The sequence below is a fragment of the Mixophyes fleayi genome, chromosome 5 (genome assembly GCF_038048845.1).
Source record: "Mixophyes fleayi isolate aMixFle1 chromosome 5, aMixFle1.hap1, whole genome shotgun sequence".
Taxonomy (NCBI): Eukaryota; Metazoa; Chordata; class Amphibia; order Anura; family Limnodynastidae; genus Mixophyes; species Mixophyes fleayi.
The window spans coordinates 230,172,061-230,316,239 of record NC_134406.1 but is presented as its reverse complement, the minus strand read 5'-3'; the positions used below and the strand labels follow the sequence as shown (position 1 = coordinate 230,316,239).

Below are 144,179 nucleotides of genomic sequence, written 5' to 3'. Positions count from 1 at the left end.
TGAATTTAGAAAATAAGGCAAATGTTGGATTTTAATTTATATCACTGAACTCTACCCAGAATTTACTTTCAAGTTTTTGGATTGAGTTATCCTTTAAAACATGACACCTTTTAGGGTTTTATTTAACATTATAATTACTAGACTTCTACCACACTTTCAACTGGGAAAACCTTGTACTCCAAGAGATACAGCTGATGAACAATTATGAAAACAGGAAAACACAGAATTAATGAGAAAACTCACAGCTATGTGGGAAGTTATTTGAAAATAATTGGATGGCTAGATACATTTTATTAAGGTATAATTCATCTGCAGACACTCAATAAAGAGGACATGAGGAGTCTGAGTACAGCAGCAGATGTGTAATCTCTGGAGTATACACAGAGACTTAATCTATACAGCAGCAGAATCTGGTAATGAAAATTGTACAGTGTTCATGTATGTCTATTGAATAGAAATTATAAAAAATAATGGTTGCCATTTATAATACAATACTGCTAAATACAACAGCTTGAAATTATTCCATATAGGGAATGATCTGTCACTGGTCTTGTTAGGACATATGGATTAATGTACTGTATAAATTAATAGTAAAGGATTATAATGTTAAACATAAATTATTAGCACAATTATTATAAAGGATATTTATTTACCTTGTTTTATTTTTAGATCTGGTACTACTACTAATATTAAGTTTGTATTTTAGGATGAAGGCTTGAAAATTAATCTTGCCAATACTTGCAGCTCTGCAACCCTTTATCTTGCAAATAATGAAATACATTGTCCTTAGCAAAATATATATTTTCATTAAAGGTTAAGTATTAGATTTCAAAATCTAGATTATACATTTGTATATGTTGTAGGGACCTAATTGAAATTATATGTCATTATACCTTTTTAATTCAATGCTGTAGTATATTGCAAGCAATACACATCATTTAAAAATTATGTTTTTCTTACATAATTATACATTTTATCTGTGCTAGTCTTCTTATTTTGTACTTGGTATTTTAATCATTGTATAAAGTAATGAAGAGGAGACCAACTGAGCAGATATCCAAGTAGATCAAAAATAAATATACCCACCCCTGCCATTGGAGTAATGCAAATGTAATAACTAAAACGTCTTTGTTTTCAAGTGGAGCTAACAACAAATATCAGAATGCAGTATATAAACTTATTGGAATCACTTACCTTTTGGCAAATGTTGTTAAGAAATTTCTATTTTTTGCTTTATTTACCCTACAACTAAAGTTGTGCTTTAGAGCATATTATTTTACTATTATTTATTTATATAGCACCACCACACTACACAGCGCAGTACAGATAATATTTGTGATTCAGTCTCTGCCCCATTGGAGCTTACATTCTAAATATCCAATCCCCCCCTCACACACACACACACACACACACACACACACACACACACACAACCTTATTATTATTTTTCTCCACTATGAAACAGAGTACCCAGCTGATTTTTTTGTTGTAGTAATGTATACCTTTTATAAACACCCCAAAAACAATGTGATCCCCAATGTCAATTGAACCTAGCATTTTTAATTCTATTCGAAAACCGTGCGTTTTTACCTTAACGCAAAACATGAGGCAGATAAAGTAATTTGGTTTGGATTTTTGGATTCAGGTGGAAGAACCTAAGGAGTTCAAAGTTTGTGGTGATTCCTTAATAAACACCCGCGATACTTCAAATAAATTGGATAAAGAAGCCGCGATTAGTAAATGATTTAATAAATTGAAAAATCAATATTTAATCAACTAATTGTCAGACAGTCGAGATATTTGGCAGAAATAGTTGTTTTGACATCCTCTCTTAACTAAAAATTTTTTGTAGAAATCTGAGATGGGTGGTGGACAACCCTGGTTGAACTGATATGGAATGAGCCAATTGAGTACGTTTTCTTACTTAAGTTTTCTGAACAAAACCATTTAGCTATGCAAGGGGTGCAAATTAGTTTATTATTTTGCACATAAGGAAAATACTGGCTGTTTTTTCATGTAGCACACAAATACTTGATAGCTTATTTTGTACACTGAAATTTAAAGTTTATCTATATTTTCCTTATGTGCAAAATAATAAACTAATATACACCCCTTGCATTGTAATATGGTTTTGTCCAGGAGAAAACTTAAGTAAAAAAAATGAGTACTTTCCTTAATGAATCAGGCCCAGAGTATGGGGACATAGGGACTGTTATTATTACATGTACACTACATTTTAATGTTTTTTAGGTAGAATTGCACTTATATATGTGCATTCACTTCCATTTGAAGGTGCAAAACGTGTTTCCCACTGAAAATATAGGCCAAGCCCTGATCACCTCCAAGTACATGTAAATAATCAATTCCTTCTGCAAGAGGAAGTAGGGTTGGTGGCCACCAGCTAACCCAATAACACCAACCTAATGTGCTCTCTAACCTCTTCAATTAAATCTAATGCATGCAGAACTACAGTTCATGTTTGCATATGAACACCATGTGAGGTGCATGAATGAGCCTAGGGGGTAAATGTATGAACATGAGATGCAGGCAAATCGCCGATATTCAGCAACATTGCCATCTAGATTTAAAATGACAATTTAATCACATTGGCGTTTTAAATCTGGATGGCAGTGTTGCTGAATATCGGCGATTTACATGACTCGCATATTGATATATTTGCCCCTAGATCTCATTAGCTAGAAATACCTTGACGGCACCTGCCATCAAAAAACGTAACATGCAGACCCATGTACTTGCCGTAATGACATATTTGTGCAAAAACAGGTGTATGTTACAAAACAAGACATATATTGCGCATCTGCTTTTTTGCTGCTCTAAAAATACCTTTACAAACTACAACATGTTAGCCATATACATTGAAATTTATATAGTCACATTTACATAGACCGTTTTGCCACGTTCTAGCCCATCATTAGCCTATTTAATCAAATTATGTAAATTTCAACTGATGACCCGCATGCATAGGCCCCCACAATAAAGTAAAAAACTGAGGCCACGGGGTAAATGTATTAACCTCCGGTTTCTTCAACCCCCGCGAGTTGAAGAAACCGGAAGTTAATACATTTACCCCCACATCTGAGCTGACGTTTAATCATGCCGTAAAATCCCTAGAATACTATTCACCTTTATCATGTTAATCTGGATGCATCAGGAGTATAAATTCTGGGAAAATGTATTGTGAGCTAGTGATCTTGGGTGGAAAAAAGAGGACTGTTCATACATGTGAGATTTTATTGGCCAATCGGGAAATGAAGATACATGTGTGTGGCCAGATTTCCAGTGAGATCTAGTCTTAGCAACTGCCAAGTTAAAAGAAAAAAAATGTTATCATAGGTGTTATGGGTAAGTTTATGAACCCTTCTAAAAAGGATAAATGGTGTTGCTGTATCAGATTCTAACAATTGATTTTTCATTTTCTAGAATGTACTAGATAAATGGTAGCTAGAATTTGATTGGATGCGATGGGCAACACCTCCACTTTTCCTATTTTGAAGGTTTGATAAATTTACCCCTTAGAGTGTTTCCTGTTTGTAACTTTATGAATTGATTGTGGATGTGCTTTGTCAAGGACTGGCTCATGGTTACACTTAATCCGAGAGACTCGCAGTCTTATTATGTAACATGTTTATACATCACTTGACTCACCTCCCAGAAGTGGCCATTCTAACTGTGACCCAAATGATGCTTCTTACCTGCCAATCACTGATCACCTGGTGTATGTGTTATCCTACCTCATCTGATATACAGTGATATACCATACTGCCACGGCTCCTACTGCCTTCATTGCAAAACTCCATTCACTTACATTTTCCATGCCACCACTAAATTTCCACTGTATTTAATTAATACCAAGAATGAGGGCACTTTCGGGCTACCTTTGTTACAAGTGACAATTATTCATGTTTGTATGTTTTTATTATATTGCCCAAACTGAGCCCAGAAAGGAAACTACGTACCCTGTCCCACTGAATGTATAGAGCATTCAGTGGGACACGCTGTGTGCAAAGGGTAATTCTTTTACAGAGTAGAAATAGGTGTGCACTCAACAAGGAACATCCCTAAAAATGCTCAATAGCCACTCCTTTATCTCATTTTAGTAATATCGCCTAATAAAATGAAGTCTCATATTTGTACTGCTCCACATATATAGAGTACTAGTGTGTCTACTTCATAGTTTGCAAACTTACCCACAAACACTACCGTCTTACTTCACTGACCCATTGACTTTGATGCAAATTTGGGCACACACCACTGATGAGGATTTTGCTCTTCATCTCAACCATATTGTGCTTCATAAATGAGGCAGACACTGGTTTCACATATAATTAATATATGTTGTTTAATAGATGCACCATTAGTCATTTACGTTTTTTTTTTTACTAGTTTTTTAGTAGTGTTCAATAATAACTGTATTTTTGCAGATGATGAATTTCTTCGATATTTAGATCACATAATTATTGTTTTTTTCCCTTCTGGGTTTTCTGTCTATTGTGCTATTTGCGTTATTTCAGAATGACCTGCATATTCTCTCCTACATTTAATTGCACCATTAACTTGGTTTTGTGCGGACTATAGAATCTTTTCTTTGGCTGTCATAAAAGCTGGTGGATTTACTGACAAACAGGCTTTTAAGGCTTGACAAAGCATTTTAGATAAAAAGGCATAGGGCATGGTATTGCAGAGAAAAGGAATTCTTCGTGATCCATGTTAAGGTATATTTTACCAGAGCAAAAACTAAAATGCACTCTCCATTTTCTGTAACTATGTCTCATAGGCCTTATTGATTTCTTTTTACAGCAACTAGGTCAGTTCAATATCTCTGCAAAGCCATAACATAATTAATAGGATCTAGAATGTATTATTCTGTATTCGTATTGACATGGTATACATGATTTAAGGCTTCCGTGTGTTTCAGATTTCCCAGGATGTTAGCTTGTATAGAAAACTGATGGTGAAATGTCTTTGGGAATACAGATAGAATAGCTCTAATGGAATATCGCTCTTTTATTGCAGACAACCACATTCTATTATACAGTATCTCAACTAGGAGGTAACTGGCACCAAGAGTTAGAAAGTGGGAGTTCCTATCTTTTAGAGTGTCTTTTGGAGTCTCCTTTTTCCTCCATAGCCACTAGATGGAAAGCTATGTTACATTTTTAGACTAGTTACTTATCAATATTGTTCATCATCAAGGTTACATTGCTCCTTTTCTTGAAACCGGTGATTGGTCTTTTCACTCAAGTAGTCTGCTCTAAGGCCTTTCAGACATATTAGACTAGATGGCTAGCCAATAGCCATTGCCATTGGCTATTTACTACTGTCCTAAACAGGACAGAAAAACATGTGATTGACAATGTCTATCCGTTGTCCAATCTCTATAGCCAGGAGGGCTCAAAATCCTGGGGTAGCCACTATTTTACTGCTTCCCTCATAGGCCATTCTGGGCCATGTTACACCATTAGTAGGAAAATGACCAGAATGGGTCCCAAAAACATGAGGTGGAAATTACAACTGTATCCCAAAACTTTCTGAAATGAGCAAAACTGTACAAGAAAAAAAGGGAAGAATGCTCAGAGCTCAGGATATTTTTAGAGCTTGGTCTAGTTTTGAGGCAAGGTTTTAGGTTATTAGGATTGCCTCTAACTCTTGTGAGTATGTGTCATTGCCTGTGTATGTGGACATCTTCAGCTGTGGGGAGCATGAGTCATTACACACCTGTCTCATTAAATTAAGGTGAGCTTATCTCCTGATCTGATTCTATCTTTGGAGTTTAAAAGCCCTTCCTGTTCTATTTCGCTTTGTCAGTGATGTAGTTTCACTCTGGACTCCTGTACAGTCTCCTTTTTGGATTCTTAAATGTTCTAATTTCAGTTTAAACTCTGGCTCCATTACCTTGGCTAAAGGCATACAAGGACTTATGTGTATGTACCCTGGCAAACAGTATTACAACTCCAACTCAGCATTCCCACATCCTACTTATCGTGACCTCTCTATGTGAGAACAGCATTTTAACATTGCACCACCTATTAAACATTGGTTATCTGGCTAGGAAGGAAATATTCCATAAATTCTATATTACTCTGCCTGCTGATTATGGCACTGAGGTGCTCTGGGCTGTCTCCAAGTAGAGAAAGAAGATTGGAGATTCCTTATTAACAAGAATGCATCTTGAAAGTACTGTGTCTACTTCTTCAAGTCTGTGCCTTAACTATACTGTGTGAAGCACCCCAGACTGCCAGCAAGCCGTGTTTTCACTGTATATGATCATCGGTTTCTGTGGATGAGAAACAATATCAAATTGCTCTATTTTCAAAGACTTCAAATAGTGAGGAGTTCTGGCACATAATTTTATGTGAGTCAGAGAAAGTGTCACATAATTATGTGACACACTATTCAACCTGTCACACCCCACTGATTTAAGTCCTGGATATGTCTATCAGCCACAGTGGCAGATCTAGTCGGGCATCATCACTTCCATCTAGCACTGCTCCATACAGCCTCGGACTTACCTGCCGGGCAGCCACACTACCCACCGGTAGGCCAGATAGGGTTGAAGCTCCGCCCCCTCCTCTGTAAGGGCGGAGCTTACGGGGAACACATTCAGATGTCTTCAGATGTCGGCGGCATAAATACTATTGACTTATCCGGATGCAGCTAAGGCATCTTTTGAGAGCCAAGCCTCACTATGAATATGTGACAGCGCAAATCACATCACTTCCGGTTTGGCTGTCACATGGTGTCTGGCAGCAATCCGGAATAGCCTTGAGAAAGACTACAGAGGGACCATCTGACTCTACCAGTTAACGAGTACATCTTCAGAGGGAAGGAATCCATATTGTGATCTGTGGCCACGGCATATGATCCTTACTTTCTGCTCATTTATTTGGTATATCTGGTAGGAGTTATTTAATCCATTTGATGTGGCTGTTTTATGTATGTATTTACATGCACATTTTAAATTTTATCCATATGTATAACATTAAAATGTTAATACACTAGAGAGAATCTCTCTTATTTTTTGCATGAAAATCTGTGGGAGTTTATTCTACCTAAAGAATTTCTTTGGAGGTACAAGCAAGTTACACACTGAATGCTGTTGACAAAGAAACTTTCTTGTAAGCATATAGTACAAATGGAGATGGTGGTGTGAAACACAACACTGAGGAGGCTTTTCATCTTCACTTTCACCACCCATCGTTAGGAAGCTATTTCATTATATCTTGGGAAACTTCTGGGACATTTTCTTGTGCATTTGTAGACTATATTGAACATATTACACTATTTTGCATATTTCTGTTTTTTACATGGTCCCCGTTCATTCGGGAGAATACAAGTGAGGACATCTTTTCATCTTTATGTGTACAACCCTAAGCGCTTTTATGTACATATAATTTCTCCATCTATGTATGTTTTTTTGGATTAAGTGGAATCCCATTTATAAGTACTGAGCAGCTTGGAGGTAGCGCTATATTTGTGCCATATTTTGTTATACACTACCGCGCAGGTGTAGAGAGCCGTGTCTGGGCTCTCTGCACCTGCGCGGTAGTGTGTTTTTCACTTCAGCAGGGGAGGAGGAGTGTGCTGTCTTCCTGGTATCACAGCCACCCAGAGGAGCAGGATGCCGGAGCTTTCAGGTAAGTGAGTGCCCATAAATTACAGTGATAACTGATATCAAAGCAATAAGAAAAAATCAGATTTATTGAGGACATGGGGCTCTCCATAACAAATAGGCCACACCCACTCTTACAGTTGGCCACACCGGAATGTAGTGGGCCCCTATCACTGCATTCCCCCGGTGGGCCCTTCATGCCCCAGTCCGACACTGGCTCCATACAGTGCTCTGATATCCCCTGCACTGCTGGGAACGTAGAATCTATGTTCCCAGCTATGAAAGGCAGTTTGAATAACAGGTAAGTGCCAGGGTAGGAAAGGTGAACCAGCAGCCACATCATGTAACCAACTGGGATGGGAAGGGCTTGCAAACTACCGCTCTGAGAAACAAGTCAAAATCTGACCTCTTGCAAGCTAAATAGGTAAAATATAGTGACCAGGCTTTTTTCTGTAGGCAATGGTTTAACCCCTTCAAAGAAAAGACTGCAACCTCTTGCTCCTGATTAGAGAAATGGGTTGCAGTCATCCTTGGAAACAAGATGGGGAGAGGGTCACACAGAAGCTATTTAGTTTCCATTTCTACAAAGTTTAGTGTATCTCAGAGTATCATAGTGGGTCCAGGGCGAGCAAGTACATAGTAAAACTGGCTACACAATATATATTTTTTTATATAATGGAGGCACACCAGTCCTTCTAAACCCAAACTTTTTTAGATTTTAAATAAAAAAGGAATGATCGCTTCAAATAAAGACATTTTCAGGTTCAATAGAATGTAATCATCCAATTACAATACACGGGTAATTATATCAAGGTCCGATTTTGCAAATCCAGTGATTTTCTCGGGAGAGTTGAAACTCGCAGATGTATGAACCTGAGATTTCATGTAAAATCGCCAGAGTTGTGTTTCTGTCAAAATCGCTATTTCCAAAATCAATAGAGATCAAACTCCCGACTGTTTGCCACTCTAGCTATACAAGTCTCCAAGAGCGTGGGAAAATCCCCTAATACTATAAATAGACTTCGTGTATGAACTAATTTCATTGCATATCGGAGCTTCTACACTATAGAAACTGTTTGCGGTGGCTCTCTTCATTTTTTATTTTTTTTACACAAGCATGTTCTGGATGGGATATTGCAAATCTAGGGCCCTTCTGGCTGAAGATAAGAAGACTTTAAGCAACAAGGGGGCCCTCTTGGCCAAGAAGAACTGAAGACTTCAAGCAACAAGGGGGGTTTTTTGCCCAAGAAGAACAGAAGACATTTCAAGCAGGGACTTTGGATTTACAAATAACTTTTGGACATTTCAAGCCGGACTTTGGGAATTAATTTGTTGGATCCAAATTTATTTTGGACTTGGTTTACAGACATTTTAGGATTAAAAGCTGCTGCCAACAGATGAAAATATCAGTGGTGAGTATATTGGGAATTTATTATTTTTAATAAAAGTAATAGTAAGTATGTTGTGGTTGTAAACAGGGTGTGGTGGTTTATTTAACATATTCTTTTGTGGAACTACAGGTGCCAGCCAGCCGTGGGTGTCAGGGCATGTTGGCACTTGTGGTTCTCCAAGTGCCAACATGCCCTGGCTGCAATGGGTATGCTGGTGCTTGTAGTAATACAAGTATCAGCATGCCCACACTGTTTATGGCACCCTGGGTGGCTAGGACAAGTATTTGCACAAAACAAAATGGTGTCAGTTTATTTTTTTAACTCTTTTATTGCCGTTATTACCCTACACCCACCGCCCAGAGTGTAGGAAGAGCCCTAGTGCTTTCAGCACTGTGCTGGTTGTCCCTAGAGGGGGGGCCAGCTAGTTTTTTCGGCGGACCCCACTCCCTAGGGAAACCAGCCCAGTGCTGAACAGCCTGCGGTTGGTTGTCATTATGGCAGGGGGACCCCTGCCGCGTGTCCCCCTGCTATAGTGCCACCCACCCCGGCTGGTTTGCCTAGTGCTGGCAGGGGCGGATCTAGAGAATATTTGTACCCGGGGCGATGTAGGGGGGGCAATTTAGGCCCCGCCCCCTTTTTGAGATTCTGAGGCTGCCAGCGGCTGCACACTATGTGCAGGTCCGTTCAGCAGTGACAGGCAGGGACAGTGTGCTCCTCGGATGCTCTGATTGTGTTTAAAACACAATCAGAGCAGCCGGGCAGCACACTGTCCCTGCCTGTCACTGCAAACGGACCTGCACATAGTGTGAAGCCGCTGGCAGCAAGCCCCTGCTAGGGGGGGTGATCGCCCCGATCGCCCCCCCCCCCCTGGATCCGCCACTGAGTGCTGGTTATGTGAAACTCAGGGAAACCCTACGCAAATTTTTTCCCCGATTTTCATATAACCAGCAGTAGGCTGGCAGCACCAGGGTTATTAGTGAATAGAGGGGGGACCCCATGCTTTTTTTTTTTTTATAACTTTTATCTATTTTTAACAGTTTTGACAGCTTCCGGGACCTCCAGCTCTACAAGCAGGGACAGAGTGACAGTGATGTGTTTACTAATCTCGCAGCTAGATAAGGACAATACTGGAGAGGTTGCTAAACAAAGGAGTGTTTGACATCGTAGCAAATCGCCAGAGATGACCAGCGATTTTGAAGATCAGAGTAAAAATCGCAGCTTAATACATTTGCCGCGATTTTAAGACGCTGAAAAAAATCGGACCTTGATACATTTACCCCACAGTCTTCAATCAGCTTAATTATGATCCTTAATAGAACATTTCGGCTATATTGGAGTATTGATCAGTTTGGTTATCTGCATTTAATTGTATTAGATAGTTTGTCAATCTTGCATCTGTAAAGTGTTTAACAATTTGATTTAAAAAAAAACTATTTTTTGATCCTATTATAAAATATTTAAAACTAGGGCACATAAGAAACTTATGATATAACTGACTTATCACATGTAAATTTTCTCCATAGACGTATACTGTATTTTTGGATTCAACCATCAGTAGCACAAAAATAAAAGGTTTTAAATATAACTGAAAACATTCCATGAACAATTCATTCAACTTTGTACAGTATATATATTATTATCTCTCGGGAGTAGGTCTTATTTTTTATCATTTTGCCTGTTGCTCATCGCTTATTTAAAACTGTTTCTCCAAATACATATTTCAAAGATATATATGGGGCTACCGATGCCAGTAAGTGGCTGGCTAGTAGTGAGGGAACTACTATTTAGTCAGACGTAGGATTGTGGGAGAATTGTGATGCTTTACTGGAAATGTCTGCTGTAACCACTGCAGAGATTGTTTAAGCCATCCTGACAACAACTGCCCCAATAAACAGTGAAATGGTTCAGCCAAGTTGTGTGAGACTCCAGTGAATGCTTAGATTTATCACTATATATTTATATATATATATATATATATATATATATATACATACACACACACACACACACACACACACTGTTCAAAGGTAGTTTGACCCATCATCTTCACCTGCGACCATGGCCTGGTTAAGGGTTCAGGCCACCCTAGGCTAATACACTTGTAGCACCCCCTTGCCTTCCACACCAAGCTAATAAGCAGTAGGCAAAAACACATTTGTCCTAAATTGAAAATCTGGCTTCCTTTACCCCTCACCTTTGTTAACATTTTGCGCGATTTCAAAACTCTGCTCCACTTGGCATAAATAGGTCACAGCAGTCTTTGTCAGAACTATATAGTGGAGCAGAGGCAGAAACACGAACATGAGCACTACTAAGAGTAAAGGTGTGAAGGTGAAGTGTTGCTTTAACGCCTGCACCTGTTGCAGTCCTCATCTCTTCTACGCGTTTATCCTCAAGCCCTCGCCCGAGAATGACTCATTATCATCATCCTTTACCATGGGAATTCATCAACAGTAAAAACTTACTACATTTATCTTTCATGTTTTCTTTTTACCAACGACTGAAAAAAGAAAAAGGCGTGGTCAGCATGCTGATTCATGTGTACACACTATGCAAGATTTACACAATTTACCTTCAGATCTGTGCTCTTCATCTGTCATAACCATCGGCTGAAAAGATTGTGACTCTGCAAACTACATAGAGATCTATGGACACTGCCGGTCAGGAGTGCATACACACTGCAGGATTGGAACAACATTGTTCCATTGTTGAGCAACATTTTTAGTTCAGTTTAAAAATCAAATGAACACTTTTTTATCTTACATTAAAATGCTTGCTGATGTATTATTACAGGGTGACAACTCTTTCTTTGATGTAGTTTTATTACTGAAATTAACGTAAAAGTGCGGTCCTTCTGAAGGTTACAGGGATGCACATGTGGTCCATATTGTGTATCAGGTCGCCCATCACTGGTTTAAATTAACCTATATCTGTGTATGCAAAACCTCCTGACTTTAGACGTTAATCCTCTGTTTTGTGCCATATGTTTTGTACCACGTCCATGTCTGCTGACTATAACTGATATAAAATTAAAAAAATCTGTCCAAAGGATGCAAATACATTTCTTTTCGTTGTATGCAGGGTACATTCTGGTTGTGTTGACATGTAGCACACAAATACTAGACAGCTTTATTTTTACATTGCAATTTAAAGATCAGCTAGGACATGTCCCCTCCCAACTCTAAATCTGTCTGTGCATTTTAGATTTGCCCCCAGCAGTGCAACATAGTTTTGCAAAGCTGCAAAGTAGCTTTTTTTTTTGTTGTGCTCCTAATCCTTAATACGGATCTATGGTTTTGTCTAATACTGAGAATTCTTACTTAATAAGAAATGTTCTGAAACCCATACTATCAATTTAAGTTTGTGAAACAAAATGCATCATAGTAGAAAAACCAATTGTAATTACCCCATACAAGCTATCTTGTTTCTATTTTCTTTAAAGTTCTATAAATACTGCTAAATAGAGTCTGGAGGTCTTTTTCTCCCTGTAACTTTTTGTTAACACAAGGTGGTATGTTTGGACAAAATAGTAGTGACCAAGGGTGAAAAACAGACAAGGGGTCTCTGCTACTATGACAACCTGAAGACCTTTCGCCTAATTGATTGCAGCAAAACATTTTGTACACTGGCTCTTATAGCCATTGTATTTTTTCTACCCTTTTGTGAAACTGAAGCCCCAATTACTGAGGCGGCGGACATGCAGAGGCATTGTGTTTATCCCCCACAGATGTTTCCCTGTATTACTTTTAGAATAGTCACAGTCTAGTGGCTTTATTGAAAACTTGACCGCACCTGAATAGCAGACCTGTTAAATGTTCTTTTCTTTTCAACGATAAAACAAAATTGAAAAATGACACCATACCAAGACACCATAACATTCAATCTGTGAGCTGCCATAGTGCTCGGATTTTGGAGCAAAGCAAACTTGCAAAAGCAATATGGTGAATGTGCTGGGGGTGGCATCCCCTCCTTCGAGCTTTTAGCCCATACTACGCTGCTATTTACCTTAGCAGGTGGGAGGCAGGTATGTCATCCTTGGCACAGGATAGGATTGACTAGATGTTTGTCTGGCTCCTCCTATTTCAAATCCGCTTACACAAGGACATAGAGGTTGGTAGAGCTGAAACATTCTGCACTGCTGTTAACACAGTAATGCTCTGATTGGCTTCAGGTTGTTCTAGCCTCACAAATGCAATAGGAACTCATCAAATGCACATGGAATATCTGCTATGTATGCATTGTTTCCTTCACATTATGTCTTAAAACAATTATAACAATTTAAAAAATAGGTCTTAAAGCAATTAGTGTAGTTGTGTTTATAATCGTGTTCTTTCAATTACAATGTTTTATATTTAGAAACAAGATCCTTTATAATAACACCAATTATGTTGAGCCAAACGTGGGTAAAAAGCCCATTATGGAAATTATTTATTGCTAAATGCAAGCAAAGTTTACAGCCTATAGCAGTTTTACATGCTGCTGCCACTAGGTGGCATGCTACTTTTTTTTATCTCAATCAGTTAGGTTCTAGAAAATCAAATCAAATGGGTTGTGTAGGCGGAACATAACAAAAAAAACATTATTACAGTAAGAGAATTATTAAATCATTAAATCAAACTCATTTATCATTAAACGATAATGCTATAGTTAGTGCTGTGTATTTTGACTAGAATTGGCAACTAAATATGTGTTTGTGGAGTCCCTGTTCCATGTTCCCTTGCTATTATTCAGTCCTCCCAGATGCTATAAATGTTATTAATAAGGGTCTTTTTAGTCACCTTACTTAACTAAGTAAGTTATGTTAAAAAAACTAGGTGTTAAGTAAGGCACAGCCGCTCCTGAACAAGCTCTACACATATGCAGAACGGATCATATAATGTGCACATGTGCCAAAATGATGTCCTCTAACTTCTCCACAAGTGCTATATGGTAGCACTCAGGGAGAAGTGCTGTGATGTCCCTGTCACCACAAAGTGCTTAAGAGCTCTTTGCAGTGACTGCTGGTATTTTGACACCCCAGAATGTCTTCCGCCCAGCATTCTGGCGCAGCAAATGTAAAAGCACTCAGTAGGAACTTATATGTCACCACTATGTTTCCGGTCTTCCAAGGCCGAGTTCTACGTTATTTCTCTGAATGCAGACCACTGCTCTCCAGTAAATACATCCTGCTCAGAAGGGGCTGATCGATCCCCTCTGAACAGAATGTTATGATATTATCACAATCTGCTTTTGGCTGCAGTTCTGCACCTTCTCCCTAGAGGTTGCTATACCTTCCCCTAATATTGCCAACTAAGGGTTAAGCTCTCATCGATGGATCCGGATTATGCTCACCTGTCTCTGGCCTTTAAAAGACTGCCTCTCCCAGCAGTATGGACCAGTTCATTAATTGTCTTTGCTGCTGCTGGTTCCTCAATGTAACTCCTGTGTTCTGATCCTGATTGACTTCCTAGTATTGATTCCTGCTTGCCCTTTTGTTTTGAACATCACCTTATGCCCCAGACTCCGGCTTCATTTTGACTTTCGTCCTGCTTTCTCCCTGGTATCATTGTGGACCTCCTGATCCCTGGCTTGTCTGACCTGCAGACAAAAGTACGTTTCTTCTGTGAGCCCTCCAGTGCCTCATGCCTCCTGGTTGACCTGGACATCCGTGCTACCTGTGCCTGCACTTTTTCCTTACTACCTGGTAAATCAGTCTCTTTGTGCCTGTACGTCACCTGTAATATCTGCAATGTACAGTTTAACTTGGAAAACCAGAGTCTCCAGCTCCTCAGTTTTATATGGCAAACCAGACATCCAGTATTAACAGCCCCCAGTATAACTTGGAATACCAGAGTCTTCAGCTTCCCAGCCTAACCTGCGTACTCTGTCTAAGCCATGCCTGCAGTATATCTGTTGGGACAGGTATCCAGTACTCCTGTCCTTTAGCTACCTGGGATCCTGCTTTCACTGTTTCTATGGACTTGAGTTATGTGCCTTATCATTTACTGTATTTCAGTTTAATCTGTATGACCTGTGTTAAAAATAAACTACTTTGTTAGGTTTGACACTTCTCTCCATGGTGTTCATACTAGGAATCCTGTCAGTATGAACTGGCCTTGACAAGATCTTACGGAAAGATCGAAATGCGTTGGTGATTGGGAGGAGTATTCTTTGGACTGCCTATTACTACCCACTCTCTGGGGAATCTACCTGTACAGTTTTGGACGTGGAACAACTAATCTCTACTGACTGTTATATGCTCTATTGATGACAAGATCTGGTAGGAATATTGGCAGCACTGAATACCACCCTGAGGGGATGTGTATAATTTTAAAATTTAATAAATTAAAATCCCGCTCAGACTTGGCTTGATTTGTTTGCTTTTTGTTTTATATGTACTCCTGAGGAGAAATTTTAAGATAGGAGGAGAAACAAGAAAGACCATGCATTAAGGCTGAATTTCATCTGTTTAAGTAAGCATATTACGATTGGGGGCCAAGGAGATCCACTACTTTGTCACTATTATTGTGTGCACAACTGGGAAGGCTAGTATCCCTCACAAGGTGGAAGCATCAATATGTTAAATGTACTTCACTATATGTGATATTTTTTATTTTTCGTGGTTTATTATTATCTCGGCTTTGGAGGTGTGAAGATAAGAGAGAATAAAGAACATTACATCTTTTAATTGGACTGTATATGGAGGTTGTATACTATCCATTGTGACCAATAACTGTTTGACTGAATCCAGCACAAATTGCCAAGCCTCTTTGTATATATGACAAAACGAGTTTGATAACACTGTAACCATCCTGTTCCTCGTTTCTCACATAATGTGGATTATAGCAAGTACTTTTTATAGCCCTTGCTTTTGTTTCCCAGCTTAACAGGCTACAACTGCAGTGCCTAATTACATGTGGATAAGGGAACATTGTAGCTAATTTTAAATATGTATATTGTTTATTGTATATTGGTGATGTGGTAGTGAGGTTGTTATTCATTGTACTTAAAGTGTAGCCAGGGGGTTATGGGTAGGGATCAGATTGCAAGATACTGGAGGGTGAAAACTAATTAGTGTCAACTGTTCTAGCAAGACTACACCAGACAGGCCATCTAGCAGGGGAGGTTCTGTGGAAGGACAGTTCATCTTCACTCCCCTCTCCAACCCCTCTAGTCCAGCACTGACCAATGTGTTTAACAAGGAGAGGCCCAGGGGTTTGCAGAGAGAGGGAAAAGCTCTGTGGAAATTAGACGATAGATATAAGGAGCTACTCTAGGAAGGGGTGCTCATTCTGTGATTTGATTGCTGGAAGGTGTAAGGTCTGGTTTTGAGTTGTCGTTCTATACCAGAGTCTACATATGCAGCTGAGAGAGATTCATGGGTTGTCAAGTCTGGGCAGCCAGGTGACTGTAACTCCTTAAGCTAGTGGGGTAAGGGACAGATGATGTGGTAAACCTACCTGGCATTTATTTACTGTGTGTACATAAAAATCTAGTGATAGTTTTTATTGCAATAAATGTATTGCTTTACTTTCTAACTGCATTTGCCTGAGTGACTTCTAAGAACCTTAGAAGGTACTGGGTAGGCTTCCCTGGACTAGGAAGGCACCCGTGGGTGGCCAGCCAGACTAAAGTGGGTAAAATTGGGCCAGAAAATCCGGTATCTTCACAGTATATTTTATCTCTTCATTTTGGATTAGTGTTAATCCTATCGGGTAAGACAGGGCTGCTGAGATTGCATTGAAGCGCTCTGCGGACAAATTATTTTATTTTGTTTATATTAGAAATCCTGACAGACGTGCTTTGCATACATGAAGTGGCGGAAGGCATGATGAAAAGGAGTCAAAAAGGAAGTATGGGCGTGATGAGGGAAAGGAAGGCATACTGGAACCTATGGCAGACACATGAGTGGTAAAACGGCACGCCAATAGTGGGGTGTCAGAGAGTCCTCTGCAATGTAATCAAGCACTCTGACTATATGTAATACTTTTCAACAGTGCTCCCTCTATCAATATATTTGAGAAGAAAAAGTAGGGAAGAAATGATTTTCTGTTTCCAAAAAGGCTCCCTAATTACTTTAGTTATTATTCATTTAGGGGGTGATTTAGAGTTAAGAATATAAAAAGTTATCTGCACTCGGGTTTTCCCATTTTTGAGTAATGCACATCTTCATATTAAAACATGTGCAATCTTAAATCTAATGTCTAGATATGTCTGGAGCAAATATGTGGCAGTCATCATCAGCAATTCAAAAATTGTACCCGAATTTACCCTTGGCAAGGAATTATGACCTGCAAATGAACTAGCGTCCAACTCGAAATCACCCGCTTTAGTGTCAGTTAGTGTCTGAAATACAAATGGATAATTTTTATGCAACAACCCCTAGAATAGCAACAAACAGTGGTATATTTTTTACATAAGCCTAAAAGTGTTTTACTATATGCATTTGCTTTACATTCATTCATTATTTTGGAAATAGTTACGGCTTACTGATTTTCAGCAGTGAAATTGTTGCCATTATTCTGCAAGAAACTGATATCTTGGGCAAACGATGAACAAATGTTCATATAATTGTTTTTGGTGTGTTAGAAAACACCTTTGGTTTTTTAACCAAAAAAAGAGCAAATTCTAGTAGCCCACAGCAACCATCCAGCAATTAGATTTCACAGAGTTTGTGCAAGTTAGAAAATGATAGTAACTATTTGATTGGTTGCTACGAGATACTGCACTTTACACTTAGTAAATACCTCGCAGTGACTGTTCAAAAACATACTTTAACTTTTAACAATAACTCTGCTAATGTCTATGGAAATTTTACCTATCCTGATTTTCTTGGGACAGTCTTGGCCTTTTTCGTACCTAAAAGAGGAGAGACTTTTCAAAAAATGATTTGGACAGATCAGTGTATATGGTTTAGGGCAATCAGGATTGGAGTCCCTAATTTCCAATTTAGTTTGTTGATAGGTATGCAGTTGTGTTAATGAATATCAGAAGAATGTAATATGAAACAGGGAGTTGTATTTCCCCATAATTGTTAATGTATTCTAAAAGTTTACAGTGTTATCCTCAAACTGTGTCACTCATCATTATGAACTATTATGTTCCAAAATAGATTTGTTGTGCTCATGAGATAAATATACAGTATAGGTCAGCTGTTTCTCGCCAACTGCAAGCTGTTTGATGTGTAAAGTCATGTGTTTTGTCAGTGCTGTTAGTCACACCCCAGTCTGTGCTGACACAGCTGAGGTATTCATATGCTGAAGGAATAAGAAATTTAGGTAATGTCTTTCTCTTGTAGTCAGGTCTGCAAGCCAATCGAGGAATCAATGAAGTGTGTTAACGTGTTTTTTTAATTGAAAACAACTTAATACCAAATTCACAAATGTCTAAAGTCATTTTACAACTGCTACAGTCAATATAATAAATGCTCTTTAATTCTCAACCTAAAAAAATATATTTGCTTTAGTTGTGAGCAACAGAGGGGACTGTATTTGCTGAACATTACTAGACATAGCTTTATGTTATCTCATTTGTGTAGGAAACTCTGGGGACTGTGTCTGATCTACCTCTATGTGCTCTGTCATATTTTGGTCAATTCTGGATCTGGCTGCTCCCAATGTCCCGTATTGGCTTCCTATGGCTTCATATGAATCTCCTAGTTTTGACCTGACTTGTCCACTACGCTCTATCTGTGATTCCAGCTACCTCGCTAACAACCGGCTCTGAATGCCGCAACCTGCACGTCCCACGCTACTAAGACCAAGGGGTAAATGTATGAACGTGTGGGTTCTTCAACACCCGCGTGTTCAGCGTGTTCGGCGATTAAATTTCAAGCGGCTCTGCATTGTAAAGGGAAGTTTCCCTTTACAATGCAGCGCCGCTTGAAATTTAATCGCTGAACACGCGGATGTTGAAGAACCGGCACGTTCATACATTTACCCCCTAACCTCCTTGCAGGGGAACGTGGTGAACACTGGCGGCGTGTTAGACTCTGTGCCTCTTTGCTCAGTAGCTTGCTGACTAGCAGCTATGCATCCATTCTCCCTAGTGTGACTTGTGACAGTCAGTTTATGAGAAGGGGGTACCAGGCAATTATATTTTTTGTAGACAGCCATACATGTTGGCCCACTAGGTATGGGTATAGAGAAGACAGGCTTTTGTCAGACGGTTTGGGTCTTGTAGGAATGTTGAGCTTTCAGTAATGCTTTGCTTGATGATTCATGAGTTTTGTGGATCGTTTGATGGATTTCTGAAATATCTGGCAGAGAGCAACCAGTTCAGAAAGAAATATGAACTTGTGGGTGAAAACCGTAGTTTGCAAAAAATTATATTTGGCAGGTGGACAGCAGTATCATATACAAATTCGGCAATAGGTAGTAGCTTGCTGAAAATTAAGATAGGTTTACAGATATTGCTCCAATGTTGCATTTATTTGCTCTGTTTGTCCATTGAATTGTAGATGGTAAGTGGTGGAGGAATGTCGCAGAAAGACTTTCACCTTTGTGCAGTGGATTGGAAACCTTGATCTGGTACAATGTCCTCTGGGCACCCATGTAGACAATACATTTGCACAATTTGAAGATAGAAACACTTGGATATGAAGTCCATATAAATGAATACCCAAAGAACATTGTCCACCAATATGACCACTCACTCTAGTTCCAGTGTTTTATGGAGCCTCAAGTATCAGGCAGTTAAGGCAATATGAAAACACTGTAAGACCTCTTGTTGCAGTCTTTCAGTAGGTTCAAATAATCTAGTCTTGAATAGCAGACACCCATTTGTTTGTATCTAAACTCCTGGGAATTTTGTTTCAATTTCAGCTGCTGCTGTGACATTATTATTATTATTAATAATTTTTATTTATAGGGCGCCACAAAGTATCCGTAGCGCCGTACAAGGACAAACAATGGCACAGTACAAGGTGAAACAGCACAGTACAAGTAACAGTAAGCACTATAACTCTGGGGGCTCAGGCACAGCATGAAAGAGAGGGAGGGAGGGGAAAAGTGAGTATAGGCAGGTAACTATGGCCCAAGAGGGTGGGCACGGATGACAGGTTGAGAGTCACTGAGGGGAGCGGAGAGAAGCGAGAGGAGACAGAGGGCAGAGGTACTGAGAGGAGGTGAGCTGAGTAGCTGGACAGCGCAGTTAAAAGTGATGGAAACAGAAGGTAGGAGAGCCCTGCTCAAAGGAGCGAACAATCTAAAGAGAGGGGAAGACAGACAGACACATGGATGAGACGGAGAGACGGGAGAAACGGAGACGGAGTCGAGGAAGGGGGAGAAGGGAAGAAGGGATGAGAAAGAGAGGTAGCCGACCGGTGGGAGTTTAGGCATGAGACTGGAAGGCTTTAAGGAAAAGGTGGATTTTTAATGTTCGTTTGAAAGAGGACAGATTAGGAGAAGTTCTGATGGAGCGGGGGAGCTTGTTCCAATGGAGGGGAGCGGCGCGGGAGACATGAGTGTAAAAAGGTCTGTAAGCAATAGTACAAAAAAAAGAAACCCTGTAGGGAGAATGTTCTGTGGAAACGGTGTCTCAGGTCACAAATTCATATGAGATTGAAAACATGCAAAACAATAAAGCCCTCCGTGCCTGATGGGAGATAAAGAGTTTAGCAACCTAGAGGTAATTCAGTTTTTTGTGGGCCATGAACAAAATGAAAGGCATTGACACTTTTTGAAAGCAGCTTTCATGACTAAAAGATCCTTATCTCTGATTCCGTAATTTATTTCAGATGGTAGTAATTTTCGTGAATAATATGCACAAGAATGAAGAATCATCTTTTCCCTTTGCTTTTGTGATAAACAGGCCACTAGGGTTCTTTCTGAGACATCTATTTCCAGAATGAAAGTTATTGTAGTGTCTGGATGAGCAGTGGTATAAGCTTTTTTTTAAAGTGGTAAAGGCATGTTGAGCATCTGTAAAACAATCAAGCCTTGTAGGACAAATTGATAATAGGAGCCACAATATTAGAGAAATTCCAGATGAAGTGGCAGTAGTAGTCGGGGAAGCCAATAAAGCATTGAATTGCTTTTACATATTTTAGTGGCGGCCATATGTCAATGGCCTTGGTTTTGGCAGGATCGATTTTTAATCCTTGTAGGGAGATAATGTGGCCAAGGAATTCTAAGGGTCCTTTTTCAAAGGAACATTTTTCCATCTTGGCAAAGAGATTATGTTGGCAGAAGTATGGTAAACAGTTTGGACATGTTTTCGGTGTTCTAAAAGAGACTGTGAGTACATCAGAATGTCATCCATGTAGACTACCACAAATTGGCTCAGAAGATCTTTAAATATATCATTAATGAAGTTTTGAAAGGTGGCAGGGGTATTGCAAAGACCAAAAGGCATGGCACAATATTATTATTATTATTATTATTAATTTTTATTTATAGGGCACCACAAAGTATCCGTAGCGCCGTACAAGGACAAACAATGGCACAGTACAAGGTGAAACAGCACAGTACAAGTAACAGTAAGCACTATAACTCTGGGGGCTCAGACACAGCATGAAAGAGAGGGAGGGAGGGGAAAAGTGAGTATAGGCAGGTAACTATGGCCCAAGAGGGTGGGCAGGGATGACAGGTTGAGAGTCACTGAGGGGAGCGGAGAGAAGCGAGAGGAGACAGAGGGCAGAGGGACTGACAGGAGGAGAGCTGAGTAGCTGGAGAGCGCAGTTAAAAGTGATGGAAACAGAAGGTAGGAGAGCCCTGCTCAAAGGAGCGAACAATCTAAAGGAAGGGGAAGACAGACAGACACATGGATGAGATGGAGAGATGGGAGAAACGGAGACGGAGTCGAGGAAGGGGGAGAAGGGAAGAAGGGATGAGAAAGAGGTAGCCGACCGGTGGGATTTTAGGCATGAGACTGGAAGGCTTTAAGGAAAAGGTGAGTTTTTAATGTACGTTTGAAAGAGGACAGATTAGGGGAAGTTCTGATGGAGCGGGGGAGCTTGTTCCAATGGAGGGGAGCGGCGCGGGAGAAGTCTTGGATACGTGCGTGAGAGGAGGTAATCAGAGGGGAAGAGAGGCGACGATCGTTGGATGCAGTGAGCGGGAGGGAGTGTGAATAGAGATAAGGTTAGAGATGTAGGGAGCAGTGGAGTTGGCGAGGGCCTTGTAAGTCAGAGTGAGGAGCTTGAAAAGGATTCTGTAGGGGAAGGGGAGCCAGTGAAGGGCTTGGTAGAGTGGGGATACAGAGGTGGAACGGCGAGAGAGGAAAATAAGCCTAGCAGCGGCGTTAAGTACAGATCTAAGGGGAGCGAGATGAGAGAGGGAGAGGCCGATAAGGAGAAGGTTGCAGTAGTCCAAGCGGGAGATAATCAGAGAGTGGATGAGAGATTTGGTGGCATCCTGGGAGAGGAAGGGCCGAATGCGGGCAATGTTGCGAAGCTGGAAACGGCAGGATTTGGCGAGAGAGTGAATGTGAGGGGCTAAGGAGAGAGAGGAGTCGAGGATGACACCTAGGCAGCAGAGTTGGGGAACAGGGGAGATAGATGAGTTGTCAACAGTGATGGAGAGGTCAGAGGGGAAAGAGGTACGAGAGGGAGGAAAGACAATGAGTTCAGTTTTAGCAAGATTGAGTTTAAGAAATCTAGAGGACATCCAGGAGGAGATGGCAGAAAGGCATGCGGATACCCTGGAAAGAAGGGAGGGAGAGAGATCAGGAGAGGAAAGGTAGAGTTGAGTGTCATCAGCATAAAGGTGGTACTTGAGGCCGAAGGAGCTAATGAGTGCACCCAGAGAAGAAGTGTATAGTGAGAATAGTAAGGGTCCAAGGACAGAGCCCTGAGGGACCCCGACTGGAAGGGAGGAAGAAGGGGAGAGAGAATCAGAGGTGGAAACAGAGAAGGAACGGTCGGCAAGGTAAGAGGTGAACCAGGAGAGGACAGTACGGGAGAGGCCAATGGACTGAAGGGTGTGAAGCAGGAGAGGGTGGTCAACGGTGTCAAAGGCCGCTGAGAGGTCGAGGAGAATCAGGAGGGAGTAGTGGCCCATGGCTTTAGCCGAGAGGAGATCGTTCGTAACTTGAGCCAGGGCAGTTTCAGTGGAATGGAGGGGGCGGAAGCCTGATTGGAGAGGGTCAAGGAGGGAGTGTTCATAATGACCATATCCTGTGGGAAAAGCTGTTTTCCATTCATCACCAGGTCTGACTCTGCCAGATTATAAACCCCCCTAAGATCGAATTTGTAAAAGAATTTATCTGTACATATTCCTTACAGTACGTATGGAATCAAAGGAAGTGGAAAACAGTTATGCTCCATGGTCAGGTTTAAGGCTTGGCAATCTATGCAGGCATGTAAGAAAAAGCCGGGATGTGGAATGTTGTATTAAGCCCGTTTTATGTTATCATCCAGATATTCCCTCAACGTCTCTAGTTCTGATTCTGATAAAGATAAAATTAAAGAATAGTCTGAAATCGAAGACTCAAACAAAGAGTTTTTTTCACGCTCTGCCTCTTTTTACAGTACATCATCTCTTCTTTGGATGCTGTTTTGCCCTTTATCAGATCCTGCCTGCAAGGGGTTAAGCCGACATAATTTGTCTTGGATCCTGAACACCTGTGCCCAACATTCAAAAGTCTGCCTTTTCCAGCAGACTGTTGCCAGTTCATCAATTGTCTCTGCTCCTGACTGCAGTATCTCCTACCAGAATTACCAAGTGTTCTGTTTCTGTCTGCAGAATGTCCTACCAGCATTACCAAGTGCTCTGTTCCTGACTGCAGTATCTCCTATCAGCATTACCAAGTGCTCTGTTTCTGTCTGCAGAATGTCCTACCAGCATTACCAAGTGCTCTGTTCCTGACTGCAGTATCTCCTATCAGCATTACCAAGTGCTCTGTTCCTGACTGCTGTAAACTCCTATCTGCAGTATCACGTGCCTCTGGACCTGTCCACGGCATCCAACTCACACACCTCACTCTGGGCTCAGTCTCTTGCTGGTTGCTTCACCGGGTGCCAGTTCTGAGTCTCCTGTGGTTCATTCCAGCATTCAGCTATTACTGCGATTATCTTGCTCCTGCTGCAGACAATATATAAATAAAACTACTACTCCTATCATGTATAGACTGTGCCGCTGAGCATTTCTTGTCTTCAGCTACCACTTGTGCAATATTCACTTATTCTGAGGATTTTTCAGCATCCAGCCATCACCTGTGTTCCTGCTGTTTGTCCAGTGCAGTTTCTGACTGCTATTTTACTACTCCCAATATCTGCTGCCATTGTATTGTCAATTGCACTGAATTCTGCATCTGTTTCCTGTTGTGCTTATGGACTTGTGCTTGTTGTCAGGACTGCCAAGAGGAATTTGGGGTACAGCAACTTTCTGGGCCCCCCTTCACACATAGTAGGAGAAGGGGTGCGTGTGGCCACATAGTGATGGGGGCATGGCCAACATGGGCTGTGGCTGCGCCTCTTTACACATGGCATTATGGGTGTAATTCTCCAGAATTTCCGTATGACACTTCACGGCAGAGATTTTGACAGAATTTCTATTGTAATTGAAGGCAATGTGTGCAGTGCAATGTCTGTGTGCCACATTGCCGGCAATTGAATTCCCCCCATTATGTATTAAAAAGGTCTTGCTCTCACCTACCTATTATTGCCGCTTTAACAATCTGGTACTGGATTCTTGTCTGGATCCTGGAATGTTGGGACCTGTTTGGAAAATGTACATGAAATATAGAAAATAATTAGTGACCATAGTACACAACACAGAACACCCAGTATATAATTATATAACAAACAACATATGATTGATAAAAAATAATCACAGATATCTATATGGAAATGGTCAGATAATGAAACACAATTGTAACTATATAAGAGAAATGGCTGCCTCTATGGGCTCTGCAGTCTCATACAAAGATAAATACACAATAAAAATTAAGAGGCACTCAGAAATCCTTAAACAGAAATTCAATAATGATAAGAAAAAATGACATAACATTTTAAACTCCAAACTAATTTATTCATAAAGTAACAATATGGGGGAGATTCAATTAGCAGCAATGTGGCAAGTGGACAGTGCACTGTGCATACTGCTGGCAATTACAATAGGAATCTCCGCTGTGAAGTGTCTTGTGGACGTTTCTGAGACACCTCGCGTCTAATTAATTCCCCTGTTTCTCACACTACATAAAAATATAAAATATATGTGAGTGTGTGTGTGTGTTTGTATATATATATATATATATATATATATACAAATTAACCCGTGCATGATACTCATGCATTCTAGTCAAATCAAGCTACTTAAGGTGTTAAAAAGGTTCTTGTCATGCATTTGGGCCATAGCCCAGGCCTCAACCACCAACCACTCCCCACTGTCACCCCCGGCAACCACCAACCACTCCCAACTGTCACTTCTCCTTCAAGAAATATATATATATTTTTTTTAAATCTTTATAAACACTTTCAACAATTAACAAATTAAATTAACAAATTAAAAACATCTTAGTATACCAAATTTCAGCCCTTTCTGAATTTTTTTTTCCACACACACTAAGAATTTAGTAGGTCAGTGTATAACTCTGCCCAGCAGGTGGCGCTGCAGCTTGGTTTTATTTTTTCCACACACACACACACACACACACAGACAGACTAACACACGCCACTAGACATTTATATAATATATATATATATATATATATATATATATATATATATATGTTACGGAGCTGGTTAGATACAGGTCTGATTAGTCAGAGCAGGCCTCTACATGACCTGGTGCTGAGTCTTAAATAGGTTCAGAGTAAGGAGGCAAGACACGGATGTTGCTTTTTTAATATTTCAATGAGTTGATAATAAACATATATATATATATATATCACAGATGATATCAGCTACAATAACCACAGCAAAGATGAGAATTGTCTGCGCTCAGTGCACCACAAAGAAGGTAGCAATAACCAATGTCCAGGATACCACAGGGTCAGTAATTAGTAGATGATACTACACAGAGATGCCAGGTAAAGTCTATACATCGCAGAGTCCAGGAATTAGCAGTGTGAGCGTACCAGCCTGTTTGGTATGACAAAGGTTCTTATACAGCAGAGTTGAAGGAAATGACAGTCTGTGTATCACAGTAGAGGCACACTTGAGAGTAAACAGAGTCTTGTAATATGCACATGAAGATACTTGCAGCAGGGGAGTCCCAGGAGAAGTGCTCCAGCACGAGGTAGAGAAATGGATATCCTTCACAAGGAAGACACAGGGTCAGGATACACAAGGGTCCAGGAAGTCAGACTAGCAACAAGTTGCACTGTCAGTGAGTAGGTGTCAGTGCTAAGTTTAAATAGAGCAGGTTAGAATGACTCGCCCTGAGGTCGAGTCATGTGATCCACAGGAAAACAGAGCAGACAGGGAAAATGTAGCAAAACCTGGCCTCGGCCGTATCCAGCAAGGAAAGGTACAGCCAGGTGTCACGAACACGCTCGCAGCTGCCGTGCCTTTGGGGTGTTTGCTTTAATAGGTTGTGCACAATTCCAGCCCGTAGTCTCTCCACCTATCACGCAGGTTATAGACCTACTGAATTGCCCCAAACAGCATTCACACCCCCACACACTTGAGGTTTGCCAGCACCTATTGAATACGAGCAATATGACCCCAATATATTGTCCCACACTGCCACACAAGGCTTCTAGCTGTCCTCAGACTAGCAAAACCCACACCAGCAAGCACAGGGTTAACTCTTCACACCTCCAGACAGTTACACAAATGTAAATGCAAGCACACACAGCTTGTTAATCAAATGTATCAACAAATCAAACACTGGGTTAACTTGGTTGAGCTATTTCTTCTTAACAGGCTAATGGATTTGTTAGAATATCAAGGGCACAACATATTAAATTATAGATTTAATATACAAAAGTGCAGGGCATACAGATATAAAAAATAATGAAGAAACAATTAATAGATTGACATATACAAGCAAAACAGTTTAAAATAAAAGGGGTTACCTTCAGAATGTCACTTTCATGAATTGCATACTCTGTGCCATGGGAAATTTGACAAGGAAGATGGATAGCTTATCAATGTGAATTGATTTCCCATAAAGTCTGCCAATTTTCTGTGTCTCGTCTCAGCATTTTAAAGACCTGTTCCTGCCCCCAGGGGATTGTGGCCTGTGACACTTTTTCCAATCACCATTTGCATGTTGCCTGATTTACTAACCAATACTACTATGTGATCTAACTTTTCTGTAGAGTATCACATCGATCCAATTTTATCATTAATAAATCCCCTATGACTCTGTCCATCTTTTGATAGCAAACATGATGAAATTTTGATAATGTGACATACCCTTTCCAAAGATATGTGATTACAGCTGTTCCCGGATACCGTCAGTACCTGTCATTTACAACCCTGGTGTGATTTTGCTCCTCAGTATGGATTGGTACACAGATTTCCCAAAATATGAAATTTGAAGACATCTTCTTTGAATTTCATATTTCTATATACTTGTATAGGCCTTCACATGCTTTCCTTGGCTGTAAAATTCTCACCTAGGCACATGGCTCTCTCTCTCTAATTCACACCTAATGGTTCTATGGTGTTTACGCTACCTATTGAAAGGAAGTTAATTAGGATGGGGAATACAGGATCAAACACAATGGATGTATGTGGTCTGCATATCTTAAGCAGGTCTCCTAACAAAAGGGTTTGCTCAGCCTAATTACCTCTTACTGGGCTAATTCTTTTCTTTTTAAAAACATTTGGTCAAATATTTATCGAAGTTTAAAATTTAGGTTCACTCCTATGTATGATTGCAATATTTTATTTGGGCCCTGACATTCAAAGTTCTATTTCATCATATCAGATTTATGCTCTCATCCTGACAACAGGGTTAATGACCCTGCTGGTACCTGGAAAAAGGAGCACATACACAGGTGTATGACATGGGTGTGATCGCTGTGTGTGTGTGTACTTGCATTCATAAACTTGTAAGGACATTGACCTGTATACACACTAACATTGTGGGGACCTGAGTCGTAGTGGTCCCCACAAAGCTTCTCAAGGCTAATCAATGCAGGGGGCCTTGCTGATAGGTATAAAAATCTGGTATGTTCCCGCGAGTCACATTTGTCGGAACAAAAGTGTACGGGTGTCCAATGTGGAGGGGAGAAAGTGTATGTGCATCCCACCGCTATAGGCCAGTATTCCGTCTAAATGTATAGCAGGAGCAGGAAAAGGAAACACCAAGCGGGTAATAACACAGTCGAATCCGTCTGCTGCTGAAGGTAAAGCGGGGACAGTGAAGCATGACAGAGCCCACTGGTAGCTCCGACTATAGCCCAGAGAGCAGTGGAGATGTGTATGCCACTGACACTTCGGAGGAGAGCGGTTCAGACACCAGCGTTGATGCCCCAGAGTGCAGATACCCAGAGATGAGTTCTATGTACAACCATTCTCGACCTTCTGCTATCCGTGTTTTAAACACAGAGGTTTGGAGAGACGACCTGTACTGTGAGAAGCCCCTCTTAAAAATTGCTCGGCAAATGGAGCATGTTCACCGCAATGAGACTGAAGGAGACTGGGCATTAAAATTCCCCAGGCACTTGAAAGAAAGGTGCATGCAAATGGCACATCTTTGCAATAGGGGCAACTTTGCACACAATGCTGAGGTAATGAGTGCAGGCCATGGCGTTCTGGTCCCGTGCAAACTTCCAGACAAAGAGATGGATGCTTTAGTCTTCATATACTATGTAGCCTGCCAGGGCTTGTTTGCAATGAAATACCTGTGGATACACATGTAGAGATGTAAGGTAAACCGAAGGGGCAACAAGCTCACACCTGGCAAGAACAGAGTCCAGTCACTGTACGCCTTTGCTGAGCCTGTTCCATCTGATATTAGTGATGGCTTTTGGAAGCTCTTGAGTGATATGACCCAGGATGAAGTCTTACTCGCAGTCAAAAATGATCAATGCATCATGCAGATGGGACAGCATCTGTTCAACCGGGTCGGATTAGATGTTGGCAGGCACGAGTACATCCGTCAGAAGCTTGGAGAAATGGGTAGACTACTGCTACAAGCCAGAAGAACTATCCCTTTGGAGAGGATGGAAGACTTTACTGCCCCATCAAACTTTCTGCACATAGTAGAAGCTGTGAGACTAGCTATGACAAGGAGACAGGTACATTTAGGATGCCCTTGCTGGCTCTCAAGATCGAGCACAGACTGCAAAACATAGCGTACATTGTTGAGTGCCGATCCATGATCGAGGGCTGCACTGCTGCGGTTGAAAACACACAAAATTTCAGGAAGCTATATGAGGCGAGATGGAAGGAGTTGATCTCATCGGCTGCCTTGAAAACTCTTAAGGAGTCCAAGTGCAACATGCCTCAGCTCTTACCTTTCACGGAAGATGTGCAAAAGATGCACTTGTACCTTGATGAGAAGCATGGGGCCAAGCATCCCCACATGCTGTCTTCCACCAGGCTACGAAAGCACAATTTTCCCTCTCTCTAAGGTTCTCAACCTAAACGACACAGAACTGGATCAGTTGGCAGACTTCCTTGGGCATGACATCAGGGTGAACCGGCAGTATTACCACCCAGAAGGTACCGTCCAACTCACCAACACCAGCAAACTGTTAATGGCTCTCGAGTGTGGCAGACTGGCCGAATTCAAAGGCAAGAATTTGGACGAGAAAAATCTGGTGTCTGATTTATACTTTTGACTTTTACGTTGGTCATTTACACATCTATTTCTTTTCAGAACCGATCCAGCTACAGAGCGACATGGCGGATGATGAGCAATCCCACGTGACACAGGAACAAGTGGCCAAGCGTTCATTCGACACTTCCACATCAGAACAGAAGCGGTGTATGGACCTGGCAACACGGGACCAGTGTCATGGCTTCCACAGATAGGTGTAGCACACAGTTTTGCTAGGCAGAAGAACTTTGCCTTCTCTGTATTTTGCAGAGCCATAATGGACCACTCTACTTGCAAAAAGTGCGGAGTAAATCCTGGGACAGAGAGGAGGTCCAGGCTGTGGAGAAACACCTGATAAGGTTTATACAGACATGCTGGGTGCCCAGAAAGCGAGACTGTGTTGCGTGCCTCATGGCTGAACCATTTATACTGAACGATTGGAACTGGTTGGGGGTGAAATTCTACATAAAGAACCACATAACAACTTTAAAGAAGGATCAAACTTGTTGAAATGATGCAAAGTAGTTGAACAGGGCTGTAGCTTCCATGGCTAGGTGTCGGTGTAAGCGGGGATGTGGATGTCCTCAGACAGTCAAAATACTTGACACTTTCCCCATCTTGCAGTCCGTGTCAGTACTTTATGCAATGTCAAAGTGTAAATCTCATGTGGTTCTCTGGTGACAAACCGCTCCTACACATACCCCTATGATTGTTCTGTCGATAGGGCATTAGGAAAGGAGTGTCCCTATATGCCAAGTTCCAGACAAGGGTCCACACGATGCAATAAAAACAAGTATGTGTGTGTGTGTGTGTGTGTGTGTGTGTGTGGGAACAGGTGGGCGAGGCTTCTGATGCATGTGTTTTTGTATTCTATGCTGGACAGAATGATATAGATCCATTTACATCATTGGATTATCTGATCTATAGATTGTGTTACATGGACAGTGTCATTATAGAGTCATAGGGGCATATTTACTAAACGGCGGGTTTGAAAAAGTGGAGATGTTGCCTATAGCAACCAATCAGATTCTAGCTGTCATTTATTTAGTGCATTCTACAAAATGACAGCTAGAATCTGATTGGTTGCTATAGGCAACATCTCCACTTCTTCAAACCTGCAGTTTAGTAAATCTAGCCCATAATATTCAAATTGGGAAGATCATTTGAAATTGGTGTCAGATACAACTATTCATTTGTGATTCTATGTGTAACATTTTATGAATGTAGAATACATTATTGTTGTGGTCCTAATGTTTTTTTTGGATTGGATGTTGTTTGTTTTAATAAATTAGAATATTTTTAAACATTTCATGAAGTCATCTATGTTTATTGCCATTTAGTTTCCAGCGCTGTTTACCTTTTGCTCATTTGAGCCTCATGTATGTACTCTGTGGTGTTGAGACACCCTGCTCCTTCCCCTATAAACTCTCACTATGTGGCTTCTCACTAACACAGATATCAGCTGTGTTTTGAACACAGAAGTCTGAAATGATGAAGTCGTGTCCATCCAAACACTTTCCAAAAAAGGGATGGCTTTGGGGCATATAACAAAAAGCAGTAGTGTGTGTACTGTGAGAAGCCTCTCTCAATAGTAGCCCGGCATATCAAGCATGTTCACCACACTGAATTTTTTGGTACATGAATTTCCCAAGCACTGAAGAGAAAGGTGTTTGCAATTTGCACATATTCCGAATAGAGGCAACTCTGCACACAACTCTGAGGTGATAAGAGCAGGATTCGATGTTCTGATTCCATGCAAACTACCAAAGACATGGTTTCCGATGGTTTCATGCACTGTACTGCTTGCCAAGGCTTGTTTGCAAGAAAATACCCATGGTGACACATGAAGACATGTTAGCCAAACCAAAGGAGCAACAGACCCAAACCTGGCAAAAAATCCAGTCTCTGTGTGCCTTTGCTCAGCTTGTTCCACCTTACATCATTGGTGGCTTACGAAAGCTCTTGAGCAACATGACCCCAGATGAAATTTAGCTCACAGTCAAAAATGACAGATGCATCATGCAGATAGGGTCAAGTCAATTGTTGGCAAACAGGAGTACATCCATCAGAAGCTTTAATAAATGGTAGGCTGCTGTTATATGCCGGAAGAGCTACACCTTTGGAGAAGGTGGAAGACTTTACCATACCATCAAACTTTCTGCAAGCCGTAGACATGGTGAGGCCGGTAGCTGGCTATGATGATGAAACTGGTACATTTAAGACACCCTCACTGGCGCTGAAGGTCAGACATGGCTTGCAAAAGATATTGATCATTTTGGAATTCTGAGCAATGATGAAGGGCTGTACTGCTGTGGAAATGAATGCAACGTCAGGAAGATCTATGAGGCAAGATGGAATGAACTGATCTCATCGGCTGCCTTGAAAACTCTTAAGGAGTTGAAGTGCATTGTGCCTCAGCTATTACCTTTCACTGAAGATGTGAAAAAGATGCACTTGTATCTTAATGAGAAACAGCAAGTGTACCAAAGCAATTTATCCATGAGCGTTTGCTTAACAACTGGGCATTGCTTGCAAAGGTCACCCTGGCACAGGGGAACTTATTCAATTGAAGAAGGAAAGGGGAAGTCTCCAAGGTGCTGTTGATACCTTCTCTTCAAGAGATACTTTAGATCTCCATGAAGATGTTGTCCTAGCACTTTCCAACCTTGAGAAGATGCCTCGCTGGCACTTCACATGGATTGAAATCCAGGGAAAACAAATGAGAAAATTCTAATCCTGCTGACACCAGCAATGTAAACCCACAATGGAACTTCTTGCAGAGAAGCATGAAGAATGTGGAGTTGCTACCCAAAATCTCTGTATATTTGCCAGACCAACTGCATTGTCACATTTCAGAGTCTCCAATTGCATGCACCTCTTTCCCAGGGGTGTGGAGCTAAGTATAACCAAAACCTGTCTTCTGTCTCCATGAAGCTTCGAAAGCAGGTTGCCACTCTTTCAAAGGTTCTCAACCTAAACGACACAGATTTGGATTAATTAGCAGACTTCCTTGGGCGTACCTTATAACTCGACCAAGTTCAGCAAACTTTTAAAGAGGAAAGAGAGAGAGAGAGAAATCTTGCATCTGATATATGGTTTTGACTTGTATATCTGTAATTTACATATCTGTTTCTTTCTAGAACTGGTCCAGGTACAGAATGATAAGTCACAGGTTGAGCAAACCCCTGAAACAGTGAGACAAAAAGGAATGCATTTGGCAACACTTCCCTGTCGGAAGGGAGACGGTGTATGGACCTGGCAACATTAGACCAATGCCCAGCCAAGGCTTACAAAGTTTTGTTACACAAAAGCATGTTGCTTTCTCCTATTTTTTTGCAGATTCGTAATGGACAACACTGCATCCTTTCAGGTCGTAAAGAAGTGCAGAAAAAATCCTGGGACAGAGTTGGGATCCAAGCTGTGAAGAAGCACATGATTATTCAGACATGCAGGGTGCCTGGAAAGCATGATTGCGTTGCATGTGTCATGGCTGAACCATCAGCACCGAATGATCAAAACTGGTTAGTTGTGAAATACTACATAAAAAAACTGTATGACATCTGCAAAGAGAAATAACAATTAGTTGAAGCAATACGCAGTGGTTGACCATGACTGTAACCTGTGTGACTAGCCATGACTAGATGTCGGTGTATGCAGGTGTCTGGATGTCCTCAGATGGCCGGAATACATGAAACCTCCCCCACCATGCAGTTTGTGTCAATTCTATGATCAAAGTCAAATAGAAAATCTCAAGTGGTAACTGTGGCGACGAATGGTTCCTACACATACCCATAAGATTGTTCTGTTGACAGGGCATTAGTAAATGGTTGTCCTTATGTCGCATGTTTTAGATGTGGGTCCTCACAATGCAAAAAATAACGAGTGTGTGTATGTGTGTATGTGTGTGTGTGTGTGTGTGTGTGTGTGTGTGTGTGTGTGTGTGGTGTGTGTGTGTGTGTGTGTGTGTAAGGGAATTAAGAATGTAAGCTCCAATTGGACAGGGAGTGATTACATATTCTCTGTACAGTACTGTGTAAAAATATTGGTGCTATGTAAATAAAACTATAATAATAATAAAAATAGTATAATATAGGAGCCACACCAAAAAATTAAAGTACTATCAGTGGGACGGAACAACGCACAATCAGCCAATCAGGAGCAGATAGCTAAGGCTGCTGATCATCATCATCATCATCAGTGCACATATTTGCACCAGACCTCAAGCACCCACAAGAGACGCACCTCCCGGCATCTGCGTCCAAGTCTACCTCAGGTGCATTTGCGAGAAAACAACTTTACTGTACTTGACCTACACTTTCCTGTCCCCTTTCTGTCTGTCTAAGCATACAGAGTCATAAATGTACGATGTGACCAAATTTGCATATATAAAATTACTTCATCACATATTTTCCACCTAGTAAGCGATGATCCTTCACCAGTTGAGGAATACCGCACATTGCCGGCAATTACAGTAGAAATCTCCACTTATTTTGGGGTGCGAGGGAGAATGGTTTCTGTAAAATCTCCACAACGAAGTATCATGTGAACGTTCCTGATACACATTGCGGCTAATTGAATCTCCCCCTTAGAGCAGAGTATTTATATTATTGTGCAACTGTCTTTGCAGTATAAAAGTAACAGGACCCCCGCTCTGAGTGAGCTCATCAATACAGTTCCCAGTAACGGAATATAACAAAATTATCAGTATAATAAACACAACTACAACTTTCACATGTCTAACTAGATACACCTGACATGGAGCATTAAAATAGCTTTAATAGGTCTCTAGAGATTTATCAGAGGGTGTAACATTTAGATCATGTATGAGCAACCTGACATGCAAAACGATGCCTGATACTGTACATCCAGAATCTACCCCATACAATAAAATATTCAATAAAAGCCTTGCAGCCAGTAAGAACCTTATTTATGATGTGTACCACAAACTGCTTTGGTTTTGAACCAATATTCTTAAATTGTCTGCACTGCTTTCCAGGCTTTGGAGACGTCTCTGCAAACTAGAGACACTCCTAGGTTTGCGGAAAGGCAACATATCTTAAGAGATGCACCGTGCAATAGTGTAAGATTCACAATACAGTTCAACTACTCAGTCTTTTTCCTAAGATCCTCATTGGTGCCTTAAATTACTCCTGAGATTGTTTTGACACTAGGGCTGCCTTTACTACATATAGTACTGTAGTGGGCTTGAAGATTCCGTTCACTTTGCTCCTAGAATTGCGCTTCTCAATGCAACTGGAAGGTGCACAACGCGTTCCACTATAGGACGAGACCTGATCTTTGTCATCGCTGAGCTGGGGCAAAAATCAAATGGTTGTGTGTCCTTTCCCAAAGCAAAGCACACTCCTAAAAATGTACCCTCTCCACCATTTTATCTCATTTCAATAATATCCCTCCACAAAATGAAATCTTATTCTTGCACCGTTCTTGCACTGGTCCACCTATTCCATACATAGCAAGGAACCCCCTCAATCTGCCCAATGCATCCAATCAGCCGTTCAACCAAATTCTGCCCCACTGCAAGCAAAGCTACCTTGCTCCACACATCCACGTACTCAGGCATCAATCTAGACTCACTAGTGCAAGTCAAGGAGTGTGTCTTCATCAATTCACACTGTTGTGTCTTGTTCATTTTGCACTTTGGAAATATGACCTTCACTAACTTTAATAAAAGTGTTATGGCAGCCACCACTAACAGACTGAAGCTTGAACAATGCTGTAGGGGAGTGGGGATGATGATGGGAGGGGGGTCTAGAAAAAATATTTTGAGTATTTTAAATATATATCTTTATTTTTAATTACAAAAAATATAAATTGCCTCTTTTAATATAATAGCATTGAACATTGTAAAATCATTATTTCTTGCATAGGTTGACTTTTAATATACAGTCCTAATAATATTTGGTTAGAACTAAAGATACTAGATATCATTATTGCAGTGATCCATTACATTATTGATATACTGTATTGTATATTGACCAAAATGAGATTTGAATATTGTGCAGTATAATAGTTAATGGCAATGTTTCGGTTAGCAATGAAGACAGATTCAATATCATTATCTGACTTATTTTACCACCACAGCCATAATAAATGTATCCTACTTAGAATGCAAATCATACTTCTCCGCCTTGTTAGATAATAATTAAGTACCATTCCATATAAAGCTTTGTGTGACAGTGGATATGTCTATTTGTATAGTAATGCAGAATAGGTTCACCGTGTCTGGGTGATCGCACAAATACATACTTATTTAACCATATATATTAATAGCTATACAACATTGTATGTTCTATTCAAAATACAACGCTATCATTTACGGCATCCTGACTTGTAACATACTTATCCTTTGTAAAATCCAGTGTTATAAATACCTTGTGAATGTTTGAGCTGCCTAAATATACTGCACAATTATTTTGCTGGTACATTTTTACCTTCTTGTGTGGTAATTTGTATTTCATTGAATATTCAAGTGACAAAGTAATTAGGTATTTAATTCAACTACGTTTAGACTTATCCCTGTTATAAATAGTGTGTGCATGATCAGAGTATATGCCTTCAAGTGGACTAGTGGGATTGGATATAAAATGTGCCACTTTGACCTTTGCTAGTGAAAGGTCACTTACTGATGCTTAGCACACCTGCGAAATTTCATTCAAGTTTTTTTTTGTCAATGGGAGACTTGTGAATATCGCTTCCACTCTAAAGTGTCACTGACGTCACCAAAGAAGCGATAAATATCTGGGAACATAATTGGATGTGAGATTCATTGTTGTAATAGCAAAACTCTGCCCATTGCTCCAAGGAGCCATTATTTATTCAGTAGAGGATCAGCACGCAATAGTTGTCAAGAAAGCGTCAGCTTATTAGGCAAGAGCTGCGTGATTCTGGACGAGGGTCTAAGCTATAAAATGCAGCATCAAGGCTTCTTTTTGTAAGAAATTCTTGTCACAACATCCCGATATGTCATCATAAGGAAGAAGATACATCAACTACACAGAAGTGATATACTTATCACCTACCTTTTATGCTGTGATACAGTAGGCTGTGCCTCACTCCTTAGGACAGTCCAGACAAGAGGACCTTCAGAACGCAAGTAAGTTCAACTGCTTATGGTGCTGTCAGTTGCATACCAACCACTTACATCAGTTGGCTGTATATATGTATATTAGCTTTGAAGTTCTAGCACGATTAGATGACTCTGATTTACTGTATAGTCACTATAATGTACAGTGCTAGCAGACTCTGATTTACTGTATAGTCACTATAATGTACAGTGCTAGCAGACTCTGATTTACTGTATAGTCACTATAATGTACAGTGCTAGCAGACTCTGATTTACTGTATAGTCACTATAATGTACAGTGCTAGCACGACTTGAATGATGTTGATTTGGAATATGGTTAATATGGTTAGTCTGCAAAAATAGCAATTGTGATCTCTTCCATATAATCAAGTGCTGTAGTATAGTAATAGAACTGTGATATGTAGTTGAAATTGTGATACACGTTATATAATCGGAGTTATTATATTATATTATATTACATTATGTTTGTAACCCCTTTAAGAGTTATACCTTTATATCAGTACACAACAGTATTATGAGATGGTTGGAAGGATCAGAGAGATATTGTATTGGTGATATTGTGACAGATGCCGTAATGTTTGTGATATGGTGGCACTTGATATGACATTCGTGAACTGGTCAGGTATAGAGTTGAGGTGATGTCTGTTATATGGTCATACAGTTAGCATGATAAAGGTGTCTTGGTATTGGAGGTGTGATCAGAGGTAATGCAGCTGATATGATCAGTTAATATGGTATTGATATGTAGGTGTAGGTGTCAGTTACCAGGACAGACTCCGGTTAGTGCTGCCTATTTCAGCACCTAGGACAGCTATTCAGTCAAATCACCAACCTTGTGTCTGTTTTATCCCTGTCCTTCCCCTATTTTTCTCTCTCCCCCTTTTCTCCCTTCTTACTTTACACTTGTCAGCTCTCTCCCTCACTGTCCCCTCTTGTTCCCTCCCCAGGTCTCCCCTGCAAGTCTGTTCTGTTACAGATCCGATATTCGGGGTAACATGAAGTTCCAGCTCTTGGTGTGTACGGGGATCCTCCTGGTCGCTCTCCTCCCCTGTCAGGAGTGTAGAGCTTTCAGCAGCAAGTCTTCGGGCTCTTCTGCCGGGGTCCCCCCGCCTCTCCTGTCTGAGTACCAGCCTTTTTTACTTCGTATGGGAGAAGAGTATTTCTTACGCCTGGGGAACCTCCACAAGTACTCCCCAAGCTCTTTTGGAGCCAGCCGTCTCCCAGGCGTCGCCTCCAGTAACTTTGCCAGGGCTGTCCAGCAGCTGCAGCCTGCACAGTGGGGCAGCCAGCCAGGGCTCAGAGCTGGGATCTTGGATGGAGCAGATTCCTCCCCATACACCGCTCAGGAAGAGCCCACGGACCGGGGAAAACGTGCAGAGGAGCCTCCGATCTCCCTGGATCTCACTTTCCATCTGCTCCGGGAAGTCTTGGAAATGGCCAGAGCCGAACAGATAGCCCAACAAGCCCACAGCAACAGGAAACTGATGGACATTATTGGGAAATAGCCCATTGTCTTCTGGCAAAGAGGTCCCTGCATCTATCACAAACTATACAGTATGATGTACCATTCTGCTGCCCTGATACCATTTGTTTATTTTTCTATAGCTTCAGACATAGAGGATGTACTCCGTAACCCCTTAGGTGCCTGCGGGGTCAGCAACACAAAGCAATGCTCTGCTGCTGGTCCCCAGGTGAGACCAGGGGGTGAGATCCTATCTCTGTTTATCAGCATGCACCGGGTGTATTTGACTGCAGTAAAAAAAAAAAAGACAACAGATATAATTTGTAACTTATTTTTATTTCACACTTTTTGGGGGTTACTTTTGTAATATATCAATATCCTTAGGGACACCAGTTTGAGAGTGGGCTTCAAATTCTGAAAACAATAGCTAAGAGGCATCTATTGAACCTAATGGGTTTTCCACTGGGAAGTAAAACAAAAAAAACAAAAACAAAAATAAATAAATCAAAACGCTGTAATTTATTTTGCATCAAAAGTTTATTGTATACATTTCCATAATAAAAAACATCTTTTCAGAGCTCGCACAACATTGGTGTGTAAACATAATGTTTAATATCTATATTTTTAATAAAATCTGCAAAGCTACATCTGTCCATTTTTAATTTCTTTGGGGGAAAAGTATTTTTAACCTAATTAGACATAGATGGTCCTAAGTTTTCGTGCAAAAGAAAAATACAGCAAATAGATTTAATTGTTCACCTACTTGCATCCCATGTAAAGGAATAGGAAAAGAAAAATTCGGAGGTAACCAGAACAATGAAAGAAGACCCTAAAGAAACTAAAACTTATATTTTCTAATTAACTCAACACATAGCGATTTTCTTGGCGGTTTTTGCCATACCAGGCGGATGGCAGCCAGGATGAGAGTCACACATCAGTAATTGTTGCTGTCCATACTGCTTTATATAATTGTTTATTTATTTTTTGCTTTAAAGAAAATTGTAAAATATGATATAATGATGGAGGTAAGAGGTTGTCAGACGCACACAAAATTCAAGTGATAATATCGAGGAGTTCAACAGATGGTATCAAGGGGTTTGAACTTATGCCAGAATCGACCAGGTCTAAACTTTACAATAAATCAATTGACGTGGTTTGGGGGGGTGTATAACAGATTTGTGACTACACGTGTAAAAGAAGCGATCAGCGAGTGTCAAGTGTATTTTCTCACACATATTTAACCTCATAAAATTGCTTTTTGGCAGAACTTTGTGTTTTTGTAGTGATAATTTAAACTACACTCTAGACTGCAGGGAATATTTGTCTGGAACTAAGCCCCGGCAAGACCTGACGGTCAACCCATGCTGGAACCTGTAGTTCCACAATGTCTTGAGTGCCACAGGTTACTTAAGTGTACTTACTTTACAGAAATGTGCTGTTGTACTTTAGAAACCCCTTCAAGTTAGAGACCAGACTTAGCTATAAAACAGGATAGAGTTTCACTCATTATCACCTAAAAAAACAACAGTTCTAATAGAATCTCTTTAGGGTCTCTGCACCATACTTTGTCCTGAACTCGTTTGTGCAGTTACTCCTTACAGTACCCCTAATTGTATCCGGAAACATTTGAAGTAGTGAAGGTAGAGACTTGAATGAGATATATAAATCAGCTCTTGCATCACACCCTACTCAGCTGATAATGAGAGATGAGCAAACAGCAGAGTTCATGCTGGAGTCATTTGGAAAGTCTTATTTGGATCCCAAGATTTGAGTCTCCCAAGAGTAAGTAGTTTCATATATTACACTTCATATTGACATTCATTTAATTTCATTGTGGTAATCAATGTCAGACTTCCAAAGGTTGGTGTTTTACTATCTTCCATCAGTGTGATGGTTGAGGATAATTGCATGATACAAAAACAAAGACATGGGAAGAATAACACAAACTGCTGAAATATAGACGGAGGATCTCCAGACTTGACACATTGGATGTTTGACATATTTATACTGATACGGTAGACAACAGTTTTTCATAGAGAGCATTTACTCAGATAGAGAATTGAGCCATGAGAAGGAGAAGACGTGACCTGATGCGTCTGTGCTGTCGATCTGATTAGATCCTGCAGTCTCCTGTGCACCCCCCTGCACTGATGCCTCAGACCCAATCTGCAAGAAAGTGAGCGTCGTGTTAGCGAACAGTCATGTACATTTAAAGGGAAACTGTAGAAAATGAATTTTACAGTGAAATGTACCATAACTTGTCAGTGTGAATATTTGTTATGAATATACGTTTATAATTTCTTACTATGGTAACAACTTTTCAATAAAAGAAATAAGTGTATACTATTTATCTCTTGGGTACCTGTATATTAACCATAAATAGTTTTGGTGCTTTTGGTAACACATGCCTAAAAGCAAATACATCTTAAAGGCTGACTCCACTTTTGCGAACTTTTTGATACTATGGGTTCTATGAAAAAAGGATCAGTCAATGTTCTATTTTGCACACGCAAACCCTATCTTTGCTGTTTATGTTTCTATGTAGACTGTTACAGCACTAATCTGTCCCGAAGGTTCTGTCTTCTTCGAGGTCTGGCCATTGTGAGCCCTCCTGTCTGTGGCAGGCCCCATTTGCTACTTTTACACTACAATCTGCAAGAAGATGTGGCAGAGGGAGATATCAAGATGCTTATTACACCAAAGATGACAAGAGTTCCAAGACATGCAAATAATATACACAATACTAGAGGGTGTATATAGAAAACCCTAACCCCAGGGGCTGGCTGGCAAATTTTAGCCAGGGGAGAGACTCAGCTTAGCAGCCTATTAGAAACATTTTAAAAGAAATAAATGCAGGTAGCCCAGTGAACCAGCAAAAGGTAGCCCAGCATGGGATTGGGATGCCAACCTGCCCCCAGCTCAGCTAGCACCTGACTTGCCCACAGGAATTAAAACAACATCTTTTTACTAGTGTATTTTGACCATAGTAAAAACATGTAAATGGTTATGGGGATGGACCTGTGGGTTTCAATGACCGACTTCTATTGGCACCTGTGTTGGGATTTGTGACCTGGCTGGGTCTATGGTACATTGCCTGCTTTATTCACTAGTGTTGACTGCAAGTTCATTTTCTACTGACCCCGTGACTGCAAGTCTTAGTGCTGGTTACACGCCCAATGTTAAATGCCATCGTGTTTGGCATGTAGTGTCACTGTAGTCTTGTTAATGCCAGAGGGAAGACACCTTTACAGATAGTAGAGGGGTTATAGGTGTATAATAGGTGCACTAACCTCCTAATAGAAAAACTCTACAAAAGCAAAGCTGACCTTTATTTCTGCTGATGTTTTATAAATAAGAATAATTGCTTAGTTCTGTAATTTCTTAAATTGTGATCCACTAAAAACAACATAAAATGATAGTTTCCCTTTAACGGTAGAAACTAAAAGTTTTCATTCACTGACATTCTTGTCCAATGGGTATAGGCAGTGATCTCTATATAGCAGCAGATCCTTGTGTGTATATACTAGTCTTCCATACAGAGAGAATCCAAACCAATAAAGAATAATATTTACTTGTTATCTATTTAATAGTAACAGCAGGACATTACCCTGTGTTCTAAGGCATGATAGCACATATACAAGACTGAGCATGGGGGGGAGATAAATGTACCACGTTCTGTCATGCTCTGTGTATGCTCTTTGCTCTTGTTGGAGGGATTAATAATTATTATACTTAAAGCCACAGTACCCATTTGGGTTTCATTTTCTGTCAATTGGAAACAGGGACAGATGAAGTGACACCATGATATGTAAACATTTTTAATAGTCATATTGTTGGAGCTTGTGGAAAGGAGTTCCCCTGATTATTAGAATTCTGTTGCCACAACTACATTGAGCAGGCTATTTTCCACATAGTGCAGATAGTTGTAGGAGCAGATGTTCTGAATCCACTCGGGTTACTTTTACATGTATCTATGATTTCATGAACTGTTCCATGGAAATGACAGAAAGAGATGGTGAAAACAATAAAGCTTTGTCCATGGCTTAAACAAGACACAATTTATGACAGTACTTCACACCATTCACAAACAACGCATTGCTAAACATTTTGATGTTCTTATGTTGCCCGCACGTACTGCATTTTTAAAGGCCAATTATGGCATTTTGGACCTAATTGAATAAAAACTGCTTGAATTCATGGGCAAAGAATGACCACCAATCAGGATCTAGATCTGAGCCATAACTATATAAGTGTACAAATACATAGACAATATGTTGTGGTAACATTGTAAATTGATTGGAACTGTGCAGATGGAGCAGAAGTACTGGTAGAGTCGCTGGCAGAAGCACTGGCAAAGGCACTGGCACAAGCACTGGCTGAGGCACTGGCAGAGGCGCTGGTAGAGGCACTGGCAGAAGCACTGGTTGAGACACTGGCTGAGGCACTGGCAGAGGCGCTGGTAGAGGCACTGGCAGAAGCACTGGCAGGAGGCAGCATGTGTTTGGGCCTGTCAATCTCAACAGAGGCCCTTCTGCTAGGGAATCTCCTGCTCTTGGTGTCACTGCCATGTGGAGTGATAGTGTTTCCAGTGCAGACGGGAGCTTGTGCAGTTGCACTGGCCCTTACCAACCTTATCCAGGTTCATCAGGAGATGGTAGAGGGCGATGGTACCCATGTGCTCTAGTGTCCATCTCTTCTGCATAGATTGGCTCTGCATATTTTGTAGGTAACTTTCATCAAGTTCTTCACAGAGACTCCTCTTGACAGTGTGAAATATTTACAAGCCAGAGACAACTGTGGGCAGGACTGAGCTGCCTGTACTCACCTGGGACACCCTGGTACTGGATGAATGCTGGTAAAATGTGACAGCTGCAGAGGCCTCTGTGTGTACTACTAATGCACTACTACTAATGTGAAGCTGCAGCAGTGTAGATAGTAGAGGAAAGGGGCCTTTCTAATGAAGCAGCCAAAACTACAGAAGCAATCCCAATCCCAATCAGGCTAGTACTGTCTCTGTCAGATACCACAGCATTGGCCACCAGACTCTGAGTGTGTTTCCTGCTCTAAGACTGAATGCTTGCAGCAGCCATGGATAGCACAGCAGATGCTGCACCAACACTGCAGCTGGGGGCATTAGCAGAAGATGCCTCAACTTCTTCTCTTCAAGCTCTGCTGAAATGCCTAAATTAAGGTGGGTGACAGCAAGTGGGTGGGGACAATTAGCGTGTTGGAATCTAGTGAATTGAAACATATTGGTGCTATTCACCACTTCCCTGGTAGGAAAAGAAACATGTATTTAGCGCAATTTTGGATATTCATACACCTCTACTTATTAGGCATGTGATCAGCAGACAATTTAGGAAATTTTCTTACTGGTATTCAAACTTATTTAAAAATGAGTTAAAGGGATGGACTGTAGCCAATCAGACAATAGCTATGATTAGTCTGATCACACTAAACTGATGAAAGCTGATATTGGATTGGTCATGATGGGTCACAGGACATCATTCCTGTTTGCAACATTTTATCTGTTATTAAGTAAGCCTCAATTCACAGCCTATGTGTTGTATTACAGTGTGTTTCACAACATTTTATGCTACTGGTACTAAATTAGTTCAATTTGTATTAATAACAAAACTTTTTCAATTTCAGAAACAAACATGAACATGAATAAATAAGTATGAAATGATGTGTAAAGTGGTTAATAAAACAGAAGCAGATAAAAATAGCAATATAGCCCAAACAGCAACACATTGCTCCAGTATATGCTCCAAAGCTAAATTCAAAAATCAGGTGCATATAGTAGCATATGTAGAAATTATTGGGCACCATATCATAATTGCCTGTATGACACCTCTCAATAATTTTACATCATGGACATTTTTCACAAAAAGAAATGTCTGCGTGAGTTTGTACAGCAAAATCAGCTGCCAATACAGGTTCATATAAATGCATGACAAAGTGGGATACTAGACCATATTATATTTGAATTATTAATTAGTCATTTTTTCTTACACTTATATTTTATTATTCCCCTGGAAACAAACAGGTCATATACCTCAAATCTGTCCTGTTTACGGCCACCAATGACTGAAATGTGTAACTTTAAGTAGTACTAGATAAAAGAAAGGTAAGGAACCTAGGATATTAATAACTCAGTTAACCACTTAGGGTCTGATTTTGAGTTAGGAGCATAGCAAAGAAAAGTAGCAAATTTGCATCTGGACAAACCATGTTACAATGCAAGGGGTACAAATTGACTTATTTTTTGCACACAAGAAAAATACTGGCTGTTTTTTCATGTAGCATACGAATACTTGATAGCTTTCTTTTTACACTGAAATTAAAGTTGATCTATGACATGCCATATCCCAACTACAAATCTGTCCCTACATTTTAAATTTACCTTTCACTCTAATGCAATATGGTTTTGCCAAGGTGCAAAGTTACTCCTTTTCTTTGCTTAGCTTCCAACTCAAAATCAGGCCCTTAATATTCTGTAGTTACATTTGCACAATAAACTAGGTACAACTACTCTTACAATGGCAGGTTACTTGCTGAAAAGGTACAAAGCTACAATCACCCCCTTCAAATTCCCTAAGATCTCAAGTTAGAGCCACAGCAATATCTATGATGATGACATAGGGGATGGGGATTCAGTAAAATGACTGCCTTTACGGCACATACATAAATGGTGTGTTTTAAGTATATTTGATATTGACACAGACCTTTCCATGATATTTTATCTCCTGTAAATGCCCACCCTGATCAGTTTTAAAATTGTCTATAGTAGTCTCACCAGTAGGAGTCCCCAGTGACAGGAGCTTACAGTCCAATAGTTCAATCATCATTTATATTGTATCTACAAACATATACTAGAGACATAGAACGAAAGAAGAACAAAATTCCCAGAGAAGAAAGCATCATTTTATTTCCAAGTTATATTTCTGTTGTGATTACAACTTTTATTAGTCATAAGTACTAGCACATTTTCCCTACTACTGCATGTTATGATGTATGATTAGACCTCCCTGCTGGTTGGGCAGGGGGCATTTGCCCCCGGTCTGGTCCTTTAAAATTTTCCTAATAGGCTGCTGAGCCTAGTCTCGTTACCCCCCCCCCCCCCCCATATGATGTGTCTATTTTATATAATTAATAATTGTAATACATAATGAGATAAGTGAGTAAATAAAACACTTTGCTGCAGTATACTTCGTTGCTATTAGGTCCATACATTTATTGAATAAAGTCAGTCACTGAGGATGTGTGACAGACTTTCACAGAAATATATAAGCATCCATTGAGCAACTTCTAAATTATATATTGGATGAACTAGTCCAGAACTGTTCTCAGCCTCAATAAAATGTAAATCAGCAAATGATTAACCTTTTCTGCAACACATCAAAATTTTTTTTTGTGAATTTAGTTAAAGTGTAGAATAAATGATTACCCTACACTACATGTCCACGCCCCGTAGCGGATGGCATCTAGATTTCATCTTGTATATTGCACATATCTAGAGATTGCCTTGTTGGTGACTAACTTGTTGAAGTTACAGAACATGCTAAACATGTTCCCATTTACAAGATTGTAAAGTGAGTCCTTTATATCAGGGCTGAGCTATGAGACCACTGTTGTGTTAGGATTGTGATTTCTATAAAAAGAAAATACCTTAAATTTCAACTGACTAACCAGGGGCATCTCTAGAAATGTGTAAGCCCCACAGTCACATTGTGAAGCTGCCACCTAGGCACCATCATAAAGTCTTACCACAATGCCAGTGGAAGGCTGGCAAATTATAACCCCGGGGGGAAAGACTCAGCTCAGCAGCCTCATTAGGAACATTTTAAGGGAAAAAAATGCAGGTGGCCCAGTGACTAAGCCCAAGGTAGTCCACTATGGGACTGGCCCTGGGGGGCAAATGCCCCCTGCCCCCCAGCCCAGCCTGCCCCTGCCACAAAGTCTGCCTCTTCCACAGTCAGACTCTAATGTGCAGAGTATTAATTGCACTTAAAGCAATCTGGCCCATTATTGTAAATGATATATACAGTCATAGTATCCTCATTATTCTCCAATTCATATAATAGCTTGAATAAATTATTATGAAGCCACATTAGCCTCCCGGGGCCTCTTAGCGATCACAGTGATGGCTATAGTTATTCCTTTGCAACTAAAATAAAGTGCAGTGTATGACTTATTCAAGTTACATGTCCTCTCACTGACCCCCAAGTACATACCTCTAATAATGCTGATACAGATGGTTCACTAATAGTATAATCATCAAGTTATATTGTTCCCAAAATGCTCCATATCCAATTTCCATATAATTGATGTCACTGTGATATATTCTATTCTATTCTGTATGATATTTTGATGATGTCCAATGCCAGCGTTTGATACAAGCCTCACAGGAAAAACATATTCTGCTTATCATGTTAGTATGTAATTGGCTTTCAATAGTGTAACTTAAAATGCCATGTCCCTATGTCAACCCTTAGGACTAGCCTAGGCTTTGAAGCAGTAGTAGGAGTATAGATAGATTAAACTAACTCGGAATGGTTATATCGTTAGTTATCGTCTTTCCAGGCTTCTCTTTTGATGACATTTTAAAGTTCCCATAAAAACAAAAAGCAACATCTGAATTTCCCTAAGAGAAGTATATGTTTGGAACCATTTGTGGTTAATTTCAATTCCATACCGTTTTGAAACTAAAGGTCATTTTGAATTTTATGTGTCTTTTTATAGCAGAATGCAATTACTGACCGACTTTAACAATTGGATTAAAAATAATGAAATAATGTAGCAGCATTTGGAATCGTTTCATCAATCAGTTTTAGATACATTTCTATAGAACATGTTTAGCAGCTTATAAGTGTCCATATATAAAAATAATATAAAATTACATATATGATTGGAGCTATGAGTTGAACAGTGTGTTGATATGGTGAAATGTGTTTCAACCTTTTTTGTATTTTAAGTGGTTTATACTTAATTAGTTAGCTTCTAGTGGGAGCATAGCACGCCTATCAATCTGAGCTACTTCCAGAGCTGTATTTTCAATCATTATTGGAGTCTGTAGGCAAATGTCCTGTAGTCCCTTAAGCCCCACTCTGTTCACTAACAGGACATTTTGCAGTGTTGCAGTCTTATAATAGAGCAGAATGTAATTGCAAAACACTGAACAATTCATGGATAAATCATGTTCCCCAAGTGAACCTCAGTTAAATACTGGTTATGTTTTTTACTCCTTCTCTGCCATTATGAACGCTTGTGGTCTGTCCAGAGTCATCCGACTTGCTATCCCCTTCAATCAGCATCCTATTACGTGCATACATCATTTCTGGGTGCAATTTGAATTACACTTAATGGGCACTTTCTTTTGAGGTATGCCAGGGGAGTTCCAGATTCTTAGTGAGAATCCCGATGATTCTAAAAATCCAGTATGGGACATATTTAATTCTTTGAATTCCCCAGGGCGTTAAAACTATTACCGTTATCACGGTAATAGTAAGCTGGATTTCAGCTCGCAGCTCCCTTAGCCGCGAGCTGAAATCCAGCTAGAAAACTACCGTAATAACGGTATTTACGCGCACTATTACCGTAATAATGGTAATAGTGCGCACGCAGCGAGATTTTTGGCTATAATGCCAACAATTGCATATGCCCCTATTTGTCTCAATATAATGTTAAAGGTCATTTCTAATATTTTCTTTATTCATATACCAGTTGAACATATCTGGTTATACTAGATATCAAATCTCAAAATACTGACAATATAGCGTAATTAGTCCTCTGTGTATTAAGAGGAAGTCTTCCAGGTAAACCTGACCACAAGGAAGCGCAGGAAATCTGGCCAGTAGATTGTCTCTCACACAGACTGGATCTACATGGGAACCTACATTCTGGTTTGGGGGTCCTCTCCTTGTCAGATATACAACTCATTCTGTTGATAAACACCTCTATGAGGTCCTAAAATAATGGGACACAGTTGGCCCCAGAATAATGGAAAAGTGATACTTGGGGCCCCAGCTGAAAAATGTTGCCTACCATTCATGTAAACTTTAACACAAAATGGGCTGGAAACATTTATTTTACGTTTTAAAATAACGTTTTAGATTGAATGCTTACCGGACTAATTGAACTATATTGTTAATACCCTGAGATCTCAATACGTATATAAATAACCACTAATAATCAACCATCCCTCACCTGTACATTGTTCACTTCATGCTAGAGATAATCTAAATGTATGTGACTGTATGGTGTTGTTTTTTCTTGGGACAATCTGTTGGCAGAGAATGAAGGGTGCTTCAGTTATGTACAATAAAGATTATTTTGTGTAAATTCTTATTTATTTGTATAGTCTCTTCTGCTGCCCACTTTCTTTCCTCCAGCACCCAGGAAGACTAGTGTGATTGGTGGTTTGAACCCTGCAGTGCTCAATCAGCAGATGCGTATGGTATTTTATCTAAACCATAAGGATTAGGGTTGTCTTAAGTGCTTAAGGAACACAGGGCCTTAGGATTTCCATAATTAAATGCAATCAATCAACATCACTTGTGTAGTAACAAATATTACCAAGAAAACCTGGCTGGCCAATACGTTTTAAAAATACAAATTGGACATCACTAACATAGATAAAATGGGTTCTACTTAGCATGTTTCCATTGAATACAGTGAGTACAGGTTATTGGACTCCTAGGTTAGTGAGTGCCCTTAGACGTTATATGATATATAAATAGGGAATGATCTAAAAAGTGGAGATAATCGATAAAAGCCAGACAATGGGGGAAAGAAAAGTAATGAAATCCTGATATTACCAGGGAAAATCCAAAGCTCTAATTATAAAAAAAAAAAAAAAAAAGGATTTGGTAATAAAATCCAGAGACTGCACTATGACATTTGATTTAACTGACACGAGGTTGACACATGAAGGTAACATAACATTGACAACGGGAAGAGCACATTCTTACTCTTAACAGTGTTGTTTGGACAAAGTCTTTGCTAGTATATGGTTTATCCAAGTGTTCTGAAAATATTTCAAAACCTGGTTATCTATCTCTCTAAGTTGCTCTAAATGTCATATCCTTAAAAGGAAACTCCACTCATCAATTTTCTTTATAATAATTGATAATAAAATAATTTTCAAATAATGTGTATTCATTTTTCTTGTGTTCTATATTGGAAAACTAACTTTGAAACTTAGCTACACGAAGGGTTACATAATTATGGAAGCACAGACTAGTATCTTTTCAAACTCACAGGTAGGGTGGCTTCTCCATCTGGTGAGTAGCTATTTTGAAAAAATAGTGTTAATATGTGCTTTATTTCCACCATAAGGCAGCTTTACAAATAACTATGATTTGCAAATTATCTTGGTATCAGTTGGGGGATATGGCAATACGTGCTCAGTAACTTATACATTTATTTTAAAACAAAAGAGAAAGACAAAATCCATACTCAATAGACTATTGACAATTTCCAAAAAGGTTACAATAACACACACACCCAGGGGTAAGAGTTAGAGGAATGAAACAAACAATGTATTCATGATGCTGTAATGTCTCCAGAGGTTCCAGTGCGTGTATGAAATAGCACAACATGAAGCACAACATATGCACAGTGCTCACCACAGGCATCAATAATCCTTTGAAATACCACCTAAAGTGCAGAGATATTCCACATTATACATTCCCAAATCAACATGTATGAAACGTATGCCTTGTTAAGTTTTGCTGGTACAGTTGTTGGTTTGCGAATATAAGACAGTCATTTGATGCACTTTATGTAGAATAAACCTCATAGATATTATCAAAGTCCATGGTGAGGACCAATGCATTTTACCAACTTTTTCTTGTACTCACTTGTCTACCCATGTTTACCTTATGAATATTAAAATAAAATATAAAAAGTAAAATGAAGTCTAGCCTACACTAGGGATGGGTATATGTCAGCCGCTCGACATTCTGCTGAAATTTCCCATGGGGCTCAGCAAGAGACTCAGATGTTGTTGTGTAAATATGGAATACATGTTAAGTAAATATATTAATAACTAATGTATATATGTCTGTATATATATTATTTTGTTCTTAGACACAAGGATTCAACCTGCTGGAGATCAGATCTAGAATATCTCGAAGTTCTTGATATTTTTGTTTTGCCACAATACATAGCAGAGTAAAAAAGTATGTTAAACAACAAAACATCCATTATGCAAGCTTGTGTATGTATCATGTGCATTACATTAACTGCTTCATAGTAAGGCCTGGGCTGGTTCTACCAGTAGGTGAACTAAGGTGATTGACAAGAGGCCTGACATTTTTTGGGGTGTCTAGAGGACTCAATGAGTGATGTCGTTGGAGGCCCCCAGCGGAGGCTACCACTGCCTATAGCCTTCACCAGCCAGGGGGCTTGGATAAATAAGACAAGACTTCCTTTATGCCTATCTAGGGTTTTTCTCTATTTTAAAATAGACTTTTAAATTAGCCACAGTTTACCAGGAAAAAACATCCATGCATCATATGATGAGTTATGTCGTCATTTTATTACTTTGGCTCTGTTTGGCGCTCTGACACTGCAGAGGTCATATGTAGGCGATAGACTTCCAAGAATTAAAGCAATACACGGAAAATGAGGAAAGGACAAGAGAAATCCATTGTAGAGAAAAGACATAAGGAAGACACAGGGAACTATATCATCTGTGCACTTTTAAGGCATGATTTCTTTTTAAATACCCAGCTGACTCACGTACACAGTGTGGATCCCAGATGAAGAATTTACATTGACAAATGGTTCTTTGTTAATTTAGCTGCACTCATAAAGTTTTATCTGTCAAGAAAAAAAATCTTGAATTGATGGTTCTTTTTGTACTTTACGTCTCTGGGACAGGACACATAAATAATGCCTTGGTGCAATATATTTCAGAATTATTACCCTATTTGGTTATCTCACAGCTTGAGACAGCATATTGCCATGTACTTCCCTGGTTTCTGAGTGTGCTTCACAATATTAGTATGAGATAAGAGAAAGGAGCCTTTGACATCTCCTAGAACTCTACACCTAACTACATCCATCTAGAGTATTTCCATAGGTTTATATAGATATGTTTGCTTATTGTAATACATACCCTTGTTTTCCTATCTTTGACCTATCAGTAGTGACTTTCATCCTTTATCGGCTCCTTGGGTACTTTGTGGCCGTGAGTATGGTGAGGTCAACAGGTAAGCAGTGGGGAGCAAGATTCACGTTTAGGAAATTGCAGGACACAGTTACAGGAGGAGCCAGGATTACAAGACACAATCAGGTAGTAGTCAGATACTTCTTATAACTGGTCTGGGAAATGTAAAGTCCTGACCTTAAGCAGCTGTGACTCCCTACTGCCTGACACATAAACCATGGTAAATCTAGATGTAGAGGACCATCATAGGGTTCAGAGTTCTGAGCAGCTGCTCCCAGCTTAGTAGACACAATAAGGCACTGGTGTAGGAGTGAAGGAGATCACAACAAATTAACATTGAGGTATAAGAAAGGCCTCAGTTGGAAAGGACATGAGATAAAGTAGAAAGAGTGAGAGCTGAACTGACATTAAGGGGTATATTTACTAACCTGTGGCTTTAAGAAAAGTGGAGATGTTGCCTATGGCAACCATTCAGATTCAAGTTATCATTTATTTAGTACAGTCTACAAAATGACAGCTAGAATCTGATTGGTTGCTATAGGCAACATCTCCACTTTTCAAATCTGCAGTTTAGTAAATATACCCCTAATACTTTATGAACACATTTTCAAACAAGCTATTGCCTTTTCTGCCACAGATATGATGAAAAAATGAACAATTTTATTATCAATAATTCCCCTACTACCTTCCTATAATCCAAACAGGTCAGGTTGTCCTACCAATGAGAAATGACTGCAAATGACTTTTCATTCTGGTCATTTAAGTTTGTATTGCAAGCTTTCCCCTGTACTTATAATGATGAACATATATATGTATATATATATATATATATATATATATATATATATATATATATATGTATATATATAAAAGATAGACACCAATATTATTATTGATGTGAAACTGCAAAGGTTCACATTGGATGTTAACAAATTAGTACTTGGTCAGTGAACTGTATAGCGTATGTTCAATCATAACAGTGGTCCTTCCTTCCTCTAGTAAGTTAATACTGTTAGTTGTAATTGAATCAGAAGAGCAGTGTAATGTAAAGGACTGAATTACACATATGAGTCATTAAATTATAATGACCTAATACTTCAAAACACTGCCTACAACTGAAGTTATCTAGTTTTTTTTATTAAAACTAAGACAGGATCACTTAAAGTATAACAACTATTCAGTAACACATATGTAGCAGCTTAATTTACAAGTTTCACAGTGTATTCCAGTGGCCCTTAAGTCAAGGGGGCCCAGCATCAGCACTTATGGGCCCAGCCTGCACCCAGGGGCGCCGAGAGGGGGTAATCAGGTAGGGTAGGCCTGGGTGCCCTGGCCTACCCGTGTAGTGAGAACTGGTGTGATCACGCCACCCTTGGCGGCTATGGAAAGGGCCCCAAAAATTTGCTGTACCAAGGCCCTAAGATTTTCTTGGCGGCCATGCCTGCCTGACAGTTGTACAACCACAAAGCCACAATCCGAATACAATCCGAATACCGCCTAACCTGGTCTGGGGGAAGGCAATTCCAAGTTCCAGTGGTCCCTGGCACAGTTACTTGAACTGCATAGGTGTGGATTCTTTTGGGGCATGGCCATCCTCAGAGCAGGAGAGAGGCTGCCAAGCAGAGAAGAGATTCATACACCTCCTCTCCCTCTTTTACTGAATACATGATGCAGCTTGTGAGCTAGGGTAAGTGATGAGAAGGTTAATGATTATGCAGATATTGGGGTTAATAATTATTGCTAATTGAGGTGATTAAGTTGATGGTAGTTAATGATTGTTGTCATGGGAGCTAATAATTATGCTGATGGCGTGATTATGCATATGGATTATGTTGATAGGATTTAATGATTATACTGACACAGGGGTTAAGGATTATACTGACACAGGGGTTAAGGATTATGCTAATGGTGGTTAATAATGATGTTAATATTGGGTCTAATGATAATTATTCTGGTGGAGGTTAATAATAATGTTGATGGGATTTAATGATTATGCTGACACGGGTTAATGATTATGCTAATGAGTGTTAATGATTATGCTGACATGGGGGATAATGATAATTATTCTGATTGGGGTTAATAATAATGCTGATGGGGATGAATATGTGATTATGCTTATGGGGGTTAATGAATATATTGAGGGGAAATAATTATTATGCTGATGGCAGGTTAATGATTATGCTGAGGGGGGTGAATGATTAGCTACTACCCATGTGCTGGTCATACCATATTGAATTACTGGTACACCACAATGTCCTGCGTGTGGGCCGGCATTCTAGAGCGCCAGTTTTAAAGAAGTTCAGAGCATTCGTAGAAGGACTATGTGCTACAGATCTGCGTCAGGAGCCAGATGGCCCAAGAACAGATCAGGACAGGTACATAACATTACCATTGTATAAGGAGTGTTATTAAGCCTGTGCTCTGTGCTATATTTTATTAGTGCATGAAATGTGTCATCAGTAATATTAGGTGTACAAATGGGTTTTATTATTCCATTTATAATGGTTCAATTTTAAAATACTAAACCCTAATATGTATTGACATGGAAAAATATATTGTTTTTGGCAAGGTTTTATTCCTGATTACTCATTTAGCGGGGTGGGGGGGGTCGACATCAAAATATTTTCCTTTGGCCAATGCTTTAACAAAATGTATCCTTCATAGAAGTCAGTGACGATGGCTGAACAAGCTCTTCCTCATCCCTATACTACTTTTAATGGTCTACAGCACTGCTCTGATGTCATTGTGACCAGGCTGTGAGCATTTGGTGACCTGTGTTCTGGTCAGCTGACAACATAGCTAGAAACAGTAGCTGGCGCACAGGGATTGGATATGCATATGGGAAGCAAGGTGACAATAATTAATCACATGTAACCCCCACCTCATGTTATAACAGATAAAAGGCCAGGGTATTAATTTTCCCTATGGGAACACTGGAATGTTTGGAGGTGGAGGAGGGAGGGAATACAGATGCCTGAGAACCCCATGTGAAATATTATCCAAAACATACACTGAAAGTAGGACTCACAGGTTTTCTACCCAAAATCTTGTACTAACAATGAATATTTTCCCCTTAACTTAGAATCCCAATGCACCAATGTTAACAGGATAAGTGGGCATAGTGATAAGGTGTCCCATCTTTTTCATTTGAAAATCATCTTTAAACAAATGTTCAAAAAGAATCTACTGTATTAAATGGTGCCCTTCCATCCAATCCGTATTTTGTAAAGTCTATCTTGTTGACTATAATTCATGTATACCATCTTAATGTGTGTGTCACATGTATGGTATGAATATGTCAAATTCTGATGTGGAATTTTCCTAAAAGTAAGGATGACATGGCAGCCATGTAAATGTATAAGACAGGTTTCCTTGTGTTCCTGCTGATAGAAGACGCTCCTCGTGGGTTTCCCTAGAGTAACCACTCCTCTAAAATCCTACATGGAAAAGGTCTAGATGCTAAAACTAAAGCAGCAGACCATCCATACTCTGTAGAACATAGTCACAATATCTCACAGTTGTAGTTATCCTAATTGAAGCTAACTGAGATATCCAGCTGGTTAGTGCACCTTTCTCTAGAGACAATCTCACAACTACTAGTGACCATAACTGTTGAGTCCTGTGGACCCCTCTGTAGGTGACCACATAGAGACTATAGATGCAAAGCCTGTTTTTTTGTATATTGCAAATTTAGATAGCGCTTTACTTAATGGATTTGGAGATAATCAGAAGGACTATCCCAGGATAGTACATCCAATGTTCTTTACTGATTTCCTCTTTGCTTCAAGTTGGTAGACATGGTAGACATTTTGCACCATGGTAACAGAAGGAACTGATATTCCGATATATATTTATGAGCCTGTTTTTAAGTCTATTTGCGCCATGTAAAAATGTGACTTGCACAACCGTATTTTGAGCTGCACGTACCTTGCACTTGTAGAGGTATGTCAGCGGTGTTCACATGTAAAATCAGTACAGACGGTACGTGCAGATAAAAGTCAACCATGTCCCCTAGAGATAGGTGTGGTTTGCATATCTGATAGGCTTAAGACGAGTTTCCAAGCTAATGATGATGACACATATTTTCTATGCCAGACGTGTCTGCACGTTAGAATGAAAGGTTGTACATATTGTAAGATACGCGTGACTCAAAATACAGCTGTAAGAACATAAGTATATAAATGCATTTTTGCATCAATGCAAAAGTCACCATTTTACATTTAACTCTAAATCAGGCCCCTCGTGCATATATAACTCATTCAATAAAAAAATTATACAAACCTTATAACCATATGCTCAGACTGTACACAGTCTACCAAATAACACACTGACTGTTAAGAGATCACATTGTTTAAATGTTAAGCAGCTTCAAAGCTCATATCTTTTTCAAACTAGTTAGAGGAATGATGGAGATGACTTGTTAGTAAATGAATAAAACAAAGTATTTCCTACCCATAATTGTAAGTATCATGTATTGAATTTGATTCCAGAGATGACACAATATCATAATTAAAGTCAGAATTGATAAGCAGAGTGTTAAGCCCTGTGAGGAAATAAGAAAACATGCTTAACTATTGTCATCAATACAATGCAGGGCTAGAAGCTCTGGTGTACAGAGGGTTCTAGAATACACCCATGTTAAATTGACCAGAGGCAGATACTATAAATAGAGGATAGACCCACCAATACAACTATGGTGGGGAAATGATAGTCCAATTTGTTTTGCCTTTTCCTGCAATGATGTCTTCCTTTGTATGCAAATGAATCAACATTTGGGTCATTTTGACCTGTGAGGAAGATGTCATAAAATCTAAAATGTTATTTTTTTTTAATTGGTTCACTTCTGTTGTTGTAATATATATGAATGTTTGTGCTCTGAAAATATCCTCTCTGATATATGTGGCCATTTGGTGATAGGCCTTCTCCACCCCTTAGTGTTACATCCGACCAAATATTAATTTGACAAAGTAACAGACTAGAAGGCAACATAACTGATGACTGCAATTAGACATTGCCAACAGTACAGTAATATTGGTGGTAATGAGTGGGTGCCAGAGTTACTGCCCACAAATAAATAAATACAATCCGCTTTACATGTTCACTTCACCGAATAACTCTGAAAAGCAATTTTTTCACTGTATATATATATATATATATATATATATATATATATATATATATATATATATATATATATATTTCAGTATTATTCAAGTAGAGTGAACATGTAAAGTGGCCATGGCAAAACGGGGGTGTGGCCATGTTACTGGAAAGCACTTGGCTGCCCATTACATACTACTTCCCTTCCCCCCAAATTCCCACCTGCAGGAAAGAGTCCTACAATCAGGACTGACAACGGGACATTTGGCGGTGTGATTATATCTATCTATCTATCTATCTATCTATCTATCTATCTATCTATCTATCTATCTATCTATCTATTTATCTATCTATAGTGGGGTATGGGGTTATGCCCTATACGGTCACTTCTCCTACTACCTTCAGTGTAAAACGATCAAATTCCATTCATTTACATTTGAGACAAGATAGGTAAATCCCTGCACAAAAGAAAAAGTCTTCAGCTGAATTATTGCTGGGAGGGGCAATTGTAACTATTATTGATAAGTTTGATGAGTAGTAGTAGGGAGAGTAGCAATAGGCCCATCACAAAAGTCTGCTTCTGGCCAGTAAAACCATTAATATGACACTGGGGTGAATCTATTGATCACAATAATGTGCAATTCTGCGATTCATATTGTGGCGCTGATGGTTGTGTCAGTACCAATATTTTGCTCGCACAAATTAAATGTTTTTTTTTCTTTTAAAAGCTAATACAGTGATGTAAATAAAACACTGAATTACTCTCCAGCTGGACCACGGTGTCAAATAAAATGTACAATATGAAGGTAAGAAATGGAAGTGTATTCACAAAACAGGGACACACATCAATATACTATACTGTACTAATATCATGTATCTTATGGATATTGTGGATGAATCTTTACCAAATATTTTATGGCAGAGAACCGTCTGGGTAACTGAAAGAATATTAAATTGTAATCTAACCTATCAGAATGAGGAATATTCATGGTGGGGACACAGGCTGTGTGTTCTAATCTGAAGCTTCTAATTAATCCTTATTCTGTTTTGTATGACTATAAAGATAACCTGTCATTTATAGGAGCAAGAAACCATTTTGATAGTTAAATCAATAATAACCAATTCTTGTTTAATTTAGTAGATATTTTTATGGTTTCCTTTATAAAAGACATCATCAAGTATATAAGACAGTTTTACTCTACCAGATCAATGAGCTTGAATTGTAAGTGAGGTTTGTGTACAGTACATAGAAGTATTTAGCGTTTGGAATTTTTCTGTAATTCTAATTAATTATAGCAACGATTGATAGGAATCCCAGCATAGGGGCAGGATTAGTAAGTGGATAATATCAAAATTTAGAACCACTGACAGATATTTATTAGCTATACAGTATTTTTTTGGTTATTATACAAATAACTGAAGATCTATGCAGATAGGATAATAGGTTCATATTTTTCACAAAGCTCTACACCAGGCCTGTCCAACCTGCGGCCCTTCAGGTGTTGTGAAACTACAAGCCCCAGCATGCTTTGCCAGTAGACAACCAGTTGATAGCTGGAAGGGCATGCTGGGACTTGTAGTTTCACAACATCTGGAGGGCCACAGGTTGGACAGGCCTGCTCTACACAATCAAATAAATAACATGTTTGCTCAGTAAATTCAGCTGAAATCTAGAACAATATCTTTACAGTTAGTTTTAATTCTTCTCTTGCACACATGTCCTTACAGCAGCATAGCGGTAACATAGTACTCATTACATTATTACTAGCATAGCGTGGTCATAGCACACAGATGCAACATGGTCACTGACCTGCGGGATATCTGCAGAAGAGCTGATTTTCTTACCAGCCACTACCACATGCTCCTTAAGGCTTCCTGCTGCTGGCTCTACTTTCTTTACAGTCATTTCCTTAGGAATGGAGGGACCTATTTGACCCAAAGCATCACTCAACAGGGCCTTGTTTGGTTTGGATTGTTGCTGTACTTGGCTCTTATACCAGGCAGGGTAAAGAAAGTTATCTGAGGTTTCTGCAGCTGGTAGCACTTGAACATTAGGACTCTGTTGAATACCAGTTGGCTCAACACCACCCTTTATCAGGACAGATAAAATAAAAAGTATTGTTATCTTTTGGTATGCGACCCCTGGTCTTCTGTACACTGTGCATGGATAGATTCAGCTTATAAGGTAACGTAGCACAGAGCAAGCACCATCCCAAGATAAAAATAAAGTGTTATTGATGAAGATGATTGTTTTAATAATTAAGTGTTTAACTTTAGTGCACAATGTAACAGCTTACAATAATGTTGTTGATCGAAGCTTGCGTTACATGTAAGAGGGCCACAGACAAAAAAGAGACAGCAATAGAACTCAACGTAGGTAATAATAAAGTTGGAGCAAACTTTTATCAGACACAAAAGCATGCAATGTAAACTGAGTTTAGAACAATACTGATCAAAGGCCATTGTGTGAGAACAGAACTGGAAAGGAATTCTTCTTTAGACAAGGTCTACGGTTGGCTGAAGGACAGGGATTGTGCAGTGAACACCTCACATCATGGGTGGAGCCTCTCAGCTAATATTTGTGTTTTCCAAGAATTCATGGGTCAACAAACTGTAATGTGAAAGGAGGAAATCCTTATTTCTTTTCAGTGTTGCACAAGACAGAGACTCAATAAACAGTATATCTCCTCTGCGTTACAGCTGACACCAGTGTTGGCTAACCTGTGACACTCCAGGTGTTGTGAAACTACAAGGCCCCTTCCAGCAATAAGCTGCTATATATTGGGAAAGCATGCTGGGACTAGTAGTTTCACAACACCTGGAGTGTCACAGGTTAGCCAACACTGGCTTACACAGTTTGGCAATGAACAGTTATGTACAAATGGGAAGTAAAGGTGGACACGTCCAGTTGCTTGACTTGGGCACTAAGGGGTGTAAATGGGTGATACTGTGGGGCACAATTTTTGGAGTCAGTAGATGACAGCACACAAGGTCATCGTCCCAACCTCATTTTCCAGCTGTTCCGAATTAAATCTGTAAGATCCCGATCCCATGCAGTGTTTTGCTTCCAGAATGACCTAATAGGCTGGTAAAATAGAGTGCATATGGGCGCCATAACAACAACATAGATAAATGGTAATTCACTTTTTATTTTTGTAGTGAAACAAAACATTTTATACTTTCAAGTAATCCTCCATTTTCACAACATCATTTCTAAATTCTAATAAATCCACACAATGCAGCAAGATATTCATTTCCAGAGTAGTCACACATATACTTGTTAAGTTAAACGTGGAGTTTCAAAACACGGGTACTATAATTCATATATCCGCCTGTGGTTTAATCAGGCCAGGGCATGGCCAGTATAAATCACTAGTAAGTAAGTAAGATGTAGAGAAGCCCTTTATTATTCTTATAGAATTAACAATGGCATAGTGCCCCTTCTTCACTGTGATATGTGACAACACTACATTCACAACTACATACTATAAAGTGAATTCAGCAAAATTTTCTACAGATTAATTTTCATACTCACACCTTATTTTGCATGAGTGCTTGCACTAATTTCCTGCAACGAGTTTTGTTTTCCATAAAATTCTCATGTTCTTGACTAGCATAGCCTTAGCAATTCTCTTTTAATTACCGTATATACTCGAGTATAAACCGACCTGAATATAAGCCGAGGCACCTAATTTTACCACAAAAAACTGGGAAAACTTATTGACTCGAGTATAAGCCTAGGGTGGGAAATGTAGCAGCTACTGCACTGTATGTTATGCACATTATGAGAGAGAGAGATGATTGGTATCAATAGCTGTAGACACCTCATTAAATATGGGTATATCTTTGTATCCCAGTCAGGGCCTGGCTCTGTTCTCCCAGTCACTTCGGCTACTGACAGCGGGTGGAGGGTAGCTGGACTTGCACTTTCAATAACTACATAGCACAGACTCTCTCACATTATGTGGCGTTCGCTGGGGTGATCCTGGTCCCATTCCACTAACCAGGTGATTGACATTTCCCTAGTGTCCACTTGCACAAAGCTCACTTCCGGTAACTGGTAAAAATCCTAAAATTGCCTTTTCTTTGTCCTCTGGTATGTTGTGTTTCTCTTTTACAAGAACCTCAGCATTACCTACACGGGACATGACAGTTACCCTAAGCCAGGAAGTCTGGTTAACTAAACCAGCTAGCTGATGTCTGTGTGCCCACAAATTGCACTGCTCTGTAATGTATCACTGCAGTCCCACCTAGGTGTGTGCCCAGGACTAAGTGATTACACAACTGCCACCAAATGTGAGTATACCAGGGGTAATAGTGTGCCATTTTGAGAGATAGAGAGAGAGAGAGAGAGAGAGAGAGAGAGAGAGAGAGAGAGTTTTCAGCCTTTTACTTACCTCTGCATTGGAAGGCATGTGCATTCCACTGACGGGAAGTTCGGCATTAGGAACGCAAGTTTGCGTTCCAAATGCCGAACTTCCTGTCAGTGCAATTTAAGAGCTGAGGGACCGGACAACAGGTAAGTTCACTTGTGTATAAGCAGAGGGGGGCTTTTTCAGCATAAAAAATGTGCTGAAAAAGTCGGCTTATACACGAGTATATATACGGTAATCTAAACCACTGAGCTCCACCTATGAATTGCTGTTAATGCAATTCTACTAACGGAATGAACAAATAAGACATACAGGACCTCATTTAGAGTAGGACGCAAAGTCCGTTTTAGGCGCATCAAACAAGAAAACACTACCACACTTGTGCAGCAAGCACCATATCCGCCTGCATCTTGGACGCAATTTACAATGGTGACAGCTTGCGGCTCACTACGAGAGCATGGGCGGAATTGTGAAGGCGTGACCCTGTAAGTAAATCCTAAACACAGTGAGGCGCAGACGCAACAAACGTCAAAAAAGGGCTAAAGCTATGCGGCAGGAATTAGGTGGCGCAAGCGTTAGCTAGCTGTGGGAACTGCTCGCAGCTCGATAGGGTATTACGAGTGGGATGTAACTGGGGTTGCACGCCCCTCATAATACCCTACCAAGCTGTGGCACACTCCCACTCCTACACTTCTTAAGCGCACATTGCGTCCGACTGTAAATGAGGCTCACAATGGTTAGTCGTTGTAGACTTATTACTCATTTGAAAGATTCTTGCCATAAAGTTCTACATTTATACCGTAACTGGGAAAATGGATAATCACGATGTGCTCTTCTAAAAACAAAGTATCAGATGGTTAACCTGCCAAGACATTTTTTTTTTCTTCAGGAGAATGAAAATCAAAAGTTTGTATATTTCACAATAAAATATTAATATTGTTCACAAGCTGCTGAAAGTAGTCCAGGACAAACATGATTCAGGTTATTCACAAATGATAATGATTCCTAATTAATGCCAGTTCAGTCATTTTTCTTCCATCATTAATGTCATTCACACCATCAAGTATGAGCAGCTGTGTTAGAGATGACTGTGTAGCAGACATGCTGGAAATAAATGCGATAACAAAACAGCAAATAGTCACAATGTACAAACACAAAAAAGAGCAAGATACGTTTTTCAGTAAAACTGAAACAAGCAGCAAATATAATTTCCGCACAACACCTAAATATTGGTATGTTTCATTGAAAGTGTTTGTGCTAGCTATTCTGCTGCTTACAATTTATATACCTGGCCTTAAGCATTTGCACATGACTGGTGTTCATTTTAAATGAAAAATATTAACATTTTTAAGCATTATGCGATCTACGAACAAGGTGACTAACACTAACTTAGACTTTTGAATGGATTGAATTTTGAATTTGAATCTTTATTTATTGACTTTATTTTCCTGCTCCCAAAACTTGGTGCCCAAGACAGCTGTCTAAGGCTGCCCTTTCCACACCCCTTTCCATTGTAGTACCCTATCAAGCTACACTATTATTTTGCCTATTTCGACTAAGTGATTTGCTAAAATGACCAAGCCTCTTAATTACCTGCATTACCATAAAAGTTTCCCTTTTCAAAATGACTCTGTAATAATTTATCTAGGTCCATTGATTCAAATAGCATTGTGATAACTAATTTTGATTGATATTTTTACATTTTAATTCTAATGGATGGCAATTTTGAATACAGATGTGTGGCTTGCAATAGAGGCAACGAGTTAACTTATAAAAAAGACTTACATTGGCAATGCATAATAATTTATCACTTATAGGGGAAATTCAATTGGCCGCGTTACTCTCAAAAGTATTGTGTCAGGCGCCATCCCCGCTGTTCCCCTGCCTTACGGGGACAGACGCCTGCTGACTCTGGCCGGGGCACCCTGTTGCCTGTCAACAGGTGCGCCGCAGCTTCCGCCGGACCTCACTGTCGGGCGCATGCGCCCTGCTCCATCCCATTGCCTAGCAACGGGACACTGCGCCTGCACGCAACGTGCCTCTCCTCAGCCTCCTCCAATCACTGGTTTGCTGACACTATTTAAACCTGGCTCTGGCGCCATTAGGGTGTCAGAGTAACAGGTTCCTGACTCCAGCGTTTCCCTGTGTTATTCCTGTTGTGACCCGGCTCTCCTCACCATTCTCTAGTCTCTGCGTTCTCCTGTTGTGACCTGGCTTGTCGACCATCTTCCATTCTGCCTGCCCCATATTGTTCCGTGACCTTGGCCTGTTTGACTATCCTCTCGGATTCTCCTATTGTACCTCGCCTCCCGATTGGCTTCCGACCCGGACCGTCTGACCCTCCTTACCGCTACACTGGCAACTGGCTAGTAGGACCGCGACCTGCGTGCCTCGAGCAGCGAAGTCCAAACCTCCTTGTGGGGGTCCCTGGCAAACACCATGGGCACGTTAGACTCCGCACATGCTAGTTCAGTAGTGCTAATACCGGTTAGTGGCTTCTAGTTCACGACCAAAGCCTGACACGTGGCCTGCGCACTATTGCCGTTACTATGGTAATAGTGCGCATTATTACTGTTAGTAGAGTAATTTTTAATGCAGGTTTTTGCTTGCGGCTCAGGGAGCTGCGGGCAAAAATCTGGGTTAAATTACCATATAAGCGGTAATAGCGCGCAGGCTGCATTACTTTTGAGAGCAACGCAGCCAATTGAATTCCCCCCTAAATGATAGTACAGTACAGGATGGTACCAGCAGAGAATGCATTTGCCTAATCAAATTATCACTAGCCAAAGCTGGATCGTATAGAAGAATACAGCAGCAGAGTGTAAGGAAACCATTGAGGTGTCCTTCAGTTGAATGCACAGGATAGTAACACATTCATGGCTTGGATGTCACTTCTACTATCTATATTCTAGTCGGTATCCCATATTGAAATTGTAACTATTAGACAAAAATAAATAATATAATCATCAATGAAAAACTGATTTCCTTATTTCCTTCTTAGATGATATATGACCTTATTAATTCCTTAAATCTACTAAAAGAATTGAATTCATGTTTACAGTTCTCTTCTAATTTTTCTTCCAGAAATAGTTGATTTCACTAGTTTAATTTTTCTGTATCATAATGATAATACTTTTATATGTAAAGCCCCTGAATTCTTAGTGGGTTTAATGATGTGGTAATAACAGTGTAACACTTGCAAATAATTACATGATTAGTTTTATGTTTCTTAAATTACTTGTGGAGTGGGGGAACTTGGTGCTGGCTGAGCTGCTTCCTGAGATTGTGTCTGCTCTTCGTTGGTGCTTGTAGATGTAACTGTGGTCTCAGGTGCAGGCAGAGGATTCTGAGTCACTCGCTCTGTTGTGTCCTCTTCACCAGAAGACTCCGTATGAACTTCCTCTGCTTCCTCGCCTTCACCTGCATCCTCTTCTTCCTCCTCATCTTCTATATAGTGAATAAAGAGAATGTATCAGTGATTCAAGTATTGTCCAACGAATTCTCATGTTGTCTAGTGACGGCATTAAAGCCAATTAAAGACTTGTTCATAAGTATGTGCACAGTGCAAATAATTGGGAAATGAAATAGACAGTAATATAGTTAATGTTTGAGTTTGATCATTATTTAATATCACAAAGTGAAAAAATATAGGCATTAAACTTTGCTATATGCTTCAGTTCTCATCTCAACAACATACCTGTCAGACTGTGTAAAAATTGGGTGAGTTCACCATACACCCTCTCCCCAAATCACTCCTCCTTTGTAACCTTATTCAAAATGCTTAGTATACAGTACAAACAATTCCATTAAGGGGATTTTTACACCAATAGATACTGTATATACTCAGCTGATATCGGGTGGGCTGCATTTGTAAAGTGAAAGCTGTATATTGTAGTTAGGATGGGAGTTAGGAGGTATCCTCAAATTACTTTATAATGTGTAAAGTGATCTCTTGATAGACAACTAATTGTATGTTTAGAGAATACAAACGTATAGTTTTGGCAGCAAGCTCTTTCATTGAAAATTACGCTTTTGTTTCATGAACGAGCAGCTTAAAAGTCCCTTAGATTATGCATACAGCCCACTGTTCTGATAATGCTTTATGTACATGAAACCTCTCAGGCAGATGTAGTAAATAAAACTAATTTTCAAGAAAATCACTAATTTCCTGTAATATAGAGCACTAGCTGTTAAAGGGTCTCTATGTAACTATATTTATTTCCCTTTGAATTTCTGTAACATAGATGTTAAGGAATGACTATATAAAATATTACAGGACATAGTTTCTATAAGGGTGTTAGTAAACCTGCTTACAGAGCTTACCATGTAATAGGTTGCTACCATTGCTTGCCTTTTCTTCCTTATAAAACCTTTATCTTCTCCAGGGCGTAAATGTATCACGCTGAGAGTTTGCAGCGGGTTTGAAAAGTGGAGATGTTGCCTATAGCAACCAATCAGATTCTAGCGCTCATTTTGTAGAATGCACTAAATAGTTGATAACTAAAATGTGATTGGTTGCTATAGGCAACAGCTACACTTTTCAAACCTGCCGGAAACTTGCAGCTTGATACATTTACCCCCAGGAGTTCTTTTTTAACCTCTCCGAACACAATAGTTTGGGAGCATGGCCATATCTGTGACATCATTTTGGCGAGGTCAGGTCAGGAAAGGATCCAAAATGTGTCAACAATAAGAGCAGGCAAACACATGGTATATACAACAGCCACTGTTTGCATACAAACTGCAAAAAGCAATAACATTAAATTATGTCTAGCATATACATTTCTTGGTGCTAGTCACAATTAGGCAGATCGGTTTTTAAGGTTACAGAACCTTTATAGTCTCTGATTAATTTTTGTACTTAACACCACTAGTTGTCAACAAGTAAACTACTGAATGTAAAATTAATATACAGTATATGGTACATACCCCTATAAAAGTCAATTTCACGAATTATTCGTTCTTCTCTGTTGAGGTCTACTGTAAATTGATTCATAGTTTCATATCCAGACTCAATTTTTTCCATTTGAAATCCTCTTGACGCATCGGTCATTCTAAAATACACAATGCAATATTTACGGTCAAAGTCAGAACAACAATTAGGTGATTGCACTATAAAATGAAGTACTCACTTTTGTAGCAAACCTTTAGAATTCTGTAAAAAATACAAATAAATATCAAATTAGTAAATGCAAAAATATAAATATTTTAAATAATTATATCATAACTCTACAATAATATAAAGTTATTTTCTGCAATATTTTTGCATATGAGGGAGTTACTACCAGGCCCCCTTCAACTTCTGGTCCTGTAGTGGCTGCACACCCACTTAGGAGGTAATGTTTCCATTGTCTAACCCTCTAATGATGGTCGGCTGCAGTAAGAATTGTCGTTTTAGCCAGTAGGTGGTATTGTGGGAGCACCCAGCCTTGTGCTAAGAGTTTTGGTCTAATCCCAGATCAACCTGGTGATGTACATTGGGGGAAGGGCTGTGCAATAAAAGAGCGGCCAGCTTAGTCTTGATGAACGTATCCCAGACCCACCTGGTGCAGAAGGATTGAATTGAGGGGATGAGGAGAAATTGAAAGTTCCAGAATAAGGATCAGGGAATCAGTTGATTATGTATAGATTGAGGGTCTGTAACTACTAAGGTGTCTAATAAATATTTTGATTAATACAGGAGGAGGATATGAATGTGTTGTTTAAAAAAAAATTAACTTTATTTTCCAAATGTGTTCTGAACAAGTGCTCATTAACCCTAGTTTACTATACAGGCAGCATCTTACTAATAGCATGCAGACAGTGAACACTACATGGGGGCTTGGCTAGCCTCCAGATACAGACAGGGTTCCATGTGTCTATTCCACCTTTCAATCAGATGTCCTCCCATGCACTGCTGGGGGCAGACAGGAACCCTCAACAAGTAACATGGGAAGATTAGAGCCTCCACCAAGATCCTAACCCCCACCAAGCATAAGTGGGTCTCAAATCTCAGTACTAGGCTGGAGGCTATTCATTTACACCTGTCCCCCACCAATCCAGGGGTAATGGGTTAGGGCCCACACCAGTAGACTGAGGGCCAGTTCTTGTCCTGCACTTTACCCAAGGTCAGAGGGGGACAGAGCACTATCCTAGGGGCCCACTATCCAGCTGGCAGAAGAGGACAGAACAAGATAAAACTGCCAGTGCAAGGCTGGTGGTATTCACTTGCCCCAGCCATTCCCCTATCTAGAGGATGAGTAAGTATTTCAAGACTCCCATAGCTCTGGTTAGGAGCAGAAGGAACCTTCACAGACAAGGAAAACAGATTACCCCAGCCGCACACTGTTCTAAGTGGGGCTTTGATAGAGTCCCGGAGGTCCATTTAATTTGCAGTAGTCATACCACCCACCCTCCAGGTTTTCATGTCACTGAACTGGACGGTCATTTTAATGTATTTATTTTCGCTCTTTAACCGTACTGTTCAATTCCACCAGTCATAATGGCGTTATATCACAGGTTATTAAGAAACATAACATCACAGCAACAACCATTTCCAGCTCGTCCTCACTACTCATCATGTAGGACTGCTGGGTGTAAACTGACTGTTTAACACAGTTGCTCAGTAAACTACCCATGTAAAGTGTGTCAATCAGCACTGAGATGTGATAGTGGGTCTTACTCCATGCTTTGTAAGAGCACAGCAACATTTTTAGATGTTTGTGTGACAGGGGTGTGAGCAACTATTGTATCACTTTTTTCTTAGAGACGTCAGTCTATAAGAAGCTTTGAAGTGGGTCGGGCCTGTGCGCTAAAATGTTTACAGGCCTAGACAAACCTGTAGCCAATCAGAAAATGACAGCGTTCACAAAACAAAAGTTAGCAGCAATTACATATATGTGTGAAGCATTCCTCTATGGGAAATTTTTTTGCACCTAACTTGTGTATTTAAGGAATATTTTAACCAGACTCTGTATCAGCCACTTAAACTCATGATTTATTCTGACACAAGAAATAAATAATACAAATTCATAAAGACTCACTTGAAGGAATACTGCCATTTCAGGCTCTTCCAAGAACTGAATTCCTGATTCCACCAGCTTTGAAACCATTTCCGTATGTTCTGCATACTTCTTCATTAAAGACTTAACATATTCAAGTTTCTCCTCTTGGTCTCTGGTGATAACCTGGGTCAGTTCACCTTTTCTTTCTTCAAGAAGGGCATATAAATAATCAAATTTCTCACACAGCTGTTCTTTCTGTCGTCTGCAGTTTTCCTGAAAGACAAAGAGCTCCACTTAGAAATATTGAATGCTGGTATTACCGGCAATAAAGTTTGGCGATGCTGCCTTGCATACTGTAAGTAGCTAAAGTGAAACTAAAGCTGTAATATGTCTATTGATGTGAAGTAGAGGGGTGAGGAACCTTTCCCACCACAAATGGTGAGAGCACCGTGGTGTCAGTTGTCGGCAGTGTTTTTATTGGCACTGCATGGAACCAGCTCTGAGGGGAAGGGAGAGACCAGGAGGAAGCAGTCAAACCTGTCATGAGATAAATATTGTGAATGTGTGTTTGTGCAAGTGTGTGAATGTGTAAGTGTGTGTGATTCTGCAGAGCAGGTAATTATCTGTGGGGTATTCATGTAATATGGTACGGTATTCATGTAATGTGGGAGGTACTCTTTTAAAAGGATTGGTGAGGGCCGTTACTAAAAGGACTATAGGGACTAATAATGCAATATGGGTTCTCTACTAAATGTGGGGATACTAATATAAGGTCAAGACTCATTAGGGGAAATAGGCCTATTTATAAAATGTGAATACTATTAATTTAATGGCATGGCAGGTTGGGGGAGAAAGTAGGCATATTTATTTAATATGTTTACAGCTGCTATTGATATAATGTTGGAGCCGATTTGGAGGTATATGGCCTAATCCTTTAACATGGTATTATTAGTTTAATGTTGTAGCTGGTTAGAGGAAAGTAGGACTATTTATTAAAAGTGGGTGTTATTGATTTAATGTTGGGCTGGTTGGGGGGAGGGAGGCCTAAAGTGTTCACTTGTTGCTGAACTTTCCAGGCGAATAGTACATATCTCTTTTCCAATCTGGAACCCTACAGTACAGGATTCAGCCAAGCATCAACAGTGCTTAAAACACCAGCAGCAGCAGCAGGTAGAAGAGAGATTGTCTACCATGTACCCTGTTTCTTTTGGGATTTACCTGTGTTGTCAAGACCTTGTCCCACTTCACACTGCTTTGCTCATGAAGGGTAGCTGCATGCACCAGTGGTGTACAGAGCTTTGCCATTGTATTTGAAGTAGAAGGACTTTAGACTGCAGTCTAACACTGTCTTAAGTAATAGCCACACCCCTTACATGTTGGTTACACCACCTTGGATGACCTCTTACCAGTTTAATCCCATCCACTGACTACCGCATACAGAATATTTCCCAAGGACATTTTATATCCCCAACCTGCCCCTGGCCATAGATGAAATAGCACTTATTAGGTGAGTGTTGCATAAATATTAAACACAGATAATAAGTATAAATATATAAATATTTTTTTTTATGTTATGCATATGATAGTATCTTGTAATCCATATTCAATATTGCAAATACTACTCTCTCTCTCTCTTACTGATTTATTGGTTATATCAATAGCTTCCTGTCTGGTTATATTTGCTGGAACTTTAATATGATATATATTGAAAACATGACTTTGGGCCTTGTGAATGACTAAATAAATCGCTTGTGTAATTGTAACAGTATCCTGAAAAGTTGGAACAGCCCACCTAAATGTCACATTGATACACAACACTAAATTCTTGAGCAGTTAATAATACTGGTGTGCAGAGATATGTCTACATGACATGGACTGAAATAGGTGTATTGTACTCCTGCTTCCCTATGCACTCAGCTCTCCTGTTCTCTACCTTTCATAAATACAACATTATCAGTAATTCATAGTTTTGCCATAAAGCTTTTGGTCACACACAATGAATAGTAACAATCCATTGAGGCTGATGGACAAAAGCTACAATGGCAGCCACAGTTTCCAACAATAAAACTGTAGAACTTTAGACTTTTATAAATAATTTTATCGACACAAAACAGAAAACAGCTCTGCCCAACCAAGGAGTAGGTTTACTAAAACTTCTAAATAGGAAAAGTTGAGGTGTTGCCCATAGCAATAAATTCTATTCTAGCTATTATTCATTTTCTAGGACGTACGAGATAAATGATAGCTAGCATCTATTGGTTGCTATAGGCAACACTTACACGTTTCCTTTTTGTAAATTTTAGTAAATCTACCCCTAATGTTAAACCTAAATCATGAAGTGATAATTACCATTTACTTTTCCGTATGTGGTATACAATGCAATATAACATGTTCATTATTATTTTTTAAATATGCATATTTAAATCAGTATCCTTTTTCCAGCACACTGATTACTATGTTAATAGCACCTTCTTTTTAGCAGATTCATTCAGATGAGCTCACTTTGGACCTTGTGGAGATTAAAAGCCAAAATCACTTACAGTCACACTATGCATCTATTGAGTAAATATAGGATAATATATCAAATACAGGTGATTTAGAATTTCAATTTTATTCTATTTTTTTGCATTTAAATTGTTCTTCTGACCCTATCTCAAACCAATAAACCTTCACATTTAAATCCAATAAACATTCACATAGCTTTCACTACATCAGATAAAGCCAGCTCACGAAACAATGACCTGAACTGATATGTGACCAAGTCACTAACTCTTTTCATTCTTAGCATTGTGACACTTGGAAGAATAAAGTGAAAGAAGATTAGTCTTATAGTGTAGTTCAATTAGGATGCTCTTTCTAAAGGCCATCTCTGAAATAATCAGTCACCTGTGAGGTCATTCACAATATTACGTCTGTAAATGATATGATGCTACATTTTAACTGTGTACTGTTCCAAAATATTACATTTCATGGCTAAGAAATTTAATTTGAATATGCTTTTTAATTGTTAGCATTTGTTTGTTTTTTTCTTACGCTTAAACAGATCTATTACTTTATGCAATTACAAATTTTAAACCATTTGTAAAGAGTTATACTCAAAATGCAATGGGTACGAAGTTGATTATCTCCTGTCTGCTACTGTGTTTTAGCAAGTACGCTGTAAAATAAGTATCTATTAATATCTCTAAGGAAAAACACCAATGTCCCTAGCTATTCTGCTGTCTGAGGTGGTGCCCTTCATATCAATTACACTGAAATAGCCGGGCATTCGGCCAATGTGCCCGAGAATCCAATGTGACATGGTCTGATGCGGTCATCTTCTGACCTGATGTACTCTCTGTCCCAATCAACACCTGGTAGATCTCGGTCAGATATTGAGCAGAGTTGATGGTCTTTCTGGACCCAAACACATTGGGCTTGAGTCATTAAGGAGAGCAAAGCAAAAAAAAGAGTAACTTTGCACCTGGGGAAAACCATGTTGCATTCGAGGGAGAGGTCAATTTAAAATGTGGGGACAGATTTATAGTTGGGGTAGGGCATGTCCTAGATCAACTTTAAATTTCAGTGTGAAAATAAAGCTATCAAGTATTTGTGTGCTACATGAAAAAGCAGACAGTATTTTCCTTATGTGCAAAATAATAAACTAACTTGCAACCCTTGCATTGTAACATGGTTTGTCCAGGAGCAAACTTACTCCTTTTTATGCCTTTGCTCTCCTTAATGACTCAGGCCCACTGTGATTTGTAATCAATTAGATCTCAAATGACCTAAATGGTCATCAAAATTGCGGCATCTATGGGCACCTTTAGTGTGGTGTGCAAGATCAATTTTGGCACTAATCATTACATTTTAATTAAGTGTATTTAATAAGGAGGCTGGCCAAAGCAGCCTAGGTAAGCAATGCTTACACACCAATATTTAACATGGCTTCACAAGTTGAAGGGAGCACTTCATGCTTTTGCAAAACAGACTGCTTAGTCTTCAGCTTCAAGTAAAGAGGCTAAGAAGGTAGACATTTCTACCAATGGTAACTCTCTTTTCAGAAATATGTGATACACAACTTTACCGACATTGATTGCCAGTAAAGCCATTCAACATTCAGGTAATTGCTATTCAACATGACATTACATATTTTGAATCAGAAACATAATTTTTCACTTTCTGCGGGGAATTCAATTAGCAGCAAAGTGTCTCTGGAACGTCCGCAGAGGAGATCTGACAAAAATCTCACTTTTCAGTGCGAGGGAAAAGGAGTGGAGCTTTCTAATGTATTTGCCGGCAACGTGCGTGCCGCGATGTCCGTGCGCCACAGCGCTGCCAATTGAATCTCCCCCTATGACTACATAGAAATTGAATGATGGACTTGACCTTTATGTCCACTAATAGTTGCTGAATATTCTTGAGACAAATCTTTAACTGTGCTTGATGTAACCAGTTTTTAATCAATCTATAAAAAATGAAATATTATTTAATCAACAAAGAAGACACTTTTTACTACCCTTATAGTGGCACAAATGACTACTAGGAAATGATTACAACATAATGGGCTTCATTTCGAGAAAATCCAGCTAAATTGTGCAGCTCTGCACATGGACAAACCATATTGCGATGTAAGGGGTGCAATTTTATTTTTACATGCAGGGAAAATACTGCCTTCTTTAAATGTAGCACACAAATTCAGGGCAGCTCTATTTTAAAACTGCCGTTTAGTATTTGCTAGGACACGGCCTGTCCCAATTCTAAGGGAGTGAGTCAATTATCCGGGAGGTGCTGTGATAGCATCGTGCATTTGGTGCTCAAGGCTGCTACAGAACCTTGCAGCTAATTGAATTGTCCCCTAAATGTCTGCACAAATTACATTTGCCCCCATTCCCCTGTAGCTCAGCATGGTTTTACCAGGGAACAAAATTACAGCCTTTACTCTGAGCTCTAAATGGAACCCAGTGTTTTCAGGAATCTCTGACTAATCCCATTTTGCATTGAAAATGGTTTCAAGCATCAATCACCTTCCTCCCAAAATTGGCCAATTAGACATATTGTAAAATGATCTTCTAAATTATTGATGGTACCAATGGTGTTGAATAGCGCAATGCCTTTGAAATCTTGTTTTGAAGAATACATAGTTAAAAACATGACACGTTACATATACTGGCACCAACACAAAATAATAATGACGACCCGTGCATGGCACTACTCCAATTTGTACTGCTATGAATATAAGGTTTCCATTTACTCATATGTAATATTACTCGCTTTAACCTTGTTTACAGCTTGGTGACGGCAACAAGGTCACGCTGCGTCTGTGGGAAAATTCTTATTTGGGACGGTCATCTGCTCTCACGCATGGACTGACTGAAGAGAATGCCGGAGGTTTAAATAAGAAGAAACCATAGAGTTAAATCTATTAAATCCCTAAATGTAATCTCTGCTCAGATGTTAATTCCTTCTGGACAAAGAGCATACATGTGGGTGGCAGTTACCTTCCCCGTTCCACAACAAATGTCATCCAATTAAACAGAAGAACAGGGAGAGATGCTGGACAATCTCAGACTATACAACTCTCATAAAAATAATCAGTTACCACAACAATCAATTCACTATCTTCAAACAGATCTCAAATAGAGCCAGAAAACCTGGTGAAAATTCTCCTAAAAAGTAGACTAAACTAAAAACATAACCAAGAATACTCAAGAAAATGTATTTAAAGTTGTCTTAAATGTAGGGTTATCCTAAATATCTCTATTCTACTTCCATGATTCTCATCTGATGTCATTTTTAGGCTTTTAAAACTATTTTTTTTTTATACAATAAAAACTATTTTTTAATATGTCAAAACATCTTTCATCATTTATAATTTATTTGATCATGCTTAAAATTTGTTATCACAGATCAGATTTTTTGTGTGAGATAAATATTTGGATCGCTGATTTTTTTCTTGATGGTGGAAACATGCCAAAAGTGTCCCCCATTGTTCCGAACTAACAAATGCCCAATTGATGACCTCACTACTCAACAATTAGAGAAATACTGTACTCTCGTTTATCACCAAAAAAGATAATTTCTTAATGAAAGTGGATTAATAGATATCTTTTCTATGTAAAAAAATATATTTGCTCTCTGAATTGTATTTTAAAAAGGCAGGCACTATACAGCTGCTGCATCTATATAAAGTTATAGGGTGGTGTAGAACACTGCTTTTTTTTAAATATTTTAGATTAAGACTCTTCTTATAAGGTGAACCCCATCTATCCAAGAGTGTTCCAAGTAATATAAAATATAGCCAGTTTTCTAGCTGAATTTCTTGTAGTCTGCAAGAAAAAGCTGAAAGGTAAATCAATTATTCCAGTAATGCATTGTCCAGGATGTTAGCCTAGGGACCCATCAGAATTGCTGGATGGGCCTCCACAACCTGATTAAACTGTGATTCTACAAACCTGAATATCAAACTACGTATCAGTGTTGCAGTGTTTCACATTCCTGTAATTCACACTGAGCCTGTTTTCATATGACCTCATTTACAAAGCGCACTGGGCGCTCAGTACAAATGCCTTGGTTTGCACTGGAGTGCCTAGATCCACTCAGCGCACTTCAAGGTGCATGTAGAGGCTCGCTTTGCTACCGTGTAAATGTCACACGAGGAGTACAGCATCCTAAAACTTTAGTACTACCCCTCTCGCTACATTTCTACTAAAATACTGCTCTCTTTAGCCCCATTTATATTTTAAATTAATAATGAGTGTGACATTGCAATTATTTTTATTACATACCTATATTGGGCAAAAATGTTCCTAGACATGAGATTCTTCTTCTTCTTCTACTTCTTCTTCTTTATTTATACTCTGATGACATATTATTCTTATTTTTATTATCCTTTATTTAGAAGGCACCACAAGATTTCCACAGTGCCGTACAGAGTACAAACATTTACCATACAGGGTAAGACAGTACAGAACAATAAACAAATAAAACCAAGACTCCAATAGCTCCAAGCATAGCAAGTACAGTGAAGTTGGAGCAGAAGAGAAGGTATAGAGACAGGACGGAAGAGGGCCCTGCTCGTAAGAGCTTACAACCTAAAGGGAGGGCAAACAGACAGCAGGCACAAGGGGAGTCAGTGGATGGGGATAATGCGCAAGAGGAGCACATAGAGGAACAGAGAAGAGAGAGCTAAGGAGCACAAGCATGGAGAAGGTTAGGTGGATGGCTGGTAGGCTTTGAGGAACAGATGAGTTTTGAGTGCCTGTTTGAAGGAGCACATATTAGGGGGGGGGCGGAAGCCGGATTGAAGAAGGGCGAGGAGAGAGTTGTCTGAAAGGAGCCTGGTAAGGCTTTTGCAGACAACCCGCAAATAATTTAGAGGTAAAGGGGAAGAGTAAAATGGGGTGGTAGTTAGCGGTAGAGGTGTTCAGCAGAATGAGTGCACTGCTATATAGAGAATATATTAATTCAAATTGACTTTTGCCTCTTTGGTGCTTGCAATGTAATTTCCCTAACACAGACATGCAAACATACACCCCAAGGCCAATTTCATGGGAAGTTAATTAACCTACTGTTTGTTTTTAGACTTTTCCATTGAAGTGTAATTGGAAGCCAACATTTTCAAGGCTTTAAATTTACAAGTCAAGACCCCCATCTCTCCCAGCTCATAGCTGGTTCAAAATACAGGGCCTAATGTGTGTTAATTACTATGTGCCATTCCATGCAACAAGGAATACAGCTGAAAATACACCCTTCCCACTCCTTAATATAATTTCAGCAATCTCACTCCACAAATTGAAGTCTTGTTTTGCACTTCTCCACAAAGATGGCGTACAAGGATGTTGATTCTTTGTTTGGTAGAAAACACCCCCGCTCTGCCCAACTCCTTCCATAGGATGGGACAATTGTCTTCTCCTCTGCAATTGCTACTATCTTGCCCCCCTAACTATGGCACTTTGGCAGAAATTAATACGGACAGCGATAGCACAGTAGCACAATGTTCTATATTCAAAGTTCTTGGGTGGTGTGAACCACCCTGTTTATGACAATAAGGGGACCTTACCATGATTGTACCATATTAATGTAGATATTTATTTACTATTATGTAATGGGATGCACTAAATATTTTGCATTGGTCTATTCACAATTTTTGTTCATTGTTCTATACATAATTTTTCAGGTGAAGTTTCCTTCTAATTTACCATTTTACTGTAAGACCTATTGCCCACCATATATATGGTCTTGGTAGCAGTAGTAGAAAATGCTTCTTATTTCTAACATGTTTAGGATCAAATTATGTTGATACTAAGATATGACCTACAGCAGTGGGAGAACTACCATGGGAGCAAAGTCAAATGGTCTAATGGTGCAATTGTTTTAGAGTATGAGCCAACAAATAGAGAAGTAAGCCATTTAATAAATGCTGGCATTGTTTTAAAAATATTGGTTATGGCACTAACCCCAAATATACTCACAATAAAAGTTAATCCAAAATTACCTCTTTTCTAAACTCAAATTAAACTTTTTGCTTGTTTTGTATTATTTCTGTCAGGTTTTTTATGTAAAGTTCTTTATCACTAATCCACAGGAAGACGTTGATGGGTGAGCTGCGTGACAATTGCTATTTGTCACATAGAAGGCTACCTGGGCTTTACTGGGAAAATGATCCCCAGGTGCCCTTCCTGTACTTTCCTGTCTGTGGATGGGCATGACATGGCAAACCAGTATGTCAAACAAAATATAACTAAATAAATGAGATGAATTTAGATCATTATAAAAGAGAGCTTTTGCAGATGCCCTTATAACAAAGTAAAGTAGCAAATAACAATGGATTGAAATTGCTGCTCACATTCTTTATATACTCTATTCTGTAGATGTTTTCATTTCAAGCATTATTTTATTTCTATAACAGATTTATTTAATTGCCTCCAAGAGGGATGCATTAGGACTGGTAAAGGCATTTTCATATGCACTTCAGCACCAGGATAGTCTACATGCTAGAGCAAAGTGTTCTGCCTTATGTCAATCCCACACAGCAAGAAGGAGCTGAACATTTTTATGTAGTAAAAAGCAAATCAGACGACATCTGGAGCTTGTTTGGTTGCAAGGGACATTAGAAGAGACAGACTTGGCATATTCAGCATATCCTTGCCTTTCATATGTAGGTAGATGTATACATGGAGGGATGAAACCAACATAATTGCTCAGAAGCTGTGAAATTGCAGGACTTTCCTTACAAATGAAAACACCTTGAGGGCTCGCACACACAAGCATTGGCGAACAGCGCTTGTTAAAGAATAGACCTCGAAACCATGTACTTCGTCCTCACTTTCAACATAATGTTTTCAAAGTTTCCGTGCAGCATAGTGTACTATATACTTAAGGAGCATTGTCATAGAATTCCATTCTATTTTATCCACTGTTAACACCTTTGAAGCGGACACTTGTAAAGCATTGTGAGGGTACAGGTCTATTTGCCTATATTATTTCTTTTTTACTTTCAGCATCAGAGTGAATAAATAGACCTTATGAACTTTGCAAAATTAATAAAATGAATATCTATGTGCACAAGGCTTTAAATAAATGCTTTCATTTCTTACCCTTACATTTAAATGCATTTTCCCAAAGTATCAATTGTTCTGGAAAGCTATTACATAAATCAGTAACCATCGATATAAAGTATTACATTTAGTAACATCAGGGTGGTCTTCTTAGCATGGTTATCTGTGTGAAAATGTGTGACTAGTTATTGCTATTGGGCACCCCTGGAGTACACACACAAGAACTGCATTTTTCATTAAAAAACTGTTGCAATATCATTACATTACTTTTTACATCGCCATTTAAAAAAAAAAAAAAGTCTTCACATATGTAGACCAAACATGTTTCTGGCTCACGAGACAGCAGGGGCGGGCTGGGCTGGAGCACAAAAACCTATTTAGGCCGCTCTCTATTTCTTGGTGGCTGGCCCCTCCTGCAGGACCAGCCACCTTCTCCATTGGCCTCGGATCCTCCTACCCCCTCCCTCCCCTCCACACTGTGTGTCTTCTACCTGAGTCACATGGAACGCGCACCACGTGACAGGTGCCGTCCCATGTGTGAAGAGGAACATCCGGGCGGCATCTGGAATAAGGTAAGTGCCGGTGGGGAGGTGGTTTGTATGTTTGTTTGTGTGTGTGTGTCTGTCTGGCTATTGTTTATTGGTTTGTGTCTGGCTATTGTGTGTTTGTGTCTTTCAGGCTATTGTTTGTTTGTGTCTGTCAGGCTATTGTTTGTTTGTGTGTGTCTGGCTATTGTGTGTGTGTGTGTGTGTGTGTGTGTGTGTCTGGCTATTTTGTGTGTGTCTGGCTGGCTATTGTGTGTGTGTGTATCAGTACATTGTGTGGACCAGTATATATTGTGTGTGTGTGTGTGAGGGGGCCAGTGTACATATATTGTGTGTGTGTGTGAGGGGGTCAGTGTACATATATTGTGTGTGTGAGGAGGCCAGTGTACATATATTGTGTGTGTGTGTGTGCGTGTGTGTGAGAGAGGGGGCCAATGTTTATAGTGTATGAGAGGGGCCAATGTATATAGTGTGTGAGAGGGGGCCAATGTATATACTGTGTGAGAGAGGGCCAATGTATATAGTGTGTAAGAGGGGGCTAATGTATATAGTGTGTGAGAGGGGGGCAATGTATATAATGTGTGTGAGGGGGCCAATGTATATAGTGTGTGTGTATGTGGGAGGGGGCCAATGTATATAGTGTGTGTGTGTGTGTGTGTGTGTGTAAGAGACGGGGCCAGTATTTTAATATAATGTGTGTGGGGGTGCAGTAAATGAATATAATGTGTGAGGGAAGGGGGATCTTAATTTAATGGTGAAGTGCAGGTTGGGGTCTAATTATGGGTGCTATTTTATTTGTGGGTGGTGTGGCAATTTATTAGTGGGGCCTATGAAGTTAAGATGGGGGTGATTGGACCTTTAATTTAATGCTGGGGTGGTTTGAGAGCTGTTAATTGAATGTGGGGCTGTTTGGGAAAAATTGGGTTTATTTCTTATATGTGATTATGACTTATTTAATGCCTGGGATGGTTGTGGCAAATGGTTATATTTATTAAACGCAAATGTTATTTAATTTATTGCTGGGGCTGTTTGGAGGGAGGGAAATAGGTTTGTTTATTAAATGGGAATGCTATTTAATATTGGGGGGAAATAGGTCTATTTGTTAAATGTGTATGTTATTAATTTAATGTCAGGGCTAGTTGGAGGGAAGTAGATCTATTTATCAAATTTGAATACTATTATTTTAATTTTTGGCTGGAGGGAGGCTTTATGAAACGTGGGTGTTATTTTGATAAGTTTCTAAAGTTCATGTTTCATGTACCCATTTTTTTTCCAAATAGGGCCTCCAACATTCCAGGATCCAGACAAGCAGGAACTGATCAAATGACACCAACAGCCACAGTTGGTAAAAGTGACAAGAACAGGTAGGAGAGATGAACAGTCTGCCAACTGTCCTGAATCTGTTGGAGTAGTCCTGAATTTGGGTGACTGTCTCTCTTAGTCAGGATTTGGTCTCACTGCAAGGATAGTTGGGAGGTATGTCCCGCTTCACACTGTACTGCTTGTGAAGGCAGAGCTGCACACAGTATTGCCTTTTTATTTGTCTAAAATGATAACCACTTTACATCATAGGGGTCCCCCCTGTCAGAAGTACCCCGGGTCCCCCCAGAGCCTTAATTAAGCTCTGGGCCAGGGTGTCAGATTGACACCTAGTGCTCTACTCCTCCTACCAGAAGCACCACTCATATTATTTGTTTTAGGTTAACTCTAAAACAAATAATAACCCAATTAGTATGTAGTCCAATGCAAAGACAAGCCCTTTTGGTGGCAAAAAATAAGGTTTTAAAGCAAAAGGGCTGTTTGCATTTTGATAAATTAGCCCGTGTTCAGTACTGTAATAGAACATTATTTAATCTATTGCTATATGATTTATACCCCATTATAATCAGCCAGGTATGTAAAAAAAACAAAAGTGCTGTAGGGAGAAGTAACATATAAAATAAAATGCAATATAAAGTGAGGTTTTTTTTGTTGCATTTTTTTGCTTTCATTATTTAAGATTTATCATTTATACTAAGTATTGCTGGATTTAGCAACACTAAAATAGCCTCTTTTTACATTGATAAATATATATTGTACCGAAGACCACCCTTTACGGATAGGCCACTAGTTATGGGCCAGTGCTATGTGCTTGCCCCCCGGGCTAAAGTCTGCCAGCCAGCCCCTGCGAGACGTACCAGTGTACCAACAAGTTTGAAGATGTTAACTGTGAAAAGAAGTAGCAAGACCACTGAAGGAAAATGAGAATGGGAAAATAGACACTTCTGGGTTTATTGTCAGAACACAAACAGTAAAATATCTTGACGCCTACAAAGAAAACCTTTGAAGATTGAAGTAGCCAAGGCTCTCAGCTCTCCAAAACATTCAAAGTGCAGGTATGTTCTCCTAGAAAGATACTACAACAAAGGTGACTTTTACCATTACCAGGGGTACAAAGATAAGCAGGAGTACTGGTACCTAGCTTTCCTTTGATGGTGGTAGAAGTAGAAGGGACTCCAGGCCTATCCATCAATTCATAGTTCCATCTTAGCCATATTGTGAAAGTGCAGGTGAAAGTGACCTCGCAATCACACACACCGTTAGGCTGTACGAGCAGCACTAGTGTTTTTGCACGCACATCTTTATTCAACAAAGAGCGGACCTGAAGAAACGTCTGTTAATGAATACGGGTCTAGGTTCACTGTGCGCTAACAGACAAAGCACTGCATCATACGTCCAATACATATGGGGAATATCAAGTCACAAAAGAATACACAGAACTAAAAAAAAAAAAATCAATTATCCTATAAATGATATATAGTTATTAATCACAAAATATTAAAAAATAAAAAAGTTTTTTTTTTCCATTCCGCCCCCCAATCCCTTCCATAAAATACATTTGTTAGGATGTTATGAATGTCTACTGCACATAAAATACATTATTACAGTTGCTCCTACTTACACACGCTTGCTTTAGCTGCATACACAGCCATCACCACTAGTAATCGGCACTTGCACCAGACTGTAGCTGGTGCAAGTGATACAACTGAAAATCATGTACCTTAGAGATGTCCAAAGCTTGAATTGTACGCTACAGCGTGCACTCGAGCTTGGCACGCCCCTTACTGTACATTGACTATTTGCATACACCCAGTCTCCTCTCTGTTCTGCCATGAAATTGTAGGCTCTAATAAGGATCCTTTGTGCTTGAAGATGAAGAGGACATTGCTCTGCTCCTGGGTATGCACAGTATGATTTTACGCAAAATACCGCACATATCAGCATTTACATTCCTTGATGAATCAGGACCTGATTGTTTGACCTGTATCTATTTTCTTTTTTAAGAGGTACTCCCTAGCAAAGAAGACTATCCAAGCTTAGATACAGACGGTGAAGCAACACAGTTACTTCCACAACAGAACACACACCTGTTTTAAGTGAGCCCTGCATAAGTGATTAGGAAGTGACAGGCAAGTTTCATGTCTCAAGGTTATATGAAATGCCTTAACCTTGGTGTATTTTAAGATCACACCTGCCTAGTTGAGTACATTGTCCTTTTTATGCATTATTTATTTATTGATACTGACACAAATACAATACACAATATCTCTCCTACCATATCCTATTCCATTAGTCAACACTTCCACATTATATAAAACATAAACAATATGTTCAAACTTACATGAGGGTTGGGAACAGACAGGGGAACGGAGAAGCAAGGGGTGGAATCCAAGAAGTGCACTTCGTCACAAGAGGATCTCATAGTTGGTGTGTCGATGGATAGCCACAGAGAATGGATTACCGAGGAGAGAAATCCAGGTGAGATCTGTAGGAAGCTGATTCCTTAAATTCCAGCTAGCTAATCCAGGTGGATGTTTATTCAGGGTACTTATCTGTCGTTCCCCTAAAATCACTCCCCTATTGGAGGTCTCCAATGTCGTGGGATAAGCACTTCGGTGGCATTATTTAAATGATTCAAAAAAGACTTTTTTATATTTGGAGATGGCATACTGGAGAGAATGAGAAGGCAAAAACCGAGGTCAGCCAGCACCTCACTTCCTATTAGTTTCTTGGATAATTTGATATTTTTCTGCCTGTAAGGGGTAATCTTGGCACAGTCCCACTAGATATGAATTATGGTGTCATTGGCTGAATTACACCTCCAGTCTGTCTAGAGACATTTGTAGAGAATGCATTGTAAATGCTAGGGCACGTATAGCACATGGACAGGATTTTACACTTAGTTTCTACCACTGAGACGCTCAGTGAATACACATGTGTAACCTTAATGACCTTTGGCCAAGTTTTTTCTCCCAGGCAATATTGTACCTTAAGCAGAGATACTAATATGTCTTTTCCCCTCGCAGACTGTGGTGATGATCGCCTGAGGAATAATACTGCTGTTTTCTTTCTTTCTTAGACACTTGCTGTTAAAAGGCAATTAGAAAAGTATATCTCACTGAGGATATCCCTAGAAAAAGAGACTGCATGCAAACTGGCTGAACTGGACGTTCTTCACGACAGGAGTGGGAAGGATAATAAGATTTATGGGGTTCATGTATAGTTGGACCTACTTCTGTTTACAATACTGATCATGGGCACCATAAATGTGTACGTATATGTCCATATGCAGATTTTGTCATGTCTTACACCTATGACTCTTTACAATTTATGAGCCAGAAGGGGTTGGGAAGAGGTGGGCAAGTGTAGGCTGAGTGCAGTAAGTACGTGATAGTGTAATTGCGACTGAAGTAGACCTGGGGGGAAATGTATCCAGCTGCTAGTTTCTGGCGGGTTTGAGAAATGAAGATGCTGCCTATAGCAACCAATCAGATTCTAGTTATCAATTTAATTAGTCCATTCTGCAAAGTGATAGCTAGATTCTGATTGGTTGCTATAGGCAACAGCTCCACATTCCAAACCTGCTAGAAACTCGCATCTTGATACATTTACACCCTGGACGCGGAGGCATATACACCTGTCCGGAGGCATATCTCTTGTGGGTGCTAGAGGGCTGGTACAACAGGACACAGTGATGATGATGATAAGCAGCACTTGCTAACCACTTCTAATTGGCTGATTGTGGAATCACCTCTCTAGCTGATACCTGTATCTAATTTATTTGTGTGGCTACTATATTATATGAAATCATCACATTACTTAATTGATATTTCCATTTTGACAGGGAAAAATCCCATTTTATTTTTAAAGGATATATATATGCAAACATGTTTGCATTTAATGTAATTTATATGTTATATTTGTGTTTGTGTTTAATTATCTTGTATATATTAAATGTGACTTTCACATTTATTAATAACTTTCAAGACACTATTCTTGTTAGTGTACATGACACATTATTACATTATTTTATTGTGTACAAATAATGTTACTTTCGCATTCACTATTTAACACTCTCAAGCCACTATCTTTACATTATCCTCTACTTTCTGTACGGTATCGTGGGACGTAAGTATACACACTTGTACTCCACATGTAAACCTAGTGCATATGCTACTTATGTACAGCTGGACGCATCCTGAGAGCAAATAAAAGCGCCTTTTCATGTATGCATCTTATCATGCTCATGTTTGGGGCATCCAACTCTAAACGAGCCCCTATGTGTAGAACACAATATTATTTATTTTATTATGATTTATTTATATAGCGGCCCCATATTACAAGGCGCTATACAAAGATTATTTGTATAGCGCCATGGAAAGTGTTAAGTGAAAGAGAAAGATGGGGTTGGTAAGATATGAGCCAGGGAAAGGGAGAGGTTATCCTCATGTACTAAATGAATAACTGTGGTTTTTCTTTACCATTATGTCTGATAATTTGCTGACAATAAATAGTGGCTGATTTTATTTTAAGCTAGTTTGGCTTATTAGTATTATATTGAAACTCCATATAGAATAATAGTTGGGCTAAACATGGCTACTAATAATCAAGCAATAAGTCAAAAGTGTGGGCAGCACAGTGGCCTAGTGGTTAGCATTTCTGCCTTACAGCACTAGGGTCATGAATTCAATTTCCAACCATCTGTGTGAAGTTTGATGTTCTCCCTGTGTTTGAGAGGGTTTCTCCAGGTGCTCCGGTTTCCTCCCACACTCCAAAAAATTAATGGGAGGTTAATTGGCTGCTATCTAAATTGACCCTAGTCTCTGTGTGTGTGTGTATGTTAGGGAATTTAGACTGTAAGCTCCAATGGGGCAGGGACTGATGTGAGTTCTCTGTACAGCACTGTGGAATTAGTGGTGCTATATAAATAACTGATGATGAGTACCTGACAGCAAGTTTGGTCTTCACAAGTCAGTCCTGTATTTTCTAATCCAGACTGCCTGAACTTTGCAGTAAATTGAGTAGTGTACTAGAATACATAACTCTATTGTGCAAAAGGACAACTTTGCTAGTTTGGCAGACAACATACATGTAAAGCCCTCCTTTAGTATTTTCTAGTTCATAGCACATCAAGCACTGTAAACAGATGAAGTATGTTTATTTTAGACAAATGGTGCAATCGAGTGCCTGTAATTTGATGCTTCCATGGAGCTGCTTCCATCTAATTGTACCATGCTACACTTGTAAATTTAAGGAGTGGGTCAGGTGACAAATAGAGGAGGATGTGTTGCAATTGTGCCACATGTGTAACACAAACATGTTTTATGTGGATACCTTCCAGAAACACATGCATTTTATTTACATACTGCTGGCATTGATCTCCATCTTATTTTATGCAAAAGAAATGCAGAAGCTAGATCCAGCCAATCATTTCAGACAGTTGTTAGGACACTGTAGATTTGTGGGATAGCTCATAAGACAATCACAATAGTTCCTTCCTAGTTTTAACTTACAGTCAATTCAAATCTTTGTTGTCTATGTAGGTATAAATGGAAAACTTTATGTTTTGACTTATTTTTTAGCTTCTACCAATTTTTGTAGCTAATGACTCATTTTACAAAGTTCACATCGAATTTTTTTAACTTAATTTAGAATGAATTGACTATTAAATTGATGTTTTTGAAACTTTTCAACTAAAATGCCAACAAATGTAACAAGTCTACATTATAAAAAACTTTGTATATCCTCAAAACTTAACTTTAACATCTTTTGTGTTTGAACCATCCCAAACTGATTCACTAAACATGTAACTATGGGCCCCATATTACAAATCATTCAGTTGTAAAATCAGTGATAATTTCATTATCTGTAATGATAAAAATTGCTGGGTAGATGTAAATTTCAGTCGGTGCATACACAGTTAATTTGTAGTTCAAAAGTGCATTATTAATCTTCAGCCTTTATTATGACTACCTCAAACCGCTTTTCATTTTAAAGCAAATACTACCAAGGTACAAAGTGACCCTCAAAAGCGTGTTATATTTTCAGCCAAATTTGGCAGATTGCAAAAGAATAATTAATGGCTTAGGTAGTTCTCTAATTGGAACCATGGATCTAATCGTGACTTAACTTGTGACTGATTGGCCCGAAGCAACTTGAAAGAATAAACCTTTGAGGGAAACAGACAGAAGAATAAATGATTCTCTCCAGTAGCTTAAATTTGTAAATGTCATGCAGTAATCTGCCGTTCTCTAACTTGCTTACTTGTTTCCAGGAGTCCAAAGAATGACACAGAGCGTAGTTCCACAATGACCAAATATTGTATTTAGAAACTCATACATTTAATCAACAGAATTGTAGTGATGAAAACATATATAAAGCCATGCACTTAGAGAAAATAAAGTGACTTGATAAGAAATTAATATAATTAATAAAAAATAACTAATATGCCTTTTTTTAAAAAAGTTGTTGCTCATTTGTAATACATCAGACTGATAACAAAGTGATCATAATTATGTGTGCAGGTATTATTTACATTACTGTGATTGACAGTTTTGATTGATTTGATGCTGTGGAGTGTGAACATGAGTACTGTTGTGTGTAAGTGTAGTAAGGGTTGTATGCATGCAAACTGCTTGTGCTAGAAGATTAACTAGTTTTTCCATACCTAATGGCACACTTAGTAATCATGGGTAAACAACATGGGAATGGTTCAGGAAAATCTGTTGCAAAATTGATTGTCAATCAGACACCTATCCTTTCAGAATATATTACACAGGACTGCTTTAAAGATTTTAGGAACTTTTTGTGATTCACTTCATTATATATGTTACATGTGTCTATGGGGAATTTTCCTATATGTTTTTCTGACATTTGGGGCTAGATTTACTAAGCTGCGGGTTTGAAAAAGTGGGGATGTTGCCTATAGCAACCAATCAGATTCTAGCTGTCATTTTGTAGAAAGCACTAAATAAATGAAAGCTAGTATCTGATTGGTTGCTATAGGCAACATCCCCACTTTTTCAAACCCGCAGCTTAGTAAATCTAGCCCTTATTCTGCACCTTGTATGACAACTTACTGAGCGCCATTGTACAAGCCATTGTATGTTCGGGTAGTTCTAAAACTAAGTTTAACTTGTTCTAGAGCACACAGTTTGAATAAACAAAAGATGGGACAAAAAAGAACATTATAAGCATGTAATTTTAACATTTTCAACTTCAAGTCTACCAAGTAGATATATTTTACATAGGGGATTGAAGACTCAAACAGAAGTAATTTAGCAGGAAGTTCTTAAATGAAAAGTAGTTGATTATAACAGATTTGAGGAGATATGGAATTTGTTATCAAAAGACTAGGCATCTACTTCATCAGAAAGGAAAGTGGATTGATCTATTCAAAGACTTATCAGAGACCAATAAATCTAGGAGACTGCTTAAATTGTGGTACTTTGGTAGAGAGACACTCCTTGTTTCCACAATATAAAAGAAGCATAGGTTTTCAATATCTGTGAGCAAATTGTTTTGGATGAGTAGAGGTTTTTAGGAGAATATCTCAAATCTCAGCCCCGAAATTAAAACTAGCAGGTAGTGTCAACAGCAGAAACCCTGCTGTATATAAGTGGATTTAGAATTGATGATGGAAATAAAATTAAAAATGGTGTTTTATTAATGAATTCATGAATCTGTTTCAACCCAGTCATCTTGGTGTGCAGACACATAGGTCCTGAGAAAGTGACCCAGAATTTGCTTCTTGTTTTTCCAGTGGATTTATGATGATATGCAGAAGAAATATATATATCTCAATACACAGTACAGTGGCAAAAGCTCTGCAAAATGTTTAAACTGAGCACCTCAGTAAAATAATGGCAATAAAACAGCTCTTTAATGAATAATTCTAAAAAGAAGCAATGTAGAATTTAAGAGGAATGAAATAAGAACCATTACACAGCAACCCAAATAATGGCAGTGCTTTTAGAGAATGTTGATAAAGACCATATAAGTAAGAGTCCACAAGGAGTCTTTACAGGAGAAATGAGTAGAGTGTATCAGTTATTGTTTTGCTGAAGCAATGGAAGCCATGAAGGACCAAGACGTGCATGATATAAGGCATTAGGATTCTCCTTCTTGATCATTCCTAGCAGCTTTGGGTGGAACCTGCAGCAAGGCTTTTAGATTCAATTGGGTTGCAGGATGTCAACACAGTTCCTATATAAGACTATCAGTGGCATAGATATATTACTTCCCCCCTCCTAGGACAAGTCTTGTATAGGCTGCACCCCAACTTTGTCTCAATGTTTTGAAACTGGCCAAACCTGACGTGGATTGAACAAGAAGGGGAATCCGAAACCTGTAGGACATGAGAATCTGACCTTCCTATTCATACTGACACTTGTTTTATCACTCTACAAGTGTAAGTGAAATTTTATTACTTCAATAAAAGTGCCCACAAGCTCTTGATCTTTCAAGTGTCTTCTTTTTACAGGGCTTTACACTTCTGCTTTACCTAGCCAGGCTCCAGGAACTGGACTTTATAAAGGGTTTTATTGGAGTCCCTCCCCCTTGAATGCTGAGAGCTAAGCTTGCTACTTTTGATTCATGTGGTATTATATTAACTTTTAAGATTTTGAAACAATGAGACGAGGGAAGGGGAGGCAATTCTCTAATTCAGGTTTTTTTTGCTCACTGACCCCTGTGCTTTGGATTTGGTTTTGGATCTGGATTACTGTCGTGTTTTAGTTTTGGTTTTGGTTTTGCCAAACCACCCTTGCGTGTTTTGGTTTTGTTTGGTTTTGTTTTGCAATTTTGTTTAAAAATCAATGTTTTTGGGCATAAAATAACCAAATTTAGTGCTCCACCTGTTTCTTGAATAAGTAATGTAATTGTAAAGCTAATAAATTATGAAAAAAAACAGTTTAATTCCTGGTAGGCCATCATTAATTCTACACACAAACCAGATTGTCTTCCTCTCCATCTATGCATATTGGCAATGCAGCCATCGTCTTTGGATGTATATTACACCCTACACTTATAGTTAAATATGTAAAGAAATGGACAAAGGCAGTTTGGTTTCTGTCTCTATAGGTCCCCCTCCACTTGTAGAAAATACTCAAAAATTCAGCCGTTATAGACTGTACAATATAAATTGAAATGGACAAAGGCAGTTTGGTTTCTGTCTCTATAGGCCCCCCTTCACTTGTAGAAAATAGTAAAAAATTCAGCCGTTATAGACTGTACAATATAAATTGAAATGGACAAAGGCAGTTTGGTTTCTGTCTGTATCAGCCCGCTCCCCTCCACTTATAGTTAAATAAAAAAAAAAGCAGCCTGCAAATACTGAACAATATAAAAAATAAATGGACCAAGGTAGTTTGGTGGCTGTCTATGACCCCCCCACCCCCCTCCACTTATAGTTAAATAGAAAAAAAGCAGCCTGCATAGACTGAACAATATAAAAAATAAATGGACCATGGTAGTTTGGTGGCTGTCTATGCCCCCCCCCTCCCCTTTTAGTTAAATAGAAAAAAAGCAGCCTGCATAGACTGTAGAATTACAATATAAAAATGGACAAAGGCAGCTTGGTATCTGTCTACATCAGACCCCCTCTCCTCTAGGAGTAAAATAGAAAACTATTCAGCCATTATAGACTGTAGAATATAAATATAAATTGAGAAAGGCAATTTGGTATCTGTCTGCATCATCCTCATCAACATCATCATTAGCGCCCTCGTCGCTTACACAAATCTCACTATTAGACATACCACTGGTGGATGGACTCTGGACAGGGATTGGTGTAATTTCTTATTCAGAGCATACATTATCCTCTAATGCCTTACTGTTTTCTTGCAGCTCGGCTTTCACGCGTAACAGTAGTTGTGCACCACTTTTAGACTCCAAATTACTTGGTCTTGCTTGGTCACGAGTGACCGTACAAGAAGAAGGCTCAGTAACATTTTTTGATCTGCCACTAATAGAGAAAGGCGAAGGCCTCATTCTTTCTTTGCCACTGCATGTGTAGAATGGCATGTTGGCAATTTTTTTTTTATCGGCACTTAACTTTCCATCAGTTACACTTCTTTTTCGCTTCAACACGATAAATTTTTTTTGGGTGTGCTTTTTTCCCTGATTTAAAAAGACTATGTACTTTTACATAAGCTTTACCAGATGAAGTACTGGGAACACTACCATCAGGACTGTGGCCAGCCCCTGCTTGCTGATTCTGCTCATATGTGGACTGCACTTGTAGTGCAAAATATTGTATAAATACTGCTGCTAAATATGACTTTTGGCAGCCATAAAAATTAGTGTTTCACACTGGGGAATATGAGACACCCCAAAGCACTTGTAGTGCAAAAAATTGTATAGATACTGCTGATAAATATCCCTTTTGACAGCCCCAAAAAATATTGTTTCACACTGGGGAATATGGGACACCCCAAAGCACTTGTAGTGCAAAATATTGTATAAATACTGCTGCTAAATATGACTTTTGGCAGCCTGAAAAATTTGTGTTTCACACTGGGGAATATGGGACACCCCAAAGCACTTGTAGTGCAAAATATTGAAAAAAAAAAAAAGACTCCTCTATCCTCCTCTCTTCCTGCTCTAACAATTGCTAATAGAATTGGTAATAATAATAGAATTGAATAGAATAGAATTTAAATAATAATAGAAAGAATAAGGTGTACAATTATTGCTCTGTCCCTGCTCTAATACAGCCTGTGACCTAACCCTGCTCTCTCCCTCTGTCAAATGGCGATGGATTGCTGTGGAGGCGGGTATTTATGCATTTCAAATATTGTGAGAACCGAGCCCAGAGATCCGACGACGTCACAATGACGTTTTGCCTCGATTTCGATTCCGAACGGGCGGGAGAGTACCGAGCCTGCTCGGCTCGGTACTCGGATAGGCGAAGTTCGGGTGGGTTCGGATCTCGGGGAACCGAGCCCGCCCTTCTCTAGTTTTTTTTGAGTAGGTTTAAAAAGTTATGTTATAAATTTGGGAAATATCAGTCCCAGGGACTGAAGTAAATTATTTAATATTCCCTGTACAGCGCTGGATTATATGGTGACGCTACATAAATAATCAATTAAATAATAACTATTTGATGCTAGATGGTTTCCATGGAAACTTTAATAACAATAATAATAATAATAATAATAATAATAATAATAATTTTAATAATATATCTAGTCTTGTAAAGATAGTGGTAAAACTATAATTAAAACTTCAATTTCTCATAGTTAATCGTATTTCTTATTTGGATTAGATTGGACATTTAGTGGACTTGCGAGGACTAGGAATATGAATGGGACAAACATATTGCTATTGATAAGACTAATATTTTTTTTTTAAATCCCACCGAGGCAGACAGAACAGACATGTAGTTTCCGTTCTGCTGTAAAATTATATGTTTCTATGTTATATGAGCAAATTATTAACAATGATTACAACTTTGTACTCATGATTGTGACCACTAAAAGAGAATCAGGCAGAACCGTCATTTATTGTGTGAGTGGCCCTATAATTGGGTGAAAACCCTGTAGTGTGTACCCAGCCTTACACTGCAGAGGTGATAACGAAACTACATTATGCTCAGTGTCACAACTGGTGCATATAGCTGAAGAGTGACAAAGGCTGTATGTCTACAGCTTGTAATCATGGAAATTCAGCCCTGGCCATTATATATAGGGGGCAGAACACTGAATACTATTAAGTTTGACCTTGCTAGACGCTCAATACTAGAGAGTCATTATTAGTATCAGTGAACAAAGTAATATATGAGTGAAAGATTGATGCAGGAATTCCTGCTGACTACTCTCACCGGCCTTCTCTGTGTCTATACATAGTTAGAAGCAGATCAAGAATTACATTCCCTTGTGATATACAAAATAAAATGTAGGGAATATTCATATTCCTAAAAATTGAGTTTTCACAGTACAGTTAGCAGATAAATTTGAGATGACACATAGAATTCCCCCAAGATGGTCAATATTAAATACAGCATACATGTCAGTGTCATAGGTGTCATATGAACACATGTCATTTCAAGGGATTATATCCTACATGTTATTCTGCAAACAGGGCCACAATTCACCTTGATAAGTTTGGCCCTTAGGTCACATTCTTAGAGCTCAAAATGTCACTTGATTATTCTTTAAAAATACTGTAGGGTACAATAACCTATAAAATATCATGTGATACCTCTACTTGACAGATCCGATGATGATATTTCTATGCTTGGTAGTCAATTGTAAATTGCTAAATATATATTATGTTATTATTTCTCTAATGCTATTCTGTGCTAATAAGAGGACAGAGAACAAATTCAATGGGTTTTAGAGTAGACTAAAAAATATATTTTCTCTGCCCCAATAGCTTTAGCAGCGAAAATGTATTAAACTATGATATATTTTTATACACATTCTTTATTTCACCTTAAATATAATAATAAGACTAAATGGAGTTAGCAAGTCCACACTAATGGTTCACTAATAACAAATATATTGCAAATCTTTACAAGCCAAGCAAGGCTATACAACAACACCAAAAGAAAACAAAACTGTAGTAGATTTTATTGTACGCTATATGTAAATGCATTGAAAATGTAATATTCTTGAAAAGGTGCATATAAAAACTACTGCCTAACAAATTGTAGCTATTAAGTGTTAGTACATACAACATAACTATTGTCACTTTCCATTAATGCTTGTTTCGTTGCCACCGACAGTTCTTTCCACTTCTGCAGTAGAACTGAATCTCCAAGTATATAGATTAGGAACCTATTTTATTATTGAGAAAGATTCCACCACCCATTTATCTGCTCTCTGTGTCCTCCGATTAACAGTTACTTGAAGTTTTTTTTCAGCGTGATGTTTGACAAGAAGAAGTGATAAATAATTTCCATTAACTTGGCAAGTTTAATAAGATTAACCTGCCTATAGCAAACCTTGCAGATACCTTCCATCTGTGACTCTCAAAACATGTTCTGGAAAAGCATCAACTAAAAAAAAAAATATATATCACAAAGTGATAAGTGTACTTAATAAAGCCAGGATGGAATGTTGTATCTCTGCTTGCTTGTCACTAGAATATAGTAGTTTACTTTTTGTTTATTAAAATAATAAACTACACAATGAAGAGTTCAGTACAAGAGCGTGTGCTTGTGAGGAGCAGAGCCGGGCTGGTCTCAGGGGTGGGCACAGGATGGATTTCATTTTTAGATTGTAACTATTTAATCATTTAAGACGTATCCATGTTGAAAAATGGTTAACCAAAGTGTGTTCAAGCTATGTGTTGGAAAATAATAAAATTACATATTTCTTGAATGCAGTTACACATGATGGCTATATGTAACATATATAAAATAAATTAGATTTTAATATTGAATATTAGATAGGAAAATAGTTCCTCCTACAGAATAAGTGTTAATAATTTTATGATGTTCCCATGACATTGCATATTGTGGCAGTGACACCTCTAAGATGACGCTCACAATGCATTTCTGATATATCCTTGTTAGGATGGCAATAGTATTCAAATAAAAGTCCAGTTCACCCTTGGTGATCTCTAGCAGCCATCTTTAGCACCTAATAATTCTCTATAAGATAGGACAGCTTGTCTAGCATTGATTGCCCTGCCCACAGGAAACACAATCCTTTTAAACTCTAAGCTTTTCTCCAGTTCTAGCCAAATTGATAAGTTTCAAACCCATGTCTGCTCCTTGAGTCTGACACCATGTCTAGCAGCACCCTGTGTAATAATGTTTGATGCACGAACTTCATCACACTGTTTCCCTTTCATCACACTATGTCCTTTCATTACACTTGTTGCCCTTCATCACACTGTGCCCCTTAATTTAAGTGTGCCCTTTCATCCCACTGTTCCTCCTTCATCAAACTGTGCCCCTACATCACACTGTTCCCCCTTCATCACACTGTGCCCCTACAGCACACTCTTCCCCTTCATCACACTGTGCCCCTTCATTACACTGTTCCCCCTTCATCACACTCTTCCCCTTCATCACACTGTGCCCCTTCATCACACTGTTCCACCTTTATCACATTGTTCCCCCTTCATTACACTGTGCCCCTTCATCACACTGTTCCCCTTCATCACACTGTGCCCTTTCATCACACTGTTCCCCTTTCATCACACTGTGCCCCTACATCACATTGCTTCCCCCTTTATCACACTCTGCCCCTATAGCACTCTCTTCCCCTTCATCACACTGTGCCCCTTCTTCACACTGTGCTCTTTCATCACACTGCTCCTCCTTCATCACACTGTTCCCGCTTCATCACACACTGTTCCCCTTCACCACACTGAGCCCCTATATCACACTGCTTCCCCCTTCATCACACTGTGCCCCTACAGCACTCTCTTCCTCTTCATCACACTGTGCCCCTTCATCATACTGTTCCCCCTTCATCACACTGTTCCCGCTTCATCACACTGTGCCCCTTCATCACACTGTTCCCCCTTCATCACATTGTGCCCCTTTATCACACTGTGCCTGTGTCCAGTTCATCACACTGTTCCTCTTCATCACACTGTTTTCCCTTTATCACATATGTATTTTTGGAATGTGCGAATGTGAAGCTATACAATGATTGTAGATAGGCAAACAGATGACTACATTAAAGTGGAAGAAAAAAGATATTTTGATATGTTGTAGAATGACTGTTGTTTACTTGGTTGTCGATCAACTGTCTATACTCAGGAAATCATTCAGTCGCACTTGCATGCTGACAAATTTCAGTGAATATCTGTTGTATTTTCCTAGTCACTGATTTGGACCGACAGCCGCGAGCAGCAAGAAAATATTACATTATCAGATAGTTTTCTTTACTGTCACAATATACAGCCCAGTAACAGACACAAATAGATCTTTTATTTTATAGGTGCTAAAAATGTTATTCGTGGAAGAAGTGTGCATCTGTATTTAGCTGCGCTAGAAAGATTTCCTGTGTCCACTTGCAAAGATCTTATAAAAGGAGCACACATAAGATCTCTGTGAGGACGTCAGGATTGAAACCAAAGCTCACTAGATACCCGATCCTCTAGGTTCACAGGTCACACAGGTAAGGAGACAGGAAAGAGATAATAATCCCTTTTATCAAACAAAGTGCACACACTTAGCAAAATACAACAGTGCACCCAAGGAAAAACTTGTTCCCCCACCAAATATAACAAGTGTCAGCAATTCACCAGTGCAAGTAAAAACTCCCCAACAAAGTGCCCAGCAGGTTACCTCCCAGCACAGAGTCCTAGCAGACCCAAACTCCTAGTAATAAAATCCACAGCTGACAATCCAAGTGGGCCAGGGGTTCTGATCCGTAAGGTGGGTCTGTGTATCTTTCTGATACCAGCTGCTCGGCCAACTATCCACCAGCGGTGGGACCCTGGGTATTAGTCTTCCTACCAATGTAGGCTCACCAATTTCCCAGAATCTGCAAGTGTCTACTAATGGAGTTGTGACAGAATCAGTCCTAGAGGTACATTGTCCGATCTGTCTCAAGAAGTTCCTGCTTCATGCATTCCTTTCTGGCCCTGAGAGAATACGATTACTCTCAGTCAGTCCAAGTCCTTGCTCTCTCAAGATTCTCCAACAACACCATCCCTTCCCCAGACATCTCCTTTTTGTCCCTTCTCACAAGACACCCGATCCTGGCCACCTCCCTTGGTCAACCTCCTGCTCATTGTCCTCTTGTGATTGGTGGTGTGAAGAGTTTGGGTGGTAACAGGGGTGGAAGTACAGCATGACATCAGTGGTCTCCCACCTGCGGTTATGGTGCCATTCAGACTGTGTTGAAGAGTTGCTGGAACAATAGTTAGCAAACAGTGAGAGTCCACCTCCTCTTTTTAACCCCTTCCACTCTTTTTTTGATGTCACAGGGTCTACAGCTGTTTCACACTTCCTGTGAGCTCCCTCCCTCTCCGGACACCACAGCAATAACAGATCTGGCCACCGGGTGGCATTTAATAACAGAGTGGACCACGGTTGTTCAATTGGCCCACTGATGACAGACCGGGTTGGCACTATATTCCCAATCTAAGGCCCGGGTCTGTCACATCCTCCATAGCACAGATACCCATCCCTACCAGCAAGGTGTCCTAATATCTCCTAAATGCAATATTTATTGTACCTAAAACCAGGACAGGTAGAACTAGAACACACGGGAGTCCTGGTTTATTTTCCATTTAATTTCATGTTGCACTGGAACATTTTACAGATGTTAGAATTTACTTTTCTATCACTGCCATGAACTCTTCTATATTTCTTTACCTATAATGACTCAGCTTGCTGCTCCCCAGCCAACTTCATTATTCACTTCTGACACATGAAATAAAAGATTGCAGGAATTCTCAGACTGGGTTATTTTGGGTGATGTGTGTATATCTGTGCAACCTTTTAAGGAATGTATCTGCTCAAGTCAAAAATTAGATAGTATAAGCAGACTTGCAATTGCACAAGTTGATTGGTTTTGAATGGATTAATGTATGATTTTCATTTGGCTAAATTTTATTTGTGAATAGCTATTATTGCTAAAAGTAATGATACTGTTTCTAAGTGGTCAGACTAGAGTAATTAATCAGTTTTTATTTATGTTCATTTTTATATGCTTCTGTTAATATTAATTTATAGACTGGCAGCGGATTATACAGTAGCACATACAGTTCTCATGAATCTGGTAGTGAATTACTTAGCCTGAAAACTGCATTTTTCCAATTAAAGATTTAGGGCCTGATTCATTAAGGAAAGTAAAAAAATTGAGTAAGTAGTCTCCTGGACAAAACCTTGTTACAATGCAAGGGGTGCAAATTAGTTTTCTATTTTGCACCTAAGTTAAATACTGTCTGTTTTTTCATGTAGCACACAAATATCAACTTTAAATTTCAGTGTACAAATAAGCTATCAAGTATTTGTGTGCTATATGAAAAAACTGACAGTATTTAACTTAGAAAACAAATTTTCACCCCTTGCATTGTAACATGGTTTTGTCCAGGAGACTACTTACTCAATTTTTTTACTTAACTTTCCTTAATGAATCAGGCCCTTAAAATTGAACGTTTTCTTTCCAGCTATTTGTTCTGTTTCCTTTGAGCTTATCAGTAGAGTTTCCATGTCATAAGGACTGTCAGGGGTTGGCTCTACCTATATGATAAATACAAGTGAATGCCTTCTTCTGCTGTTACCATCTTTACATTTCTAATACTACTCCTGGTCCTGCTGTGAGTTTCTCTTACATAGTACAAATAACTGATATGTGTCATTTTTCTGTGTTGCTTTCTAAAACCATATGATTAAAAACAATTCTAAGTTTTTCAATGCTAAAATCATATCCAGTGTGCTGTACCATTTTATTGTTTACCAATGATTTTGTACTTTATCATACCCTAATAGCAACCTGGTTTACACTTTAACCATACTGGTTATTTAGAGACTTAGGCTGGGTACACACTACAGAAAATTTCTTCCAATACCTTATCAGTAATGATTTTACTATAACTGGAAAAAAAAAAGTCCCGATCAGCATGCTGATTCATGTGTACACACTATACTTATTTTTATAAGATTTATCCCTGTGCTCTTCATCTGTCATAACCATCGGCTGAAAAGAGCAGGACTCTGTAAACTCTATGGAGATCCTAATCGTGAGTGCATACATACTGCAGAAGAATTGGAAGACCATTCCATTGTTGAATTATCATCATCATCATCAACATTTATTTATATAGCACCAGCAAATTCCGTAGCACTTTACAATTATCATCAGGCTCAGTACCAAGGGATTGGCGAATAGCAGATGTGGTGCCGTTGTTTAAAAAGGGGACGGGATCACAACCAGGGAATTATAGACCTGTGAGCCTGTCATCAATAGTGGGGAAACTACTGGAAGGTATTTTAAGGGATAGTATTCAGGATTACTTGGTACGCAATAAAATTTTTAGTGGGAATCAACATGGATTTGTGAGGGATAGGTCATGTCAAACTAATCTAATTAGTTTTTACGAGGAAGTTAGTGGGAACTTAGACCAGGGCAGCACAGTAGATGTGGTCTACTTAGATTTTGCAAAGGCCTTTGATACAGTGCCTCACAAAAGGTTGATTTACAAAATAAGGGAATGAATCAACATTTGTATTTGGATCAAAAACTGGTTAGAGAATAGGGAACTGAGAGTTGTGATAAATAGAACATTTTCTAATTGGTCAAAAGTCTTAAGTGGAGTACCTCAAGGTTCCGTGCTGGGGCCACACCCTTTTAATATATTTATTAACGACCTTGGTGATGGCTTAGAGAGTAAAGTTTCTATTTTTGCAGATGACACTAAACTCTGTAAGGTAATAAAATCAGAGCAAGATGTAGCTTCTCTACAGAGGGACTTAAATAAACTGGAGGATTGGGCGGCCAAATGGAATATGAGGTTTAACATAGATAAATGTAAGGTTATGCATTTAGGGATCAAAAAAAAAATGCAATCTATAACTTAAATGGAATTATTTTAGGAGAATCTATAATGGAAAAGGATTTGGGAGTGCTCGTAGACAGTAGAATTAGCAATAGTGCTCAATGTCAAGCAGCAGCTGCAAGGGCAAACAAAGTAATGACATGCATAAAAAGGGGCATAGATGCAAGGGAAGACAGTGTAATTTTTCCACTGTATAAATCGTTGGTAAGACCTCATCTTGAATATGCAGTACAGTTCTGGGCACCACTCTATAAAAAAGAAAATTTGGAACTAGAAAGGGTTCAGAGAAGGGCAACAAAATTGATAAAGGGTATGGAGTCATTAAGTTATGAGGAAAGGTTAGCCAGTTTAGGCATGTTTACTTTAGAAAAGAGGCGTCTAAGAGGAGATATGATTACTATGTACAAATGCATTAGGGGTCAATACAGAGAACTTTCATGGGAACTTTTTACCCCAAGGACTATACAAAGGACACTCGGTCACCCCCTAAGGTTAGAGGAGAGGAAATTTCACAACCAGCAAAGGAAGGGGTTCTTTACAGTAAGGGCAGTCAAGATATGGAATTCATTGCCAGGGAAGGTTGTGATGGCAGATTCAATAGATATGTTTAAGAAAGGGTTAGACAATTTTTTAGCTGAAAAGTGTATCCAGGGATACGACCGTTAATTAAAATGAGGGATAGTAGTGAATAAAGGGTAAAAATGGGACTGCAATATTGAGTCTGGGGGGATTTTCACAATTGAACCAGATTGGCAGTTGCTTACTCTGAATCAATTTCAAATATAAGTGCAGAATCGCAGGAGATCCAAAAAAGGTTGAACTTGATGGACTGGTGTCTTTTTTCAACCTCATCAACTATGTTACTATGTTACAATTAATAAAACAATACTGGGTAATACATACAGACAGAGAGGTAAGAGGGCCCTGCTCACAAGCTTACAATCTATTGGACAATGATAGTTTGATACACAAGGGCATGTGCTACATCATATTGCACATTGGACCAGTTAGAATGCAAAGGCAAAAAGTATTGAGTGGGCTGTGTGATCAGTCACACAGCACTGTTGGTCACAGGGTTGTTGTTTTGTGCTAGCTGTGTAGAGGGTGGTAATAGGGTAACTTAGGGAGATTAAGATGGAGGTTGAGGAATGACATAAGTTTGTCTGAAAAGGTGGGTTTTCAGAGAACACTTGAAGGTTTGAAGGCTAGAGCAAAGTCTTACTGTGCGAGGGAGGGAATTCCACAAAGTGGGTGCAGCCCGAAAAAAGTCCTGTAACCGGGAATGGGAGGATGGGATGAGAGTGGAAGAGAGACGCAGATCTTGTGCAGAATGGAGGTGTTGAGTTGGGAGATATTTAGAGACAAGTGAGGAGATGTATGTTGGTGCAATTTTGCTGACGGCTTCGTATGTTAGAAGAATATTATATTGGATCTGTTGAAAAACAGGCAACCAATGTAGAGACTGACAGAATGGCTCAGCAGAGGAGGAACGATTTGCGTGCAAAATAGAATGTAGGGGTTCGAGTCCAATTTTGGGGAGACCAGTAAGAAGAGATTGCAATAGTTGATGCGGGAGATGATGAGTGCATGAATTAAGGTTTTTGCAGTGTCTTGTGTGAGATATGTGCATATTCTGGAAATGTTTTTTTAGATGTATGCAGCATGATTTAGATATAGAGTCGATGTGAGGAACAAAGGATAATTGTGATTACACCTAGGCAGCGAGCTTGCAAGGTGGGATTTATGGTCATGCTATCAAAAGAAATAGAAATGTCAGGCAGGAAGCTTCTGTTTTTGGGTGGGAATATTATTAATTCTGTTTTTAAAAGATTGAGTTTGAGTTGGTGAGAAGACATCCAAGATGAAATGGCAGAAAGAGAGACAGAAATGCGAGACAACACAAATGGTGAGAGATCAGGAGAGGATAGATAGATTTGTGTATCATTCGCATAGAGATGATACTGAAATTGAAAGCAGCGTATTAGTTTTCTAAGAGAAATGGTGCAGATAAAGTATAGCAGAGGACCTAGGACTAAGCCTTGTGGTAGACAACTGATAAAGGAAGCGGAGCAGTGGTGGATCCAGAGAAATTAACACTGAAAGAGTGATTAGAGAGGTAGGATGAGAACCAGGATAGGACAGTGCCTTCAAGACCTAGGGATTGTAGTGTTTGTATGAGGAGAGAGTGGTCAACAGTGTCAAATGCAGCAGAGAGATCCAGGAGAATTAGAAGAGAGTGTTGGTTATTATTTTTTGCTGTGATCAAATCATTGACAACCTTGGTCAGCGCAGCCTCTGTGGAGTGTTGAGAATGAAAGCCTGACTGAAGAGAATCCAGTAGGTTGCTTGCTGTAAGAAAGTGTGTGTGGTGAGTGTAGGCAATTCTCTCGAGAAGCTTGGAGGGGCATGGGAGCTGAGAGATGTGGTAGTAATTTGAGAGAGAGTTTGGGTCAGCATTTATATTTTTTAGAATAGGAAAAATCCCTGCATGCTTGAATAGTGATGAAAACATACCAGTAGAGAGAGAGAGAGAGAGATTACAGATTTTAGTTAAAGGTGGAATGAGCACAGGAGACAGGGACCTAACATTTTGTGAGGGAATGGGATCAAGAGGACAGGAGGTAGAGTAGGAAGATAAGAAGAGAGTAGATACTTCATCTTCTTTTGTGGGATCAAATGAAGAGAGAGTGTCAGAGGGTGCTACAAAGGAATTGAGCTGATTGCTTATCGAGGGAGATGATACCATTTCTAGTTGGATCTTATCAATCTTGTCCTTGAAAAAAGAAGCAAGTTCCTGGGCACTGATGGTAGTTGGAGGATTTGGGGTGGGAGAATTAAAAGTGTTAAAAAGGCGTTTCGAGTTAGAAGCTGGAACATAGATGAAAATATGTTTGTTTTGCAGTGTCCAGAGCATTTCAACAGGAGTGGTAGATACCAGTATATGTGATGAAATCATTAGAGGTGCGAGATTTACACCAGTGACGTTCTGCTTTGCGAGAAAATGTTTGTAGATGTAGTGTTACTTTAGTGTGCCACGGTTGGTAACGAAGTCTACACAGAGAATGAAAAGTCGCTGTAGCCACTTGATCAAGGACAGTTGCTAGGGTTTGGTGAAAATGAGGTACTGCCCTATCAGGGGAGGAGAATATAGAAATTGGGGAGAGGAGGTGTTGAAGAGAGGTGGAAAACTATTGAAAATCAATAGAGTTAATATTCCTGTAGGTATGAGGAGGCTTGGAAGAGTTTTATAGCGGGGAGGGTAAAGAACTGTAAGTGAGCAAATAGCTAATAAGGTGATGATCCGAGAGGGGGAAAGGAATGTTAAGGAAATAAAAAACTGAGCATAGTCTAGAGAAGACAAGTTCAAGACAGTGGCCATCCTGGTGAGTAGTGGATTCAATCCACTGGGAGAGGTCAAGTGAGGAGGTTAGAGAGAGCAGTTTTGAAGCAGCATTGGAACATGGATTAGCAATTGGGATGTTGAAATCAACCGTGATGATGGTGGGGATGTCAGAGGATAAGAAGTGAGGGATGAGATTTTTAGTCCGGTTTAAAAATGAAATGAAATGATATGATGAGCTTTGGAATGATAATCACTCATAGTTGCAGTGCACACACTAATGCAATATCGGACTGAACAGTCGTTTATCGTGTGATTGTCACGATAATCAGCTGAAAGCCCTGTAGTGTGTACCCAGCATTATATAGAAGCCATATTTAAATCAAGATAAGTTCCATAAGTTAATAAAGTAAAGTGACACTTGTATATGCATAATCTATTGCATGTAGGTTCTTTATCATATTCCAATGATAGACAGGAGCTAGGCAGATTATTTTGCAGTCTTTTATTTATTAATCAAAGTGTGGGGAGAAGAAGGACCCATCCTCAGCCATAAACATGTCCCTCTCCTACCTTACACAAAGCAATCTATCAAATACGCCGCAAAACATTTGAACTTCCAGTCAAATAACCCAATATCCCCAAAATGTCCTTATTTCCTTTTCCTGGAACATTAATGCTCAACTTCGGCTAGGTACAAACTGGAGGTTTTTCAGACGATTATCGTGCCAATCACCCGACAAACGACCGCCCGCCACATATCGTGTTAGTGTGCATAATTACATGATGAACGAATGTTGTTCCAAAGTGACGATTGTAATTTCATTTGGTTGGTTGTGCTGTATAATAATCTCGTTCCAATCACCTTCCGATCATATAGTGTGTATGCACTAACGATCACAATCTCCATAAAGTTTACAGAGTCATGGTATTTTCAGCCAATGCAGCAATGCATATGTCCTAGTAACTAAATGTAGAGAGTACTGTAGACGGAATAATTTGTTCATTCGTTCTGAGACTGAATATTTTGTTTCAGAGTCACAGAAGCTAACGAAATTATGACATGTGGATAGCTATTACAAGGCGGTTAATGAGAGGAATTAATTAATGAATGCATATGGTGCTGTCATTCTCTAAACGACTATAGGACCAGATGAAGAGCACAGATTTGAAGGTAAATTGTGTGTAGTGTATATGCATGAATTGCCCGACTGATCAGACCTTCAGTCGAAGGTACAATAGTTGCAGATAACAGATTGGTCGGATAATTCTCCAGTGTGTACCTAGCCTTAATCTGCATCAACTCAAACTATCTCCCTCAATAACATAGCTCATAGCACACAATACCATCCCATCCACAATAACTTACACTGAACACTCACACTGCCTCCTGCAACATTGTCAGCACTCTCTGGTCATCCATACAATGTAATTACAGTTCAATTTACTCTCTTACACCCTCTAGTCAGGAGCCCTAATTAAGACATAATTTAAAAGATGTATTACTTTTGATAATAAAAAAATTAAGCATTTTAGACAAACACAAACAATAATACTCCTTTGGTTTTCTATTCAGCATGTAGTAATGTGACTCTCATCAGCAATTTGATTCTGTAGATCATCTGCTAAATATGACCTGTCATTTGGTTCAACTTATTTCTGATGATACAGCAGTGGTAACATCTATGCCTTGCTGGTTTACTAAGAAATATTTTTCTTCATTAATTTAATTGCCATCTAATCCCAAAATAGAATTGAACTTTTCATCCAATGATTAACTCTGATTGTTAAAATCAGCAATATTCAAAAATTGACACATCTCTGTTAATGAGAAAGCCAATCACAATAATTATAGGAAGGACAATATGCTGTATTCATTTATCTATAAAATAGAGATGTGAAGGTTATTTATTAAAAATAGAAATCAAAATGTTTTTAACAGTGGTGGAACAAGACATGAGAGGGTCTTTAAAAAAATTCTGGTCGGGCTTCACGCTTCAGGGGCTCGGTTGGACCCAGAAAAAGGTTGTAATAGGTATAAAAATGGACAGGTTACAGGTGCTTTATGCAATTAGAAACTCTTAAAAGTAAAATGATTTACTGCTGGTATTGAGAATTGCGCCTCTGTTAATGCACTGTAGGTAGTACTTTCCCAGTTCTGAATGCGTGATGTGGAGTGACAAAGAATGCTCTGCACAGCCAGCCTGCATTTACAACAATGTAAACAGCAGCTCTGGTGTAATCTGGTAGCTCTTGTGTATTTATCAGCTGGCTGGGTGTCTTCCATGATGTCATGTTTTAAGCTTGCCAAATTATTTGACAAGTGGGCGCCTTGCATGCTTCAGAATTTCCAGCCTAACAAGCTTGTAAAGAAGCATGCCAGGCTTGTAATGTTTTAGTTTAGGAAATTTAGGAGGGTGACATATTTATTTATAATATGGTTAGGGTGAATATTGACATTGGTGTCTGCCATCATCACATAAGTCTCACACTTCCATCCTTGCCTTTATAAAAACTGCAATCCATTTCCACCTTAGACTATAATCCAATTATTAATTTTGAAGTTACTTTATTTATATTAAAAATTTCAAATGTTTGGTAAGTATTAGGCGGTACAGTAAACAAAACGTATCAACGTATCATCTCTGATGCACAAGTAAATGAACACAAACTAAATGCACATGTTGGCAGTAAGAAAAAGAAATTAGAAAACAACAGTCCACATGCCACTGTAAACAGATGTCAAGCATGTATATAATAGATAGCAGTGGCGCACACAGGGGGGGTTTCTGGGTCTCCAGAAACACCCCCCCCCTCCGCTAAAAAGTGCCCTACAAGTGCCCTACTGTAGTATACAGCAGCCGCGGCGCTGTCTAAGAAGCGTCCGCGGCGGTGCTGTATTGTATACAGCACCGCCGCGGACGCTTCTTTGACAGCGCCGCGGCTGCTGTATACTACAGTGCAGCTGAAACGGCGCTGCCGCGCATGCGCGGCAGGTCTCTAGATTTATTTATTTTTTTCCGGGGGCGGAGGAAACCCTCCCCTGACAAATCCTCCGTGCGCCCCTGGATAGATTAGTGTAAGGACATGTGCTGGAGGGGTAGAGGAGAGGTATGTTTAGGATGTGCCAGGTAGAGAGTTCTCATGGTGAGTCATTGAGGAAAGTAAGGCAAAAAAAGGATTAAATGTTCTCTGGGACAAACCATGCTACAATGCAAGGGGTGCAAATTAGTTAATTATTACTGAAATTTAAAGTTGATATAGGACATGCCCTATGCCAACTATAAATATGTCCCCATTTACCTCCCTTTCCAATGCAACATGGTTTTGCCTAGGTGCAAAATTACTCTTTTTTTATGCTTTGCTCTCCTTAGTGACTCAGGCTTGGTGAATACACCAGGGGTCCCAAATCTTATGGAAGGAGGCAACAGTGTTATTCTGGAGGCTGGTGATGTATTCCATTTTTGAGACAAACCAGATGCACCCAGCTCATCAAACCGCTAGGCCACCCCCAATCCCCCTGCCTAAAACAGAGTTGAATAGCCGTGTGCCATAGCGGCACTTGCTCACCATGATGATATACAACTTCCTGCGAGTGGGGACAAACGTGATGACTGTCAGGATGGCAGGACAGTCCACTTATATCGGTCCTGTCCTGATTAAGTTATGACAGTTGGGAGGAATGTATAGCGTTATCGTCTTTATTTATGTATCCTGCTGTATTCAAATACCATTTCTGTTTCATGATTAAACATATATATCATAAATAAACATCATAATTAAACAGATTAGCATAAATGCTGAAATAATCGAAAAACTGTTCATATGAATAAATGTCCCTTCTTATGAATGCAGCATTACTTACCTCTACAGATTTACAAGATTCTTCTAGTTGGCTAATCACTGCTTGAATCCGATCATTACATCCAACCAATACTGCAATGCCATCCGACAGTTCAGACTAAACAGGAAAAAAATACAATTATTATCTGTACACATCAAATGCAAAAGAAGATAGAGACAGATTAAGACCCTATGGGTCCCTAGGCAAGATACTGGCCCTGAGCCTTCCACCACTCTCACCAACAATAGGGCTTCTTACCTCTTGGTATATAGAGCCCTATGTGTTTTGTCATGTATGTACACAATCGAGAGTGAAAGTGCAATATAAAGTGGCATCACATGCAGGCCGGACACATTATGAATATAGATAATGGGCCTGACTCATTAAGGAAAGTGAAGCAAAAAATTGAGTAAGATTTCTTACTCAAGTTTTCTGGACAAAACTATGTTACAATGCAAGGGGTGCAAATTAGTTTACTATTTTGCACATAAGGAAAATACTGGCTGCTTTTTCATGTAACACAATTACTTGATAGCTTATTTGTACACTTAAATTTAAAGTTGATCTTGGACATGACCTACCCCAAATATAAATCTGCCATCATATTTTAAATTTACCTACCCTCCAATGCAACATAGGTTTGCCTTACTTACATACTTTTGCTTAACTTTCCTTAATGAATCAGGCCCAATGTCATTAAACAAACTTAATCAATACTTTTCATAATAAAATAAATTGCAAAGATAAAATGTGTTTAATTGGTTCTTCTGCGGCTCTGAAAAAGGCACTTTCTACATTTCTATTATCCAGGCCCACAGAGTGTCAGAGGTCAGCTGTCTGCTAAAAGGTTTGACCTCCCCAAGTCTAGGCCGATTTCTGGAAAGTGTAACTCTACTACCTTCTATCCCCAATATCTGCATATAAGTACTCTCTGGCTTCAACCCTTTAACAATACAGAATCTCTTATTGATCGACTGATATAGGGGTAAGAAAGAGAAAGCATCTGCCCACAATGAGCAACTGGATAGCTGAAGATAACACTATTATTCAATTTTAATTAATTTAAAGACTAGATAAATGCTAAACAAAGACTAATAAAAACTGAACAAATATTGAACATTTTATTACAAATGTGTCCTGGGCATAGTAGCCAAAATTTTAAAATAATTTCCAGGTACATTTGTTGGTGGACGCCAGTGCCTGTAAGTACATGAGTACAGTGGGCATTGGTGCACTACAACCTCCATCATAACATGTTCACTGGAGTTACTTGTAATCTCATTGTTTGTATTACAAATGCTCTCATTTAATAAATATTAATTTACACAGTCCAGAGTAAATGATTAGATAGCAAAAGCAGCATTTTATATACAAAATTACAGATATTTTGCTATGCAAGTGACAAGTCTCTACAAACTGGGACCAATCCAGGTGCACAGGGTGTTTTGATGTGTGCAATAAGTGTGCTTAGCTAAGGAAGCCCACTGTGTTCTTTCCAGGCTCTGTGTTCAGCAGTACACTGCAAAATGCAGTAGGGAATATACTGCTGAGGGAGGCGATTTATAGCAGTTACAAAAAATTCAATTGTGTTTTCCAAAAGATCCTTGCGGAAATGAGGAATGGAGGAGATTGATAGATGGAATGAGGGTAAGTTGAGAGGAGGACAACTAAGAGATGGGGGGGAGGGGGGGTAAATGTATCAAGCTGCGAGTGTCCGGCAGGTTTGAAAAGTGGATTATTTGCCTGTAGCGACCAATCAGATTCTAGTTATCATTTGTTTAGTATATTCCTCAAAATGACAGCTAGAATCTGATTGGTTGCAATGTGCAACATCTCCACTTTTCAAATCTGCCAGAAACTCGCAGCTGGATACATCTACCCCAGGGTCAATGCTTGTATACTCTGTCATGTGTGTACATGTGGAAAAAGGGCTGAGTGAATGGTGTTAGGAACCCTCTACCCAATATCATTTTGTGTCCCTAAGAGCAGCCTCGTCTCTGCCTCATCTATATTAAGTAATAAGCTAAATATTTGATAATGTCCTCAAAGTTTACAAAAAAATTAATAATTGATTACAAATATTGATAGAACTATATACACACACAACTATCTATCTATCTATCTATCTATCTATCTATCTATCTATCTATCTATCTATTTTTAAATTAGCTGTAGAAATAAATAATTAGAAAACACAGTCATTACTAAAGTCTATAGCTTTGATCTCTTCTCAGAGAAAGATTTGAATACACCAGAGATTAACATAAAAGGAATAGACCTATGACACACAAAAAGGAGTAATCATCCTTTCAAAAGGTGTTGCATTTTTGTCTTAGTCATCTTGATTGTCTGTATCAGGCAACAAGTCACAAAGGACTGGTGCTAAACATGCAAATTAAATATAATTATCTTACCAGCTATATGATAGCTTCCCCTTAATAACATGTGAATTAAAAATATTTTACTTTACACTTTTAGATTAACAATATCAATAAGGAAAAAAAGATCCCATGACCGTATATGTGCGTAAATACATCATAATTGCTATTATTATTATTATTATCATATTTTGTACATAACACCAACATGTTTTGGTGCACGGTATAAAAAAAAATATTGTACGTAAAGGGACATATTCAATTGTCCGGTTTCCGCGGCGCATTAAAACTATTACCGTTATTATGGTTATAGTTAGCTGGATTTCAGGTCGCAGCTCCCTGAGCCGCGAGCTGAAATCCAGCGAGAAAACTACCGTAATAACGGTAATAGTGCGCAGACCGTGGGATTTTCGGTGTTTCCGCCGACAATTGAATATGCCCCAAAGAGTCTGTGTGATGTGAAAGACCTTGAATGAAAATACAAAAGTAAAAAAGTGTAATGCAAATGGAGTTATGTGACATGCAACTTTTTTTTTTTCTTTTTTTTTTTTTAATATAACTACCACTGTTTTGGCAGGGAACAGAATGGATTTGCAGGCAGAGAAGACTGTGTCTGCAGGGATCATTGCCTGCAAATCCATTCTGTTCCCTGCCAGGGATGGTGCTGGGCAAATCAGAGAGCCCTCATCTCTAACCACCATTACCTCAAAATATAGGCACAGGGGAGACCTCTACAAATTTGAAGGATTAAACCTAATTGCTGGAATTCAAAATGTTTTTAAAAGTGGGCTGTAATTGAAAGGGACACCTGATTGGACAGGTGGACCAGTGCAGTTCCAGCAGGGAAGAAGGTACTGCTCGGTGGGGGGTTGTCTACAGGGGTATTAGACTTTACGTTAGATAGTACTCTTCTCTCATCAACTTGAAAGAACGAGAAAACTAATTTACAAATTATTGCTTTTCCAAACTCAGTTGTGCCTAACATTTCCTTCAATGTGTTGGGGGTTGGAGGACCATGATGGTACAACAGGTGACCAATCACTTGCCTCCCACACCAGTTAAAATTCTGCGGCAAACTCCACAGTGCTCCTGCTGTTGGACAACAGTATCCTGGAATATGAGCAACAAAATAACTAATAGAAATGCCCAAATAAGTATTTAAAAGTGGGTTTGACCCAAATACAAAGCCTAGTTGGTGTTCTGTAATATGAAGTCCCTAGTTTAGGGTCTTCGCCTTGTTTGGGTATAGGGGGTAGTATACATCTCATTGAACGTTGGATAGCATAGCTGACACCTATGAATTCTCTGATAGAGCTTTAATAATTTATAATATTCAGACGTGAGACCTTCCAAGCCTGGAGATTTATGTGTCTGCATGCTGGAAATAGCAGCATCATTTCTTGAGAAGTAAGATCTGTATCAAGGAGGTTGTTTTTAAGAGGATGTGAGTTTAGAGATCTTTAAGCAAATTGTCTTAAAGCGTAATATTTGGAGGAGTAGCTAGAGATTTGAGCAATGTTGGTGAAACATGACTGCAATTTCCTCAGACTTCGTAAAGGCTTCTGACTTATCCTGTCTAATTGTTACAATATGGTTCTTGCGTTTCATAGTTTTTGTCATGTTGGCCATGAGTCTCCCCATATTTTTGCATATATTATCATCACTTAATTATTATAAGACAATAATTTTGGAGAGGGCAGAAATGTTTACAGTAATAATAGGAAAATTACCTTTTGACCCTGGAAAACATGAGCAAGAGGAGCAACTTCACAGTTTTTATGAGCCCCAAACACTTTACACATGGAACATGTCGGCACTTCACAATTCAGACAATATATGTTAATTTTTTCATCTTCGTGTTCTTCACATATTGGTTGGTTGGATTTCCTTTCAGGCCTGTGAGAAATCAATGAAGAATAATTAAGTGAATTATATTATAAAACACAGTTCTAACATGTTTAAGTGTAAGATTGAGATTCTACTTAATTGTGATTCTACATAATTAGCTCACAGATGAATATTGATGCTCATGGATCAAGACGTATTGTTGTAATTAAAAATAAGTAGAACTTGTGCAAAACAGATAAAATTTGCATTTGTTTTTTCGGAGTGCTTTTCTCTTTGTAAGTACAAAAGTGGCTGCTGAAACTGTCTCTTTTCTCTCCTGTGCATAGAATGCCACTGATATAAGCACTTAGGCTCCCGGAATTGGACAACGAGGACATAGAATAGAAGGTAAATAACAAAATATGTATATTTATAACAAGCTGAATGCAGACACTTGGAATGTCCACATGCAGAAATTGTATTTAAATGATATGTATATGAGATTCGGGGTGTGGAAAGAGCACGTTTATGGGGGCATTCTATGTAATGTGATGTTATTGAAATAATAACATATACAATTGGGACACATGTAAATAAAGACAGTCCTGGGGGTATATTTACTAAACTGTGGGTTGGAAAAAGTGGAGATGTTGCCTATAGCAACCAATCAGATTCTAATTATCATTTATTTAGCACATTCTACAAAATGACAGCTAGAATCTGATTGGTTGTTATAGACAACAACTCCATTTTTTCAAACCAGCAGTTTAGTAAATATATCCCCTGGTGTTCTCTCACACTCATGATTGATTTAAGACATAAATAAGGGTTGAACAACAACTATTTTTTGTAAATAAAATTGGAAAAAATGTTAAATAGTTAAAGTAACCAAAGTGGTGATCAGAAAGTGATCATAAGCTGGATTTTGATATTTTTCTTTCTTTCACCATGTATGTTTCCAACCGTACGCGCAATCCCGCAACTTTAGAAGTAGAGCACTTTTCTGTTCGTTTTTTTCCAAAAAACAAAATGTGGGATTGTTCCATTTGCATAAATAAAAATGGTATTGTATTGTGGGGTTTATTTTTATTTTTTTACAGTTTGTAAATAACTTCAAGTGTGAGTTTATAGTTTAGTAAACCACAATTAAATCCATGCAGGATGGGGAGATACTAATCATCACACGGCCAAATTGTAACCAGGTTGGATAAGTATTACTAATTTAAATATATTATAACATTATTTTTCTATAAAAAGGGGACATCTTGGTTTATGCAGATTATTATTATTATTATTATTATTATTATTATTATTATTGTTATTAACATTTATTTATATAGCACCAGCATATTCAGAAGCGCTTTAATGTGCCTCATTGATTTAAAAAGATAATAACTGAAGACCTTTATAAATATTAACACAATTTGTGTATTGCATAATTTGCATATAAAGACCTAATTCATTTTGGAATGCAAAGTGAACACAATTTGCATTTCTTTAAAATCGATCGGAAATTGCACCTATGTACGCCCGTGTTGAAGTACCAGTGGAAGAAACGCTTCCATTTGAACACAGGTATAAGTATGATCTGGCTATATGGTAATTGCCGTATGCAGACAGACAGAACAGACTGCAGGGTACGCACAATGCTTATGTACAATATAAAGTCCTATCAGAACGCATGTGAAAAACAATATGTAATACATTAACAACTCTTATGATAACTATAATCATTAATAAAAATACATTTAAAAAAATCTATTTTTTTTACATTATATACATGTATCAGGATGTTCTTAATGCCTACTGTACGTAAAATGCATTTTTACGGTGACTCTTACTTGCAAAAAAATGTTCTGAAATGCATATGTACTAAAAGAGAAATATATTGCATCGGGTAGACCCAACTACTACTACATCAAATACTACATGACCAAATACTACATATCAACCAACATACTCCCAGTCATCATAGGAGTGGTGCACCCACACTTAACGGAGCACTCCGAGGTCCAGAATATTAAAACATAATTTCAAACTTAATTGATATGCATTCAAATATTTTTTCAGTAGATTTTCTATACATATATTTAAAAACATACTTAATTAGAAAAATATTTAAAATGTGTGTATTGTAAATGTGAACCAGATAGGTAAATAACTGTTAAGAATAGCAGCTCCTCACTGCTATAACTTGCCGCTAGCGCCTATAGTGCCTCTAATATGTATTTCTATGTATATAGGTTTATTAATTCTTTATTTGTCACTTGCAGGGTATTAGCCCCACCTATATATTGCAGGCAAAGTGTTTTATTTTAACCCTGATAAGCACACCTATGCAACTATAGATAAGTATATTCAGTCAGGAGAGTCCATGCTCGAAGCTTGAATCAGACTGATGTGTGTGAGCTCCGCACACCCTTACTATTACACTGCCTACATGCACACGCTGCTTCCCTCCTCCGTTCTGCCCCGTAGGTAGTTGGAAGTGTCATTTGCATTCCCAGATAAATTAAATGCACTTGCGTTCACTGGCGTAAAGTCAGGTTCTGAGCATACAACTGAACTTACATCTGAAGATAAATCAGGTCCAGCATACATGCAGTCAGGCCCGGCGCTCCCATTAGGCAAGGTTAGGCACTTGCCTAGGGTGCCGGGCTCTGGAGGGCGCCTGGAAGGCGCCTTAGAAATAAAATTACTTTAAAACTGTGCGGCGACCGCTGACCATACCTTTCACGGCCGCCGCACAGCTTCCGATAAATCCACGGGGAGGGGGGAAGGGGCTATGGATCACCATCGCCGCCTCTCTGCTCCGTCTCCTCCCCTCCACTCACTGACTGTCGGGCGTGACATCATCATCACGGCCCGACAGTGTCAGTGAGTGGAGGGGAGGAGATGGAGCAGAGAGGCGGCGGTGTTGAGGCAAGGTAAGGAAAGATGTGGGGAGGAGGGAGGAGGGCGCCGATTTTTAAAGTGTGCCGGGGGGGGGGGGGGCGATTTTGACAGTGCGCCTAGGGTGCCAAGGACCCTAGCAGCGGCCCTGCATGCAGTTCACTTTCATCACCATTTATTCATGCAATTCTTGCTTAATTTATGATGGACAGCTGTTGACTTTGCTTTGCCAAGGCGTGGTCTGGAATTGAGATGGTTTCCTGATGGATTTTAAACTCATCCCACCAATAAAATGTTCCAGGGTTCCTTAGTGCAGTAGTGCTACTATTGTAGATCTTTGTGTCAACAGTACGAGCATCACATTATGTCACAAGAAATTGTTTTGCACTCACATGTGTCATTATCCTCTTATGCCAATTTTAAAATGAGATAGTATTGCTATATTATCCTTTATATTAAACAGCAAACAGTGTTGTGACATTCTATAATCTTTCAGTGGGAACATGATCAATTTTTTAAATATCACATTATTTACTAAGTGGAGTTGAGAAATGGATTGTGAAGCTCTAATTAATCATTTGCTTTCAAGAAGTATCCATTGAGCAAATGTCATATTATCAACACCTCCACTTCCTAGCTGGCAGGAAAATAAACTTGTGAATGTTAAGCTGGAAGGTGTGTATTCATTAAACCTGCTGACTCACTGGAACTCACAGAAAAGCTGAACATCTAAAAGTGAACTTTCACTGGGCCCTATCAATAAAATAAGTTGAAATGCCACTTATATTTGGATAGTCTTAGCACGTTATCTGTGAGAGGTATCCCCAAGATTACTGAAAAAAGAAAAAAGTAGTTGATTCAAAATAAAAAGTGTTGCAAACAGCCCCCCCAAGATACCCTACAACTGTTTATGGATACTAATTAACCCAGAAGACATGATCATATTTACATTTTATCCTCGCTAAAGGCAGTTATATGGGGTGTAGCAATACAAACGGGTTCTGGACTTAAAAAAGTGAATGTTCATCTGCAAAACGAACTTGAGTCTAAACTCTCCAACCTAGACTCCATGGTCAGAATTCAAGAGGCCCTGTCCGGACTATGCCGTAAATTTTATACCATGGGTCATACGGCTGGTAGTTTACTAGCTAGGAAGCTTAGAGGTCAGCAAGCCAGGAGTAGAATTTGAAATATGGTGATGAATTAAAAATATCAAACCCATGGGACATAGCTAATTGGTTTTCCAAATTTTATATGGGCTTATACAACCTCAAGGATGATAAGGACACCTATCTGCTATCAAAAAATGACATCCAAAGCTTTCTCAACCACCCACACCTCCCCTCACTAGATCATGACACCATTCAGTTGCTAAATGCCCCCAGGACTCATTTAGAGATCCAGTACGTTTTTATACACCTACCAATAAACAAAGCTCCAGGCCCTGATGGCTACATTAATGATTTCTATGATATGCTCCAAAATGACCCTATACCTATATTAGTGAATCTGTACAACGCGGGCACAGACTGTGGCAGATTTCCCTGGGAAATGATCGAAGCCCAGATCATAACTATTCTGAAACCTGGTAAAGACTCAGCTGATTGTATCAATTTTAGGCAAATAGCCTTACTCAACACTGACTTAATCCCCAATTTAATACATCCCAACCAAGATGGCTTTGTAATGGGAATCAGGCATCCGACAATACAAGGAGCATTCTTAATATTGTGGAACATATCTCAAGATACCAAGGTGAACTGTTTTTGCCTTCTCTATACACGGAGAAGGCATTTAACAGGATACACTGGGAAGTTAACAGAGACACTTGGTCAAATTGGTTTTAGTGGGACGATACTTAATGCAATTACGGCTCCTTATCATGGCCCATCAGCTAGAGTCTTTACCAAATTCCTCTCAGATAAATTCTGTATCACCAATGGCACTAGACAGGAGTGCCCCACGTCATTTATATGACGTGGGGCACCCATATACGTCACGTTATTTATATCCAAGCCATAGCCATAGAACCCTTAGCAGAAAACCTTTGCAGATACACGAGTTTCAGGGGATTAAACCTCCAGGGCACTGGTCAAAGTTTGTGCCTATTTGCAGATGATGTTCTCCTCTTTCTTACCAAACTTCATTGTCGCTGATGCACTGGATTTTAGACAGCTATAGCAGATCCACCTAATATAAATTATATACTACCAAGAAGGAGGCCCTGCCTATCAATATGCCGGTTGATAAATTAATTTATTTGAAAAAACTCCATAAATATATTTGGAAGGAGAGCTCTATCTTGTATTTTGGAATCCATATTTCATCAAATATTACTGATGTATTCGATGTTAATTACCCCTCGCTAATTGCGCAACTCACCTGGTTGTTTACGTCCTGCATGGGCTACGAGGTTTACTGGCTGGGGAGAGTGGCAGCATTCACAATGATGCTAATTCCTAAACTGATGTATGTTTTTTGAACAATACCATATCTCACTCCGATGAAGTATCTGGCTCCACTCTCTCATACTCAAATATATTTGGAGAAGAAAGCCCTCAAGTGTAAATTTTAATCATATGTATTATCTCCAAGATTAGAGACTCGGTGCTCCCAATCCATTATAAGACCTGGGTTGATCTAGAGCGAGCCCTGAATCCTGCCTTCCCTATTGAAGATCTAATCTGGCTTCCCAAATCACTTAGAATCAAATAGTATTAATATTTATATTAATTCTCACAAAAATCCAGTTTAGTTTTGAAATGAAGACAACAGAAGTTCCCTACTCCATGGCAGCTTCCATCAGTCTGGTTAAATGGCAAAGTTGGCACAAGTTTGTTACAGATGGAGAGACTCCATGCTTCTCCATCCATCAGATTCTGTAGATGTTCCCATATTATGCCTACTTTCTATAGGTGCTATAGTTGAGATATCTTCCATTCTTCAGGCTAATTTCTATAATAAATGGAGCAATTTTCACAATTTTGTTGTAACCCATTCAAACAAATCAAATGTTAGATGATTGGTATTTTGTGAATGAAAAGGGACATCAGATCTGAGGTAGAGCTAGAGTAATGGACTTAGGGGAGACTTATGACAACCATAATAAGCTTACAGTCAATAATGGCATGCAGACAGCAGTTAGTGATGGCTGCACCTTAAATCAGACCTGTGTCCTACCCCCCACATAGTCATCTTCTCACAACTATAAAACAGTTACAGATTTGTGAAGACAATGAGAAATTACAAGGTAGTATGAAGGAGTCATCACACCAAGGACAGGGTAGGTTAGAAGATCTACTGAATAATATATCAATTCAGCCACTGGATCTAGTGCATTTCACTGTCATTGCTGTAAACTGTTATCGCTGTTTCCATCTCTGTTCCTCCTTTGGTAATCTCCAATCAGCTGTGTTTATGTCTTTATCTGTTTGTACCCTAGAATCCAGCAAATAATCGCACAAACCTCCTGCATGGAGGCCTTTCTTTAAAGCTTAAAATGGGCCCATAACAATAAAAAAATATGCACTATGGACCTGAATCAAGTCTATGGGGTAAATGTATCAAAGTCCGGTTTCTTCATCTCGCGGAAGATCGGAGTCTTTGCAGCTAAAATTTAAAGGGGCGATGGCTTGTAAAGGCAAGTTTACAAGCCGCGAGATGAAGAAACCGGACTTTGATACATTTACCCCCAGATGTACGCCCGTTTGTGTAGCGGAAATTCCCATGGGAATTCCCACTGTGCTTGTCTAGAAACCAAACTTACGTAATTTTACACAATTGCACGGAATTCATATCCACAAGCGGGGGGGGGGGGGGAGTGGAGGTGCAGATTAACATCGGTCATGTACAGTAAGTTTATGCAGATTCGGCTAATTCAAATCCTGTCTTTAGCGTGAGTACACCTGTTTTCAACTGTATCTTTTGCTGATAATACCGGATTATAGCTGTAACCAACATGGCATTGCCTCTCTGATTCTGATTGGATAACAGCGGCAGCATTCACTTGCTGTTTAGGAGGTGTGAAAAGTTTGTCCTTACTGCCGTTCGAGCATATGTCTCGGTAGCTAGCACAGAAAAACTGTATGCATTTAAGATTTATTTTTAGTACATATTGTACGCACTGTACCAATTGAAGAGTTATTTATTCAGTAAGTTATTTTAAAATAATAGATTACATTGTTTTTTCAATTTTCAAATATATGGATCATATTGTAAAATATTATAGTTAAATTTGTTTTTGTTTTAGTTTAGGTTTGTTATTCTATTGCTATAAGTTGCTGTTTTAATTTATGATTATATAAAAGTTTTGTGCATTCTGATGTGAATTAATTGTAAATACTCATATAGTAAACATGTAATACCGGTGCTTGTATTACATATAGTGTAATACAGGCACCGGGTCCAGACATTGGTGCTTTAAAACCAGCAATCTGACTCTGCCCATTAGAACTGATGTCATTTACCCTGGAGACATTTCACGAAGTCGCATTTCACATGTGACAGGATTTAAGCATGTACAGATGGTTGGCTGTAAGTTATATAATAAGTCTATAATTCTGCTTTGTTGGGATTACAGATATCGCATTTTTTAGGTCGCTCTCACGGTTGTTGGTTTTATTGCCGATGGACAAACGTACCCCACCCCTCTATTCACATCATAATGTATCTTAAGAAATGTTTGGATTTGAATATGGGCAGAAGAGTTGCGTACTCTTTTATACAGGGAAAACGTGTATATATTGCTTTCCAATTTGAATCCGGCACTATGTGTATACATTTTTCTTATTTTTAAAATATATGTTTCCCAACAAAGCTAAACTGGCTACTATGGAAATACAGTGATGATATAGCTAGATGTAAATCAAAATGTCATTAAGACTCTGGGCCTGATTCATTAAGGATCTTAAGTTAAGAAACTTCTCCTGGACAAAATCATGTTGCAATGCAAGGGGTGCAAATTAGTATTCTGTTTTGCATATAAGTTAAATACTGACTGTTTTTTCATGTAGCACACAAATACTTGATAGCTTATTTGTACACTGAAATTTAAAGTTGATATATGTGTGCTACATAAAAAGACAGTCAGTATTTAACTTATGTGCAAAACAAAATACTAATTTGCACCCCTTGCATTGTAACATGGAGTCCAGGAGACTTAAATAAAAAGTTTCTTAAGTTAAGATCCTTAATGAATCAGGCCCTCTGACTTTAACTAGTTAAGCTAAACAGACAATCTTCTGATTCAGCAGGAATTCTTGGTTGAAGAAAGCAGCACATAATTAGCTTGAGTGTCACATGGTGGTGATCACTTTACATCCAATCATGTGACACCAGCAGCCAGGATCAACCATTGCTTCTGTCACTCCTGCCAATGGCACTGAAATGATTCATCCCAGGGGTAGCCCAACCCCTTGAAGACTAGCAATCCAACTGGTGGCTCTTTATGTTGCTTTAATAACATGATGACTTTAAGCTATTCATAGCTTTACTTTTAAGAGTGTATCATCATAAGTGATATAACACAGCTGTTTTAGGGTAAGTTCACAAAAAAATGAGACTCATTTGAGACTCTTCAGTTGCATCTTGTAAATGGGAGTACTGGTTTCTGTGTAGACAGCCTCTTAATTATAAATTGGAAAAGTAAAATGCATATCTGTCAATGTTTTGATACAATTTCCTTTTACTCTTTAGTGCTTAGCAAATGACTATGTCAGACACAGTGTTCTCTATGCAGACAGAACAATACAATCGGTAATATGATTCTGTAAATGTTTCTCTCTTGGATATAACGACCTGAGCATTGCACTGACCCAGTATCAGTCCAAGGAGAAATGTGAAATTAGGTGGCACGTAGAAGATATCATGGTGCGTTAGCTGCACAACTTGGATAACTGTGGCCCCCAGGTTCCCTTAATGGGAAACTTCCCCTTTTATTTAAAATTTCTCCCGGAATCAATATGATACAACCACCCCATATTGCATAAGGGTGACCAGCCATTCTAATAATTCCATTTAGCATACAGAAAAAGACAAGTGGTACTGACAAAAAAATTGTTATGAATAAAAAATTAAAAGTACAGTGGTCAAAATCTATCTATTTAATCTATCTATTCTATCTATTTAATAATCTATCTTGCTCCCTTCAGACTATCCATAAGCTCTAATATATGCCCAGCCATTCACCCACATACATTTTTTTGTAAATAAGACATTGATATGGTGACGGGTTACATACCTAAATATATAGCACTGTGTGACAATAACCTTTAAGAAATTCTAATTGTATTGTTATTGTCTGCATGAGAATACTGTGCTGTGACTTATCAATTTACTGACTTTGTCTGTTCCTGGTTTATGCTGATATCTGCCTGTCCTGATCTTCTGTCTTCTTACTTGTCTGTCCCTATGCTGCAATGTGTTATTGCCTGACTTGGCGTAACTATTTACTTGGTTTATGATTTGGATGAACTGTTTTGTGTATCCCTGTTTCCCATCTACCTTAAAGTTGTGAATATTTTCTGCTGTCACTACTCCCCCGAGAACTGTATTGGCTCATGGTGACTGTAAAGTGCCCATAGATCCATTGAGTAAAATGCTTGTTTACAGCAGTGACAATACAAAATAATGTCGCCTGACCTATTGTATAAAAGATTACTTGTTTTTTTATTTATTTACTACAAAAATGTATCAAATAAAGAAACTGATATCCTACTCAGACTCAAACCACTTGTGTAAAAATATTGGGACTGATTCATAAAGGAAAGTGGACAAAACCATGTTACAATGCAAGGGGTGCAAATTAGTTTATTATTTTGCACATAAGGTAAATACTATCTGTTTTTTCATGTAGCACACACATACCTGATAGCTTTATTTGTACACTGAAATTTAAATATGATCTAGAACATGCCCTACCCAAATTATAAAAATGACCCAACATTTGACATTTAATTCCCCCTCCAATGCAACATGGTTTTGCCAAGGTGAAAACTTTACTTATGAGAATTAGGCCCATTGTGTGAAGTTTAGTAGCTTGTAATGATCATGTTTATATATATAATGTATATATCTATATACATACAGATATCTCACTGTGACCTCAAAAGACAAACACTGCCTCAATTAAAATGTAACTTAAATATTTAAGCATTTAAAATCCAGTTAGCATTGACAATATTGTAGCAATACAAATGCAATACACATCAGACCATTGATGGAAGTGTTACATTTCATTTTATTTGCTACTTGTGGTTCAAAAGTTCAAACTGCAACATTTTGATTCAACTGGAATACTAACTGGAACACTGTTCTTTGGAAAAATATTCTATAGTAGCAATACATTGAGATTCTGTAGATAAACTGCATCTGAGCAACTCACCCTTCTTTTTTTTAAAAAAAAATAAATTATTTTCAGCAACAACACGAGGTGTTATAATACAGAAAAGAAGAGGGGAACATTAATGTTGTACATATATTAATAGTACAAATCAGAAGAATGTCAATGAAACAGCATAATATACATACACATAGAAAAGCATTTGAAAACATCCGTAACGGTTAGAACATAGGAATTCCTAAAGGCAATAAATGCTTATGTTCTGAAGTCCCAAAAAAAGCCTATTACTTAGGCTCTCCAGCACCTACATGTTGTTGAAATTTTGTATTTTTTACTTAAAAAGGGAGAGAGTAAGGTAAAAGGGTGAGGAAAAGTGGAGCTCAGATAAGGGGAGGTAGGGGGAAGCCTAATCTCCCTTAAGATAAGGGGAAGGGAAGGAAAGAAGAAAGAGAGAAAGGAAAAAGAAAAAAGGAAGTGATCAGCCGGGGAGGGACAAGGCCTCTCCGGGTAAAGAGAAGAAAAGGAAAGAAAAAGAAAGGAGTACAGATTCACTGAGTTCCAGGAGGTGTAGATTGATAAAAAGAATAACAGGGATCCCATGTAACTCACCCTTCTATATCACAACACAGTCATGTACTGCAAATCCCATAAAGGTGACACCGTCTAGTTTTAAGACAAACAGCCATTTAATAATAATAAGAGTGTTTTCTTACTGACATATTTACTAATAGTTAGAAGCCAAAACTTTGGTCCCTGGAAATTTCCCTATTTTTCAGTATTGATCGACGGCCTTGTGTATCTTATTCGGTGCATAATATATGATAACCCTTATCTAATCTTATTCTCTGCCCTATATAAATTAGAATAGATTAACGAAGAGTATTTCAAATGTAAAACATGTGTACATATAATGATAGATTTATAGCGCACTGAAACCAATTTAGATCTTGCATGATGTACTAAGATGCACCTGTCCAACAGCAAAGGGTCCCTAAACACTATTTTAAAATGTGGGCAGCAATGTAATTATGCCACAATCCTGTTTCTATTTCTTGCGATCAGCAAACGTGCAAAAGGGGTTTTTTTTTCAACATGGCCTATGTAATTCTTATAACCACTGAGGTCATAGATAAGAGTTCAGCAATGTTAAGTGGATACCTAGAACAAAGTGGAAGAAAATATCCTGACAGTATCTGTTACTCAGAGGGTGGAAAGTAAACAGCACTTGACAATTGGCACGAGAGACATCCGCATCAGAGGAGACTCATCATAAATACCGGTATAATTATGACTCACTAGAAAATTCTTGTAATGGAAAAATAAATGTAACAAGCCAATTACCACCTCAGTGGTGCTCCTTGATCATTTCCACTCTATCTTGATCCCTGTAAGGTTTACAACACTTGCTGTTTCCTATATTACTCTTTTTTCTACATCAAATATTACAATAATCTCCTACACTGCTAAATGTCATTACAAATGTCCATATAACAACTGTAGTATATCTTACATACAGTAATCTATTTTTATCATGTATATAGGCATCATTCGTTTTGGTTCTTGTATAGTTCGATAACTTTCCCTCTCAAAGAGGAAAGTATATTTACAACTATATTTAATCCAATAATATAATATTCTAATAATTTCCTTTAGGATAGTAGTTGACTAAACAAGAAGAGAAACAGATCTGCGTATTAAGATGTCATGTGCATTGTACATTACTTTATTTTCTTTTTTGCACATAAACATAAACGATTTTACCTTATTTCAGAGCATATATTTAAACTTAGGGCCGGAGTCATTAAGGAGAGCAAGTTAGAAAAGGAGTAAATTTTCCCCTGGACAAACCATGTTACAATACAGTATAAATACTGGTTGCTTTTTCATGTAGCACACAAATACTTGATAGCTTTATTTTAACACTGAAATTTAAAGTTGATCTAGGACATGCCCTTCCCCAACTATAAATCTGTCCCCACATTCTAAATATACCTCTTCCTCCAATGCAACATGGTTTTCCCCAGGTTCAAAGTTACTCTTTTTTTTAATTTGCTCTCCTTAATGACTCAGGCCCTTAATGTCTAAAAAAATACTACTGAACTAGGTCTCAAATGAGCCAATTGAACCACAATAAATGTCTGGTGGTTCATTCTATCACCACAGAACAACAGATAGAACTCTAAAAGTGCTTAAAAACGTAGGAAATATTATACAACAATAAATCATAACAATAGGCATTATACAGAACAACCCAGTCCTTTAGGACCTCTAACAGTGCATGTTTTCCCGGTGACAAGGGAAATAATTATACCACCTGTGGATCTGTTACAATGTGTCAGTCAGTAATGAATACACCTGTGCTCCTGCAAGGAGATATGGACAATATGCACTATTAGGTGTCCGGAGGACCAGGTGTAAGAAACACTGATATTGAATATAACTGCAGAAAAAAACATTGTGTGAGATTAGCATAATGGTAATTTGGAAGTCTCAAATTAATTTCATTTTCAGGAGGTTTAGGCAAAACTTGTATAAGTGTCAATTGTCCTGATTTTCCGGGGACAGTCATGCTTTTTTCGTGGCTTGAAAGAGCATCACCTGTTGGAAAAGGGCCATGATATCGCCAGGATGGTTGTGTCTTGTGTAGATTTGTGCAAGGTTATGTGCAAATTGGATGGTGGAATTTTGGCAGGTATAAAATGTGCTTAAGGATACCATAGTCATTTACCATTTAAATTCAAACAGCTCACTGAGGAGTATTTTTATTAGTCACTGAACTAGCTCATAGCTCCTATCACCACACTGACATCATTATTACTAGCCCATCTGTCTGAGTCATTGAACCTTATACAACAACCAGTCAGCAAGGCAGAGTGCAGAGGATGTACCTCACTCTAATGATCAAGCTTTGGTCGCCTGTTATTCGCTATTATGAATTAAAACAATAAATTGACCATCTTTAAAAACCTGATATTGTACTACTGACAGAAGAAAGGACTATAATCCTGTAGCTCATCTACAGTTGGACATACATTTTACCTATTGTATCCCGTTGTAGCACTCAACTCAACTCCTTTTTTGACATATGTAAATTTTTATGCGTAAGATAGACAGTTCCGTACTGCACACATAGTATACGTATATAGTTTTGTGTATAGCATTGACCGTATGCAGATTTGTCTCATCTGACTCCTCCTTCTGCTGGGGGGAGGGGGCGGGTAAATGCAGTCCGAGTACAGTAAGGGCATGCTCGCGTTATTGCAACTGAGTCAGCTCCGCCTGGAGACACAGACACACCTGTCAGTAGTCGCATCACTTGTCGGTACCTGAAGGCTGGTGCAAATACATTGATGACATTGTCAATGTATTGTCCTTTCACACTTATTGTTATTTTGGTGTGAATTTTGGGAGTGAAGGTGAAGAAAACCCTCTGAATGGTTTGCAGACTCTTGTGAGACATCTGTATGTATCTGCACTATTAGTGAGCCCTGGAGACAATGAATACTTACAAATGATCCCTAGTGTGCCTTGTATGGTGTCCAGACAGACATGTATGTAACAATGCAGTCACAGAATGAAAATGATGTCAATAGGTACCAGCCACTAGGTAGTTGGAAGATAATTTTCTGCAGATCTGTACAGAGGCTAGTAAACCAATAATCTGCAACTTAACTGTTAACATGAGAGTATGACAAACAGAGAGAGAGAGTAGCCCATGACCAGTGAAGCTTTTGCGGAACGTGCAGGTTTGAGGGTAATGCTAACAACCAGGTAAGTAGAACTTTGTATTCCTTCATACCTTATTAAACTTCACCAAAAAATAAATTTAAATTTTTGTATGGAGTTTGTCTTTAACTTAGATTTATTTTTCCTTATAAGCAGACGTGAAAAGGAATACAGAAATCCAATGAATTCAGATGAGTAGATTAAAAATAGGGAAAATAGGGAACTGTATTCTTTTAAATATTTGGAAATTCCATTTAATAATAGCGCAAAAATAAAATGTAAGAAAAAATAAAACTTTATGATAAATATGGAGTGATTGAACTACAAGAGTGCAGGGGGTGTGGCCGCTATGGGGCCAGGGTTATATAACTATAGTACCAATGTTTGTAGCACAGGCCTCTGAGATTAAAGGTGTATATGTGCTGAGTTTCTGGCAGACAGAATGCAGCATGTGCAGTTATAGCATTAGGGTTCAGAGTCTGTATGTACCATGTATGAGCGTCTTAAGAAAACAGCTGTACGTCCAATAATGAAAAAACTAAAATATATTTTGTGCAAAATGTTCTCCACATTTATCTATTAACAAACTGATTCTGATTACAACAGAATAGAAGAAAGAAGGAAACCTGTCATATGTTGGCCAAACATACTGAAATATTGCATCCAATATCAAGCAATTGGCTTGAATATCACAGTGAATGCCGCCCAAAAATTACTGATAATCAAAATTGTTTACTATTGGTCATGGTGTCAAGTGTGGTTAACATTTGACTACAGATCAGTACTATCGACTTGTGTTTGCCATCATTTTTCAACAGCTCTTATAGACCTCAGAGACTCAGTCATGTTTGAAGTGATCAGACTGTGTGTGGCCAAATTGGACATTAATTCTGTTAGATGACGATTGGTTCATGTGTGATCTCTTTAAAGTCTTCTCACTGTAGTGAAAAGATTGTGCATTATTCTGTGAGGATGGTGAGAAAACATTGTTTATTGTTGTACTGCTGAACAGCAAAGCATATTGCAATAGAATAACTTTAATTATGTATTTATTTATTATTTTATTTTGTTTCTTTTGCTGATTGTATTATTTTTCTTCTAGTGTCCCTATACAGTATCCAAGGCTCTCCATTGTGGAATACAGTCATCTGTGACTTTATAGTGGCTGGAAATGGAATACTTGCAATATTTGATTTAACCTTTATAGTCATGAGAGGTCTTTTACCTTCTAGATCAATGATGTCATGAATCGAGGTCTTAGCCCTGTTTACGCCACTCGGCAGTATCCTATCACCGTGCATCTCCCTCCTGTTAGAATGCAGAATTCTAAATCCTCGGACAAAGCGTGACTTCTGTCTGCTGCACTGGAGGCTGCCATCTTGGGTGAGACATTTTGCTACATCCTGCCTATTCTAAGCATAGGGCCATCTTAACAACATTATAGGCCCCCGGGCAAAGCAGTGCACCTATATATATATATATATATATATATATATATATATATATATATATATATATATATATATATATATATCTATGTGTGTGTAAAAAGGATAAGTGATATATATATATATATATATATATATATATATATATATATATATATATATATATATATACAAATCACCTTACATGTGTATATATATATATATATATATATATATATATATATATATATATAAATATATATCTTTTTTTTACATATATATATATATATATATATATATATATATATATATATCACTTTTTTTTACACACACACACACACACATATATATATATATATATATATATATATATATATGTGTGTGTGTGTGTGTAAAAAAAAAAGTGATTGGATATATATATATATATATCTTTTTTTTTTACATATATATATATATATAGGGGCTCCCTTAACTTAACTTTCAATCGCCTGAGTCCGATCCCCTTCTCTTCTTTTTTTCTTAGTCCTTCATGCTGTGCTCCTCCGTGCTGTGCTCGCAATGAATGTTGGGCGTGAAGACGTCATCACGCCCGACATTCACTGCGAGCACAGTATGGAAGAGGGGACTGGAAAAGGTAAGTGGGTTTTTTTTTGGGTTTTTTTTTACAGGATTTTTTTTTTCCTTTGAATTGGGCCCCCTTGGCCCCTGGCCCCCCAGGCACCTGCCCATCGTGCCCAGTCGGAAAGACGGCCCTGTCTGAGTACCTGACTTCATCCACCAATTAGCTCCCTCTGCAGACTATAAAAGTCACCTCCTACAGTCAGCTAAATGCCAGTGCAACACTTTCCTAGTTCCAGCATACCACTGTCGATGTTTGTTTCCTGCTCATTCTGCCTGCTGCTATGCAGACTTCAGCCATTAATCCTTCGTGTGAATTCCACTCAATTCTACCTGCTGCTGCATAAACTTCATCCTTTAACCCTTTGTGTGAATTCAGCGTCATTCTGCCTACTGTAGTACAGACTTCAGCCATTAACCTTTCGTGTGGATTAAGTTTCATTGTATCTGCTATTGTACAGATTCCAGCTTTCACTCCTCGCGTGGATCCAGCTCTCTGCAGCCTATTCCTCTGACTCACCTACTGGATATTTGTGGTAGTAGGTTACTGTCTTCCGCCGACTTCTGGAGTCATCTCTGTGTACCGGCTTCCAGTTTCAGGCTTGATGCAGATTCTGAGTCCTGAATTGTCCTAGGCCAGTTCCAGGCTTATCCAATTCAAGAGGTTATCGCCCCTGACAATCTGCTGCCTGAGTTCTGAGCCTTCTCAGTTCCAGTTTTGGTATAATATTCGTCTGAGTTACTAGATTTGGGTTACTGAGTCTCTGGCTGCAGGTTCAGTCCCTCTGTTCCTATGTCCAGGTTCAAGTCCACCAGGTCCAGATTCCAGTTGCTTATTCCAGTACGGTGTCCAGTCCATCATTCCTCCTCCTGACATATCTAGTCACAAATAGAGCACCTCTTCCCTCTATGACCAAGACCTTCATCTGGCCTCCTAGTTTCCACTTCATCCCTGCCACAGCTAGTCCCATGGGTCCTGAGATAGATCCCAGAAGCCCTATTGCCATGACAAATGGTAACCTGATACCCTTCAGGGGCCGCAAATGCAGACTTATAAAATCCAAAAGGGCTACTCCTTACCCTTAATATCTGTAGTAAATTAAAATAATCTGTAATGATATATAAGCAAGCGTTACAACTTATAACAAATAAACCAATAAAGCAAGAAGGAGCTGGGGGCCGCAGATGAAGGCTCGGAGGGCCATCAGCTGCTCCCTGTTGCCCATCAATGTACTAGATGGGCCTGTTGCCCATCAATGTTCTAGATGGGTGCTTTGTTGATGTGGAAATAAGGTCACAGGATCTTTCTTGTTCTGACTTGCAATGGAGTTACCATGCATCATGTGTTGGGTATTTGTAAAATGATTTGGGTGTTTATTGGACACAGACATGAAGCATATTATGTAACTCACATCTGTTCTTCTCATATTTCCTCCTATTTGCAGATTCTGACTTTCAGAAACCAGCTGTCATCAGATGAGCTGTAATATCGTGAGGATTGCTACATGTCCTGTTTTAGTTTTTCACAGCCACTACTGACCGTCTGTGAGTTATTTAGATTTATCTGAATCTAACTCTGTCAGGTCAGAGGAGACCTTCTTATGTCTGCTGTCATGGTGACATCTTTGGCAGTGCCCATAAATGATTGTGCTTTTAATTGGTAACTTCTAATATAATTTTTTTAAAAACAATTTAAATGGGTTTTTAATTATGTCATATTCTTAGCAAAAGCTAAATTATCTGACAATTTTCAGTTTCTGATAAGGTAAACTTATGTCACGGGATTATTTGGTAACAGGAGCTAATAATGCATTTTGAATTATTATTTTTATACCAGTGATGATATTCCTCAGGTAATCTTCCCCCAAAGATCCTAATGTGAATACAGCACTATACACACACACACACACACACACACACACACACACACACACACACACACGTGACCCTTAATTGTACATCCCCAACTGCAAAGCGGTACTTTATACATATAATGTACAGCAATTTCTTAGGTCTACACTTGTGTAAGCAGATGGTGTGAAAGAAATTAGAAGAGGAGAGAGGAAAGAAGAAGTAATTATATTACACCTAATTGCCCTGATCCCATGCCTAATAAAATGAAGCTGTATACACAATAGACAATACTTTGCCTCGCCGCGGACTTGTCACCAGCCCATTAAACATATACTTTAAGACATTGCATACATAACCATTTTGATTACATGAAAGGCAAATATTTTTGAGTGCTTATTGCTGCCATATGTTAATTAGATAACAAAACGCTGCAAATAATTTCACGATTATCAATAGACCTCACATGAGGTTCAGACCATATAGTAAACATCCAATGAGACACTGGTTGTTATTACTATACAGCTTGTACATAGCACCAATATTTAACACAATGCTGTCAATTTTCCATTTAAGAGCAATTGAATGTTTATTATAAACTGGTAATTTAAAAGTGAATAACAGAAAAAGGAAGAAAAAAAAAAGGGAAAAAGCAAAAAGCTAATTTAGAGTTAAAGTATGGAGCTAAGAAGGAAAACGAAAAAAAAAAAAGAAGAAGAAAGTAACCTGAAAGAACCTCCTGGAACCCTTCTGACCAGGATCTCACCAGTGTCTCTTATCTCTGCCCTGCCCTGATTGGAGTCTTAGGGGTAAATGTATCAAGCTGTGGGTTTGAAAAAGTGGAGATGTTGCCTATAGCAACCAATCAGATTCTAGTTGTCATTTTGTAGAATGTACTAAACAAATGATAACTAGAATTTGATTGGTTGCTATAGGCAACATCTCCACTTTTTCAAACTCAAAGTTTGTTAAATTTATCCTTTAGTACACTTGGCAGAATGAGGGATTCCACAAGTTCTAATGAGGTTTAATATCTTGGGATAGAGAGACCCAAATTTCCTGTATTGAAGTATCTGCCATAATTAGCTTTGGTCTGTGGCATCTAATATTACTTTATATAAATTTTCTTTGTCTGCTATGCATACGTGAAGAATCTATCTGGAGGCCAAAGCTGCAATTAGTCAATACTTTCTGCCCCGGATATCTGGTGAGTACGGGCAACCCTCCCTGTTTAACACAGTCACAGGTGGGCAGACTCTAGTGCAGTGATGTGGTACAGTGCAGATGAAAAATTGGGCACCAGGCTATCTCAGTTCAAACAGAAACAAACAAACTTTATTAAACTCCTCTTCTCCTCCAGCAAAAAAGAGCATAATGGTTGCAGGTAAAGGTTATATGACCACTTCAACTCCTCCAGCACACGCTTTGCAGCAATAAAATATTTCTGACAGAAGCACCCGATGTTGTAGGGACAGTCATCATTACACAGCATCAGTAGAGCCAATCATCTTCACAGTCAGACAGTAGGCATGGTCCAGAAGTTCTTGCACTACGCTTGTGCACACCATCCCCACCCTCAGGTGCCCTTTCTTCAAACTTTTAGCCACGCTGAGTCACACAATGAGCCCCCTGAAGTTATGGGGGTACTTCTTTCCAAGGGGGCTCCTATTGCTACTGTATGGAGCAATTCCCCACTATCCACAGAGCTCCCTTTAACCCTTTGCTGAAGCTGCGTTTAACTATTTGGGGGAACACTTTCGGAATATTTACAGATGTCACATATCCCGATCTTCAGGGATTTCTGCTCCACATGCTTGTAGTCATGCACAGAATCATAGTACTCCTCTGACTGCAGGGTCCACCTGTACTGCTACACATGACACCTCCTGCTTGGGACACACAACTCAGTCTCACAAGGCTTCTGACATTGAACTCTTTCCCCGAGTACTGACACTCCTCGGGATATATATAGGGGCCCTCTTCACTCCCTGTTATCACACAAATATTTTTTCTGCGGTAGCAACCACTCACTCACCCCTATCCAGGGTCTCTGACTGCCATGCCTTTCTCTTTCTGGCGCACTGTCCCAGCAGCTTCACAACCAAAGGTTCTACCTTTCTTAAGGACTTTGCAGTAGGGGACTTTGAGGAGATAACTTGTGAGACAGAGCTGGAAGCTCAATATTGCACCAACAGATAAAATAACATTTTATAGCACAGTTTAAGTAAGAGATTTGAGGGCAGTGACATACTAAAAGAACCATACTAAGGAAATAAGAATACAAAATAAAATAAAATAAATAGTTTTGTGATGAGATTAAAATAGATGTTACTAATAAGAAATGTTCTACAGGTATAGTTAGAGGAAGGAAGTTAGAGTTATAGAAATAAAAGTAGCATAATTCCTAATATTATGATAAAATAATAAAATAGTACAGCAATTATTTAAATAAAATATCATATTATAAAATAAATAATAATAAAAATAAAAAAAAATATTATATATTAAATATGGTAGTGAGATTTCAGCCAGAATACAATACTCCGCCTATACCACAATGACCATACATAAACACATAGAGAAAGGCAGCACCATGGTGGGCCTTGTTATAAGGTATAGTGAACCAAGTCTGAGTGGAATTAATAGAACAGAGTTAGAACCAGCATAAGAAAGACAATGCCGCTGGCATACCACACGAATTACCCAGGACCCAAGAACAAACAGCTGAAACAATTGGATCCATTCAAAGAGAACAAGCCAGCCACCAGAATAAAAAGCCATATGGATAGCTAGGAACAAGCTCAGTGGAAGTCACCATTTAGATAAGTGTCACCACGCACAACAAAACACACTTTTAAGTGCATGATTTCATAAAAAAACACACATCTAACCAAGTGATGAAGGACACATCTGTGCAGAACTAAATACATTTTAGTGAAAGTTTCATGAAGGTTAAGTAAACGTAGAGTAAGTTAATAAGTGGAATAAACTTTATTCAGAGCATAATCTACCAACTATATAGTTAATATGAATTAATAAGTACTGTCATGGATTGAAGGGGAGTTAGATAAAATGATAAAAGTGTGAAATAAAGTAGATAAAAACTAAATATTATGATTATTTCATAAAAACTATGATTAATATGATTAAATAGCATAATTATATGTTTCTCATCCACCTTTCCAATCGTTACCCTTATTTTACCCCAAAAATATTTTCCCTAACTCTGTGTCCTGCTTGTTGGGTTTGGGGGCTCGCCTCTCTCAGAATCAGGGATAGGTGGCACTATCTCTCTGGAGACAGGGGTTGAGCTGCTGCCATCCACATAAACTAACCAGGATTCCACAATATCGGCAGAGTATCAAAGTTCAGTGATAGCAGCAAATACCGAATTCTTTATTTTTCCACCCTCTGCAGAGTTGAGAGGTCTCTAGAGATGTGAGGAACGTCTACAGCTTGGAATATCTCATTCTGCTCAAGTAATTTGCCAATTGCAGTTTCCATAAAGTCTATAGGAGAACTCTCATCAGTATTTAATCCTATGTGAATATAGAATTTCAATCACAGGACTCAGAGCTTGTGTCCTTGATAAAGTGCAAAGTGCTAAATTGGAAATCAAATGTGTCTCCCTTAAGTGAAAGTGGTCACTAGGCTGTACGGTCGCCATTAATGTTTCTTTAGAGTGGAAAATGTACATCCTTGTAATCACATCCAGTAGCCTGTGTGCACAGTCCAGCCTACAGGGGTTTTCAACTCGCCGATTCCCGGCGAGTTGAAAATAAAGGACTTTAATACATTTACCCCCTGGTGTTTGTGACTACTACCAGTCTCTGTTTGATCCTCCACATGGGTCTCTGGGATATGAACCAGTGAACCCAGGGTAAATATTTATTTAGAGAGCATCTGGGCTGCTTTGCATAATCCAGATTGCAACAGTTGGTCTATGTTAGACAGTCCCTGACATTTTATTATGTTGCTTCTTCTGAGAGTCCATTATCATCCTACTTTTCAGACTGCAGAGACCAGGCTAAATCTTGTGAGTGTGAGGGAGTCTTCTGTCTCCGAAAGAAATTTGCCCGCCAGAGTCCTGAGACAGTTGTTTTAGCTTCAGAGATATATCAGCAGGAACCACTTTCATTCATAATGAGGCAAGTAAACACTAAGAGGCATATTCAATTAGCTTTTCCGTCCACGATTACGCACATCTGCTCGAGTCCTGATACCGCATATTGCGGATCTCTGTGCACACCCCATAGGGTTGCGAAGGGAAATCCGCGATATTGCGGTACCATAATGTCACTTTACACTCGCAGCCGCGTGGAATCACGGAGGGAAAAGTTAATTGAAAGGGGCATATTCAGTTAAGATGGCAGATTGTGACTATGTACGGTTGCACACATAAAGAGCCAATATGGTACCACAATCTACCGGATTTCCCTTTGCATCCCTACCAAGTGTGAAGGGAAATCCGCAATGTTGCGGTAACGGGAAGTGTGCAGCCTCGTGTAGCCGCAATCTGCCGTTTTAATTGAATTTGCCCCTAAATGTCAATCCGTGTATAGGAGTATAAATCTAAGAGGCCTGTATCAAAGTTTCCACTGAGATAGTGAGCTTAATGTATGGGTGTGATGATGGAAGTGTTGAAAGTGATGAAGAATTAGGTAACAATAACAGCATTAGAACAGAGAAAATCAATTCTGCTTTAGATATGCTCAGACGTTGCAATGGGGCACCTAGGCTGAGCTGGTGGAATGGTGTTCAGTGACAAGAGATTATATGGAAGGATTGAGCTGGGGAGTAAATAGATCAATGTCAGCATTATCAACACATAGATGGCAATGGAATTAAAATGAGTTTATCAATTTACCAGGAGAGGATGTGTACAAAGAGAAGAGTATGAGCACAGACCCTCAACAGAAAGTGAGAGAGGAAAATTGCTTCCATTTTTGGAGACAGGAAGAAGTTGAAGTCCCAGAGGACTTGAGAGTAGAGAGTTTGAAGGGTCAGAAGGTGGGTTACTGTGTTAAAAACTGCTAATAGGTCTAGAATTATGAATAATGAATCTTTGCGCTTAGTCAGTGTTCAGTTTAGGCATTGCTGTTTTAATGGAATGTTGAAACCAGATGTGTGGGGTCAGGTTGGTGTGTATCAGAGAACAATTATGTCTGTTAATTAAATTAAATGTGCCAGTAGACACAGAGCTGAAATAGGTGTGGTAAAGGTTTATTATTGAAGCGACGAAAACAGGGAGCAGTGTCAAAGGGACAGGTTACAAGATCTAGAATAAAGTTACAGCATCTTAAGTTGTTACAGGAGTGAAAGAGGAAAGGAAAGATTGAGTTATATTTTCAAAATGAAGTGGAGGGCTAAATGTGAGGAAATTTAAATTCTTACTGCGTCAGTCTTATCCTTTAAATGATGGGGACATTCTTGTGCTGTGAGAGAGCTAGTGGTATGGGTTAGAGTGAGGTAGAGATAAAACTAGAGAATGGACATTGTTACTTAGGGGACAGAGAATAAACAAGAGAAGTACAGTGATTACACTCTCAATGGGAAAGGGGTGTCAGTATGTACCAAATAAAATCCACATCAGGACACACCATACACCTAATATTTAAAAAATAATCCAATAAATACTTTAATTACCTAAAATACTAGACTGATTCAATTAATAATTTAAAGGGCATTAATAACAGTTACAACGCAACAACATGATTTCCCAAGAATGCAACAGCATAATCCCCCAGATGACGTAATATAGAAAAATAACTAATCAATGGTAGCATCACATATCTTGATGAGGATAGCAATAGATGTGTGTCCCCCTGGAATTGGACGCCTTCCACAAACACACAGGAAAGAACAATAGATTACAATATATACACACAACGTAACTAATTAACACTTTCAATAAAAAACATAATTCATACTAGGACTCACAAAACAAATCAATATATTTTCTCACAAGTAAACAGATGAATTATGATGTGCAAAACACCACAGAAGTGTTGTGCCTAGATAGTCTCCTGGCTTCTAAGAAAGCTGTGTACATGGAGGTGTTGTGACTAGACAGTGTCTCCTGGGCTTCTAAGAAAGCTGTGGATGTAGAGGTGTTGTGCCTAGACAGTGTCTGCTGGCTTCTAAGAAAGCTGTGGATGTAGAGGTGTTGTGACTAGACAGTGTCTGCTGGCTTCTAAGAAAGCTGTGGATGTAGAGGTGTTGTGACTAGACAGTGTCTGCTGGCTTCTAAGAAAGCTGTGGATGTAGAGGTGTTGTGACTAGACAGTGTCTGCTGGCTTCTAAGAAAGTTGTGGATGTAGAGGTGTTGTGACTAGACAGTGTCTGCTGGCTTCTAAGAAAGCTGTGGATGTAGAGGTGTTGTGACTAGACAGTGTCTGCTGGCTTCTAAGAAAGTTGTGGATGTAGAGGTGTTGTGCCTAGACAGTGTCTGCTGGCTTCTAAGAAAGTTGTGGTACATGAAGTTGTTGTGCCTCGACTGTGTCTGCTGGTTTCTAAGAAAGTTGTGGCACTTGTAGATATTGTGCCTATTCTGTGTTTACTGACTTCTAGGAAAGTTGTGGCACATGGAGGTGTTGTGCCTAGACAGTGTCTTCTGGCTTCTAGCAATGTTGTGGTTTATGGAGATGTTGTGCCTAGAAGTGTCTCCTGGCTTATAAGAAAGTTGTAGCACATGGAGGTGTTGTGCCTATACAGTGTCTGCTGGCTTCTAGAAAAGTTGTGGTTTATGGAGATGTTGTGCCTAGAAGTGTCTCCTGGCTTATAAGAAAGTTGTGGTACATGGAGGTGTTGTGCCCATACAGTGTCTGCTGGCTTCTAAGAAAGTTGTGGTACATGGAGGTGTTGTGCCCATACAGTGTCTGCTGGCTTCTAAGAAAGTTGTGGTACATGGAGGTGTTGTGCCCATACAGTGTCTGCTGGCTTCTAAGAAAGTTGTGGTACATGGAGGTGTTGTGCCCACACAGTGTCTGCTAGCTTCTAAGAAAGTTGTGGTACATGGATGTGTTGTGCCCATACAGTGTCTGCTGGTTTCTAAGAAAGTTGTGGTACATGGAGGTGTTGTGCCTAGACAGTGTCTGCTGGCTTCTAAGAAAGTTGTGGTACATGGAGGTGTTGTGCCCATACAGTGTCTGCTGGCTTCTAAGAAAGTTGTGGTACATGGAGGTGTTGTGGCCATGCAGTGTCTGCTGGCTTCTAAGAAAGTTGTGGTACATGGAGGTGGTGTGCCCATGCAGTGTCTGCTGGCTTTTAGCAAAGTTGTGCCTATGGAGGGGCTGTGCCTAGACAGTATCTTCTGGCTTCTAAGAAAGTTGTGGTACATGGAGGTGTTGTGCCTAGACAGTGTCTTCTGGCTTCTAAGAAAGTTGTGGTACCTGGAGGTATTGTGCCTAGACAGTGTCTTCTGACTTCTAAGAAAGTTGTGGTACATGGAGATATTGTGCCTAGGCAGTGTCTTCTGGCTTCTAAGAAAGTTGTGGTACATTAAGATATTAGGATCATATGGGGTCTACCTGTATTTGCTAGAACACTCACACATATGAAAGCTCAACATATGGTACTCAGAAAGATTTAGTTTGTGTGTTCCACCTCACTTTAATGTGTAACATAGTAGGAAAGTTATGTACAATAAAGTATGTAAGCATCTATGTTATACATTTATTAATTAACTATAAGTACCTTGTTGATTTAGTTGATTCCTGTTTATAAATATCTATGATATTTTCAACCAGTAGATTTCTCTGTAATCCATACACCCCATGTCGATCCAAGACTACTTCATGTCTGCAGGATGGGCAGCGGAATCGACCTCCGGTAGCGACAGTGTTTCCTCCTCTTGTTGGTAGATATGGATTGGAGGCCTGTTAAATCAGAACCATAAAGAGTAAGATTTTTACATGCAATCACTGCTTTATCCTAAATTAGGATTAATCTAGCCCAGTGGTTTTTAATCCTGTCACCAACTATGCATGTAGCCTGAATATCAAAGGAGCACAGGTGGAATAAGTAAAGTAACAAAGATTTAATATATTAACCTGTACTCATGTGAAAAGATCAACAAAACATGGTCAGTTGTTGAGGCCTAAGCATAAACTTGAGAATCATTAATGTAGACTTTTGTATGTCTTTAAGGCTCAAATTGTGTAGACTTCTACTAGACATATAATGTACAATGTCCTATAATGCCATATTTAGGTAATATTTATGTTTTTATACAAGCAGTCATTAATAGGCGTTTCAGTAAAATTGAAAGTTTAGTCAATAATCAACTGCATTTTCTCCATGTTATTTATTTAACCCTACTAACTGCAAGGCTAATTTCACCTCCAGATTTCAGTCATGCTAAATGTTCTATGAAGTAATGGCGAGATTAACACACATAATAATCACGTTTCTCAAATAAATATTACGTTTGTTTGAAATTGCACAAGGTTGCATTATGTGGTGAATGATGCAGTTATCATCATCATCACCATTTATTTATATAGCGCCACTAATTCCGCAGCGCTGTACAGAGAATTCATTCACATCAATCCCTGCCCCATCGGAGCTTACAGTCTAAATTTCCTAACACACACACACACACACACACACACACACACATAGAGAGATACTAGGGTTAATTTGATAGCAGCCAATTAACCTACTAGTATGTTTTTGGAGTGTTGGAGGAAACTGGAGCACCCGGAGGAAACCCACGCAAACACTGGGAGAACATACAAACTCCACACAGATAAGGCCATGGTCGGGAATTGAACTCATGACCCCAGTGCTGTAAGGCAGAAGTGCTAACTACTTAGCCACCATGCTGGTTATCTTCTGATAACTTATTTCTATTTTTAATTCCTGGATTGGATAATTCAGTGTTCTAAATATACAAGATACGATGTGATAAAGGATACGATCAGATGTTATTCAGTTTAATATAGTGCTCTCTATTTAAACCATTTCACAAAGTTTGCACATTCTCTACTATATTGACAGTTTTCCCCTAATACAAATAGGGAGCATTGTAACATAAAAAAACCAGTAATTTATAGTTGAAGATGTCAGAAAATGTGGTTTTATTTTGTGTTTTATATTGTCAAATTCTGTTCCATTTGTTATATGCTCCAGAGATGTGAGATAGCTTTTGTATGTCGGCCACACAAGTGTGGCAGACAGGTTTAGCGTGCAAGTTTTATTGACTCCTCTGTGAAACGAGGGATCACTCATCTGTAGGTATACTATGTGCATTATAAAAATATACTGTAATAATCATAATCCAACTCTGTATCGAACACATTTGAATTCTGTTAAATTCCCCTAAATGATTATGTAGCACATTAAAAAAAAACATTTAATACTTGTTTTCATTGCACTAAATAATCACTGTTTTTATAGTACTGTGAACATGTTAAAATACTTTATCTGAATATATTACTGAATGTATCACTTCTTGATAATAATGAAACTATATTGTATTCAATGTGTAGCGATGTATTCTTATTGATTCAAAAACATGGTTAAGATCTCAGTATATGTAGTAAGCACCAATGTCTTTCCCATCAATATAATTAAAGTTTTTGAAAAGCAAAAATTTTAATTTATTAATTGTAACTTATTGTCACTATTAACTTTTTGATGTTGTACTATTAAATAAGCTGACTTTTAAACTGCTTACCTGGAAAATGTCGCTGGCACATTTCCTGCATAGATTATGCTGACATGGAAGGATTACCACAGGCTTCGAAAACATTTCTAAACATATTGGACAAATGAGCTGCTTCTCCAAGTTATCCATAGTTTGCTGCTCTTTGCTCAAGGACTGGTAAGTCAGAGAGGCGCTCATCTCCTAGCTATTCCAGGGAGAGTAAACTTTAGGAGAAATATGTTGCGCTGATCAGTTTCCGGGTTTGTTCCCTTCAAATAATTCCTGGACTGGTGTGATCAAATGTCCTATTGGTTTCCTCAGCTGGATAACATTGTTTAAAGGATCGCTTGAAGAGTGCTCAAGCTGTTTTTAGTAGCACTTAGTCACATGTTGCCATACTGCTCTGTCCATATATGAAAGTGACACAAGGACAGATTCAGACAGGTGATGAATCCCAGGGATATCAGCTCAACATTCCTCTCTGTGGGAATAGGGAGGGCCGGAGCAAGTGGGCAGAAAGACATCTGGAGAGGAATGACAGCTGTCACCAAATGTGTCTTTGCTTGCTCTCAGCTGAACAGTGGTTTCTAAATGTAGAACACTATATTCTTTAGCAGAACCCTTTCAAAATGTGCTGATTATTCAACATAATTTACAGGTACTTACGTTGAACAGTTCAAATAATTTAAAAAAGGACAGACGATAACATTTTAACTTTTTCCCTTTGCAACATGTGCATATGTGTATAAATACTTCCATCCATTGACCAATCTGTAATTTGTAAATTGGCATAAGCATGTGAGAGCAGTGTAATAGTAAACCGAATTACCTTTCACATTGTGACATTTTTTTTTCTCAGTAATGCTTATACGACCTTAAATTGAAACCACATCATACGTATCTTGCTCTGTTGAGCTCAGAACTCTGCACAGGGCATTGTACACTGTTATCTTAACAATATATTTTTTTATTATATGGGGGGAATTCAATTGGCCGCGTCACTGTTAAAACTAACAAAGCCTGTGCACTATTACCGATATTAAGGTAATAATGCACATAATTACCATTAATATAGTATTTACAACGCTGGCTCAGGGAGCTGCAAGCAGAAATCTGTGTTAAAATTAACGATAATACACTTAGGGCGGCGCTATTCTGGGTCTGGGGGGATTGAATTCACCCCTATGAGTTGATTTATAACAACATATTTAATACAAGTTAACCCATGCATGATACTCATGCATTCTAGTCAAATCAAGCTACATAAGGTGTTAAAAAGGTTCTTGTCATGCATTTAGGCCTAGCCCAGGCCTCCTCAGGGGAAGAGCGTTACTTCCCGAAGCAAGCGCACATTTTTAACATGGTTTTGTCCACATGTCACCACCTCATCATTTTTCTCCATCACCTCATCCTTCATCTTCATCGCCACATCCTTCATCAAGCTACTTAAGGTGTTAAAAACTCCCCACTGTCACCCCCGGCAACCACCAACCACTCCCAACTGGCACTTCTTCATCAAGAAATATATAGGTCAGTGTATAACTCTGCCCAGCAGGTGGCGCTGCAGCTTGGTTTTTTTTTTTTCCACACACGCCACTAGGCATTTATATAGTAGATACTTAAACTCCGCTTACTGACATCGGTATAACTAAACATAAATATCCTACTTCCTTGTAGTTTCCGCAGCAGACTAGAATAAAAATCTGCCATAGATCCACCCAATAGGCACCACTCCCCAGTGGACATAATACTTGTTTGGCCTGAATGTAGATTTCACCAGAGCATTTCTCAAGCATTATTGTTGCTCTAATTTATGTGTATATTACATGTTCAATTAGTGTTCTCAAATTTTATTTTCTTAACTTGAAAAAGACACTGAGAAAAGTTTCTGAAGGGAATTGCTAAACTAAAACAAAGTAAAACAGCACCAAACAATATTAGCACACTTTAAAATGATCTGCATTCAGCTATGGCAGTGAAATAGACTGAGGAACCAGCTCTATAAAATGACACTTTTTATTAATAACACATAAAATAATAAGCCACAGAAGAAAATAATTGGACATAAAGTCATCCTAAAAACAGTGGCTTGCTCACAAGTATCATAGTGTAATTTAATCCTTATTATGATAAAACATGAAAATCTAATCAGATCAGGGACTCTACACTTAATATCCACACAAACTAAAAGCCTAAAATCCCCATAGAAAGTTGTTCATCAATGCGTTCCGAGTTCCAGTAATCCTGAATTAGCAATTAGAGTCTCATCCAGATATTCCAATACAGTTTATACATGGATAGAACTCCAAATAGTACAGTTAAACTAGTAGAATTAGTTATAAGACAAACTGCTGCACGTTAGTAATCAGTATTCAGGTACGTAAACAGTACGGCGCAGAAGTCAAGTTTAGGAGTATTTTATCCTTAGGGTCACCAGATAAAATGTTCCAATATGTCTCTTCTCCTTTACTGAAAGGTGCTCAACTGAATCCATCCTCTCTCATGACTCAGGGTAGTGAGGAATCTCTAGTCCATCCCGGGTTATTTTGTGACTTGCAATTAAACTGGGAATTCTAAGATGAGTATCTCACAAAGTTGTATTAAAAAAAAGTTAATGGGGCAGAAACTCTTTATTTCCTGCACACAAGAGGTAGTCAATAGAACAGCAGGCAGCTCGCCCAACCATGGCATTGGCATATTCAGCATCTGAGATAAGTGGGAAATTCACTAGTCAGATTTAGTGTTATTGTAAAGACAAGACAGTGTAGGTCAATTATGAAGCACACACCATACACACTGCAAAACACATTGGTTTTGCACCAGTACTCCCCAGTTGTCTGTCCAGCACTTCACTTCCTCTGCAATACTATACGTGCACCTCTTAAAGAATGATCACTGTCTTTTCTGCAGCAATGTTGTGTAAGAGAATATTTAAAAGAGTATTTTTTATTAAATACTATTATGGAACTACATGTCCCTGCAAAGTCTGACAGCCATTGACTGCTTGGGCATACAACCCAACAGACAGTGTGGTTTGTGTGTTTCATTAGAAGTGCTTATTTGTGCCCTGATTGTGCTTTATAAAATTTTGGGATGTATGCTTGGGCGTGCTGGAACTCAGTGAAAATGCCAGGGCCTAATGGAATATGCAGTTCCCCAATAATAATAATACCTAATAGAAAATAAGAACACAAGCACTGAATTACAAAACATTTTAATTATGCTCCTAAAGCCATAGGAAATCTTCTATTGTCATTCCTAATGTAGTATATAGAGAGTTAAAATGAAAAAGAAAAAATCTTCATAGAACGATGATAATTTCTCCTAGCAGAGCAGCAAAGAGAATGAATAAATGAACTTATTTGACCTTCAGAACAGCCCAGCAGAGTGATTTTCCCACACTCCAGCCAATCAGACATAAGACGCTCTGATTGGCTGATTGCGCATTGACCCCTTCATTCATTCTCTTCACATCTCCACTAGGAGCAAGTAGTGTTGCTCTATTATGTTTTTTAACTTAAATCTTACAGTAATAGAAAAATAAATGTTTGAGGAAGTTTTTATATTCACTAAAATGCTTTTTCATTTGGTGATTGAGTTTTTTTTATTAGTTATTTTTGTGAAACTACATGTTCCATCGGGCCCTGGCTGACAGGACATACTAGTACTTGTCATTTCACAAGCACCAACATTGACAATGGCCTTTCTAGGACTTGTAGTCCCACCACAGTATTTCATAAAATTTCTACTTTACCCCATTACCCTGGCACACAACACATCAGGGGTGCCAGGATAAGCTCAGGTGCTAGACAGTGTAGTGCCAACTGTCCATCAGTAGGGATGGCTGCATTTTTTTTGCAAGCCCAATTTTCCTAGGGCTTGTAGTTGAGGTGCACATTTCTTAATACATGCAACTCAATACACAGAAGTAAGACTGCAATTTTGTGCCCATGAGTTAAGCCTACGTAAACCTATGGCCAAAGATTGCGGGATACTCTAAATGATCAGACCAAAAGATTGCGGGCTACTCTGAATGGTGACCATAGTGTATACTATACAATGCATGAGGAATGTTTAGCATCTGAATGCTATGATGTCACAAGTGCTCATATACCACACTTTTACATCCATGCTTGAAAGATAAAATGGGAGACAATATGTTCTAACACAAACATCGCAAAATGTGTAAATGGTTTTCGGCAAACCAAAGATTTCTCCTGCAATAACCCACTTAGCGTTTCTTAACACAGTCACCATAGATTAATATGGGGACTGCGAAGTTCTGCAATGCATCAAGCTGTGAAAAGCTTTGTATTTCTCAGAAAGGTAACGTCATGCTATGCGCATGTGAATAGCACTTTCTCTATTCACTGGCAGCACTAAAGTGGCGGTAAATAGGAAATACAGTTTGTGCTAGAAGGGAGACATTTCAGCGGTGCTAAAATATGCATGGCTGCGATTTGCAGTGATGTATATAGCTTGGGACTGCATGATTTTAATACATAGACCTCTTGGTGGGCAGCACGGTGGCTCAGTGGTCACCACTTCTACCGCACAGCGCTGGGGTCATGAGTTCAATTCCCGACTATGACCTTATCTGTGTGGAGTTTGCATGTTCTCCCCGTGTTTGCGTGGGTTTCCTCCGGGTGCTCCGGTTTCCTCCCACACTCCAAAAACATACTGGTAGGTTAATTAGCTGCTATCAAAATTGACCCTAGTTTCTCTCTCTCTGTCTGTCTGTGTGTGTGTATATTATGGAATTTAGACTGTAAGCTCCAATGGGGCAGGGACTGATGTGAATGGACTCTCTGTACAGCGCTGTGGAATCAGTGGCAATATATAAATAAATGGTAATGATGATGATAGTAAGAAGTTGTGGGTAGTCTGCATTTGTTTATAATCCTGCAAATACATATTTTAAGACAACCTCTCAATCAAGCTATAGCTATAATGAGAGTGCATGCCTGGTGCTAAGAGGCTCATTTAGTGCTGAACATACATTCATTTTCTTGCCCTGGATAGGAATTTCCCTACTGCAGATGCAGACATACATAAATATTTGTATGTCGTAATCCCCATGAAGATGGAAAAGTAGATTCTACTTTAATATTTTCTTTTCATGGGCTTCTCAGGTCTCTATGAACCCTCTCAGGTTATGAATATAACACCAGCACCAAGACTGTGCTATCTGGTCTGCACAGTCCTTTCACACCCTATTCTAAACTGCAACTGATATATTCCAGGAGACCTCAGGTGATAAGTGATAATTCAGCTGTGTGATCTCTTCACCCTGCTTCTTCCTCTCAAGCTCTAACTGATTTATCACCACTAAGCAGTGTAAGGGTTTGTACTTGTGGCCTAATGATATGATAAGTATTATGAATATGTTCACTATAGTTTTAGCAAATGTCGGACAGATGAAAGGTACAGTGGTCATCAGCCATCTCATCTAATAAAAATATCACTACTATACCTAAAGCATCTATCAGAGGGATCGGCGATCCCTGCTTTTAAGAGATCATGCCATGGTTATGGACTACTGACCACACTCCAGGCCATCTCACCACATTTGGATGTAAAACTGCACATGATTACACGTCATAAAGGGCAGAAGCATGATAAAGAGACTGAAATGCTGAATTCCTACTTAACCTTGTACTCACCCAAGGTCAGGTGGTATAAATCATGTTATTAGCACAGATGTCCTGTCAATACAAAGGTCACTACGCTGCACCTGTGGAGGTGGGAGTTATCCATTTCATTGTATAGTTAGTTGCAGGACAAGCTGTAATCGCACCCAAGGTGAAGTTAACAAACGGTGTGTCCTGGACTGTATGCATTGGTGAATTTGGACCATTTCTTCATATTCAGATAATTATTAAGGTGCTGGATAATTATACATGTTAATTGATGGTTTTTATTGTATATATATTTCGAATCACACCCTTGTATCCAAAAGATGTATCCCATTTTTACCGTTATACTGCGGTTAGGGCCAGTACCAGGTATAATTGATATAGTAATGTGGAATAAAGAGTCTATTCCCTGGTGGTCAGTGTACCATTCAGAGATCTTCCCTTGTGTACAATGAAAGTGAATTTCCTGGCAGCCAGTATACAAGATATTTGAAATCTCTACACTGAACTTAGAAGCAAGTACCCTAGTACCCTAGTACCATCCTACTAAAAAGGTCTTAGAATGTTTGGGCGCATTGTTGTGAGTCTGGCTACCTGGGATTTCCTGCACTAGTTATAGACTGTCAGGAGCCGCGGCAGCCTCGGGCACCGCCGCGACTCACTGCCTGTTCTCCATGACGAGCGGGGCGTCACTTCTGGTTTCTCGGGCCCGACCGTTGCCAAGGCAATGTCCGGACGCCAAATGTAACAAGCGGTGCGCCCCGGCAAGTGAGGCAGCCGGGCGCATGCGCTAGGATAAGCCTGCGGGCTAATTTATGTTAATGGAATGTCTGTGATGCGTTTTCAGGGCTAAGCCCTGATTGGCCAAACTCTGTATATAAGGCAGGGTGGGCTTAGCCTCCCTGCCGGTTATAGCGTCCAGTTACCTGTTATCCTAACCTGCTCCTGCTCCTGCCTTGTATTGGTGAAAACCTGTTGGACTGATTCCCTGTGTATGACCCCTTGCCTGCATTTAGACCCTGCCTGTGTTTCTCGTGACCCTGACCTCTGGCTTGTTTACCGAACTCCCTGTCTGCTCGTGACCCTTGACTTCGGCTTGTTTATTGAAATTGCTACCTGCTGCCGGCCCTTGACCTCTGCTTGGACTTAACTCCGCTTGCCTGGGTTCTCCCCAGCCGGTACACACTTCACGACCCTCTGTCAGTCTGCAGCCCAGTCTGTCCCCACCATCAGGGGCTCCAGTGAACACCTGACTGGCAGAGTAGACTCCGGGTTGTGTTGTGCCGGCTGGAGGGGTTCCTAACATTATAACCGGCCCAAAAAAACGTTCTGGAGACGGAATTGGTATGGATGAAAGCGGAACCAAATCGTCTCCATTTCAAGCCCTAGCGGGTCATGTTGAGACCCTGTACCAAACGGTCCGGGGATTGTCCCAGCGGTTGTCCTCTCAAGAGGAGGACTCCCGGTCTACATTGCCCATTTCCGGTTCCGCTGTTGAACCCAAGTTAAACTTTCCGGACCGGTTCTCCGGAAATAGAGCCCTGTTCCGGAATTTTAAAGAAAGTTGCAAACTCTATTTTCGGCTGAAACCTCAGTCTTCTGGTTCAGAACAGCAGAAAGTTGGAGTTGTTATCTCCCTCCTGCAGGGTGACCCCCCAGTCCTGGGCTTTCACCCTACCGCAATCGAGTCCTATCCTGCAATCGTGCCGGCGCTCGGCAGAAGAATACTCCGCTGAATTCCGCAGATGGTCGCCTGACAGTGAATGGAATGATCCAGCGTTACGTAGCCAGTTTCGCTTAGGACTGTCGGAGGAGATTAAGGATTCACTTGTGCAGTATCCTTCCCCTACCTCGTTGGAGAGCCTTATGCAACTTGCTATTAAAATTGACAGGAGGATCAAGGAGAGGAGGACAGAG

At 39.1% G+C, this 144,179-nt stretch overlaps 2 protein-coding genes across 5 annotated transcripts; one reads left to right on the top strand and one right to left on the bottom strand.

Annotated features, from left to right (window-relative positions):
• Window positions 1-36,447: 36,447 nt before the first annotated feature.
• Window positions 36,448-38,804, top strand: CRH (corticotropin releasing hormone). 2 transcript variants are annotated; one of them, XM_075213592.1, is made up of 2 exons: window positions 36,448-36,774; window positions 37,713-38,804. In XM_075213592.1, exon 2 carries the CDS (start codon window positions 37,761-37,763, stop codon window positions 38,268-38,270), a length of 510 nt encoding a protein of 169 aa, XP_075069693.1. In that variant the 5' UTR covers window positions 36,448-36,774; window positions 37,713-37,760; the 3' UTR covers window positions 38,271-38,804. The 2 variants fall into 2 exon arrangements, with proteins under 2 accessions (XP_075069693.1, XP_075069694.1); XM_075213593.1 differs by having other exon boundaries at window positions 37,676-38,804.
• Window positions 38,779-136,999, bottom strand: TRIM55 (tripartite motif containing 55). Of its 3 annotated transcripts, XM_075213589.1 has the most exons (10): window positions 136,657-136,999; window positions 134,673-134,854; window positions 109,028-109,193; window positions 104,941-105,036; window positions 67,900-68,133; window positions 66,010-66,032; window positions 65,807-65,931; window positions 64,116-64,324; window positions 58,315-58,593; window positions 38,780-40,393 (listed from the first exon to the last, which is right to left on the bottom strand). In XM_075213589.1, exons 1-10 carry the CDS (start codon window positions 136,822-136,824, stop codon window positions 40,271-40,273), a joined length of 1,605 nt encoding a protein of 534 aa, XP_075069690.1. In that variant the 5' UTR covers window positions 136,825-136,999; the 3' UTR covers window positions 38,780-40,270. The 3 variants fall into 3 exon arrangements, with proteins under 3 accessions (XP_075069691.1, XP_075069690.1, XP_075069692.1); XM_075213590.1 differs by lacking the exon at window positions 58,315-58,593 and having other exon boundaries at window positions 38,779-40,393; XM_075213591.1 differs by lacking the exons at window positions 38,780-40,393; window positions 58,315-58,593 and adding an exon at window positions 59,595-61,981.
• Between the last annotated feature and the right edge of the window lie 7,180 nt (window positions 137,000-144,179).

Bases quoted from the DNA above. Each gene is read 5' to 3' on its own strand.
- TRIM55 (XM_075213589.1), bottom strand. From the start codon at position 136,824: ATGAGCGCCTCTCTGACTTACCAGTCCTTGAGCAAAGAGCAGCAAACT. The intron at 105,037-109,027 runs GTAATTTTCCTA...TTTCCTGTTTAG, and splicing joins ATGTTTTCCAGGGTCAAAAG to TCTGAACTGTCGGATGGCAT. The intron at 64,325-65,806 runs GTATGTACCATA...TTCACTATATAG, and splicing joins TGAAATTGACTTTTATAGGG to AAGATGAGGAGGAAGAAGAG.
- CRH (XM_075213592.1), top strand. From the start codon at position 37,761: ATGAAGTTCCAGCTCTTGGTGTGTACGGGGATCCTCCTGGTCGCTCTC.